The sequence below is a fragment of the Beta vulgaris genome, chromosome 9 (genome assembly GCF_026745355.1).
Source record: "Beta vulgaris subsp. vulgaris cultivar EL10 chromosome 9, EL10.2, whole genome shotgun sequence".
Lineage (NCBI taxonomy): Eukaryota > Viridiplantae > Streptophyta > Magnoliopsida > Caryophyllales > Amaranthaceae > Beta > Beta vulgaris.
The window spans coordinates 1,258,600-1,402,762 of record NC_079210.1 but is presented as its reverse complement, the minus strand read 5'-3'; the positions used below and the strand labels follow the sequence as shown (position 1 = coordinate 1,402,762).

General features: G+C 36.0%; 6 protein-coding genes and 1 non-coding gene across 10 annotated transcripts; 5 read left to right on the top strand and 2 right to left on the bottom strand.

Annotated features, from left to right (window-relative positions):
- The first annotated feature begins 6,344 nt into the window (after positions 1-6,344).
- Positions 6,345-16,952, top strand: LOC104902584 (glutamine synthetase nodule isozyme). The gene is made up of 13 exons (XM_010690404.4): positions 6,345-6,534; positions 6,634-6,673; positions 6,870-6,973; positions 9,837-9,885; positions 10,186-10,292; positions 14,586-14,673; positions 14,899-15,027; positions 15,404-15,478; positions 15,586-15,639; positions 15,750-15,787; positions 15,891-16,050; positions 16,132-16,192; positions 16,671-16,952. The coding sequence occupies exons 1-13, from the start codon at positions 6,461-6,463 to the stop codon at positions 16,760-16,762; spliced, it is 1,071 nt and encodes a 356-aa protein (XP_010688706.2). The 5' UTR covers positions 6,345-6,460; the 3' UTR covers positions 16,763-16,952.
- Positions 16,953-26,272: 9,320 nt separating this feature from the next.
- Positions 26,273-61,093, top strand: LOC104902583 (uncharacterized). 2 transcript variants are annotated; one of them, XM_010690402.4, is made up of 13 exons: positions 26,273-26,888; positions 32,019-32,745; positions 37,162-43,154; positions 43,871-45,324; positions 45,459-45,722; positions 47,185-47,399; positions 49,346-49,617; positions 50,747-53,771; positions 53,860-53,992; positions 57,501-58,021; positions 58,104-59,012; positions 59,832-60,014; positions 60,396-61,093. In XM_010690402.4, the coding sequence occupies exons 1-13, from the start codon at positions 26,554-26,556 to the stop codon at positions 60,591-60,593; spliced, it is 14,229 nt and encodes a 4,742-aa protein (XP_010688704.2). In that variant the 5' UTR covers positions 26,273-26,553; the 3' UTR covers positions 60,594-61,093. The 2 variants fall into 2 exon arrangements, with proteins under 2 accessions (XP_010688704.2, XP_048492713.1); XM_048636756.2 differs by lacking the exon at positions 32,019-32,745 and having other exon boundaries at positions 26,756-26,888.
- A 1,965-nt stretch (positions 61,094-63,058) lies between these two features.
- Positions 63,059-72,632, bottom strand: LOC104902582 (photosystem II stability/assembly factor HCF136, chloroplastic). Its single transcript, XM_010690401.3, has 9 exons — positions 72,181-72,632; positions 69,748-69,983; positions 69,109-69,239; positions 68,124-68,256; positions 67,581-67,703; positions 66,583-66,657; positions 64,475-64,590; positions 63,839-63,923; positions 63,059-63,340 (listed from the first exon to the last, which is right to left on the bottom strand). Exons 1-8 carry the CDS (start codon positions 72,542-72,544, stop codon positions 63,857-63,859), a joined length of 1,245 nt encoding a protein of 414 aa, XP_010688703.2. The 5' UTR covers positions 72,545-72,632; the 3' UTR covers positions 63,059-63,340; positions 63,839-63,856.
- A 100-nt stretch (positions 72,633-72,732) lies between these two features.
- TRNAA-AGC (transfer RNA alanine (anticodon AGC)) lies at positions 72,733-72,805 on the top strand. The gene has a single exon. It is a non-coding gene; the product is annotated as a tRNA-Ala (tRNA).
- Positions 72,806-88,406: 15,601 nt separating this feature from the next.
- Positions 88,407-95,047, top strand: LOC104902581 (hypothetical protein). Its single transcript, XM_010690400.4, has 3 exons — positions 88,407-89,170; positions 90,043-90,173; positions 93,681-95,047. The coding sequence occupies exons 1-3, from the start codon at positions 88,883-88,885 to the stop codon at positions 94,435-94,437; spliced, it is 1,176 nt and encodes a 391-aa protein (XP_010688702.2). The 5' UTR covers positions 88,407-88,882; the 3' UTR covers positions 94,438-95,047.
- A 4,319-nt stretch (positions 95,048-99,366) lies between these two features.
- LOC104902579 (eukaryotic initiation factor 4A-9) lies at positions 99,367-102,960 on the top strand. The gene is made up of 5 exons (XM_010690399.4): positions 99,367-99,528; positions 100,375-100,444; positions 100,602-100,708; positions 100,805-101,235; positions 102,186-102,960. The coding sequence occupies exons 2-5, from the start codon at positions 100,377-100,379 to the stop codon at positions 102,822-102,824; spliced, it is 1,245 nt and encodes a 414-aa protein (XP_010688701.2). The 5' UTR covers positions 99,367-99,528; positions 100,375-100,376; the 3' UTR covers positions 102,825-102,960.
- A 7,195-nt stretch (positions 102,961-110,155) lies between these two features.
- LOC104902578 (ENHANCER OF AG-4 protein 2) lies at positions 110,156-133,044 on the bottom strand. Of its 3 annotated transcripts, XR_002040856.3 has the most exons (14): positions 132,613-132,630; positions 131,601-131,677; positions 131,251-131,507; positions 124,515-126,425; positions 123,912-124,425; positions 123,518-123,626; positions 123,166-123,278; positions 122,899-123,086; positions 119,805-120,453; positions 119,259-119,724; positions 116,806-116,892; positions 116,627-116,726; positions 115,714-115,883; positions 110,156-110,469 (listed from the first exon to the last, which is right to left on the bottom strand). XR_002040856.3 is itself a non-coding variant. In XM_019251720.3 (12 exons), exons 1-11 carry the CDS (start codon positions 132,721-132,723, stop codon positions 116,659-116,661), a joined length of 4,293 nt encoding a protein of 1,430 aa, XP_019107265.2. In that variant the 5' UTR covers positions 132,724-133,044; the 3' UTR covers positions 115,597-115,883; positions 116,627-116,658. The 3 variants fall into 3 exon arrangements, 1 of the variants encoding a protein (XP_019107265.2); XR_002040854.3 differs by lacking the exon at positions 131,251-131,507 and having other exon boundaries at positions 132,613-133,044; XM_019251720.3 differs by lacking the exons at positions 110,156-110,469; positions 131,251-131,507 and having other exon boundaries at positions 115,597-115,883; positions 132,613-133,044.
- Between the last annotated feature and the right edge of the window lie 11,119 nt (positions 133,045-144,163).

Here is a 144,163-nt window from a genome sequence, read left to right as displayed (position 1 = left end):
TTCAATTAAAAAGTTATTGAGTGATTTTAAGATATTATTACATCAGTTTAGGTACTCAAATTCATTTTGTTGTATTAAAAAACCCATATTATTTGTTCCAATATCCGATATACTCTTATTAGTAGTTTTATTTTACTCCAATATTATGCTCACTTTAATGCCTATAAAGTACTTTGTTGACTTAATTTTTCAGGAGAAGTATTCAAAACTTACTACTCCCTCCGGTTTAATAAGTTACCATATCAGTTTCAGTTATGTTATTTTCAATCTAGTTAATTTACGAGTTTCAGGCTATATTTATCCAATATTGTCAAACATAACCAATGCCTTGATCAATTTAAAAACAAGGTTGGCATTACCTTTTAAAAAAGAAGAAGTCAAAGGTTTTGGGTAATGCTTAATTTCCATAATCAGACTCTGGACTATTATTATCACAGTAATCAGATGCAAGGTGAATAATTAGATTCTTGGGTTTACAAAAATGAAATAGGAAACAAAAGTATAAAGTCAATATCAAATTCTTATCAAAACGTACGGGATTGTCTAAGATTCTAGTATCTATCATTTTATGGTGATATTTTTCAGATATTGGGATCTTTTCTAACGTCCATTTTTCAAACTAATGACGTTCTTTTTTTTTTTTTGAGAAGAACAAACTAATGAAATGAATTAAGATATGAATTTTGGAAAAATTTTGTATATATTTTCTTTTTGACAATTTAAATTTGTATAAAAATTTAAATGACGAAGTGTATTGTATATATGAAATTAAATAATTAATGAATATGATGGAAATTGATCATGGAAGATGAAAAGATGAGGGTGAGGGAAAAGTGGTCACAAGTCAAGGTGAGGGAAAAATACATTTTGAAAAGTTATGACTCCTCCTAAAAAATACATTACTAAAATTTAACTTCTTAACATCTGACATCTAGAGCCTTTTTAATTATCATTAGTGCAAATTAATCTTTTTGCTTCTAAATTTTAACAATAAGAATACATATAAATGAAAATGTAGTGCCCTTATTTTTTGGGCCTTGCGCGGTTGAGCAACCTGCGGCCCTGTGCAGGTTAAGCCCCGCCCCTGATACTTATTGTAGATATCGTTTGACTTTTTAATTAATGAAATTTCTCTTAAAAAAAGTAATTTGAACAACTCCGACAAAAATATAAACTATGATCATGAAAAAAATTGGATAGTTTAAGTTCAAATAATCAATGGAGGGGGAATTCCAATGGTTTGAAATAGCGAGAATAATTTTTGTAGATGAGGCCATTGCTACATGTTACATTCTAATGTGAACCAAAATTCCCATCAAATAATCAGGATCAAAAGTATTATATAATGCATTTAATAGAGAAGAAAAAAAAAATGAAGAATATGACTTTTGTGTTATTATGCACAAGTGTAACTAGAAGGGAAGTACCAAAGGATTGTAGCAACAATTTATCAAATGCAATTTGTAAGGAATGTGAAAATTTTAGTAATAAAAATTTAATTTATTCTACTTTTATCTTGATAAACAAAAAATTTGAAAAGATCTTTTAAAAGACAACATGTATAATGTAAGGTAACTCTTTTAAATAACTCGGTTTAAATTTCTCCGTCCTCTTTTTACCTCTCATGATACGAATATTTCAAGAACATATAGTACGCTCTTTCCTAGTTGCATCAATATCATCCAATAAAGAATTGGGAAATTCTATATAATATCCTAGTATAATTGACTTTTCCATATGATGTCATGGGGAACTTTTGAATTTCACGTATTACTCCTTAATGATTGACAATTTTATGTGATATCATCGCAAATAATTATAATACCTCCTAATACCACATTTTACCACTAGCTACCTATCATCCTATCTTAGCTACCCCTTCTTTGCAATCCATTGAGCATTCATTACTAATTGCATCATAGATGATCAATGAATTAAATGGATGTTAAAAGGCAGCAGGGTCTTGGGTTCTACTTGGTGACGATAGTGGTGGTGGAAAATGTGTGAAGGTGGTTGGTGATTGGTTTGGGCGGTGGGTGTTGTAAGATAAATAACAAAGCGATAAAAGAACAATCGCCAGACATATTTAACGTGGTTCATAGCTACGTCCACAACCCACAAGTAGTGAAGACATTGATTTATTAATTTCAGGAGAAAGAGTAAACAATACATAATATAGAGGCAAAAATTAATTAGAAGGTTTATAGAGCACCTACTAATTAATCTAAACGAAATAGGCCAAGATTGGTCAAGAAACGTAACACCAAACAATAAACCGCATATATGATAACTTGTCGTGCTGGGTCGTTCAAATTACCAGATTACATATTCAAGGCATTCCAACAGTGAGATTTATTAAAATATTTAAGACGGTACAACATAGAAATTTCAATAACTGAGGATACCACGTGAAATTCTAAAGTTGTCGATGGTACCATATGAAAAGAGTAAACTATACAAGGATATTGTATAGAATTCTAGAGAAAAAAAAAAAACACATGCACATTTCTTTTTAAACCCTTTTTTCCCAAAAAAAAAAGAGGGATTCTCCCTTTTTTTGTTATCTATCCTTCCCGATATTTTCTCCAAATTCTCACGATTATATAAGGAAACAAATAATATTTTTCTGTTTGTTTGTGTAAATGAGTGACTAAGCATAGTGATGTAAACAAGTTATAATCTCAGATTCCTAAGTTTTGAGTATCATCTCGATCCCCATAAAACTTTAACAACTAAAAGTTAAATGAAATTTACAAATAAATAAACTTTTCAGTGAGCCAAACTATCTTATTGCTTATCTTATCAGTTATCACCATTCACCACCTTATACTTTTTACCAAGAGAAAGAAGAAAAGAAAACAAAGACACAAATATACAACACTTACTTCGAGAAGGCTTAAATGGAAATCCTTACATTCCCTTTGGAGTTATACACCTCGTCAAGTAAGTTGCATCCATTCAGCCAAATCCATAACAGATTCTAAATTTTGAGAGGAAGTAATTCATACGGTAGTTCCAATTGAAAGGGAATAGTATCATGATTGTTGGCTAAAATTATCCAAATAAAACAAACAACACCTTCGGTCAATACATGTGACAAATTGACAATAACGAGTGAGAAGTTCATAATTTTTTTCTTTTTTGATTTCGATGAAATTTGCATTAATTGAAAAAAGAAGTACAAGCTATAGGGAGTACATCAAAATTATATATAGAGTAAAACTAAGAAAATATTGAAGTGAGCTAGACTAGCTTTTACAAGCCACTGAAAATAAAACAAACTAGACATTACAAGCCATCGTGCTACCATACCAGTCCGACGTTTTGTGCAAAACATATGACGTAGATTACATAGAGGACTGCCATTCGCTTTTGTTGATGGAGATGCCCTTTGTGTCTTGCAGCTAAAAACATGTTCACATGTGATGGAGATTGTCGAGAGATGAAACCGAACCGATCTTCAAAGATGGATTGTCAACTCTGTTCTTGTGAAACCATTGGTTCGCAAGACTGTAAATCTCAAGGCCATTGAAAGGAGGAATCTTCCTGGGATTCTTAAGATGAAATTACCACTAAAGTCACTTTCTTTCGGGACTTCTTACCCTACATTGATGGTAACATGAGTTTCGCCTCATGAGGCAGAAACTCGTGAGGTGAAACTCGGCATTTGTGGAGGTCGAAACTTGCCCCAATTTAAATCGGAGGACCTCCCACAAGATGCATTTTTGAGTTGTGATGACTCCCAAAGTCATCATAAAAACATAGGGTGATGTGAATTTGTTTAATTTATCACCCAACCATCGGATTCGAAGATCGCATTCGAAATTTGCAATCCTTAAAAGAAGAAGATCGAAACACGACAAATATATGTTCGAACTTAACCTGAGAGCAGGGAACTTGATAGGGATAACCACCACTGTTCCTCACCAACACATAGAAACCTAAAGTTCTACCTAACGTCTCACGCTAAACTCCAGGACGAATTAATCTGATTTCCTAGACCATTCCTTCTCATAGAAAAATCAGATCTACCTAGCAAGACAAATACCCAAAAACCAAGGCATAACCGTAACAAAATAATCCATACACTTTACTAAAAATTGATAACTTCCACTAAGGCCGCCGGAACCACCATGACCATGTCGTCGCGCGACCCTCCGTATCATTGCTGCCAAGCTGTCAGTGCTTGTAGCGCTGCACCGGAATTGTTGAGGTTTCACCCACAAAACTTCATGTGGGAAAAGCACTTAGATTGAAAACACAATTAAGGGAAAGGGGAAACGACCACTCCAAACTTTAGAACGATTCAACACTAGGGATAGGGGAAGGGGGAGACGCTCGATATCTAACGAAAACCACTAGGGGAGGGGGGAAAGCAGGGTGGAAGAGACAGGAAGAAAGATGTCAAAACTGGGGTGTGGGACAATCGGGGGAGGGGAATATGGGGAGAAAGAATAAGGGATCGACGACGAGCAGGGGAGTGGAAAGGACTCGACACAGGGGAACGAGGAAGGAAAACGCTAAACTAAGGATGTAGAGATGCCCAGATGTAGGCTCGTCGGCGACCTGCGGCCACCAGCGAGCCTGCAAGGTGGCGGTAGGATTTTTAGTTTTTTTTGGTTGGGTGGTGCTTAGAGAGAGAAAGGAAATTTTTTTCTTACAACTTTTTGTATTTTGAAGTTCATGAGAAGTTTATAATTTAAAACTGTTACAAGTACCATCATTAACATTTTTTTACACTCTTTTTATCTCCTCAATTTGTTCCTGAAATCTACTTTCATAACTTAATAAGAGTTAGGAATATGTACTCTCAAATATTTAACTTTCAAATCCATGTGATACATAGATTAAAACTAAGTCAAAAAGAAAATATACATATATGTAAATTGAAATGTATACACACTATATAGTTTTAAAAAATACTACAAAACAAGATCGATTTATGTAATACGTTATTTATAAGATAAATTCCACTGATTATTCGTCTCTTAAAAAATATATACGGATCAATCATATTAATTGTAAAAGAGTTTTATATGAGTAAGATTTAAACACAATGGATTTTATTTGGAGCGAGAAGGTATGAGGAAAAATAAAGTGGGAATTATAACTGCCATATGCTCTATGGTGAATTAATATTTCGCTCATATTAATGTACTGAAAAACCAAGAAAATATATATTTTTAAGAATCATATATATAACCATATGGGGTGCTTGACAATTGCTTATTCGACTTAGCTGATTTTACCAATTGCATGTATTGATTGTTTATCAATTGTTGGTGTTAGCTATTTAACGGAAAATTAATGTAAAGCCAAGACAAATTCAGTTTCTTAATTCTTACTTGGGGCTGAAAATTTAGCTTTTTAGCTATTCAAAAGGCCATTTACCAACAAATTTTGGCGGTTTAACCATATAAAAAGCCACCGAAAAGCCAAAACTTATTCATATACCTAGTGTATAGTGCACCTGATGCTACTTTTTGCTCATTAACCATTTATTTTACTCATTTTAAAACTTTATAAATAAGCGAAGAAATAGCCTTGTATATACACTTGCAACGGTTTGAGTATTCCACTATTCACATAATTTACTTTAACCGCATTCAATAATTCATATGTCACAAAAACACATAGTCAAATAAATCTTATCACATCTATCTCAATATATATTTTCAACACATAAACTTTTCATATTTTCATGTTATAAAAAATTTAGAGGTAATCAAGATTACCCCGGGCCCAGCTCGAAATTGAGCGGCTTTTGGGCACGAATTTTCGTCTCGCGGTCGGACCTAAGTACCTAAACCCGATTTTTTGGGCAAAAATTTCTGGACCACGGGCAACTTAGATATGGAAAATATACTAAATTTCGGCCTGGCCCGAAAAGCCCATCAGTCCCGCCCTGAAAAACCGAAGCTTTGGCATGGATTTTTTGGCACGAACCTTCCATCCGTCCCGATCAGCGACTTTGGCCCAAAACAGGCCACTTTTTTACACAAAAGCCCAACCCGACCCGATCCATGATCACCTTTAAAAAAAAGTCAAATTGTTCCAATAATAGAAGCAATAACCAAGTACACATAAATTGCACCCAAAAGCCAAATATTAGATTAAAAATACAAATTCCTAGTACTAATGTACTATACCAATTACTTTTATACAAATATAATCATACTTATACAGCGTGCTGTCTTACGTATTCAATCAGTATTTGTAGTTAGATTTGAAACAAAATTTATTTTATTATTCAACCAAACAACCCTTATAATATACTACTAACTTATAAGCCTACAATTCTCTTTCCGTGGACTAACACTAGTATATATACATTCTCCTCTACACCAATATTTTCCACTCTTCAAAATTTCTCTCACTAAACTCCTCTTTTTTTCTTCACTCTTTTCTCTCTCTTCATTTTCTTCACTTTTTCTTCTTCAAAACAAAAAAATCATCAATCATGGCTCTTCTTAACGATCTAATTAACCTTAATCTCTCAGAAACATCTGACAAGATTATTGCTGAGTATATATGGTACATATTATTTTCCCTTTTTATTTATTTTCACTGTATTATAATTATAAGAATTTGTTGTGAAATTAATTTTCTGGGTTAATTTTTTTTTTTTTACAGGATCGGAGGATCTGGGTTGGATATGAGAAGCAAAGCAAGGGTATTATATAATAGTGACGTTTTATTATAATTTTTTAGTTAAAAAAAAAGTCAAAGTTAATTTTCTGTAGAATCTTAAAAATATCTAAAATACCCATTTATTTATTTTCTTGGATTATTATAATGTTTTTTTTTTTTTGATGATTATGTTTATTGATTTTGATTAAGAAATTTTTTGTTTTTGTGTGTTATGTTAGACATTAACAGGACCAATAAGTGATCCTGCAAAATTACCAAAATGGAATTACGATGGATCAAGTACTAATCAAGCTCCTGGTGAAGATAGTGAAGTCATTTTATAGTATGTTTTCTTCGTTTTTTGAGTTTTTCTTTTTATTATTCGATTTCCGTAAACTCCCTCCATTTCTTTTTATTCTTCGCGTTTGGATTTTAGTCGTAAGAGATCTTTTTGAAACGGAGAGAGTACTGATTAAATGGGAGCTTTCTTCGTTTTTTTTATTGTTCGCTTTTCGGGAACTTCATCCGTTTCTTTTTATTCTTCGTGTTTGGATTAGTCGTAAGAGATCTTTTTAAAACGGGGAGAGTACTGATTAAATGGGAGTTTTCTTCTTTTTTGAGTTTTTTTTTTTTTGTTCGCTTTCCGTAAACTCCTCCTGTTTTTTTTATTCTTTGTGTTTGGATTAATCGTAAGAGATCTTTTTGAAACGAAGAGAGTACGGGTTAAATAGGAGTTTTCACTATTTACTAGTGAGGAAAATACCCAATTTGTGCCGTTATAGGTCATATGCTATACACTTCATTTCAAAAATAAGAAAAGAAAAGATTTGAAATTAATTATTGTTTCTGGTTTATTATAGTAAGAATTATGGTAAATAGGATTATATGCTATGTTGATGATTCCATCTACACTATAGTAGTATAAAGTAGAGCTGTGTAGGAGTCATTTAATTTAGCCTATAAAGTCCAAAAGGTCCTATCTATATCAATGTCTACATTAATCGCACTTCACTACACAAAAGAAGAATGTAAAATGTACTGATATCCATCTAATAAGATCACATATGATATGCGTGTAAACTTTGATATAAAGTATTCATTTATTCTTTTTCGAATATAAAGGAACTATAGATAAAAAAGAATAATAAAATGAAGGGTCCTATCAAATCAAAATCTTTTACAAGTTAATTCGATCGAACTTTTTTTTGATTGGCATGGCTTAGGTAATTTTGATAGAATGGCGTTAAATGTAATTTTGACAAAATGTAGAAGATTTTGACATGTGTTATTAACGTGAAACAATCTCCCCTAGGGAGGTAAGGAAAATAATCCTAACAAATCATGCCTAGAATATCTCAACACAATATCTCAACAAATTTAAAAGGCGGCTTAATGGAAAATCAAAAGTGATAAGCACCTAAATTTGAAAGCAAAAGATATAGCAATAAATAATATTAGTATTTGTTTGATATACAGGAAATTAATAAAAATTTCCACGATATTCATTTTTGGTTTGTTGTTTAGTTGACAGGAGGTGAAGGAAATGGAGACAATGAAAATTTATAGAAATTTGAAATTCTCATAAAATATAGAAATTTATTTACCTACTCTCTACTTGGTCGCTCATAATTTCTGTATAAATTTTTATGCGAATTTAATTTCTATTTCAACCAAACAAGCCCTTCATTCAGAAAATTTAGAATGGACAATTATCATCTAAACAGTATGCATCCAACGTTTAAAAAAATCCTTTTAGAAGTGGAGATAGTGTAGATAATTTGCAAAGAATTCCGATACATCAGCTGAAAAGATTCCATTATTGATACACTATTATACTATATATTTGGGAATCAGTTTTAAATTGCTGTCCTCAGTTGTGTGATGTGTGCGGTGGGTTTTAATACTATTATTATTATATTCAACAATAATTTTCACCAACTGTGTTTTGGGACCTATTGTACAATTTGTACTTAGGACTTTTTAGAAAAATTAATATTATATGAATTTATAAAAGTCAAATAAAATATGTTATTTTTTAGGGTGTTTGATTGGCTAAAAATAACGCAACAACATGTATGATATAATGCAAGTGGTGTTGTATTATGGTCCAATAATATGTTTTGTTTCTTTAATTGACAAAATTAGTTCCTAGAGAAGGTAACATTGATAATATTGTGATATTCTATAATATTTTTATTTTTGTGTAATTGCATCAATATTTTATCTCGGTTTTAAAAAAAACGAATCTGCAGATCCGGATCCTATGTGATCTGACTATTGGAGCCGACGGATTTAAAATTTAAGGATCTCGATCCGAAAAAACGGATGTGGGCCCACGGATCCAAATCGGGTCTAGGATCCATTGCTACCCCTAAGTTTAAGCCATGTATGTAATAAATTAGTCGTGTCGTGCTCAATACTTGAAGAAATGGTAAAGTAAAGAAAATTTGGATCATTCTTGATCATGATACAATACATAACACATCAAATTGTATCTCTTATCTTTGTACATATCCAAAAACTAGTTGAACTATAAAAACTCGGGTTAAAATTTATGAAAATGGTTGAAAATTGAGGTTTTTTACTTTCTTGTGAGAAATTATACCTATTTCTTTCTAAAATAAATAAAAGACTTCTATAAAAAAATTCATATAAACGGAGGAAGTAATGAAAAAATGGAAGAGGGGGAGGGAGCCTTAATACATGAAGTAAACCCTTATAGAAAAAAAAGGACTTACACAATTATCATTGCATTGTAGATTTGTAGTGAATGGTTTCGAGTTTGTTTATTAAAATTACGACTGGGCAAAAATTGAACTGGGTTTGGGTCCAAAAAAGGTGACCCGGTTACATATGGTTCCAAGTCTGGGTAGTATTTTTCGGTATTTTGGGACCCGCTGGTTCCGAGTTCGAGTCTACGAAATTCCTCCACCGGATATCTGGTTATGCTCACCCCTAATTACAATTGCTTTAGGCCTTTGTTTACTCCAGTTGATTTTTGAGGCAGTACAATAAAGCTTCACTTTCTTTGGGCCCTTTGGTGGTAGGTTTGGGAATAATGTCGTTTCTCCAATTATTGTCTTACCTTTAGTCTTTGTCAATTTATGAAATCATTATTGGTCTAAAAAATGCTAAATTCATGCATTAATTTTAGCTTCTGTTCTTATTTTCACTCATAATTAATGAATGTTTTAATTTTGCAACAGCCCTCAGGCTATTTTCAAGGATCCATTCAGAAGAGGAGACAATATCCTGGTAAGTTTATCTTTGACAAATAAAATGAGAATGTTAAATGCTATGTGAATTGTTATAACTTATAAAGCAAAAAGAAGAAAAACAAATGTTTTGTATGAGCACACCGAGACGAATTTAACAAGATGTCATATGATTAAAATTCGTTTATAAATTTATATGATCTCGACTTCACCATGACAATTACTTTATCGGTTCGTATTGGGACGACTTGCTATATTGCTAAAAGGTGATTATTGAAGGATTAAGATGATAGTGAATGAATAATGTTATTAAAAGTTAGTTTTTCTAAATAATGTTCAGGTTATGTGCGATGCATACACCCCAGCTGGAGAACCAATTCCAACAAACAAGAGGTTCAATGCTGAGAAAATCTTTAGCCACCCAGACGTTGTCGCCGAGGAGCCATGGTACTATTCTCCTCCTTATTTTGTTGATAAAAATTACCAAGTGATGACTTTTTTGTGACATAGACACAAAAAAAAATAGTGTTTATATTTTAAGATTGCTAATTTTTCGACATCCTGATCTCAAAAAAAAAAATCCTATATTTACAACAACGGTTTTTCTTTTGTTGGCACTTGGCATCAAGGATATTTCTCAAAATGATACTAGTCCATTCTCTTTATAAAGCACGTACGATTATAAAAAATAAAATCGTATATTTTGGCGGTTAAAATGTAATTATTTAGGATTAAAAAATTAAATTGAATTTTAGTTATCCCGGTGAAGAGTAATTAAATATCAAAGTTAAATTTTGAATATTATGTATGCCTAATAAAAAGTAACGTAGCCGAGGAGTATAAATTTACGCATTTTAAAAATTATTAAAAAAGATGGTTTTATTTTAATATAAAATTAAACCTAGTCACTAAATGGATTAGTCACGAAAAGAAATTAACCTAGTCACTATTAGCTTGATTCTCTTTTTAATATTGGGTTTACCATTACCTGATTTTAATTATAAAGTATACGAATTTTTTAGAAGTTGTGATATTCAAAAGTATTATTCTAAGGTTGATTCCAAATTCTGAAGATCCTTCACACACCTTGGGATCTTTATTTTTGAACTTATGGTAGTCCAAAGTTTATGTCATGTGTGTTTTTAATACAAGAATCTCAATAAATTTAGGTGTACAAAATGTAATAGTTCAACTTTATAAAAAATGGACTAGACGTTGTTCCTACTACATATGGCATATTTAATGGCGAGAGAAGAGTTCAAATTAATTGACTTAGTCAAAGTCTTACTTCATAGTTCATCATCTTATGATATTTTTTATATGAATCACCAAACTTTTCTATGGTTGTTGGTTGTGATGGGAAATTCCATATTCGATGACGGTTGATGGTGCTTGTTGATTGAGTGCTCATGTAAGCATCATTATTGATTGGTTTGAAGAGTTAGATTGCTTTCTAAAATAATATTCCCTAAACAACAAACCCAAGTTGTAAGCACAACAAACTTTTCATAATTTCATGAGGCATGTAATTATGGGTAATTATCCGAAGCGTAACCCACACCTAGAAACTAGTTCTAATATCTAATAGTCTGTTTGGTAGTCGTTAATAAGTTGCGCTCATGGGAATAAATTTGAAGTGTAATTTTATTAGGGAAGCACCTTTAAAATCTCCATGGGGAGGCATTTTTTCTCCACGGACAAGCAATCTTACCCCTAAATTTGTGTTTTTGTCTATAAGAGGAAGCAATTTTCATTACTATTCATTACCACCTACAAGGTGGTATTGGATGGAAATGAAAATTCAAGAAGGAAAGTGGACACTTTAGGATAAATTAGCAATACCATGAGAATAAACAATGATATTTTTCACAAATTTATACAAAAATTCATTCCCATTACCACTATTTATAACCAACTACTAAACGGGCCGTAAATTCATGAAGCGGACACTAGACTCGTAAGGAATGCTTTTCCTAAACATCACCTGAACTCTCTCGTACACCCAATGTCTTTTCAAGTGATAAGCTCGGGCCACTATATTTTTGGATTATGATTGAAATAACGCAAATACGTTAGTGTTGTCGGCAAATGAATCAATTATATTCAACTTATTGAATTTACATCCAATGGTGACATATACTATAGATTATTAAAATACTTCTTCATTTATCTAACTGGTTTATTTGAGATAAGCAAATGATAATATTATCAGCTAATTTTCGAAATGAGGGTTTAGTACAAAGTTGATAGTTGATTGTTATTTGCTTGTGTAAAATTATCGATAGACACTAAATATCGACCCAATTTGTTGTTGTGTATATGTCTGAGGTGGTAAATTTGGTATTTTTGGGTAAAATTTTCATTTTACCTCAACATATTTAACCCTCTTTTCATTAAAGGCATATTACATTTCCATTTTTTATTAATCAAATACCACGAGATGATCTAATTGATCAATCTTCTAGTATATCTCAAAAAGTCAAAACCTTTAATTTTACACCATCCAAATTCCAAAGTATAGGACTTTTAATCTTATACCTTTAAAAAGATGGAATCTTTTTACTCTTTGTTTGCAAATGAAAGTCATGAACTACTATGATATTTCTCGTGTGGAGACTGGAGAGGCTTTCTTTTCTTTTTTCTAACTTTTACTTTTAAGGAGTGAGGAGCACATACAAAGGAGAATTCTTTGAACCTTAATAACTTCGTGTGTTCTAGAAAAGTTTATATATACTTCAATTGTCTTTCTAAACATTAAGGGTGTTGTACTGCAATTGTCTTTTAGCTTCTTCGGAATCCGCACATGGTGGTTATACTTTTTCTGCTCTATATTAATTGTAATATTTCCCCGTTTTATTTTAAATGCAACAAAGAGGTATTATTTGTGAGGTATAAAATATTATTTTATTGTATTTAAAATGAAACGGAGGAAGTGTTACCTTATCAAGTAATGTATTCTCTCTATCTTTTTTATCATAAGAATCACATTTTTAATTTCTTATATACTTCTCCTAATATTGCGACTAATTTGTAACTGTATAAGTATATATCAGTTAAAAGAGAGTATTGTGAAAGAGAACCTGATTTTAATTTAGTTGGGGTCCACTTTTAAGATGTTGACCCAACCATTTCACCTATCTAAATGAAGAAACAAACGTTCTAAATCAATAAGAGATAGCTTTAACCAAAAAACAATTAAATAAAAAGAATTACTTTACTGTATTTCCTCTGTCCCAAAATACAGTTTTCAATTTTCTTTATTCACAGTAATTTATTTAAGTAGAATTTAAGAAAGATAGTAAAAATTATTTATTTATTTAAATAAATATTGGATGGAAAAAGATGATTTTAGGAGAGATAATGGATAATAAGTGGTGAAAGAGTATTAATTGTAACATTTTGCTTGAATAAACAAAAGGAAAAAACAAAATTCAAAAAGCAAATAAATGATGGGATACGATTTTTGTAGACAAATTACGGAAAAATGTGGAATTAAATATGAAAATGGAAATTATATTTTGGGATACCCAAAATGAAAATGGAAATTATATTTTGAAACGAAAGGAGTAGAATGTAAAAGCTTAAACCTTGTTCTTTTCGGTACAATTTCAATTGAGCTTAACTAATTTTTTTTATAACAATTTTTTTCAGCACATTTCAATGATCCATGTCTTAATTTAATGCATTGGACATAGAATTGTGCAAAGTTGCAAACTCCATGTGACCTATATGATTCGATTCCGTAAAGTCTAAGCATATTTTTACCTGTTTATAGAAGCAAGTCATAGTGGATCCAAAAGTGGGCCACCAACTATGTCTTGAAATTGGTGACACCATATCTCTAAAATTCTCAATCCTTGAAAAAGGTCAAAAAAATCGTCCTTTTTTTGCTTTATCACTTATCAACAATAATTATTAAAACCAAAACAAACAAAACTGAACAGAGAAACCTAATATAGTTAACATGTGATGTTTACTATTTTTTAATAATTTCTTTGTTTTTGTGTTGTGAGGCCTATTGATAATTGCGCATTCTTATCTTAGTACTAGCTTATATAAATAATTAATTAATTTGATATCCAATATTTGAGTACAAGATGAAAGGTCATTTTCCTTGTAGTTCCAAATGTCACTTCCCTCACTGCCTTATCTTTTGCTTGAAGCTATACTTGTAATTAAGACCTATGTTACTTAGACACGGATGGAGTGTCTATACGGATATTTAAGTATTCGACTCGGCTATCTTGTAGAAAAATCAAGTTTTTAGTTTATAATGAAATATCCAAGTAAAGTGTCGTGTCCCCCCCGTTTTGATGTAAATGAAGGTATTGGAATAACACTGATCAAAACCATTTAGGATATTTTTTTGAGATTTTGGTTTTAAATAGGTTTCATCATCCTTCACTTTGATCCTGTATTAACAATAATTAATCTTGGATTACATTACCAAGTTTTTATATCTTGGGTTATCCTAAAATACTTGATGCATTTTTATTAAAAAGGAGTATTATACTATTATCATCTACATAATCGTCCTTTTAGGCTGGCTTCCAGATTAGGGGCCAGGCCTAAGCATGTTTTCCGTATAAAATAAAAATCTACGTAATCGTCCACACCAAATTTTATCGTGTAAATAAAATGATGAATATGAATTCTTAATTGAATCTTACTTTTCAACCAAACTAACTGCTAAAAACTTGGAAAAATATTGTTATTAACAAGATTATCTCAACTTTTTAGGTATGGAATTGAACAAGAATACACACTTCTTCAGAAGGATATCAACTGGCCTCTTGGATGGCCAACTGGTGGCTTCCCTGGTCCTCAGGTACTACTGTTTAGCCAAAAAAAAATGTCACTTGTTACAATCGCTGTACTTCCCTTATTCTGAAATAAATAGAACATTTCTCTTATATGGAAACTTTTTGAAAAAAGCGTTTCATTTATTTCAAAATAGAAAAAGTATATTTTTTCTTGCACATTTTTACGTCATTATCAACTGTTCTACAAGTGATTTTAAGTTTTTTATCAATGTTTTTTCTGGTTTATGCAGGGACCATACTATTGTGGTGTAGGTGCTGATAAATCATTCGGGCGAGACATCGTAGATGCTCACTATAAGGCTTGCATCTATGCTGGTGTCAATATCAGTGGAATCAATGGTGAAGTTATGCCAGGACAGGTACAAGATCTCTTCTCATTTGGCTTCTAAGACTTTAAACATCACAAATTCTTCTCCTTTTGGATGCTTTCAATCTTATGGTTTGGTGGTATCTAAGAGAAACTTTTTCTGGCTAATTGATGCACCTCACTGCAAAGACCATATTGGACGAGCACCTCTTGCAAGTCTACTAGCCTAGAAAGTACTGTACTATTGATAAACATCCCTTACCGCCTAGGCTAAGTGGAGTACATAATGAGCTTTTTGAGAGAAGTGTTTCACTTATCGGTGTTTTTTTATTCGAAAAAGGTGGCTCAGTTACTATGCAGGATGATTGTGTTAAAAATGCTCTTATAGTTTACTGTATTAATCAAACCTGCTCTATTCTTAAATGTAGTGGGAATTCCAAGTTGGTCCTACTGTTGGAATTTCATCTGGTGATCAAGTCTGGGTTGCTAGATACATTCTTGAGGTATCCTTATTCTTCTATTTCTTTCTTTATCTCTATTAGTTTCGTTTTTACTATACTTGCTCCCTCATTATCTCTATATCTGATCCATTATTGGCTTTGATAAACAGAGAATTGCCGAGATTGCCGGAGTTGTTGTGTCTTTTGACCCCAAACCAGTGAAGGTCCGTCATTCTTGTATATATGCTTTTACATAGTGGTAAATTTTCTATCATGCAGTTCAAGAAATTATACATATTTTTCTCATTTTTGCTCTTATCTTAATTACAAACAGGGTGATTGGAATGGTGCTGGTGCTCACACCAACTACAGGTAATTACATTGACCTGTGATTAAAAACTTGCAGTTTTTGGAAACTTTGAGTTAGAATATGGTTCTAATGCTTCAATTTTTGTTCTTGTATTAACCTTTTCAGCACTAAGTCGATGAGGGAAGATGGTGGGATCAATGTTATAAAGGCTGCCATCGAGAAGTTGAGTCTCCGTCACAAGGAGCACATTGCTGCCTACGGGGAAGGCAACGAGAGGAGGCTCACTGGTCGTCATGAGACAGCCGATATCACCACTTTCTCCTGGGTGAGTAAACTTCATTACATTTTCTTGTTTTCAAGTGTACATTAAACTGATAACCTGATGTAAAATGCCTTCAAAATTCAGGGTGTTGCAAATAGGGGTGCCTCTGTTCGTGTTGGCCGTGACACAGAGAAAGATGGCAAAGGTGTGTTAATGTCCTTGATATCTTCTACATTCTTTTTGATGTTTGCGAATGATTTTAAATGAACTTAAGTCATTAAGCAGAGAATCAAATATTAATAGCATTCTTCAGTTAACTAGTTCTCAATCTAACATCTTGTCTATTTACAAATCCTCACACTTATATATCTAACCCAACTTAGTATGAGATCTTTTCACAGTACTCTTTTATCAAAAACCAGGTGTCGTGTTATGTCCGACACGATACTTTACTTGTATACTTCATTTTAAACTAAAAACTTGACTCTTTCCCGCAAAATAGTCGAGTCAGACACTTAGACATCTCGGATTCGAGTAGACACTTAATCCGTGTCTGAGTACCATAGGTATAATCTAGACAAGTTAATTGGCGCATCAATAGTGTGATACTCCTAAACTAGCAATGTGACAAATAACTGTGGATCATAGCATTCTAATCTGTATGTACATTGTTGCATGAACAGGTTACTTTGAAGACAGAAGGCCAGCATCAAACATGGATCCATATGTGGTTACTTCCATGATTGCTGAAACAACTATCCTCGGAAAGCCTTGAAAACATTATGATTAATTCTGCATTTCAATATATCTTCATGTGAATTTGGATAACAATTGAAGTTGTATTTGTGATTAGACAACTATTTTACATTTTCTCCAGGTTTGAAATAAATTATATGTACGTTGTTCTGAACTTTTTTTCCTTATCTTTTATGAGAAGCTTGATAGTACAAGGAAATTTGGCTTAATATGTTAATAATGATGGCTTCTTTGGTACTCCTATTATTCTACCATAATACGGAAACCTTATTATAGTAATATTTCGTGTTGGGAAATAAACCCCTGTTAACAGTGACGGATTCAGAAAATTTGAAATGGGGGGCAAAAATAAATATCTATAACTATTACTAATTTTAGTTATTCAGGTAATATTGGCTCAGTTTTTCCCCTCCAAAACTATCCATGCCACATGTGGCATGTCTATGTTAATTGGTTTTCCGCCTCATCATTCTAATTTCTAGTAGCTAACCATATTACTCAAACCAAACTACCAAAGTGTCTTGCCGTGTTAGACGTTGGTGTGTTGTTTGGGAAAATAACCAAAGTAGTACTACTACTTCCTCCGTTTTTTTTTTACTTGCTACACTTTCCATTACGGGAAGTTTCACATTACTTGCTACACTTCTTTTTTGGGCAATAAACTCTCTCTATCTCTCTCCTCTCACATGGGTCCCTTTTCTTTTTACTCTCTACCTCTCTCTTCTCCAAAAATTGCCTAGGAATCCGTGAAATGAGAAGTGTAGCGAGTAAAAAGAAACGGAGGAAGTATAAAGAAAGGAAGTAAATGTATATATTGGAGAGATACATATTACTCCCTCCGTCTCATTATATAGTGCTTGTTTCTTTTTTACACGGTCTTCAAGACGTTACTTTGACCTTTAATATCTTCAATTTCGTATTAATAAAAAATATAAAAGTTGATATTACGAAACTACACACCGCGACGAATCTAACAAGATCACACATAAATATGCTTTTTATATATACAAATGAAAAATATACGGTCAAAGATTTTAAAGTTTGGTCTACAAAAAATGAAGTAGGCACTATATTATGGGACGGAGGGAGTATAAAAGTAAAATTAAATACTTAGAAATAGGCTATCAGCCTATCATTCATTCTTTTAGAATGAATAAATTGTAATCCTATTCCCCATAGCAAACTAAAGATGAAATTGTCTTTTCATCGGAAAATACTTCATGTCTCTTAAACTTACTAAAGATTTAACTATTTACAAGAAATTTCCAGGAAAACAATTTTTATGTCTCTTAAACTTACTAGATTATTATAGTATATAATGTTATCAAGTATTCTCAGTTCTTGGAATTGAATAATCAAAATCAACTTCACCTCTTTTATATGCCATCCATATGGTTGTTTGATTGAGCTTCAAAAAATCTCCATGAAAATTACAATAATAGATGTTTAAAAAAAAACCGGAGCAAGTTAATCTATTAACCTTGTTGACAAAGCCGAGATTAAAAATGCTCAAATTTGGCTTCAATTGCTCTTCCATCTAAGATACAACCCCGTCTATATGTTAGGATTTTGTTCAATTTCGTCATGCTTTGGAGTGTGATGTTAGTTATGTAAGAGTATGCCCATTGGTTGATCTCAAACTTGGATCATGAGGAGAGACACATTAAAGGAGAATAAAAAAATAGGAGAGAGAAAAAAAAGGAGGAGAGAAGGCAACGATCGGATCCTTGCAACGATCTTGCCAAGGAGTAGGTCATCGCCACATGGCGGAAGGGGAGAGGAAGAAAAAAATGGAGCGAGCCCCACTGCTGCTGCATGACAGACATCCAACACACCTCATTTCTCTAATCTAACGGCGAGGATTATTTGTAATTGTTAACGTTGTAAATTTTTGCAACGGACATATTGTCAGTTTCAAATTTTTTTCAAAAAAAAAAACACCAACAACTATATTTTTTTCTGTCTATATATAGAGATCAATATTGAACTATTTTTACACATCTTATTTTTGAGCAACATAGGGGTTAACTAAGCTGCTACGTTTTTTATTATTATTATATGTTATGTAATTCTATATGTATGTGTTATTTCTATTGTGTAATGCAATATTTTATTATTATTATATTTTTCTGATTAAGTTAATTACCGTATCTAATTATGTACAATATTAACAAAATTAATTTTTACTAATAGTTTTTAATCACAAACAGAAAAGTTATTTACATCCAATAATCATTAATTGATTCTTAAATAATCCATGATAAATAAAAAAGATGAGATTGAAAGGAGATTGAGAAGAGAGAATATATGGTGGGGTATAGTAAAAAGTAGGAAAGAGAAGGTGAAGATCTAAAATTATAGATCATCCATTAGGGTGAATAGATCATCAAAATCAATTGTGGATCATAAATGAGGTGGAAGAGTGAGAAATAAATAAAGTAATTGATGATCCCAAATATGGAATCATCCATTGGCCATGCTCTAAAGAGATGAGAAGAGTGAAATTAGTGAGTTAGACATACAAGGCTATCTAAAAGGAGTTTTGCTTTGAACAACTGGATGCCTCTAGATAATACTAGCATTTTATGCACGCGATGCGTGCGATGACATTTTTAGGCCTAATTATTACTAAATAGTAAACAAAAAGAAAATGCAAGTTAGTATTTTAGTTCACCTCCATTTTGTGAATAAGATTCTTTGAAATACAATCAAATAGTACTCCTTCTACATTCTGTTCTTTCTTTTGCAGTCATTAACTCTTTGCATTTAAGTAGCATTACAATATTACTCCCTTAGCTAAACTCATCTGTATTGAACAAACAAAAAATGAGTCCATATTATCTGTTACGTTGAATTGAATTTCCAATGCAACAATATTATAATTTGGCTAATTTATACTTTGATCTACACTTGTATTTGAAACCCATATTATAATTTGGCTAATTTATTACTTTGATTCCACACTTGTATTCGAAACCCAATGAAGTGACGTGTTGTAGCCTGTACGCACATCCTTCTAGAATTTTAACAAAAAATATTTCACTACCTTTTCCACTACTTGGCAACATCAGTATAATTCCACTACTTTTGCTATTCATTTTCTCTCTCCTCTCACTACAAATCTACAAACCATATTATCAAGGAACCTAGTTCATCAAACTATACACTATACAATAAGAAAATCAACCTTTTCAAGTATTAATCAAAGCAGTAGATCTAATTCATCAAAAATCCATCAGCCGTATCGACCACTTTTGAAGGAAGCAAACCAATTTCAGTTTTTTCTTGGGTCGATTTTCTAACAAAGAAAGGTAATTTCTTAAATCAACTTCAGTTTTTTCTTGGGTCGATTTTCTATCATCCCAAAATTTAATCCGAAAAGTATGAATCGATTTCAGTTTTTTTTTCCCTTGCCTAACATCTAAATTATGATTTCACAAACTTATATTTAAAATTTTCATCAGTCTCATATTTAAAATTATATTTGAGATAATGAAATTGTAAATTTTCGTTCACAATTTGATATTGGAATTTTAAAAAAAAAAAACAAAAATCGTTTCTTTTATCTTGTTTTCTGATTTAACATGAAAATGAATTAAATTTAAATTGTATAAAAGCCCTTTTTTTCCATTTCAAATTTTACAGTTGTCTTGGTGCTTAATTTCACTATTTGTTTTCGCAAAATAATGTAATTTTTTTTTTCTGAAAATGGTTTTAGCAAATTAATTTAATTTTTTTTTCTGAAAATTGATTTTTGCAAAAATTGTTCGCGGAAAATTTGATTTTTTTTTTTCAAAATTTGTTTGTGAAAATGGTTTTTTTTCAAAAGTTATGAGCAGAATTTTTAATATTGGAATTTTTTTTTAAAAAAAACTAAATTTGTTACTTTTATCTTGTTATCTCATTTCATGTGAAAATAAAGGGTTAAATTTAAGTCTTTTTAAGTGATTGCTATCATCTCCCTTTTTTCTGTTAGTCGCTACATAGCAATTGCTATTGTTTTTCAACTAATTTGAAATAACTTGGAAGATTAAAAGAACTATGTATCTTTTTGGAAGTTTGCAAATCGTTGATGGACAAATGTGTGATATCCCCGTCGAAATTTTATGTTTTTTACAGATTTTTATGCATAGCGTGTATAGGTAAAGAATAATTTGTAAGTGAAATTTGGGAGTTCTTGAGAACAGAATGATTTGTAAGTGATTTTGTAACTGTTTTTTTTATGTATTTACGCCTTACTATATTAGTTTTGGTTTGTAAGTTAATTTTTTGTTTTTTTTGTAAAGTTTAGTGATTTGCGGGATTTCTTGAACGTGTTTTAGAAAGGGATTTGTAAAGTTTCCTAACATAAGTGATTGGGAGTGATGTGAAATTTAATTCCGGTATAGCTTTGTTTTGAATCCCCATTTTGGTGTTGATATTATTTTTGTAATTTAGTAAGGGAAAGGGGGGGGGGGAAATAGTCAGTTCAAAGAGGACACCATAGGTCCCTCCTTCCCTTATGTAATAGAGATAATACTATGCTCTGTTGTTTCCTATTAACTTTTTTTTCTTTTTGGTGGGGATATCCTATTAAGTAATATCACTTACAATTATGCTTTTATGAGCTTAGTTTACCTTTTACGAACTTTTAATGATGGTAAATATCAACATGAATTTCGATCATCTTATTAAAACAAAGGTTATTGAAACAATTTCTCTTGATAATGACACTTAAAGAGAGATAAATTCCAAGCATACCCAAATCTTGCAATTTTTGATATAGTTTTTTAATTATCTTTTTGATAATGAAATTTATGTGTTTGTATGATTATCAAACATGTATATGTTATTTACATATAAACAATTTCAAAAATAATGATGAATATTGATCATTTCATCTTCATTAAATATTGAAAAAACAATTACATATTGAATATTGGCTATCTCACATCGGAAGTTGAGGAGAACGAAACCTTTTTTATTAAAAGGTGGACACCTCAACCTAGTAGAGGTCTTTTGAATAGGACTTCGGTCCTATACTAAAGCAAATCTTTGTGGATTAGGGTCCAAAGATGACAATATCTACTAGTGGAAACCTGAACACCTAGGGGTGTTACAGGTGGAAAGAGAAGTTGCTATTGAGACCCGGAAAAGAAGTGTTAATCAAGCTTGTTGCACAAGCTATTCCCAAATACATAATGAATATTTTCAAAATCATCATATTGCACGATTTTGGTGGGGATTGAATAATGAGGGTCGAAAAATCCATTGGGAGTCATGGGCGTCATTGTGTAAACCGAAGGCTATGGGTGGAATGGGATTTAGAGATCTCAAAATCTTTAATCAATGCTGATAACTCTACTTGGTGATCGAAGCACTTGTTGGCTCTTTTAATTTGATACAAAGCTTCGGTGGTGAGTTAGTAAGATGAAGAGGGATGAAGTCTGTGAGCTGTTAACTATAGCGTGGGCAATGTGGTTATGTAGGAACAAGTATGTTCACTAACAGGTCTCCTTCAATGTGCAAAATGTGGCTGATGATTTTCTTCACTTTGTCACAGATTCTCGAATGTATGCTCAGAGGGTTTTCCCATCTCGAACCACTAGTTTCAATCATCCCGTGACTGACATAAAATAGGGTACTCCTCCTGCGAGTTCGGTGGTGAGGGGTGCTGATGGGAAGGTGATTTTGGTAGCAACGAGAAGATTGAGGGTGAGTTGGAAGGCGCAAATGGCTGAGGTGACAGCGGTAAGGTACGGGTTACAACTTACAAGTCGCGAAAAGGTCGGGCTTTTGTTGTATTTGGCTTGAAAGCGATGCTCTCACCCTAATAAAAGCAATCTAAGATTCTTCTAAGGGTCTCTCTTCTCTGTTCTTGTTCTTTGATGACATTAGTAGGCTGTCTAGTTATTTCAACAATGTTTTTTTTTTCTCATGGTAAAAGGTAGTGCCGTTCGTGACATTTTATGGGCCCTGGGCAAAATAAAAAAAATGGGCCCCTATCTAAAATAATTCTAATTTTTTTTGGGAAGCATTTGATATTTTCCATGAGAAATAATGGCGAAATCAATTGGAATATGGGAAGAATTGAATGAGATTTGGAGAAAAGCACTAGATGGAAATGAAAGGCCATGGAAATAGGAGGAGCTTATTATAGGTAGATTATTTTTTGGTTTGGGCCCCTTTGGCTGATGGGCCCTAGGCCACTGCAATTGTTGCCTACCCTCAAATCCGGCCCTACTAAAAGGATTGCAAAAACAGTTTGTAACATCCCAAAAATCCACACGCGTCTACCACCGCTACGTCGCGTCGACCTCGGGGGCATTACCGCCGCGATGGAACGCAAGGCATAATAAGAGTTAACGATAACTTAAAACATCATCTTGAAAACTAAAATGCAGCGGAATTAAAGTATAAATACAACTCGGGAATCATCAATGACCCCTTTCCTTCAAACCACAAACCATTTATATAAGTCTTAGAAAAACCAATAATACTTATTTAAAATGCTTTAATGTAAATACCAAAGCCTAGTCCCCGTATGCTCGAGAATATGTAGCAACACCAGCACACCTAGTCTGTTCCCCATTGTAGCATCAATGGTTCATCGCAGTTCATCAAACACATAATAACACACAATCAGCTATGCTGAGTACGTAATGAACCATTGAATACATATAAGCATAAATGATGCACACATGACGATCTTAAGCATGATGCTACATTATGTTACATCCTTTAATCTTTTATATCTTTAATCTTTAATTGGCATCGAACGGGCACCGTCATCTTACTAGAATCATACGGGCTACTGAATCCTTAACAGACACTAGGTCTGTTAGATGAAATGCAAATACGTTTGTTTCGTCTCACACCCATCACCTTAGTATGCATACCCCCAAGATCGAACGGAACCTTCCGCCTACTTGAGTGTCAAAAATATAAGGACACTACTGTCGTCACAGTAGGCCTGCGTAGGAGCGTAGGACAAGTCCCACACTCCCCCATTGTTCATCACTTGTAGGGAGTCCAGCTACAAGATATTGCCATAATTCATTTTAATATTAACCATTCATTTCATAACCACTATAGTCATTACTTGTTCTCTTAGTTACATGCTCAAATCGTATCTCTTGTAACACTCTTGTTACATAGAATCATTTACTTGTACTCTTAGTTAAAATGCTCAAATCGTATCTCCTGTAACAACCTTGTTACACTATGGATACATAGAATCATTTACATGTCCTCTTAGTTACAATGCTCGAATCATATCTCTTGTAACAACCTTGTTACACTATGGATAGATTAAAAATGCTCTTGTTTACTACGATAGAATTACGCATTCCAATGCAACATATCATTTCAATTACAAATGTCTAACCAGACAATCTCAATCAATCAAACGTTCCCTATCATGCTTCTAGGTTCCAATAACATAGATTGCAACCTAATCATGATACTAATACTTGGGATTAAACTGGTACGCGTACGTACCTTGTAACGGAGAATTTTCGCTGTCTTAATCAAACGTTCCGCTTATGAAATTGGGACCTAAACCGTTAAATAAAAGCTTTAGTGCTACGTCGTTGGTAATATTAACAACTACTACGTAACTAAGACTGTACGGTTTAATAATTCGAAGTAAACGATTAATAAACCCCTTGTTTAAGAATTTTCGTTACTTTTCTATTATAAATAGTTTAACGTCTTTTAGGGATTAAGGTTAGTGAACATACTAATATTAGTTAGTGTTATTAGCCCACTACCTTTACCAAACCAATTAAATTATAAGTCCAACCATGTTTTATGTCCAAATCTTATGTCCAAAACTCTTAGGTCCGATCCAGTATTATGTCCAAAAGTTATATTCGCAATTATAGTCAGAATAATAAAATGAACTTATTAACTTGAATTATTAATTAACTAATTATAATTTAACATAATTATGAAACATAAATTATAATTAAACTTAATATAATATATTCAGTATATAAAATGTTTTATACCGTTAAACTCGCCGGCAGCCAAACTCTGGCGACCAACTTGCTACACACCACCACAGCAGCCGCACGGCTACGCTCGAACCAGCCCTCGACTCGCACACCCTCGCATCACACTCAAACGCGAGCCTTGTCGCACACTTCGTCGCTCGCGTCGTCTCACCCACGACTCCCGCACAAAACCGCTCACTCGCTCAGCAGCAGCAGCAGGCCTCGCGCAACCCCCCTCGAGCCTCGCGGACTCCCTCGCTCGGTCCTCGACACGACTCGCACAACCCAGCACCTGCTCGTCTCGCACACGAGCCTCGCACCGCCCAACTCTCAGCTCGCTCGCACGCTACAGCGCAACTCGTCGCACAACACGACGAGGATGCGAGAAGGCACGACGAGGGAGACGAGGACATGGAAGGACAGAGTGAGAGGAGAGGATAACAACGAGAGAGAAGAGGAGAGCAGCGAGAGAGAAGAGGAGAGCAGTGAGAGAGAAGAGCTGCGAGAGAGAAGAGCAGCGAGAGAGAAGAGGAGAGAGAAAAATGGGAGAGGAGAAGGGGATGACGGCTGAGAGGAGAAAGGGAAACTTAGGGTTTCTAAAAATTTTCTCTTCTTCTTTTCCTTTTTATACCATTCCAAAAGTGGTAAACCTAGATCGGGTGAACACGGTTTAACCTTTATAAATCCAAAATTAACACAACCGACTCGTATTAATATTATTATATTCTTATTATTCTGTAAATAATATTTAAATACCTTTTTATTATTTTCTTGGTATTTCTTAATGATTACGAATTAATTCCAAAAATACGGAGTATTACACAGTAGCACACTTGGTTGCTAGATGTAATACCAATGATAGCTATGAATTAGTTTGTATGGATCAAATCCCTCAAAGTATCTCAACTTTGACGGATTTTGATTTTTCGTAATATATCAACCTAACTTTTCCTTTCAAAATAAAAGAAAAACAAGATTGTATATAACCATATTATTCTTTAGGTACATAAAATTCCAAAATTGTTATGTAAATTGTACACACAAAATCACAAATATAATGTAGCAATTAAAAAGAAACGGAAAAACTATTATAACGGAGATAAAATGTCAATAAATTAAGGGCCTGTTCTCCCCAACTTATTTTCAGTTCAGTTCAGTTCAATTCAGTTCAGTTCAGATCAGTTCAGTTCAGTTCAGACCAGTTCAGTTCAGTTCAGTTCAGTTCAGTTCAGTTCAGTTCAGCTCTTAACAATACTTTTACTCTCACATATCACTATTCATTTCAGTTCAGTTTAGTTCAATTCAGTTCAGTTCAGTTCAGATCAGTTCAGTTCAGATCAGTTCAGTTCAGATCAGTTCAGATCAGTTCAGATCAGTTCAGTTCAGTTCAATTCAGTTCAGTTCAGTTCAGTTCAATTCAGTTCAGTTCAGTTTAGTTCAGTTCAGTTCAGCTGTTTTATGCCGAAGAGAACAGGCCCTAAATTCTGATAATTTCGAGAAAAATATAAAATTGTTTTGAGGTGACATGGGTTACTAGTTACAACTTACAAAGGTGATACTTCTATTTTCGATGTTTAGAAGGCAACATGGAGAAAAGTAATTAACGGAGGGAAGATGTACGAGTGGACTTCGTCTCCGACCACACGTCGGTGCAAATGAAAACCGGCATACTTTCAAACCCTAATTTCCGACAATTCCCCCTTTTCGTCAACCCTAATCACTTCAATTTCGATTCTTTCAATTCTCATTCAATCAATTTCCGAACCAAAATCTCTCTTCCAAATGATTTAACTCTTCTTCTTCATCTTCTTCTTCTATAATCGACACAATTTCAATGGATTCCGACTCCATTTTTCTGGAGGATTTCGGGCAGAAAGTCGATCTTACTCGCAGAATTCGGGAGGTTTTGCTGAACTATCCTGAAGGAACAACAGTGTTAAAGGAGCTCATCCAGAATGCCGATGATGCCGGTGCTACGAAGGTTAGTCTCTGCTTGGATCGACGCTCTCATGGCGTCGATTCTTTGCTGTCTGATACGCTAGCTAAGTGGCAAGGTCCTGGTTTACTGGCGCATAATGATGCTGTTTTCACGGAGGAGGATTTTGTTAGTATTTCTAGGATTGGTGGAAGTAAAAAGCATAGCCAAGCTTGGAAAACCGGCCGCTTTGGGTGAGTTTTTACTTCCTCTGGTTGTTTTTACATTTGCCAACGCACAACTTTGAACATTAGTCTATATGATTATGTTTGAGTGAAAAATTATGGAATTAATAAGATCATATATGATATGACTGTTTTTTTTCTTATGTATAAATAATTAAACAAGGTGAAATTGGAATAGGTTAATAGTGTCGAAAGTCAATATGGTATAGCTAAAAGAAAACGGAGGAAGTATGTTCTAAATTGATCTCCTTGTTTTATTTATTTATTATTATTATAGGATTTTAGGTGTTTCAATAGTTGCTCAAGAATGTGGTTTAGTATAGTATGTTCTTTGTTATGTCTAGTTGATGTTTGCCATGTCTCATGCTCATTTGTTTGTCACATTTTTAGATGATAAGTGCCACTAGAATGTGTTATATTGCATTGTTTTCGTCTTGCATGGACGCAATCCTGTTGGAGTGTTTTTGGTTGAAAGAGAACGGGGCATAGGAGTGGTAGTGGGGATGGTATTGAGGTTAAAAGATGTTTTAGGCTTGGGAGGGGTTGGCTGACGTGGGAATGACACTAGGAGAAGGGTGAGTAGAACATGGCTGGGGTTGAGTAATGAGTACGTCTAATGTAGACGTGCATAGAGTTAGGTGGGCCTCAACGAGATGGTAAGTAATAGATAGTGAAATCTCGATACTCCCCAGAAATTTAAGTAGTGGAGGAGGGAGTACGAATTTTAGCAAATAGAATTTTGATTTGACAAAGGAGGGAGATATTGTGTGTTTGTTTGTTGCTAAGTCAAGGCATAAGAATTATGCAGGAGTTGGGGGAAAGTGCGTTTTCAGAGATGGATGAGAGGTTTCAAGCAACTGACCACTCGAATATGAGAGAACAATGGTACCTTGTGAAATAATATGAAGATACATTAGTGAGGAGCTTGGAGGGGATAATGCTGTGAAGGGAGCATGACATGCAAAGAGCATACACCCCAAAAGAAGGTGGGATAGATACATGAAGGAGAAGATTATGGATGCGATTGTTAGTAGATCTAATATTTTAATGTAAACTCTGTCGTGTGTTTAGCACTAAAATCATGAAAGGGCCATTATCGAATTCCTGGCCACCTATGTTACTCGGACATGGTAAAATCATCGGCGTACCGGTGTCAATACGACACGACACGAGTCCGGCTACGGAATATGTATCGGATCCTTCAATTTGCACCGGGATACGACTAAATCTCGGAGGAGGGAAATCACTAAGTAGAGAGAGGACCGATTACCTATGGGAGGAGGGAAACCAGTAAAGAGATAGAGGACCGGCTACCTCATGCATCATCGGAAATGGTCGGCTAGTCACCTGAGAAAGTCATTGAGAAAATGAGAACGGAGTAGCCATGGTAAGGAGAGAGAAAATGAGGGTTAGGTTTGGTGAGGAGAGAGAAAACTAAAGGCTGGGCTTTTTTACTTCACCTGGCTGTCTTCTTTTCTCTCTCAAAGCAGCTGCCTTTTGTGTTTTTCTTAATGCTCTATATTTCTTTATTGCTCTCTTTCATCCCACAAGGTACTTTAATTAGTATATGTGCTTGAGCAAATAGTTATTTGGGCTTTTTTTTGGGAAAAGATGTTTTTTAATTTGAGTTTATTTTAAATCACACTTTTTCAATCTATTCCCTAGATAAGTACACCATATTTTTTCGGAAAAGATTATTTTAAGATTACTTTGAGATAATTTTTTATTTAGGATATTTTTGTCATACCCGTGTCCCAAGTTAGGACGGTGTGCCCATATCCAGAAATTTCGGAAATGCCGTATTGGACACTTGGATCTGTACCCGTATCGGATACTCGTACCCATTTCCATGTAACATAGCCTGCCACTAGCGCATTGGAAGGACTTTATAGGTTCCTTAAAGTAAGTTCATAGATAATCAATGAAAATGGCGAAAGTGTCATAAACTTAGACTTATGCTGGAGAGGAAAAACCCATGAACAATTAGAATATGCCTCTAATAGTAACACTTAGTAACAATGTCCGTACTTGAAATCAGTGATGTCCAAGAATCACTAAAATAATATCAAATGGAGTATAGTTTACATTAAAAGTGGGGTAAAACAGAAATCTAACATGTTTTCCTATCCGACAGGAATAACAAAACAGAGAGGGAGGCTCCTTATTGCATTGGATAGAATTACTAGATCTAAGAGACTGAAAAACTGAGGGACCTGAATGATTAAGTAATTTATGCCAAGTGCTCGAGGAAATAGCTGCAAGAGAAATTGGAGATGAGCTAGATGTTGAAGATGATGGACTGATTGAATAGAGATCTGCGGAACTATTGCAAATCATAAAGTGGCTCCTCGTGTGGAGATATTTTAGAAAAAAACCACATGGATCAAACTCAATACACACTATTATTTTTTGTGAATTTTCTGATAGCAAGATATTTAACGATTTGAGGAGCATATACAATATTTGTAAGGTAAAGGAGCGGATGAGAGTTTGGTAGAGTTGAAAACCCTATTGTAACAACTGTAATGTAAGAGCCATTTGCAACTAAAATAGAATTTATGTACTCCCTCCGTCCCAAAATATAATTCCCATTTTCCTTTTTTCACGGTAATTTATGCAAGTAGAATCTAAGAGGGAAAGTAAAGATTTTTTGTTTATTTAAATAAATGTTGTATGGGAAAAGATGATTTTAGGAGAGAGAATGGAGAAGAATTGGGGAAAGAGCATTAATTGTAACATTTTAGTTGAGTAAACAAAGGAAAAAACAAAATTCAAGAAGCAAATAAATGATGGAACACGGTTTCTCCAGACAAATTACGGAAAAATGTGGAACTAAATATGGAAATGAGAACTATATTTTGGGACACCCAAAACAGAAATGGGAACTATATTTTGGGACGGAGGGAGTAATATTTACTAGGAGTGGAAATTATACCTGTATTGCTTGTAAGGTGAGAGTTGCCTTTATATCCATATACCAAGCGTCATCAATCTTGCGGGTTGAAGTTCATGGACTGAAAAGCTTGGGCCGAGTCCGTAGGCTCAAACCAAGCAGTGTCAAGATGCTGCTGTAATGCTGTTGAGGGAAGGCAGCATAAGCCTCTTATGTGCAGGGCCCAGTCCCAAGACGCTTGGTTGAAACGTTTCTGTTGTAGGGCGCTGACGGGTAAAGAGAAGGTGGCACTGTCGAATCACTCCATGGTTTTGTTGAACAGCCCAAGGTGTAGCCAGATTTGATGTGGATGCTTCCAGTTGGAGGGGCGTGGCCCATAGTCTTCCTGTTAATTCCCACAGCCACCCCCTTTGCCTCAGTAATCGGTATGTCCACCACAACCCCCACGCCAATTTATGTTCTTGCCTTGACCTTGCTTGTTTCCTCCATCGCTAGAATTGTTATGGTTGTTTGAACCATAATACCGGTTATTAGAGCCATACTGATAGTTCTGAAGAGGCAGTGGTGTGGGTTGCTGAGGGGTAGGTATAGATGGAGCCACAAGGGACCTGCAGCAGAGGAGTTATTGGACTGTTAAGCATGGCTAGTTTCCTGAAGCATTGATCTAGCTTTGTTGAAGGAGGGAAGAGGATCTGATTGTTGCATCACGTAGCAACTATCCCATATTCACGAGTTGAACCTGCACATAACCATAACAACCGGGAAACATATTGATAAGACCTTCCTGCCCATGTAAGCCAATTGATAAAACAAGTTCTTCAACTGTTTGGCAATAAACATTATAGGGAATCCTTGAGAGACTTATTGACAAACTGATGCTCTAGATGTACAGAGCGGGTGTTTAAATTACCCTGAAATATGTCATTAAGACGATTGAAACACTCCATAGCCGTTGAGTCAGGTACGAGGATAGTTTGGCCAGAAATTGTTCCATAAATCCACTACTTGACAATGCAGTCAAGATGCTTGTGTAGTTGATAATTTGGTATTTTTTGGTTTAGGTCTAGGAATGGTAGAGTTGGTGTTGTCAAAGGCAGGGTGAAGAGTAGATGGTGGAGAGGGTTTTCAGCATCCCTTGCGGCGTTGCCATGGAGGAGCAGTGGCAGAGAGGAAGGGGCCACGGCTAAAGAAAAAACATAGAAGCTACGGTTAAATTTAACCTTGGATGTGATACCGTGTAAGCTGGTGTACGTATCCTTAGGTTAGGGGTTGTATATTTCATTCAATATATACCAGTACAAAGGGATTCCTTAAGGAAACTCAATAATCGCAAGATAATATAGAATTTATAATTCAAAGAATAATATCAAGAAGGTTTCCTATTTAGTAGTAACAACTATGACTAATATTTTGGTACCCTTTTGGTGTTGGAATTTAGTTGAGGTCTTATTGGTAACATTTGTTCTTTGATAGTGATAAACAGAAAGCCCGGAGCTTTTAGGTGCTATTTTGGGGTCAGAACTCAGAAGATATTGATTATTGGTTTAAGAACTTAAGATGGTATTGATTTCATAATAGTGAAAGCTTGGTTGTCCTGATTTGGTTATTAGATGTCACCTTTTTAGACCCCATAATTAAGGGTGTAGTGGAGATTAAATGTATTGGGCTTATGTTTGTGTGATGATATCCTTGGATGACATAATGTAATCGGGAACTCGGTTCCTTCTTCTTTGAGGTTATCATTTTGCTTCTTATTGCAATGGGATTGTACACCATGCATCATCATTAGAACAGTTTTATAAGTAAAAGTGAGTGATGTTAAGATTTTAGGGCTTTTTGTATGTTGTTTGCGCTTAAGTTGGTTAATTTTGTTAGAAATAACTAAGTTGGAGATGTTAAACTGTTAAAGCACCTTAATTTGGTCTTGGTGGAATGAAAGAGGGATATAATTAGTTAACACATGTGGGTACTGCCTTCTTTGCACGGATTAAGTCTATTTTTTCTCAATAATACAAAATTTTTTAAATTTTTTTATCTCTCTTTTTGTAAGATTAGGCTAGCCATCACTTAGGATTTCCTTTCTAATTGCCTTCTTCATATCTGCATGGGTTGCTTAGCCTAAAGTTCAACTTCATTAACTCCGACACGCAACTCGAATTGGAAATTGATTTTGGTCCTCTCGAGAATCGAGATTATGAATAAAGCTGGAATATATTAGTGATTGGTATTCATGTGCTGTCTGTCAGGGTTGGGTTCAACTCGGTGTACCATTTGACCGATCTACCGTCTTTTGTAAGTGGTAAATATTTGGTGCTGTTTGATCCTCAAGGAGTCTATCTTCCTAATGTTTCTGCTGCAAATCCGGGAAAGCGAATAGAATATGTCAGCACTTCAGCTATATCGCGGTATAATGATCAGCTATTTCCATACTGTGCCTTTGGTTGCGATATGAGAAGTCCTTTCAGTGGAACTCTTTTTCGTTTCCCTCTAAGGAGTGCAGATCAGGCTGCAGAAAGTAAGCTTTCAAGGCAGACATACTCAGAAGATGATATATCCTCTATGTTTTCTCAGCTTTATGAAGAAGGGGTTTTTTCTTTGCTCTTCCTTAAAAGTGTGTTGTCAATCGAAATGTACGTATGGGATGTTGGAGAGATGATGCCTAGGAAACTCTATTCATGCTCCGTCAGCTCAGCAGATAAAGACATAATTTCACATCGTCAGTTGCTTTTGAGACTGTCAAAGCTATCCAGCATTCGTACCTTTGAAATGGATTCTTTCATTTTAGATTTTGTAACTGAGGCTATCAGTGGAAGCTCCATTCAGAAGAGGACTCATACCTTCTACATAGTCCAAGCCATGGCATCAGCATCCAGTAGGATTGGTTCCTTTGCAGCCAAGGCCGCCACGGAGTATGATCTTCATCTTCTGCCCTGGGCATCTGTTGCTGCATGCATTTCTGATGATTCCACAAATGTAAGTTTCTGCATGCAATTGTGATGGCTCTACATAGTCAATTTTTTTGCTTCTAATTCCACCTTGTAATTGGTTTCATACACTTCTATTGCTTATTGAAGCTGTTCCTTCAATTGCTTCTGTTAGGTGACCTAATAATATATTCCCTTTAAAACGTTTTGTTACTGTTGGGGCCTTAAATTGATTGTACCCTACAGTGTGGTTGGAGTTCTCTAGTTTTAGGGTTATTAGAAATATAGCTTTTATTAGATGCATATCTTATGATACTTAATAGTACTAAGTTAGAAATATAGCTTAGATATATGCATATCTTATGATCTTATACTTATAATATTAAGGCTCTGTTCTCCTTCGCTTATTTTTCTTGAATTAAACTTATTTCGTAGAACTTAACTAAATTTTTCTGAACTTAACTTATCTTTGCTAAACTTATTTTTGCTAAACTTAACTCATCTTTCGAGAACTTAACTTATCTTTTTTTTTTTTTGACACAACTTAACTTATCTTTGCTGATCAACTTAGCTTATTTTTGCTAAACATAACTTATTTTCGCTAACCATAACTTATTTTAGTTAACTTAACTTATTTTCTTTATTGATCGTGAATTGTCAAACTTAATTTTTGCTGAACTTGACTTATATTTGCCGAACTTATTTTTGTTGAAATTAACTTATTTTTGCTGGATTTTAACTTATTTTGTTGCACTCAAACTTATTGTAATAAGTTGAGGAGTATAGAGCCTAAGGGTTATTAGTTACTTTATTAGAATTATAGCTTTGTGAGAACCACAATCTCTAGTGTAAGGGTATAACATGTTTGATAATATGTTTCTCCTCTTTTTTTTTTTTTTTTTTTTTTTTTTTTGGAAGGTTAAGGTTTCGAAGTGGGTTTGCAATTGCATTGCTAGGTTGGGGAAGCTTCATACTTGTGGTAATGTGGAATTGTGGAGGCTTTGAGACCACAAAAGTTTTTATTGGAAATTCTTTTTGCACCGTCATGCAGTGTTGTTTTTCTGGAAGAGGTTATTTGGTTGATTGTTGATACATTGAGTTTCCTTTTTACTCTTAGGGGTCATTTTCACGAATATATGAAGTTTAGAGGCGAATGGGGCATTGAATTGTGATAAGATTCCTTTTTTTGCTCATTAAGGCCCTGTTGTGTTCAACTTATTTTAACTTATTTAAGATTTTATAAGATAAGATAAGATAAATAAGATGTTATGTTCAACTTATCTTCACTCATTTTAGGAAAAAAATAAGCTAAGCTAAGATAAGACAAGATAAGTTCAGATAAGATAAGATAAGACAAAATAAGTTAAATAAAACAGACCCTAAGTGGGGGCTTTCGGCAGAGTGAAATGATAGGAATTTACATGATTGGTATTCTTCATTATTATTGGAGCATGTCGTGTATTTAGTTTCTCTTTGCGATCTGGGGAAGCACAGATTAGATGGTTGGTTCTGTTTTGGTGTTCTGAAAATGGGAAACGCATCGAGATGCACGGGAAATGGGTTTGTGGAGTTAAGAAGCACTTTACGCTTTGGAACCTGTGACGTGGCAAAAATGGTGGCAATCAGAAACTTACATGCTGTCCAATGCTACGTATCCAACCTTTTAAGGCTGGAATAAGTAGGAATCTTTCTAAAATGAGAATCTCGACACTCACCATGCCCTAATCGTGAATACTCTTAGTCCATTCATTAGCTAACGTGTTCTCTCTCCTCATCCTTTTTACCTATCTACTTCTCAGTTTCCTTTATCGGCTTTGTGTGCCACTAATACTATGATCACTAGAGTCTAATCGTGGTTGGATGTAACCTCAGGCTTGTTCTTCGTGTTCTTTCTATGGTGGTGTTTGTTGGACTTTGTTCTTACACTGCTTTTATTGATGTTGGTGGCGATGAATGATGGTGGAAAACATCACTGATAATTTTATCCCCTTTACCATTTTTTTTTTAATTTTAGGGTCTTTTTGTTTAGAACTACCTAATAGATGGTGCTTTTTGTAAATGACTACCTAATACATACATATATATATATATATATATATATATATATATATATATATATATATAGAAGTGAGTTCATATGAGAATGCATACTTATATGAGAAATGAGAATGAATTTTACACGCTATAACTCCTATGAATAAGTGATGTAACTCTAATGAAAAAGTGATGTAACTCCAAAAACAAAATATTTGAAAAAAAAAACAATTTTTTTTTTGAATTCAAAATTTTTTAGAGGGATATAACTCTAATGAAGAAGTGTTGTAACTCTAAACCAATCGTGTGGTTGAGATTCATTCTCATTTTTCATGTAAGGAGCATTCTCATGTGATCTTGCCTCTCTTTCTCTCTCTATCTATATATATATATATGTTCTACTTCAAAACCAATTTTTTGTACTAGCATTACCATTTGACATAACCCGTTAGTATTTTATGTAGATGGGTCGTACCAACTGACTTACTTTCCTCCATATAGTGCAAATCAAAATTACTTGTTAGCCCCTTTATTCCTTTTCCTCAACTACCTCCCTAATTCCTTTCACCTTCGATCTACTTATTCCACTACATCTTTCCTCGGTTTATTCTTTCATCTCCTTTATTGTTGTCCTTGTTAGACTTTTTTTATCTTTTTTTTTTGCAAAAACAAAACGGTGTTATGGATAGATTAGGATCTTTATTAGACAAACAAGTTCATGGAGGTGAAAGAAGTTGATAGGATGAATTGGACATTCCTTCAACATAAAATTCTAAACAAAATTATGGACAAATCATGGATCATGTAAGCCTGATTTGCAAACTACATTTCAAAATTCGAATACATGACCCCCAATTACGACTCTAAACGTAAATCTCCAAGTTTGTAAAGCTCTAAGTGCGAAAATTCAACACTAACTTTAAAATTGTGTATGTCCGAATGCGGGGTTTTACACCAACAGGCTTTAATTTGGCAAATCATACTTGGTTGATGCAAGAGAGAAGTAAGTTTAGCGTGGATCTTATGCCTTCAATCTTCAATTGGTGAACTTTTGGAGAGATGTTGGTTTATACTTCCTCCGCTCCATTGTTATTGCAACATCACCCCTTTGACACATTATTGAAGAAAGCCATGTGAGGAGGAGAGATAGAGATAGATAAAAAGTGGGAACCATGTGATAGAAGAGAGATATAGAGAAAATATCACCAAATAAAAAAAATGGTACTCAAAATTAATGTGAAATTTTTGAAGAAGGCAAATGTTGCATTTAAAAGAACGGAGGAAGTATATGATAAAAGCAGATGCAAGTCAGTTGATGCTTGGTGGACCCCAATTACGGCAAATGCTAACCGATCCCATGAAATTGTAATGCTACTCAAAATTTTGGGTTGTATACTTGTATGAGGTGGATTCTTTTTAAAAATATTTTATTAGGTAGTTATTTTAAAAAGTGCCATTTGCTAGGTAGTTCTAAAAAAATTCATGGTTTTCCGCAACTAGTGCCTCTCATATTGTTGTGCAAGTATGACATAGATGGTAATGTTGGAAGCAAATTCTCTTGTTATTATCTCATTCGCGTATAGCTCATGTTTTGGGTTATTTTTGGCTAAAGCTTTTTGAACTTAATAGGATTGGAACTTTGGAAGGCCTGGTACCATAGATTGTTACTAATTACCCATAAAATTATGCCATCTATGTTGCTCACATTCGGGTACCCATGTCCGACACGGGTACGTGTCCAAGTGTCCGACTCGGCTATTTTTTGGAATTTTTTCTATTTTTTAGCCCAAAACAAAGTGTACTGGTGTCCCACCCATGTCCGAGTGTCGAGGATTCGACACGGGTACATGAGGTGAAATGAAGAGTCCGAGCAACATAGTATGCCATAACTCTGTGAAAAGTTTAATTTTCGTAGGAATGATGAGAAAGTATTCAAATATATAGTAATTAATGCCATTGTTTTGTCACTAGAAATGAATTAAGTAATCAAGTAAAGAAATATGTTAGCTTGTATACATTTTATAATATTCTATGTTTTGTGAATCACACAACTTGTAGTGTGTTTTTATTGTGTTTTTCTTGTTTCTTTGAACAACATCTATGTGAAGGCTTCAATAGGTCCAATATAGTTTTTGTGAAATACATATAAGATGGGGGAGGCACAAGAACCAAGGAGAGGAGAGAGATAGAGAGGAATAAAAAAGGGACCCATGAGATGAAGAGAGATAGAGAAAGAACTCAACGCCAAATAAAGTAATTTTGCATTTATTTGAAACTTCCGGATATGATAAGTATTATACTTATTTTAGAACGGGGGAAGTATAATTTATTTACCAGGAAGATTATCTTTTGAATACTCATGTTCCTATGTTGTGAGTTGGTCCTGTGATATATATGTCATTTACTAACGTCATTTCCTTCCATGGTATAGGGTGATGGTCTTAAGGATGGCCGAGCTTTCTGCTTTCTTCCATTGCCTGTAAGAACTGGGTTGACAGTGCAGGTGAATGGATACTTTGAAGTTTCATCAAATCGTCGTGGAATTTGGTATGGGGCGGATATGGATAGAAGTGGAAAAATTAGATCTATTTGGAACAGACTTCTTTTGGAGGATGTTGTTGCGCCGGTTTTTAAAACATTACTTCTTGGTGTGCAAGGAATTCTAGGTCCAACAAGCTCATATTATTCCCTATGGCCTATTGGTGACTTTGAGGAGCCATGGAGTATACTGATTCATCATATCTACAAAAGCATTGTTCAGTCTCCTGTCTTGTATACAGATGTCGGAGGGGGGAAATGGGTATCACCTACTGAATCTTTTCTTCATGATGAGGAGTATACTGATAAAGAGGAGCTCGCTAATGTCCTCCTGCAGCTGGGGAAGCACATTGTTCGTTTGCCTAATTCCTTGAGGAACATGCTTTTGAAGTCCACAACAGATTTTCAATGGAATGTGATCACCCCTGATACAGTGAGATGTTTCATCCGTGACTGCAATTCTGTAAGTAGTCTCAGCAGTGCTCAGAGAGTGCTTTTGTTAGAATATTGCCTTGAAGACCTCTTAGATTCTGATGTTGGAAGGTGTGCAAACAACTTGCCTTTGCTGCCCTTGGCAAATGGGAGCTTTGGATCTTTCTCCGAAGCTTCTAAAGGCATCTCTTTGTTCATTTGCAATGAGTTGGAACGCGAGCTGCTTCAACAGGTACCTGATAGAGTGATTGATGGGAATCTCTCTAACAAGATTATGAAGAGACTTTTAGGTGTTGCAGATTGCTCAGGGGCCAATCTAGTTGTGTTTAAACCTGAATACCTTGTTCAGTTATTGGACAAAATCATGCCTCCAGAGTGGAGATTTAAAAGTAAGGTTCTTTGGGAGCATGGAAGGGCTCAGAATAATCATCCAACTCCTTCGTGGTTTGTCATATTCTGGCAATATCTCAGATGTAATTGTGAAAACTTGTCTTTGTTTCATGAGTGGCCCATCTTACCATCCATTTCGGGGCATCTATATAGATCCTCCAAGCAGTCAAAATTGATTAATGTCGAAAGACTTTCTGAGAGATTGAAATGTGTTCTTGTCAAAGTTGGATGCAAGATATTTGATACTAAGTATGGAATTGAGCATCCTGATCTGTCATATTACGTTGGTGATGCAACTGGGCCAGCCGTACTGGAATCAATTTTTGATGTTGTCACTTCAAGTGGTGGTGTCGTGCTAACATGTCTTTTTGTGCTAGAAGCAGAAGACAGAAATGAGCTTCGTAACTTTCTTCTTGATTCGAAGTGGTATATTAGTGGGTATATGGGGGACTCTGATATATGGAAGTGCAAGAAGCTCCCCATTTATGCAGTATATGGTGAAGAATCTGATGATAACTTCCACTTTTCTGATCTAGTTGATTCTCAAAAATATCTGCCACCAAAGGATGTTTCAAATTGCTTTCTTGGAAGTGAATTCATTTCTAGCTCCTCTGATATTGAAGAAAATGTACTACAGAGATACTATGGTTTGCAGCGTATGGGCAAGGCACATTTCTATAGGAGGCAAGTGTTCAGTAGGATTAAAGATTTGCCAGCTGAGGATCGTGATAGCATCATGCTCTCTGTGCTAAAGGATTTGTCACATTTGTGCATTGAGGATTCAAGTTTTAGGGAAGCTATGAGGAATATAGAATTTGTCCCGACCCATACAGGTGCTATAAAGTGTCCAGGTGCTTTATATGACCCTAGAAATGAAGAGTTGCTAGCTTTGCTTGAAGATACTGACCTTTTCCCATGCGGTGCTTTCCAAGAATCAGAGATTTTAGATGTTCTACAGGGTTTGGGCCTCAGGACATCTGCATCTCCAGATACAGTATTACAGTGTGCTCGATATGTGGAACAAATAAAGCAAGGGGATCCAGAGAAAGCATATCTCAGAGGGAAGGTTCTTCTGGCATATCTGGAGGCAAATGCCCAAAGGTGGGCTGCTATTCGACTAAATGATGATCAAGGGACACTGAATAGAGTGTTTTCTAGAGCTGCAACTGCCTTCAGGCCTCGTAATATGAGAACCGACCTAGAAAAATTTTGGAACGATCTTCGGATGATTTGCTGGTGTCCAGTTATTGTTTCTGCTCCCTATCCAGCTATGCCCTGGCCTGGTGTGCCATCAGCTGTTGCTCCTCCGATGCTTGTTAGACCCAAAACAGACATGTGGCTTGTGTCAGCTAGTATGCGAATTCTAGATGGAGAATGTGCTTCAACAATCTTGTCCTATCAGCTTGGATGGTCTTCCGCTCCTGGTGGAAGTGTGGTTGCTGCGCAGATCCTTGAGCTTGGAAAAGACAATGAGATTGTGACTGATCAAGTCTTCCGGCAGCAGTTAGCCCTTGCCATGCCAAGGATATATGCCAGACTAACAGATATCATTGGTTCGGATGAGATAGACATTGTTAAGGCTGTTCTGGAAGGATGCCGTTGGATTTGGGTGGGGGATGGTTTTGCAACTGCAGAAGAGGTCGTCCTAAATGGTCCTTTACATTTGGCTCCGTATATTCGTGTTATACCTATTGATTTGGCTGTATTCAAGGAACTATTTTTGGAGCTTGGCATCAGGGAATTTTTAAATTTTGGCGATTATGCCAAGATATTATGTAGAATGGCTAAGCGGAAAGGGAATGATTCTTTGACTGGAGAGGAACTCACGGCTGCTATTCTTGTTGTGCAGCATTTGGCTGAGGCTGCATTTAATGAAAAGCATGTGATTATCTACTTACCTGATGCTTCAGGTCGACTCTTGCCTGCATCAGATTTAGTTTATAATGATGCTCCCTGGTTGCTCGGATCGGAAGATTCAGACGGTACATCAAATCATGCATCTACCCTCTCGTTGAGTGCAAGACAATCTGTTCAGAGATTTGTGCATGGGAACATATCAAATGATGTCGCGGAGAAGCTTGGTGTCTGCTCACTACGGAGGTCATTGCTAGCTGAGAGTGCTGATTCGATGAATTTGAGCCTATCTGGGGCAGCTGAAGCATTTGGTCAGCATGAAGCGTTGACCACCAGGCTGAAACATATACTTGAGATGTATGCTGATGGACCTGGAATTCTTTTTGAGCTAGTACAGAATGCTGAGGATGCTGGAGCCTCAGAGGTTATCTTTCTACTGGATAAAACTCACTATGGAACTTCATCGTTGCTTTCACCTGAGATGGCCGACTGGCAGGGCCCTGCTTTATATTGTTATAATGACTCCATCTTCAGCCCACAGGATCTTTATTCTATCTCACGTATTGGTCAAGATAGCAAACTGGAGAAGCCTTTTGCAATTGGTAGGTTCGGACTAGGATTCAATTGTGTATACCATTTTACCGATATTCCTTCATTTGTATCGGGGGAAAACATTGTGATGTTTGATCCACATGCATGTAACTTGCCTGGTATCTCCCCCTCTCATCCTGGATTGCGTATTAAGTTTGTAGGGAGAAGGATTCTGGAACAATTTCCAGATCAATTCTCACCATTTTTGTACTTTGGCTGTGACTTGCAAAATCAGTTTCCTGGAACACTCTTCCGGTTTCCTCTTAGAACAGCCAGCACTTCCCCTCGAAGCCAAATAAAACAAGAAGGATATGCACCTGAAGATGTCATGTCTCTATTCTCTTCATTTTCCAAGGTTGTTTCTGAGACTCTTCTTTTTCTACGCAGAGTGAAATCCATATCTTTATATGTGAAGGATGGATCTGATACAGAGATGCAACTGGTGCACAGAGTGCAAAGGCATACGTTCCTTGAGCCAGAACGTCCCCTGCATGGCCTTGATTATATGTTTGATTACCTTAATGGGACCCAGATGTGTAAGGTGGATAAAAAACAGTTTCTTGATAAGTTGAGAGGATATGGAGTTGAAAATTTCCCCAGGAGATTACAAAAGGTTGTGGTTAGAGAACAATCCTCATCTGATATTATGTCACATATATGGATGATGAGTGAATGTTTAGGTAGTGGACAGGACCAAAAGTCTGCAGGTACCCAATTAAACTCTCAGAAGGGCCTTCCATGGTCAGCTGTTGCTGCCTACTTGCAGTCTTCTAAGTTTGATGCTGGCTCTTGTGATTCCACACTGGTTGAAGGATCTCTTACCATTTTGCCTGGCACTTCACAAGATGGGGAACTATCTGCTCATTGTCGAAGTAATTTTGAGGGTCGTGCCTTCTGCTTTTTACCTTTGCCAATAAGCACTGGTCTTCCAGCACATGTCAATGCATTTTTTGAATTATCATCTAATAGGAGAGATATTTGGTTTGGCAATGACATGTCAGGTGGTGGAAGAAAACGTTCCGACTGGAATATTTACCTTCTTGAGCATGTTACCGCCCCAGCATATGCTTACTTGCTTGAAAAGCTGGCTATGGAAGTTGGTTCTTCTGATCGGTTCCTCTCTTTTTGGCCGACAAGATTAGGAGGAGAACCTTGGTCATCTGTAGTGCGGAAGCTATACATGTTTATTGCGGATATTGATGTTCGTGTTCTACACACAAAAGCTAGAGGCGGTCAGTGGATCTCAGCGAAGCAAGCTCTATTTCCTGATTTTACTTTTGAGAAGATGCCTCATCTTGTTGATGCATTATCGGATGTAGGCCTACCCCTGGTCACTGTTTCGAAGACACTTGTTGAGCGATTTGTGGAAGTCCGGCCTTCATTACATTTTTTAACACCTCAGCTGCTTAGGATGCTGTTGATTCGACGCAAATGTAAATTTACTGAGAGAATTGCATTGAATTTGACACTTCAGTATTGCTTATTTGACTTGGAAAAACCGGTTCAGTCTAAGTGTTTGTACGGTTTACCTTTGATACCGTTGGCAAATGGCTCATCTACAACATTTAATCCAAGAGGTGTGGATGAAAGAATTTACATTGCTCATGGAAATGATTACGATCTTCTCAAAGGTCCGATTCCGAGTCAATTGGTTGACAAGGCAATTCCGGAAGAAGTTTACTTGAAGTTATGTGACATAGCACAAAATGAGGATTCAAATGTATCCTTTCTGACTTGTCATCTGCTTGAGAAGCTTCTCCTTCGGATACTTCCTGTGGATTGGCAAAATGCTAAAGAAGTCAAGTGGATCCCTGGTCATGTTCAGCAACCCTCTGTAGATTGGATGAGATTGTTCTGGAGTTACCTAAGTTCAAGTTGTGATGATCTCTCAGTGTTCTCTAAGTGGCCTATCTTGCCAGTTGGAAATGATCATCTCATGCAGCTTGCTAAGAACTCAAATATTATTGAAGATGAAGGATGGAGTGAAAATATTTCATCATTGTTGTTGAAAGTAGGTTGTCTATTTCTTAGACGTGACTTCCCTATCGAACATCCACAGTTGAAGAACTATGTTCAGGCACCCACTGCAGCTGGTATTCTTAACGCCTTGCTGGATGTAGCTGGTACGGTAGATAATGTTGACGGGCTCTTTCCTGATTCCTCAGAAAGAGAATTGCATGAATTAAGAAACTTTATTTTGCAGTCCAAGTGGTTCTCTGAAGATGAAATGCATTGCACAAATATCGAGGTTATCAAACATATTCCTATGTTTGAATCATGCAGAAGCCGAAAACTAGTCAGCTTGAGTAAAGGTATCAAATGGCTTATACCAAGTGGATTACGTGAGGATCTTTTGGATGACGACTTTGTCCGTGCTGAATCAGAGGGAGAACGAATCATATTGAGCAAATATCTGGATGTTCAAGAATTTTCCAAGGCAGAATTCTATAAGCATTATGTGCTGAATCGCATGTCAGATTTTCTTTCATCACAAGGAGCTCTTTCTACTATTTTACATGAAGTAAAACTGTTGGTTGAGGAGGATGTTTCAACTAAGGATGCACTTTCAATCACTCCATTTGTTTTAGGTTGCAATGGTTCTTGGCAACAGCCATCCAGGTATGACTTAATTTTATAAGCCACCTTCGTCCTTTTTGTTTATAAATTTTTATAAAGCAATTGATAACTTTAAATGTTTTTCCTATTTCTCCATGGGATGTCTCAGAAAGTTGTTTCTGTTGGGAATATTACCTTTATTGGACAAGAAAAAGTAAGAGAGAAGTACTAGAAAGTAAGAGAAGTTTTAGAAAGCCAAAGATAGATTGCCAAAAGTGAGTTTATCACTTTATTTTGGTTTCTTCCCACATTCCCTCTCTGAGGAACTTAAAGATACGGAGGGAGTATATGCCTCTTCCCTGCTCCATTTTAAATTTTTTAACTATAATTAAGTGATGCTTCTGGTTCACTAAGCATAGGGAGAATAAATTGTTTCAAAGAAAAGCTTATCTAGCTTCTGTTTTTATATTTGGGTCAGAAAACTCCCGTTTTTTTTAAATTTCTCTTTCCGGGTAGACATTGGTTATTGTAATGTATGGTTTTCATGCAAATTCTTGATGCAAAGGCTCTTTGTGGTTTTCTTTTCTGTTACTATGCAAAAATTGGCGTTACCATATTTTTTATTTTTTGTTTTGTGAGGTTACGTCTTCTGTCATCTTTTACCTGCATTTTCAATTTATTATATTCTTTTATCTGGTAAAAGAAGCTATAGACAGAGATATTTTTGTTCACAATATTTCTGAGTATTTGCTTCCTGGGGAAATGGAAAAAATCGACAGGCTTTATGATCCTCGGGTTCCTGAGCTGCACCTGCTACTGCACAAAGAAGTTTTCTTCCCTGCTAAAGAATTTTCTGATCCTGAGACACTGGATATGTTGTCTAGCCTAGGATTACAGCAGAGCTTAGGTTATACTGGGTTACTTGATTGTGCAAGGACAGTTTCACTTCTAAATGATTCAAGGGACTCAGAAACTATTCCTTACGGAAGGAGGTTGCTTGCCTGTTTGGATGCTCTAGGTCCAAAGCTTTCAACTGAAGAGGGAGAAAAGTCTTCGGAGTTGTTTGGAGAAGGTCTTGACTCTTCAATTTGTAAAGATGATTGTGATGTTGGTGCTTTTATAGGTAGCTTGGTAGATGGTAAACCACAAGAAGAATTTTGGTCAGAGCTTAAATCTATTAAATGGTGTCCAGTCTATGTTGATCCACCTCTGCAAGGTCTTCCATGGAAAAATTCTAGTGATCTTGTGGCAACCCCCAGCATGGCAAGACTTAAGTCAGACATGTGGATAGTGTCATCTACTATGTATGTATTAGATGCTGAGTGCTGCTCCACGTATGTAAAGTGTAAATTGGGTTGGATGGATTGTCCTGGTGTGCAAGTTTTATCAACTCAACTGATTGAACTGAGCAAATCATATTGTCAGCTCAAGTTAGATTGTGCTGTTGATCCTGCTTTTGATGCTGAGATGCAGAAGGGAGTTATGTCAGTTTATACATTGATGCAAGAGTATATCAATACTCAAGATCTTGTGCTACTGAAGTCAGCTCTTGAAGGAGTTTCTTGGGTGTGGATTGGTGATGGCTTTGTGTCCCCAAATGATCTTGCATTTGACTCGCCTGTCAAATTTCATCCTTACTTGTATGTGGTTCCATCTGAGTTGTCAAGCTTTAGAGATCTTTTTTTAGCTTTGGGTGTGAAACTTAGTTTTGAGGTTTCTGACTATTTCCGTGTTCTGGAAAAGTTACAAACTGATGTAAAAGGATCTCCACTATCAGATGATCAGTTATGTTTTGTACTTTGTGTTCTTGAAGCTGTTGCAGACTGTTTTTCAGACTTGCCTCCAGCCGAAGTTTCAAGTGCTCATTTACTAATTCCAGATGCTTCTGGTGTTTTGATGTATTCAAAAGATCTTGTTTTCAATGATGCACCGTGGATGGCAAACAACATTTCAATTGGAAAAAACTTTGTGCACCAAAAAATAAGTGATGATTTGGCATCAATTTTGGGTGTGCAGTCACTTAGGTGTATGTCTTTGGTTGATGAAGAGATGGCGAAAGATTTGGTTTGCATGGATTTTGCTAGAATTAGCGAGCTTTTGACGCTATATGCTAGTGAGGATTTTCTATTGTTTGACCTCCTTGAGTTGGCAGATAGCTGCAACACAAAGAAGATGCACATAATCTTTGACAAAAGGGAACATCCTCGCCAATCTCTGTTGCAACATAATCTAGGTAAGCAACATTGTAGGTCTATAATAGAAATTCCTTATCTCGTCTTAAACATAACTGAACACTCATTTAGCAAATATTATGATCAAGACCTTTTTCGAAAACAAAAATTCAGTTTCTCTTGTAATGATGTGCAGGTGAACTTCAAGGGCCTGCTTTACTTGTTGTCTTTGAAGGGGCTGGCTTAAGTAGGGAGGAAGTTACTAGCCTGCAATTCCTTCCTCCTTGGAGACTCCGGGGCGATACTCTTAATTATGGTTTAAGTTTGCTGAGCTCTTTTTCTGTTTGTGATCTCCTATCGGTAATGTCTGGGGGATACTACTATATATTTGATCCCCGTGGTCTGGTGCTTGCTCCTTCCTCAAGTCACTCGCCTGGAGCAAAAGTGTTCTCTTTGACTGGTAAGTATTTGTTACCCTTTCTGCTGCTGTTGCTGCCTCTTTTTATGCCTGTATGATAATGCTTTAATTGTCACAAGGAGATATTTTGTTGTGATGGGATTTTTAAAAAATAATATACACGCTGTTAAATGGCTTGCATTATTAAGAAAAAGTCAAAGGTCCATGAGAAGTAAAGAAGTCAATTATATAGGTGTCAAATATTTGGGTACGTATGTGATCTCATAACAATCGGCCAGTGAAGTTCAGTCAAGTTTCACTTTATGCGTCCACTATACACTAGATTTGAATATTGCAAGTATATAGTATTTTTTTTATCCTTCTTATCCCTGAAAGCTAGAGTTATTCTGAAAAATCTGGCATTTTCCCGTGCGATGTCTCAATCTCCAATGAAATGTCGAATAATCTTCAGAACTTGGTAACTACTTTCTCTCATACAAAAGCAGTTAACCTCAATTGGAGAGAGTTGTTACAATGAGCTATATTGGTTTTTAGTTGGTCTAGAGTTTAAAGACTAAGGCATAGGCAATTCAGCCATTGCGGGAAGCTAAGGCAACTATAGGGAAGATGTGATTTGTGCTAGAAGTAAGACCAGCTTCACCAATGGTCTTTCTGAAAATAGCAACATTAATTATAAATTTGAAAATACAAAATAATGAGGTATGAGGGAGAATATATGGTGGGGTATAGTAAAAGTAGGACGGAGAAAAGGTGAGCGAACCTCACTCTTGGGGGGGGGGGTGGATGGAGAAGGTTGAAACAAGTGTTGGTCCTTGTTGGAATTTGAAAAGTGATGTGTAAGGAGGAGAGGAGAGGAGAGAGAATTTAAGATTAGGTCTAGGACTAGAAGAGGAGAGAGAATATGGGAAGTGATGGTACATGCTCTAAGAGGTAAGAACTTGTCCCTTGATGAATGAGCTGTAAACCTAGTCGAGGAAAACCATAATCACACACCTTCCGTGTATCAAACTCTTGATTCCAATGAAGATTATGCTTTCCTTTTTTCCTGAGTAAGTATGTAGTCTATTTGACTTAAGGTCTTGTCTATTGCATCCACAAGCTTCATACAGTCTTGTTTAAAAGTGCTTGGTCCACACTACTGCTGCTATTGCTTGTACTACTCTGGTAATTCTCATTATTGTTTTTTTTGTAATTTGTTGCTGAATTTGAATCTTCCGGTTTCGAAATTATATTATTGGACCGACCTGAATGCTTTGTTTGTTATGTTTTTTTAATCATTTATGTTGGCAAGTATCAATCATCCGGTTAGGTGGAGTCAGAAAGTTGGTTTGGGTGTAGTCCTTTTTGTTTTCCTAAACTGACGGTTCATGATTTTTAGTTACAAGGTGCATTATCAGCTGATTAATTTTAGTATCATTCCTGAGGTTTTAGGATCTCGGCTTTTCAGCTGCATAGATACAGACATATGGTTGATGAAATGAAGCTTCTTCTTATGTCATTTTAGGTACTAATTTGACTGAACGGTTTCAAGATCAATTTTCTCCTATGCTTGTGGGCCAAGATATGTTCTCATCTGAGATGACCGTTATCCGCATGCCACTTTCATCTGACTTCATGAAGGAGGAACCTGATGCTGGGTTTCAGAAAATAAAGCGGATATATGACAAATTTGTGGAGCATGGATCTCGTGTACTTCTATCCTTGAAGTCAGTTTTACAGGTAATATATATTTTTTTAATTTCGTCATCTGTTGTCCTGGACTATAATCCTCGAGAACTGTATATCCATTAGTAGAGCGGATCAATTAAGTAACAAAGTCATTTATGTGAACTTATATGGTGTATATCTGCTTACAGAAAGAAGATACTTGCCATCAATAGCCTCTGAGCATTGATTTCTAGATGCAGCTTAGAAGCTCCATTAGTCCCTGTAGACCTTGTATTGAGGACTGCATCATGTGCTTAGGGATTGTGAGCTTCACCGAGTCAACAAGACCGCCTGGGTCTGACTATATTGAGTTCTCACTTTTTTATCTGCTGTCTTTAGCTCTGTACTATGTCGTACCATATCATACCATACCATTTTATACACATGGTACCTGAGGGCACATCTTCTTACTTTAAAGCAATCTCCACGAAGTTTTATCGTTATGTAAGGAGATGACCTGCAAGTTATGGGTTTTTAGGTTTATTTGGGCATCAATTTGTCTTTGGTCCTACTAGTTTAGTTTATTGGGAACAAGATCTGAGGAAAGATTCAAGGACTTGGGTTTGTGCAAATACAAGCAAACACCAACGAAGATCTGATTGAGGTGCTAAGTGCTCTGCATTGGCAACACCTGCCATATGTCCGTAGCAGTGGCTAAGTATCATACTTGGTCCCAAGCAGCCTAAGATTGCTTAGATTATCTATGGAAACGACATCAGAGCGTTAATCCTAGAAGGATGAGTTGCTTTACATGAACTCTTCTCCTCCACTCGACCTTATGCTCAATATAGTATGATCTTGGAGACCTAGCTTCCATGTCCTTTTTTAACCCCTTCTATGCATGGCAACCTTGGTCTACCCCGACTTCTAATATCTCTATATCCCAACTCTTTGTTCTCCTGACTGATTCCTCCTGATGTGGTGTGTATATGTTCACACTCCCATATCCGCTTCTCCTTCATCTAATCTTCGATAAGACATTGTTGCGAATCTTGCAGATTTTATTTCTAAACACCCACCCAAATGTACGTAGCTCTGCCACATTCATCTTTAGACATGATTTTTTTTAGCATAGAATCTCTAAAATTCTAAAATGGTGTTTCTGATGTGACTATTTGCAAATCTTTATCCATAACCATCTTACTAATTCGCTGGGAGTGTATGCGAATTGTGAATTGGTTCGAATGTTCCAGTTTGGAATTCGCCAATTAGCAATTCGTGGATAAAGGAGATCCCCCTAAAATCAAACCACTATGCAGCGAATCCCGTTCCCGAATTCGTTCCTCGTTCCAAAACGAATTATGAATTATGTGACACTAGTGTGGCCTAGTAAAATAGATACCTTGCAAAATGCTTAAATATAGGATCATATTCTTATAAATGAAAACCATTTCATGTGACCTTATAGAAGTTTGAAAAAGATACTCATTTCTTATATAGGAGGTCACTGACAAGTGGCTGGAGGTGCCATGTGGCTAGATTATAAGGTATAATGCTCTTAAAGATATAGCATAGAGGTCGCCTCCATGACTGAGAGATTATGGGTTTCTCTAAAATAATTTGATTCACTTGGCTGTTTTAGCACAATGCTCTTAGAAGTTAGTCTGCTGAATATCTTATCGTGCATGTAACAACAGAATATTGTTTCATTTCTTTAAATGCTGGATACTCTCAAATAAAACATGATGACTTACCTTGAATATTGCAGCACTTTATTTCTGCTTCCATGTTCCAGTGCTGTTTCAACTACATTTCGACTTGGAAACAAAATGCATCTCTAGACTCTAGAATAATTACATTCGATTGCTGTAGCTTTTAGTATCTTTTGTTTCAGTGGTGTGTTGCTGAGGCTTCATTGTTGATGCTCAAAGTTGAATTTATGACTGTTTCTTTCATCATTGTAGTTTAATTTTACCTTGGATTCTTGGTGATCATAAATTCATATGATCAATTTTTAGGTCACATTGTCCAGATGGGAGGAAGGAAACCTACAACCTTTAGAAGATTATTCAGTTTGTGTTGATTCATCATCTGCCAGAGTAAGAAATCCTTTTTCTGAAAAGAAATGGAGGAAGTTCCAAATATCTAGGCTGTTTAGCAGCTCAAATGCTGCCACTAAGATGAACGTCATTGACATCACCTGTCACCAAGGAGAAAGTAAAGTCGCTGATCGATGGGTCACTGTCCTCAGTATGGGTTCTGGACAAACAAGAAACATGGCCCTTGATAGGTAAGTCAAACAGATTTTAGTGAAAGATTGGTTTCTAATTCTGTTCATTCCTATATGACTATTATATACACGTTTAATATGACTCTCAAGTCTCAATGTCTTCTTTATGTTTAAGTTGCTTGCTGATTCCTTTCTGAGTAAAAAATATTTTTTGAGTCCACCGGCTAGCTTTTTCTATTTCGTAGTACTAACGTTGTTTATACTGCACTAAAGGACTAATCTTGGAGAATAATAGATATTATAACGTTGGTATTCACATGCCAGCAATTTAAAGTTTCAATCTATTATGCATGAGCTCTTCATTTCAGCTCAAGTACGCGTTCCGAAAACTTGGCTCTTTTGAGTGGACATGGAAACTTCCGCTTTGCTCCCAAAAGAGAAAATGAATGTTTCCTTGCTTATATATGCATGTATAACGATAGAAAGAATCTTTGTTCAAGTTTCTTGATCATATCTTTGGAAACTTGTAATTGTGTCCCAAGGTTTTGAATCTTGGATGCAGTTGCGATTGCGAAACTACTTTCGCAGGCATTGTAGACGGTTTATGGCTGTCGCAGCCTAATATCGTGGTTTCTGTAAGCTCAAAAAACTGTTATAACGCGGCTGCAATGCTGTGACGTGGCTGAGATATACCTGGTTGTGTCCTCCCATCTTCAGATTTAGAATTTTCAATGTCAGCCTCTAGGATCTAAACTCAAGTCTGCCACTCTTATCTAAGAATGAGTAGCATAGGTTTTTATTACATTGCATTTTCCTTTTTCTTTTTTTGGATTATTGGTGAATCATATCGAATGTTTGTAGTATGTGACTCGGACATGGTTACGTGCCTAAGTGACTGACTCATAATTATGAAAAGTTTCCATGATATTGGCCCAGACGAAATGTGAAGAACTTATACCCATGTCGGAGTGTCGAGGGTCCAACACGGGTACTTGAGAAAGTAAAATGGAAGAGCCTGAGGAACATAGTGTTCGTAAACCATGTTAATACCTCAATCACTATGATCACATGTTCATAATCAAGAAGATGAAAAGTGCCATGACCTTACTCTCTCTCTCAGATAAAGCATCGTTGTAATAACTTATCTATTCTCACATTTTAAAAATGTATATTTTCCTAATTTGCTCAGGCGTTATCTAGCATACAACCTCACACCTGTTGCTGGAGTTGCAGTTCATGTGTCCCGAAATGGTCATCCTGCCGACATATCTCATTCAAGCTGTGTCATGTCCCCTCTTCCTTTGTCTGCAAAGATAGACATGCCTGTCACAATGATGGGATATTTTCTTGTCCGTCACAATAGGGGTCGTTATCTATTCAAAGTTCAGGAAGGGCATGAAGCACAACCTGATGCTGGAAGTCAGTTGATAGAGGCTTGGAATAAAGAGTTGATGACTTGCATTCGTGATTCCTATATTGAGATCACTATGGAAATGCAGAAGTTGAGACGAGGATCTGCAGATGAGCCAAGTGCTGGCCAAGCAGTTGATCTTGCTTTAAAGACATTTAGTGATCATCTTTATTCTTTGTGGCCAAGATCAGATATGAATTCACTGAAAGATCAGGCTGATGGTAATAAGTTGGTTTCAGCAAGAGTGCCTAAAGCAGATTGGGAATGCATAGTTGAACGCGTAATAAGGCCATTCTATGTTCGCCTTGCTGACCTTCCGGTATGGCCATTGTATTCAGGAAGCCTTGTGAGAGTTGAAGAGGGTATGTTTCTGTCACAGCCTGGGAATGGAGTTGGTGATAGTTTGCTTCCAGCTACGGTTTGTAATTTTGTCAAGGAGCACTATCCAGTGTTTTCTGTACCATGGTATCTCATAAGTGAGCTTCAGTTGGTGGGAGTTACAGTTCGAGAAATAAAACCAAAAATGGTTCGTGATCTTCTTAGAGTTTCCTCAACATCTATGGTTGTCCGGTCAGTGGAGACATATGTTGATGTTCTTGAGTATTGCTTGTCAGACATCCACCTTCCTGAGTCTTCTGCTTCCAGTGAGGCTGACACATTAGTAGACTTGAACTCCCCACAAGAAAGTAGACTACTTGATGGAAGTTCTACATCATTGGCTAGCATCCGTGGACTTCATGGGGTATCCACTCATAGTACAACAACCTCAGGAGGGGATGCACTTGAAATGATGTCAAGTTTAGGAAAGGCCCTCTTCGACTTTGGACGAGGAGTAGTTGAAGATATAGGCAGAACTGGAGGTCCAACGGCTCAAAGGGATAGATTTACAAATGTTAATAGTTTCAATGTTTCCCGTGGTGGAAATAAGTTTCTGTCCATTGCAGCTGAGCTGAGAGGCTTGCCATGTCCCACTGCAGCGAACAATTTAGCAAGGCTGGGAATCACTGATCTTTGGGTTGGAAACGATGACCAGCAGATGCTATTACGTCCACTGTTGGAAAAATTTATTCACCTTAAGATATTGGACCGGCCTAGTTTAGCTGATCTTTTTTCTGATGACTCAGTACAGTCTTTGTTGAAATTGCACAAGCTTTCCCTTCATTTATTAGCTAATCATATGAGGTCGGTTTTCCATGAAAGTTGGGTGAACCATGTTATGAACTCGAATATGGCTCCATGGTTTTCTTGGGAAAATAACATGAATTCTGGTGGAGAAGCTGGTCCGAGTTCTGATTGGATTAGACTCTTCTGGAAAAACTTTGATGGATCAGCAGATGATCTTTCACTGTTTTCTGATTGGCCCTTAATACCTGCATTTCTTGGCAGGCCAGTCTTGTGCCGTATAAGAGAGCGTGATCTTGTTTTCATTCCACCCCTTTCTACGTGTGCATCTTCTGGCAACAGTGTCTTGGAAAGGGACACATCAGAAAACATGTTGAGTGGACTTTCTGTAGATCATCCATCTCTACCAGAAAGTGTTCGGCCGTACTCTTTTGCTTTTAGTGAGGCCCATAGTAGATACCCTTGGTTGTTGTCATTTCTAAACCAGTGCAATATACCTTTATATGATCCTGCTTTCTTGGATTGTGCGGGTCCGTGTAATTGCCTTCCCTCCAATGGCCAATCATTAGGACAAGTAATTGCTTCAAAACTTGTTATCGCTAAAAGAGCTGGTTATTTTCCAGTTCTTACCTCTTTTCCAGCTTCAGATTGCGAAGAGCTGTTCAATCTTTTCGTTACAGATTTTGTCTCTAATAGGTCCAACTATGGGAGAGAGGAGCTGGAAGTATTACGTGCATTGCCGATATATAAGACAGTAGTGGGATCGTATACACAATTACATGGCAACGACCTCTGTGTGATTGCTTCAAATTCTTTTCTGAGACCATTTGATGAGCGTTGTCTTTCCTATAGCATGGATTCTGATGAAAGTATGCTACTTCGAGCTCTGGGTGTTCCTGAGTTGCATGACCAGCAGATTCTAGTACAGTTTGCATTGCCTGGGTTTGAGAGTAAAAGTCAGACACAGAAGGAGGACATATTAATCTACATTTATATGAATTGGAAAGAGCTCCAAATTGAATCTTCTGTGGTGGATGCTCTCAAGGAGACTCGTTTCATAAGAAACGCTGATGAATTTTCTTTGGAGCTGTCGAAATCACATGCTCTATTTGATCCAAATGATGATTTATTAACCTCTGTATTTTCTGGTGAGCGAAAGAGATTTCCTGGGGAACGGTTCACAACAGAAGGCTGGCTTCAAATTCTGAGAAAGTTAGGTCTTCGATCATCCTCAGAAGCAGATGTGATGCTTGAATGTGCCAAAAGAGTAGAGTTTCTTGGTTCTCAGTGCATTAAACAAAATCAAGATCTTGGAGAGTTTGAAGAGGACACTGCTAGTTCTCATAATGAACTGTCTTCAGAGATATGTGCACTAGCTGAATCTGTTGTGGAAGCTGTATTTTCAAACTTTGCCGTGCTTTACAGCAACAGCTTCTGCAATGCTTTTGGTGAGATTGCTTGTATACCATCTGAAAGAGGTTTTCCTAATATTGGTGGTAAGCGGGGTGGAAAGCGAGTGCTTTCATCATATAGTCAAGCTATTTTGTTGAAAGATTGGCCGCTGGCATGGAGTTGTGCTCCCATCCTTTTGAGGCCTAATGTAGTTCCACCTGAGTACTCCTGGGGAGCATTATACCTGAGGAGCCCTCCGTCATTTTCTACAGTGTTAACACATTTGCAGGTATATTCTTGCATTTATTGGCCTAAATGAATTCGGTAAGAAAGGTAGACAACATAGCAGTTGATTTATCATTTTTCATTGCCTTAAGACTTTTGGAAAAGATGGTGGTGGGGATGCACTTGCACATTGGCCAACGGCTGCTAGCATGATGACTGTTGAGGATGCTGCATGTGAGGTCCTCAAATACCTTGCTAAAGTTTGGGATTCTCTCTCTTCTGCAGGTATCATCTTGTTAACCTCTTCTTAGTTAATTCATGTATTGGCTCGTCTTTTCCTTTCTTAGACCCTAAATGTGACATGTTTTTCTCCACCTTTTATGTTAGTTTTTCTGTACATTATAGTTATCAGATGTTTAGAGATTGTAAGGGCTGCGACACATGATCCTTTGCAAAGTTGTGTCTATCATACTTATAGCACCTTACTAAATTTTTTATGATAATGGCCCATGGTACATTCTTTATTGTAGATACAGGACTATATTCTGGCATACAATCACCTTCTTTGCTTTCATATATAATCCTCCTCCGTTCCATAATAATTGCAACATACCCCATTGACACATTTTTAAAAAAACCCATGTGAAGACGAAAGAAGGTGATTTTATGCCAGAATATAGTCCTGTATCAGATAGAGATAGATAAAAAGTGGGGGTCATGTGATAGGAGAGAGATAGAGAGAAGATATTACCAAAAATGCTGCAATTAATATGAAACTTCCCAATGCAATTAACAAAGACCGGAGGAAGTACTACTTGAATATTGTCTCAATCTTCTACAAGGTTTTATATATCTCATATACTAAATTCATTCTTGCAGTTTCTTTGCGTCTTTCAGGAATGTCTCTATTTATAATATTCAAATCCGAACTTCCTACAATTTTCTTCAATGGGATTTATATTATGCTGAAATTGTTGTGCCAGAATATTTTCACTTTGAAAAATATCTTCTAATAACTAATCTGCAATTTTCATAAATACGTATAACATCAGCTAAAAAAAGATATAACCTATGTAGTGTCATTTATTCCATGAGGAGAATAGTTCTTGTTGAGAGTCGCTTTGGTTGGTTGCTCTTTTGATCATTAAATGTTTGGTCCGGCAGAAGCTTTCACGTATGACATATCGTCTTTTTCTTCTTTTTGGTTATAGAACAAAGTTTTGGCTACAGTCATCATGGTGTAACTGTCACAGAATCACAATCTTACTCTAGCTTTGCTAAATGTGTGACATTGTCCTGTTGCTAGACTTTGACAAAGTGTGAAACCTTCAAAGTCCATATCTTTGTTGGAGTGAGTATTTGCCTTGGTATGTATATGTTTATCCGCATAATCAAGAAAAATTCAATGCTGCCAATGCGTGCATTATGCTCCTAGGAGAGCACAATGAGAATTGTGCTCCCACAGTACAAAATAGAACATTTAGGAATACGAAAACGAACATTTTACTGTTGAAGTAGAACATTACAAAAATTCACGTACGAAAACGAACATTTTACAGTTGAAATGAAACACTACAAGAATTCATTTACGAAAAAGAACATTTTACTGTTGAAGTGGAACATTACCAGAATTCAATTACGAAAAATGAACATTTTTGTTGTTCAAGTGGAACATTACTGGAATTCAATTACTTAAATAAAACATATGTTTATCAAATACTACCTCCGCTTCCTAAAGATCTTCCTTGTTACTCTTACTACAGATACCAATGAGAATCAAGTTGTGTGGGGTGTGGGGTGGGTAAAGTAGGAGAGAGAAAGGGGTTAAGATAAATAAACAAATAAAAAAGGGTTAAAGTAGGAGAGAGAAAGGGAGTAAAATTGAATTAATAATGTAATGGTGGATCATATGATAGGGACATGAGAGGATAAAAAGGGGAAAAAAATTCCAAATGAGGAATTAAGTAAAAGAGGGAAGATCTTTTGGAAACGCACTTAAACAGAAAGAGGGAAGATCTTTAGGAAACGGAGGGAGTATAGAACATATTTTTTTGTGGAAAATAAGTTTAAAAGAACATTTTTTAAAATAGAACATTTGCTTATCGAATTTAGAACACTTTTCACCAAAAATAGAACATAATTTTCTGCTGAAAAATAATCTTAAAACGAACATTTGTTGAAATAGAACATTTGCTTATTGAAAGTATGTTTATTGAAAATAGAACAATTTTTCCGGAAAATAGAACATATTTTTTGCTGAAAAATATGCTTAAAATGAACATTTGTTGAAATAGAACATTTACTCATCAAAAATGGAACAAATTTACTGAGTGCATGGTGTGCACCGTGCTCTTGGGAGCACAATAGAATTTTCAGAATGTTGCTCCAATTGCAGCTCATATCTTTTCACCTTTCTCTCCTTTATCCCTACTTACTTTACCTGCATTTGTCAGAACTTATCTTTCATTGTAGAACTTGATAACCTTATATGAACTCATTGGTCCTTGTCCTTAATAAATCTGAACTTATTCTCTTAAGGTCCTTATCCAAGTGTACATACACCAGCTCAAGAAAGATAACTAATTCTTGACATGGGAATCTCTCTTCCATGGGACATTTTCTGGGTTTTTTCCTTCCGTGTACACAATTATGTGGCCTAATTAACTGGTTTCAACCCTCCTGCAAATTAGGTTCCTTATCTTCCAAGTAACAAACACATGCGTGTCTAGTCAGGTCTAAGGCGTTGTTCTTTTGGGCTGAACTGAACGAACTGTGAGAGGAAACTAGCTGAGCTGAAATTGAACTGAACTGAACTGAAACTGTCCCTAAAAGAACAGGGCCTAAGTGCTGACTTAACTCATTTTTAACAAAAGACAAGGATTATGCAAAAAGAGACAACTAATGGACAAAACACATTGAGTTGATTAATACTTTCCGGCCCTAGCAACATCAGAGCCTGTACTGATACTGTTTTAACACTCCCTCCGTCTTTTATAACTTTACCCATTTTCCACTTTGGGATGTGACTAAATAGTTTATCCTTTTCCATATTTAATATGGGTCCAAATAATAATGTAGCTTTTAACTTCCCCAATTACTTTCTATCTCACTCTCCTCAATTCAATAATGAATATAAAATCATTTGATATCTATTTATGGCCCACTCCTCAATTAAAGGATCGTATTCAAGTAAACGTATCCATCTGAAGGTTTAAGATATGATACATCAAATGTATTTCACTTGACTATCACAAGTTAATTATAGAAGTCTGAGAGACGTATCTGGATTGTATGTGCTACTGTAATTGTTAAAGAACTTTAATAGGATGACATAATTATACTTTGAGTAATATTTTTTCTTCCATTAGTCACTTGCAGTTTACGCAACTGTTAGGCAAAAACATGACTGATATCTTGGTTTAGTACTGCACCTGGTGCAGTGAAACTGCTAGTTAAGAAGACATTGATAATCCTGTTTTCTTTTTTTGTTTCTCTCAGGTTTTCTTAACCAGTAATATACTATTCAAGTTTACTAGTTTCATAAGCTCGATTAATTGAAGTTCCATTATTGACTTATTGGAGTTCTTTTTTCTTTTTCCTTCTATTGAGCATACTAGTGCTTCAGTTGTTCCCTTGTCAATTAGTTCTCCTGAGAAAATTAGAAGCAGAACCCTATTAATACGCAATAAGTTTTTATATGTTATAGTGGTATTAGAGAATTAACTGTTTACCTTTTTTCTTTTTCATTATATCTTGAATCTATTATATATAGTCCATTTGATCCTCATTGCAGATCTACAAGAGTTGGAGAAGGTCGCTTTTTTGCCTGCAGCAAATGGTACTCGGCTGGTGAAAGCAAGTTCTCTCTTTGTGCGTCTGGGAGTAAACTTGTCCCCATTTGCATTTGAACTTCCATCTATATATCTCCCCTTTGTAAGGATCCTCAAAGACATGGGTTTACGGGAAACTCTTTCTGTATCCATTGCAAAGGACCTTCTTTTGAATCTTCAGAAAGCATGTGGATATCAACGTCTAAATCCGAATGAACTCCGTGCAGTAATGGAAATTTTACATTTCATTTGTGATGAAACTGATGATTCTAAATCAGAAAGGACTGACTGGGATTTCGATGCAGTAGTACCTGATGATGGTTGCAGACTTGTTCATGCAAGATCATGTGTATATATTGATTCCTGTGGCTCCCGTTTTGTAACATTTATAAATTCATCTAGACTCAGGTTTGTCCATGCGAGTGTTCCAGAAAGAACGTGTTTAACTTTAGGCATCAAAAAGCTATCTGATGTAGTTGTGGAGGTAGACAACCTGCTTAATAATAATTAAAACTCGTTTTTCAAGTGTATCTGATCCCTAATCTTTTGATGTTTGTATTTTTCAGGAACTAAATGTTGAGGTGCAAACTCTGGGAAGTATAGGGCCAATTTCATTGGCTTTCATGAGGAGAAAATTGTTGAGCAGATCATTTCAGGATGCAGTATTCAAAATTCTTAGAAATTTTAAAAGCAACATTCCGGCATATAATAATTTGTCACGAGAACAAGTGAATTATTTGCTCGAGGATGCTGCGGACAAGATGCAGTTTGTTCAGTCCATCTATACTCGGTTTCTGCTTCTTCCTGATTGCATTGACGTTACCTATGTTCCAAAGGGATCAACTCTTCCAGAGTGGGCTGTGGAACATGAGCATCGTGCTCTTTACTACATCAATAAAGGAAAGACCCTCGTTTTAGTTGCTGAACCTCCAGAATATATATCTGTTGTAGATGTAATTGCCATTGTTTTGAGTGATATTTTAGGCTCTCCTAGTCCATTGCCTTTTGGTGGTTTATTTCTCTGCCCGGAAGACTCAGAGAGTGCACTCACTGATGTTTTGAGAATTTGCTCTGAAAACAAAGGAAGAGAGACTATGAGGAATAACATTGACTTGTTAGGCAAAGATATACTTGCTCAAGATGCTCGTCAAGTTCAATTACACCCTTTAAGGCCATTTTATATGGGAGAAATAGTTGCTTGGCGGTCTCAAAATGGGGAGAAGTTGAAATATGGTAGAGTTCCAGAAGACGTTAGACCCTCATCTGGACAAGCGCTCTATCGTTTTGGAGTTGAAATTGCTCCTGAAGTGATAGAGACTCTTCTGTCTTCACAGGTCTTTTCGTTCAGAAGTGTATCATTCGACAATGAGGGCTCATCAGTAATGTTGCCAGATGTCAACAATGTGGTGTCTCAAAATGCAACGCGTGCCCAGGTTCCAGAGGATACAAGAAGAGACAAGATTACTTCAATACAGGTATGGTTTTTCTTAAGATATCTTTTCATATTTGCTGTTTCCACACCTTAGACGAGCATGCCAGTCTGAGCAAGAGGTGAGGTAGATGGGGAAGAGCAAATGAAGGGAACATCCTTTCTCATATTTAGATTAGGGCATCAGCACATTTTATCCAAAAACATTATTGTATTGATAATAATTTTAGATAAGAATATTAATGTTGTTGGTATGTGTGTGTGCACGCACACCAAGGTAAAATATTGCGGATGCTGTCACGTTGTTGGGGTGTGTGTGTGCGCTTGCGCGCCAAGGTAAAATATTATATGTTCTTCATTGATACGGAGAATCTTTACAACTATCATACTACATTCAAGTTTGTATATGCCAACAAAGTTAAAAGTAAAAGTTGATTCATGCTACCTTTAATTAATGATATTAAACTTAAAACTGGTCTCCACTACTACTGATTACTGAACCCTTGTCAATAATGAAAGTAAAAGAGATAATAAGTTCGTGATACATCCTTAAATTACAAAACAAATGACTTTTTTTTGGTTTCACATCTTATTTTCTCTAGTATATTGTTAAATGTAGTTAACAACCCATTCCATTCACATGCACGCGCGCACTGTTTGCAGTATACATCATCTTGATATCCCGAATACTTTCGTGGCTGTATTCATATTGAGTTTTTGTTTGTTTCTACTGCTGTCATCCTCTCTGTTTGCTGTTCTTGTATATGAGACTATGTCAGATTTGCTAGTTCATTTGACAATTTGATGTTTTAGAAACTTCCCTGGATTTAGCTGAAAATTTGCTGATGAAACATTCCTTGGGCAGTTGCAAACAGGGAAAGATCTCCAGTATGGGCGAGTTGCACCTGCAGAATTGGTGCAGGCGGTTCATGAGATGCTCTCTGCTGCAGGGGTCAGTATTGACATGGAAACACAGACATTGCTACGTACGAACTTGACTTTGCAGGAGCAACTTAAGGATTCTCAGGCTGCATTCCTGCTTGAACAGGTCTTTAATTTTCTATCCTTGTATATTTTTAGAAGAAAAAAATGGAAAAAAAAAAATTGCTACAATTTGCTTGAAAGATTGATGACTTCGTAACATTGATGCCTCAACTATTGAAGAATTTCCAAAAGTTGGTTCACCCAAGTCATACCAAGCTCAAGCCTCATATTCTGAAAGATTTTCCCGCAGCTTGGGTCAATATCACCTACTGATGCTAAGTTTAAAGTATCGCCACTATTTTAATTATGTGTAACAAGCACCAACCCCTCAACGTACAATATAAGTACAACAATTGCACCCAAGTCTCAAATGTTTTTTCTTGCGTATATTCAAAATATTTGTATGTTCTATATTTGATGAGATGCTTTTGCTAATAAAACGCAGGACAAGGCTGATACTTTGGCTAGAGAAGCTGATACGGCCAAAGCAGCATGGCAGTGCCGGATATGTTTGAGTGCAGAAGTAGACGTTACACTCGTTCCTTGTGGACACGTGCTTTGTCGTAGGTGCTCCTCTGCTGTTTCTAGGTGTCCTTTCTGCCGTATCCAGGTTTCAAAGACGCTAAAGATTTTCCGGCCATGAAACTGCGATTGCCGCCTCAGCACACAAATGCTATTTGTTTTTTGGGTCAGTGAGTGGAAGGAGTCAAGGAACTGCAGAATTTTTCTAGGCCTTGACTGTTGAAACGATGTAGAGATAGTGGTACCTTTGCCTCTGCTTGCTCTGCTGTTCACGCGGTTGATCCAGTTGGTTTCAGAAAGAAGGGTAGCATCCCAGCCTCTTTCCAGCAGCGCATTCTGACGAGATTCGTCTTTCTTTTTACTTACTTGAAAATGGCCAAACCCGGATTTCGTCTTCCTTTTGATTTTTCTGGTCTTCAAGCCTGCCTTCATCACCATACAAAGGGGACAGTTGATAAACAGTCGAGAACGAAATCCAAGGTGAAAGAGAGGAATATATAGCTTCAGCTTCATTTTTTTGTATAGTGTACACTGTACAGTATATAGAATATAGCCATATAGGTGTAACTTGTGTCGTAACGTGGGTTGTTATTACTGTATATTATAAACCATTCTCATCCACTTTGATGGCGAACAGCCGTGACTCGATTCAAAAATGCGCACCACGACAGCTATACAAAAGAACATTTATTTGGCTTACAGAAAACACAAGTATTTTTTAAGTTCTTCAATGATTTATCTAGAGCACTGTCTCACTCGCATACATTTGAGACACAAACGCACATTTACGTGCCTTTCCTCTTACAAAATCTAAAATTTTCCTCTAAGAAGACCAAAGATTTGCATACTTCTAATATTATAATCCATTGTACAAATATTCATTTCTAAACTGCAAAAAAAAAAACTACAAAGAGAATCTGGAAACCCAACCCTATAAATCGAAAGATACCAAGAGGTAGGGTCTATTCTCCCTAACTTATTTTCAATTTAATTCAGTTCAGCTCTGGACAATACTTTTACCCGCACATATCACTATTCATTTCAATTCAATTCAATTCAATTCGTTCGGTTCATTTCAGTTCAGTTGTTTTATGCTGAAGAGAATAGGCACGTAGACAATAAGATTAAAGAAGAAAAAGTAAGATCTAGTTAGCTTAGGTTTTAATCGGACATTGCTATTATGTTTAGGTTTTTTTTCCATCTATGAATTATTTAGTTTTGATGTGTTTCAAAGCTAAACATATCCTCCCCTGGAAGATTTACTATGTCTCTTCCCAATCATATCCTCAATATTTACATATCATGCTCATTGTATACTTGAAAAATTGGTCTATATATCGCACCAAATGTAGCTTTGGTGTAAATAGCAACACAAATTAAAGTGAAAATTTTTGTAGCTCTGGCAAAATTAGTTGTCTTTTACAAGTCTAGTGTCATTGAACACACCCATAAGTCCATAACCAATAGCGACTAGTTTGATTTCATTAAAAGCCTAGTTTAATTCATTTAGTGATTAAATCTACTTTTATATTAAATTAGACCGTCTTTTTTAATAATTTCTGCTACTTGTTATAGTCTGTGTTAATCCTCACACATAATTTATACTTCCTCTGTTCTATAATAAGTGAAACACTTCTCTCTTTTATGTGAGAGCTTTTTTAGAGAAGTGTTTCACTTATTATGGAACGGAGGAAGTATATAATTGGTGTCATATAGTCCCTTTTTTGTATTCTAAAATACATGCGAGTAATTTTGATGAATTTGTCTTAATTTTGTCCAACCGCTAACCGCTACCTCAAACGCTAGTGCCAAACAGGGCCTAAATGAAATCCCAAATCATTTTCTCATTGATTGTACTCGACAAACTTGACAATTGATATCTTCAATTGAAAATTGATGCAGACTGCAGGGTACTAGATGTAACTTTTTAATTTGTTATGTTCAATTGTCATAATCTGCTTTTAGTTATGCTAAATTACTAGATGTAATTGACAAATTTCACATTTGAGTGAGTTTACATTATTTGGAATTTGATTGCTATTTGTTTTTTTTGGGTTGTGAAATTATGAGCCAATGAGTTAATTGCTAAACTAGTGAATATTCTTAATCTTAAGAGATGGTTAATAATAAGATTGTAAAGAAGAGGAATGGAACTCTAATTGCTTTGTTTAAAAGACAAAAAAGTATGAAACAAGCTGGTTTTTCGCAACCTCAAACAACCAAAGTTGATCAAGCCTTAAGAGTGTTTTTTTGCAAAAAAAATTGTGATATGAAGTTAAAAATTAATTTTGAACCCTGTTTTTTAAAATTTTGGATCCGCCGGTGGTGAAATGTATATAAATTAATTACGCAATCCTCAAATGTGTCCTTAGTGCAAATTGGTGCCACTTGCATATCAATAACGTCCCCAAGTGCCCAAAAAAGTGATTCTGGATTTTAAAAAATAAAGTATTTCGTCCATTCTGAAATAAGTGAAATAGTTCTCTTAAAAAATTCTCATGTAAAAAAGAGAAATATTTTACTTATTTCAGAACAGAAGAAGTATACTTAAATACAGCCAACTCAAATTGCTCAAAAGTAGACCCATTAGGCTCAAACTATAGATATTCTTAGAAACTTCTTGAAATGTACAAAACCAGTTCATGCTGATCAAATCCAATTAGTCATGGTCTTCCTCAAAAAAGAGAATGGATTTCCAACAATATTGGTATATAACAGCTTGATACAAAAACAAAAGATCCTATTATAATTACAATATCATATATGTTGACAATGAAAAGAATCATTTCTGCTTCCTTGGGCACAAGATAAAATTGTAAGGGGGCTCATAAACTGATACAAAAACTCTGACCACAATCACTGAAGAACCTGCAATCATATATTTTGATATTGATAGTCAGAAGAAACTCTGTACCAGCTGAACTAAAAGGATATGCTCCACCAAACATCCACTAGACAGCATATTGTTAATCTTCTCAGTTCATTTAACATGCTAGTGCAAACAGGTGCAAGACTGTAGGTCGAACGATTCACTGAAATTGTATCTTAGTTCTGTTAAATTTGGTTCAATTTCAGTCACATTTCTCACTAACCGACAGTATATTTATACAAGTAGAGGGTCCTACTTCATCACCGATTAGGAATAACAATGCTATTCCTAATACATATACATGATTAATATATATTCTGTCGATTAATGAGGAAGGTGACTGAAATTGAACCAAATTTAACAGTTCTCCTAATATCTTGCATATGGTTTTGTCAAAAATAACATCATCCTATCATATACATGATCAGTTCATGCTAAGCAAGTAGTGTAAATCTCTCGACAAGATACATGAAAAAGTGATGCAGTAACTGGCTTACCATAAGTATAGAACATCTTCATCCAAGATATCTAAGCAAAACTCCATCATTTCCGAGCACAAACCCTATCTTTTCATCAATAAACCTGCAAATCACAAGATTACCTCTCTGATAATATGGGGAACTCGTAAATTCATGAAACAACTAGATATTTAGCAATGGGCCAAGGAGAGGGCTTAGTTGGTGTGAGTTAGAACCCATATACCATGCATCTAAAGAGAAACTAAGCTAACAATTACCCTAAAGATACTACTCCGTTACAGAGCACATGCACCATTTCTATATGGCACACAAACCAATCATTTCAAACCAATGTGATTATGTTTCAAAGGAGGGGATGTATTGTGAAACATCCAAAAGAAGAATCGGTGCTGGTATTGTGAGACATCCAAAAGAGGAAAATGGTGCATGTATTGTGGAAAGGAAGTAGTATAAGATAAGTGTGTGAAAGACTGAAGGGGACAAGTAGACGTGACTCAATGGGAATAAGGAAACAACTGTTTAAATATTTCTATAGTTTTCTTTTGGTATCGAAATAAAGCACATTCCAAACAAAAAGAAATTGCTTTCTCCTTTTTCTTAGATGACCAGACGATTAGATGTTCAAGAACAAAAATCTTTAGGAAGTAAGCTTACTTCACAGAATAAAGATTCGCAGCTATGTTATCAGCTGCTTTGTCACGCGTCCAGGACTTGCCACCATTGGTGGTTCGTAATAGTATCCCACTTCCTCCAGCTGCCCAAGCTTCATCCTAGATATCAGATGAAAGTTTAGATCAGCAAAAGTAAATCGTTAAAAGAACCCTCAACATAACCAGGTAGAGATATCTTAGCAGAAGCTAAAACATTTGTGGTTTTACCCCTAGCAAGTACACAAGCTCTTGCAACAAAAAATGCTCCAGTTATTAATAGTGTTATAAGATATTACCATAATGGCTAATGCACTCTATCTTGACAAGTAAACAACTAAGCTCTACCACTCATCTGTACTACCCCTTTCACTTGCAATATAAAAATAATTTTTAAGAAAATCTATGGACTTCTGCGGGCAAAGGAAGCATAGAACAATAATATCAGAGCCCATAGGATGAAATTAAGCTAATGCAAAAGTAAAAAAATCAATTCGATTCAACAAATACAGCGAGTGTCAACTTTTTGTTGGAGTCAAAGATTCACTATAGTCTGGATTTTGGATATTGGTGGAATGAATTAAATGGCTCGTTTTTACTGTCAAGCAAACTTCCTTGCATATCAGATTAAGGGTCAACTGGAAATACCATCTCAGTTATCAGAAGCATGAGGCCACATAGATTTAACTACCACCCCCCCTCCCCCCGCCAAGAGAATATATAGGCACCTTTACCCTCCCCGGCCACAAAGGCCTGAGGAAAACCACATTGGAGTAACTTGATGGGATGGCTGGTGAAATATCACAGAGGAAAAGCAACTCTTAATGGAACGGTCACAGCAAAAGGACAAACAGACAATGTCAAGTAGCTAATTCAGATAATTAACCAAATCGACTTCTCACCCTTCTACAATGTGTCACTTTAAAGGCAAAGAGAGCAAGACTATCAAATCCTCCTCTTGTGTCAACCCCCTTGCTAACACTAACAAAGGAAAAGAAAAATGTCACTCTTTCGAGACCTAAGAGGCTAAGACCACCGGGGCTTACTGATCGGAAATAATAGCCCAAATGGAAAATTTGACTCCTGAAGCAAAGACAAGATTTGACAGATGATCTAGCCTCTTGACATGTTGCATGAATAGAAACTTCCCCTTTGGAGGATTAATAATTATCTTCCTACAAGGGCGAACATTTATGGGAAAGGATGCAAATTAGCCCCTTACGGAAAATATGTGGACAAGAAAACAGACTCAGCTACCCAAATTAAGAAATTGCTTCACTGCATCGGCGTTCTGGTAAGCAAGAAAACTAGGCCTCAAGATCAAATAAAGAATTGTACAGCTGAAATTATCTTGTCAAAAAAGGACAACGATGATCAGAAACGAACTATACACTTTGTGGCAGGACTGTGGAGCTTATGGCTCTATAGGAATCATCTTATTTTTACAGGATCTGTCACCCAACTAAATATGTCAGTAAAGCAAGCTCAGTCTTGGGTGCAGAGGAATAGTTAAGACCAAGCTATACTCCCGTGATGCATACAACAAAATTCACTCCACAGATTGAACCACCCCAACCAAACCAGGACCCTCCGCTAATTCATGTGAGCACAGACAACTCCAAATATTGGTTTTGGTATAGAAGATGACAATTTCTGGAAGAAATCGAAATTCGGAAGTTCTGGAACAAGTTTTCTGCGGGATGGGTAGTCAAGGAAATCTAGGATCAGATGCAAAGCCACACTCATGTTAATACTTAATATAGAGACTAATTACAAAGGGATTGAGACTACTTAAAAAAAAATTACAAAGGGATTGAGCAGGGTCAAGACTCAAGATATCCACCGACTCTCTAATGTATCTTCAAAAGTTCAGTTTCACTTTAGAATGAACACATGCATGCAGTCTCAACTACAACCTTCCACTGACACTCCGATACCAATGATTAGAACTTGAGGTCATCCTGAAGGACAGTAAGAAATGCATGATGCATTTCTTCAACAACCATACGAACCTATTCCGGAATAAACTCATAAAGGGTAAAGGAATGTAAATTTGCAATTGTGCATTTATCTTCTTTATAAATCATAGAAGATACCAAAATCATCAATAAATACCTGTGAGCGATATCCAACGTCGAGAATGCCAAAACCACGACTTTGTACAGTCACTTCCTCAAAGTCCTCGGATATCTAAGTAAGAAAATAACACTAGCATTAGACTGAGACTGAAGGCAGCAGCAAAAACTTCAAAAATGTCCACATATTTCATAATCGATAGTCAGAATATAAACATAAGCAGACTCGAGTTTAAATCAGATCCAAACTCCACATGCCATCCGGTTCCCAGTTTCCTTTCTGACAAAAAACCCCACATAACATAATTTTTGCCACAAGAAACTTTTCAAGCAGGTGCTGATTCCAACATTGCTTGTATACTTTACAGAATAAAAAATTTGCATCAGTCCTGATTAAGATAAGGCATATATTACAGATTATGGGATCTGTTCTTAGTCACTAGAATTTAGAAAGTAAAGGACATGTGAACCCAGAAAAGTAGAGAGACGAAGAATATATATAAGTCAGGAACAATAAACTAGAACATGTAATATAACCTAATCTACTCAAGCTCTACTACCACCAATGTGCATACAGTTTCCAACAAGCTGACTTACAGATAGCCAACAAAGTGATTATGGAAGAGAAATGACGGTTCAAATATGTAACAAGTGTATGATGTAACACTTCAGGCAACTAACCAGCAGGTCCAATTTTAACATACTAACTACAAAATCATATGCTTTAACAAAATAATGCATTCATCCTCTTTCCTTTCCCCACTCTTTAGTTTTATATGTCATTAATTCTATACACAGACACGAACGTAAATACTGAGAACTTGAAGTAAAGTTCAGGAAGATTATTAGTCTAATGTGAGCAAGATGGCCCAGAAAGACAGAAAGAGAAACTGCATTTGAAAAATTGTACTAAAAAACAGAAAAAAAATTCTAAAGGTCCAGCAACTCCAGAGTAGGGTTTGACAATGGCGTATTATGATTGCATGATACAAGAAAGTAATCAAATTTCATGTGGAAGTAAAGGATATTAGCACATACCCCGGAACCTTTGCTTAGATACAGCCCACCACCACGTACAAGCAGCCAAAGACCACCATCAGCTCTCCAACCCATGTTCTGAATTCTTCTTGCAATTGATCGGTTATGTGGCTGCCAGTAAGCCTGAACATGATTCATACTATCAATCGATAGGGTCCACGATGCTTGGTAATCAAGAATCTGATAATATAGGAGATTTTGTCTAAAGAATGACAAAAATTCAAACATGAAAAGATACCAAGCTTCATGTTACTCAAAAATATTGTCAGAAGATAGCAAAAAACAAATTCTCCCTTTGGGAACAAGTCAATGGATGGAAAATATACATATTGTGCTGCAGAGTTGATGACCAAACATTTGCTTAAGAAAATTAGAAAATTTCTCTCATTGTAACCATAAATCTTAAAAGCAACCCAATGAAGAGACACTCGATCTCAAACCAGTGAAGTTCATAAGAGAATCCTCAAATTAGATGGTCATGGCAACATGTATAGAAGGTAATTAAATTATCTTGAAATTGCAAAAGGGAATAATGAAAGCAACCTGGCCAGGTTCCCAAGTTAAAAAGAAGTTTCCACGGCTTGAAACCGCAACATATTTTCCATCTGGGGAACGATTCACAGTATTGAAGGTACCCGTGTAGTAACTTGCACCACTAATACCGCTTGAGACTGTTCTGCAAAAGCAACGAAGCTCTATAAGTAGATGAACATTCCATTCCTGTCTATGTAAAAAGAAGCTTTTAAGATAAATCATTTATAAGAGAATGTCTCCACATTTAATACACCTCTGACTTAATCACCCAAGTTCTCTTCCTAGAGTTTCCCACTTTACTGTCAGATGGCTCCTCTGATTCAGGAACGTAACCAGAGAGAGGCGACGAGTTGATAAAGAAGGAAGATGTTCATTTCAGCAAAATATGACATAGTATGAAAGCAACCAAAGGCTGCAGAAGTCTCTATTAAGCAAAACAAGAATGAAAGTATTATAGCAAGCAACAACCAAGATATGACACACCATTGCAAGGCAGGCTTCCAGTAAAGAAAGTGACATCAAAAGCATATATATATATATATATATATATATATATATATATATATATAATATATATATATATATATATATATATATATATAGAAGTGAGTTCATATGAGAATGCATACTTATATGAGAAATGAGAATGAATTTTACACGCTATAACTCTTACGAATAAGTGATGTAACTTTAATGAAAAAGTGATGTAACTCCAAAAACAAAATATTTGGAAAAAAAATTCAAAAAAAAACAAAAAAAAAATTGAATTCAAAATTTTTAAGAGAGATATAACTCTAATGAACAAGTGTTGTAACTCTAAACCAATCGTGTGGTTGAAATTCATTCTCATTTCTCATGTAAGGGACATTCTCATGTGATCTTGCCTCTATATATTATATATATATATATATATATATATATATATATATATCTTAACAAAGGTTTCAATATACAAAAGATATAAGTAACAACACAAGCTTTCAGAATAAATCACCTGTTAAGAGTAGCCGAAACAGTCTCCTGTACAGCAGCCTTCCAGTTATAACCCCCATTTGAAGTACTGTATATTGCTCCCTCATCAGTTACCATCTCTGCACTGTTGTCACCTGTTGCCTTTATATACACCTAAAGAGACGAACTACCATTTAGTAATTGAAAAGGTGAAAGAAACCTACAATTGAAAATTAAAAGGGAATCAACTTCAGCGCAATAGATAGAAAGACAACCATCTGAAGTTGGTTAAAAAAAATTATTGACTCAAATTAGTAAACCTAATCAAGCATTATCATAAGGGAGTCCCAAAAAGCTTCATTTCAAACTGATAGTCAATGTAAAGGACTTCAAACCAAACAGTGGCCACTGACGACATCAAATTTGTGGCAGGAAAATAAGAGCTAGCAACTTCAATCTGCTTCTAAGAGTAGATGCTGCATTATGCTCACAATGAATGGTGGATAGATGGATGGTATAAAACTTTTAGGTGGATGTGGCCATGTAGCTATGGGGGATTTACGACCATATGACATACCCCAACCATGCACCCATTGCCATCCTTAAAGTCACATGTAATGATTATTTACAGACTACATTGTCGGAAACAACCCAAGTATTGAGCGAGAGAGAAACAACTTACCATATCTCCTGGAAGCTGAGAACTCAATGGTACCCTTTTCCAGTTTTCCCCAGCATCATTAGTGTACAATAGAATTGCAGGCTTACCAACTATCCAACCTTCCTTCCCTCTGAAGCTTATAGAGTTGAACCTGTAATTAAAATCCTCTTCTTCAGCTGATGCTATACTACGCGGCACCCAAGACTGTCCCCCATCCTTTGTCTCTAAAATCGTTTGCCTAGTCCCTAACAAAAATCCTGCAAACCATACATTCCTTCAACCTTAAACAACAACTGACATAGAAAAAGTGACTGAATTATTAAACAAAATATCGACTGAACTAATAAAAGGTACAAAAAAGGACTAAATCATAAACCATCCTTACATAGAATTATAAACTTAGCAATGTCGAAATTTGGAATGTCAGTCTCTAAATTACATGAAAATATTGAAACAATACCATTCCTAACTCCTAAGTGACTCTTCCCCTCTGTCATCATTAAGAAGTTATTTCTTCATTCATATTATTTATTACCAATCTCCTAAAGAACTAAATCTGCATTTGTTCACACAATTCATAATTCAGTCTGTTTTTCTATTACACACAATTCATAATTCAGTCTGTTTTTCTATTACACTTTCTTACTTCCGTCTATTTTTGTACAATTTGGCACATATCTTAAGTCAATTTCTGTCAATCATTTCACAATCTTATCCCAATTAAAAACTTCAATGATGTAAAACAGAACATAATAAATTCCAATCAACAAATATTAATATAACAATGGAGAACCTCAATGCCCTCACTCTGCCAAACTTTCCGAAATCCTACACTACCAACCCAGTTTTCTCATGACAACAAAATCCGATCCAAATTGTCCAAAACTTTCAAACATAAATGGATAATTTGTCCGAACATACCTCTTATATATCACTTGTTTGCGATAAAATGACTAAATATTGAGATGTTTCTTAGTAATGAGTTAATGACTAACAACTCTTCGTGTGATTGGTTTGAATTTGTTAACTAGTAAGTTAACTAAATACTACTAAAATGGATATTAATTAGGTTTTTCTTTTGGGTTGAGGTGAGAAAAAAAGAACGAGAAGGATAGACTTACTACACTATCCGGATCAACTAACCTTCTATAATTTTTCTAGCAATCCAAACAAAAACAAGAAGAATAGACTCACTACACTATCCGGATCAACTAACCTTCTATAATTTTTCTAGCAATATACATTAGCCAGAACAATTGTGAAAAGATTGTTTATAGCAAAACATGGTACTATGGTATATAAAAGGTATGTTCTGACATGAAAATGTCAATTCATCTCCTAGATGTACATCAGTTGCTATTTTCATAAATAAAGTATTACTAATATAAAGTCGTAAAACAACCTTCTATAATTTTTATAGCAACCTAAAAAAATTCTAAAATGTTAAGTTAGCCACAGCAATTATAAAAAGTTGTTTCTCGCAAATCATGACATTGTGTTATATAAAAAGGTTGGTTCATCTCCTAAACGTACATCAAGTGGCATTTTTGTAAATAAAGTATTACTAATATAAAGTCGTAAAACAACCTTCTATAATTTTTCTAGCAACCTAAGAAAATTCTAAAATGTAAGTTCGCTACAGTAATTATAAAAAAAAAGTTGTTTCTCGCAAAATATGACATTTATGTTATAAAAAGGTTGTTTCATCTCCTACACGTATATCAAGTGGCAATTTCGTAGATAAAGTATTACTAATATAAAGTCGTCAAACAACCTTCTATAATTTATCTAGCAACCTAAAAAAATTCTAAAATGTTAAAATGAGCCACATCAATTATAAACGTTGTTTCTCACAAAATATAACATTATGCTATATAAAAAGAACTTGTTTCATCTCTTAAGACATACATCAAGTAGCATTTTTATAAATAAAGTATTACTAATATAAAAAGTCGTAAAACAACCTTCTAAAATTTATCTAGCAATCTAAAAAATTCTAAAATGTCAAAATTAGCCACATCAATTATAAAAAATTGTTTCTCACAAAATGTAACATTATGTTATAAAAAAAAAAGTTGTTTCATCTCTTAAAGCATACTACTAATATAGTCGTAAAATAACCTTTTATAATTTATCTAGCAATCTAGAAACAACCTAAAATATTAAAATTAGCCACATCACAAAATTTAACATTATGTTATGTAAAAAAAAGTTGTTTCATCTCTTAAAACGTACATCAAGTAGCATTTTTATAAATAAAGTACTACTAATATAAAGTCGTAAAATAACCTTCTACAATTTATCTAGCAACCTAACAAATCTATAATGTTAAGTTAGCCACAGCTATTATAAAAAGTTGTTTCTCGCAAAATGTAAGTACACCAAGTGGTAATTTCTGTAAATAAAATAATAGTGTTATTAAGTCGTAGAGGTCAAATATTTTTAAGAAAATACCGTGATTAGGATCATCAGGAACAAAAGAGATATCAAGAAGAACAACACCAGCATCAATAGGAAGGTAAATTCTCTCCCATTCCGATAACGCATCCTCCGATTTCGCTACCAGAGGAGAGAGACTCAACGCAACAGCGGCAGCCGAATGCGCTAGAAACTGTCTGCGCGGTTGTGGTTGCGTTTGTGGTTGCGGTTGCGGCGAAGAAGAGCATGCTTTAGGAGGAGAATAACGGCGTTTTTGAGTCAGAGGAGAGAGATTGACGCGGTGGCGGAGAGAAGTAGGAGAGGAGAGAGAGTGGAATAGAATGTGTGTTGATGTAGCAGCGGTTGATTCGCTGAATTGTAGTGGTGCTGAAGACGCCATTAATGGAATTTTCTCTCTCTAAGAAGCTTTTCTTGTGTTTCTCTCTCTTATCTTTGTTGTTGTTGTTGTTGTTGTTTCTTTTTGCATCAACGGTTTCGCGGGATAATGATTTTGTTTGGATAACGTTGCAACGAACTTGTTTATGTTTTTTAATAGTAGTATTTTTTTCACGGTAAAAAAAAGCAAATGGGGATGTAGCTCAGATGGTAGAGCGCTCGCTTAGCATGCGAGAGGTACGGGGATCGATACCCCGCATCTCCATGTTGTTTTTCACCTCTTCTTTATATTTTTCATAAAATACCATTTCTGAAAAACTACCTTTACCTCTTTTTTTTTAAATAGAACATTTTCATAAAATAGTTATGTGGGACCTTGTTCGTAAGATTCGTCTTAATATGTATAAATATTAGCTTTTTACAATTTTTACAAATACAAACTAGAAATATTAGTACTCAACGTTTTGCATTGTCATGCATGAAAAGTGAAAGTGTAATAGTCTTTTAAAGGTAAAATGATTCGTGTATGATTACTTCCAGGCTTCCAAAATTACCTACTTATCCGGGTATATATCTCCTGCTAGGCTGCCAGATGTCTATATATTTTATTGAAACTTTTACAGTAAGTACTTATCCGAGTAACTATTAAGGAATGTCCTCTCCTAAAAAAAAAAAAAAACTACTAAGGGTATTGAAAAAAAATACCGTCTAGCCAAAAAAAGTATGGTATATTATGCGAATTCGAGTAATAGTAATAAAATTTTTCTCCCTCCATTCTTTAATAGATGCATTATATTGTCTTTTTTAGAATATTTAAATATCAATTATAACCATGTTTAATTACTAAGTTTCACAGATATTTGTCATTATGTTAATTCTTATAGGGTAAATCTGAATACATATTTTTAAAATATATATAAATAAAGATATTAATAGTGAATTGTATTGTATGTGAGTAATTAATGAAAAAGTAAAAATAAAGATGATGTTTGAAGGTTTAAGATATGAGCTAAGCTGAAAAGGAGTGAAGTATTCCATATGATGAAGTTTAGTGAGATTCAATTACATGAAATATGGACTTTCCAACGTCAGCTTCGAAAATTGAAAATACATGTGAGATGTGACCCAACAAAACAGCAGTATCGTCAAAAGGCCCAAAAACCACAAAATGAAAACAAACAAAAACAAACCAATTTTCTTTTTTTGATGTCCAACAAACAAAAACCATGCATTATAATATCTTACTTTAAACTGTCGGTGATGGGCATAGATTATATATAGATATTGACCTGTTTTATGACATGACTTCATTTGATGCACTACCAATTTCAGCATTAATGTGGGTTTTTTTAACGTTATATTCTTGTGTTTTTTTAATTTTTACATCATACTTTAATTTTTTAAAAAATTTACATATAATCTTTAAACTTACTTTTTTAAAGTAGTATTATAAACGTCTCATTGTGAGATGCTAATATGGGCATCTCACACAAAAAGACAAAAAAATTTGATACCAAAACTAAGTTAAAGTGGTACCAAAATAAAGTCACGGTACCAAAATGTAACCTCGGTATCAAATTTAAAATTGGTACCAAAATAGAGTTGGTACCGACTTACTCTATTTTGATACCACTTTGACTTAATTTTGATACCAAATTTTCTTTGTCTTTTTATGTGATATGTCATTTTAACATCTCACTATGAGACGCCAATACTTTCTCTTTTTTAAATGCACAATGGTCCTATCACAGATTATACATCATTACCAAGGATGTTTTGGCCTACTGGTTAAGATTTAGGTGCTGTGAACAATAGGTCACATGTTCGAATCTCTCTCCCCTTTATTATACTTTGTACGGCTTTCGTGGCTCTTATGGATAAAAAAAAAACAGATTATACGTCATTAATTTCGTCTATTTTCTATAATCAAGTGGAACTATTCTAATTTGTGAATATTCCCTTAAAGCGTTAAACTATATGTAAGTTAATTTTTTCCAATAAATTTTAAAAATAAACAAAATTAATAATGTATAATCAACGATAGTGCATCGTGCATTAAATAGGATAACATTAAAAGCGTCGTGTATAATTTTTTAAAAATTAGTAGGATTTAATGTAGAAATTGAAAAAACACAATAATATAACGTAGAAGAATCATTTTATTTATATAGTATTCCTAAAAATATATTCCAAATTCAAACTTACGCTTGTTGTTGACCTTTAGGTACTCTTAATGTAGAATATAATGAGACTCCAAAGAATAATGAAATTTGAAAACAACCCAATTATTAGGTTTTTGCCGACACGTGAGAGCCCACTTTGGTCTTAGTCCACTTACAATTTAAGAAAGGAAAAACTTGGAAGTTTATTATTCACTTTGGTCTTAGTCCACTTACAATTTAAGAAAGACTTCAAATCAATTAAAATGATTATACTCCCTCAGGTTTGATACTTTGTTTTTTCATGGTTTTAAAAGACATTTTCTAATACTTAATATCTCTTATTTCTTTTAAGTAGAAATTATAAAAATTAATATTATAACGTTACATATATATTGAAACGAATCTTACAAGATTATACATAATTATATTTTTACTTATATAAAAAATCAAAAAAATAAGTGGAAGTTGGCCGGTAACTTGATTTTCCAAAATAGAGTAAAAAAAACGGAGCGAATATTTGATCTAATCAAATCTTGTTTTTCCTTGTTAATCTTTTTTCTACCTTCAATCTAAACTAATACCTGCATTAAAAAAATCTAAGCGTTATTCTGACATTAACATATTGCTTTACTAATTAAATACTCCTTTTGTTTATGGCAAAATAACTATTACTCATGGAGTATGAGTATGAGTATATGTATATATGGTTAATAATAATATTACACTATAAAAGTATAATTGCTGGAGATAATTTTTGTGACTTTGATGGTCTTTTAGATGGTAACATTGAGACGTGTCTCGTTCGAGAAGATGAATAATTGATATTGATTATTAATTCATCAATTGATTTAGTTGTATAAACTCTTTCATCAATTAAGAGGTCATAACTTGTAAGTTAAAGGATTGATAGCAAATTGTTTTCTTTGAATTTTTTTATTGATAGACTCTTTCGAAAGTTATATATACAATTTTATGATGTACATAACGACATGTTATAATATATATGGATCATTGCGTTTCAGATGAAGATAAAATGCACTTTAAATATATATAGTATAGATAAATAGGTTGTTTCACATAAAAAGGTATATTTACTAGGAAAAAACTAATCACAAATTCACAATACCCAAGTTTAAATATGCTTATAGTAACAAGGTTAGGATAATCATCACTACATACACTAATAATGGAACACTAATAATGTAGCTTCGGTGTAAACTTTCTGCAAATGCACTTTAATGTATCTTTGTTTTCTTTCATTCTGTTTTATATAACTTTTTGCTGTTGTGTATTTGTCAATTTCAATAATTTATTGTATGTTTGTATCTTTTACCAATTCGAACTGTAAATGCACTTATACTTTTGATTTTAAAAATAGTGGAGTATATAAATTTAGAATAAATCTAGTATATCAAATAAATAAAGTAAAATCTTACAAAAGCCTTTATAGGATGGGGATTGTTTCGGAAATGTATGTTGAAGGATAGAAGATGTAGAAGCCTCTTTTAAAATTTACCAAATTTGCTCTAATTTTGATAATTGTCAATTACCAATTACCATCAAAATTCAAACCATAATAGTCATTTGTAATAATATAATTACAGACATATTAATATGATATTGTCAAAAAAAAAACAATAATGCTATGATTCAAGCTCCCATATTTCTATATAGTAAGAGTTATGTTATATTAATTTAACTAAAAGTATTGGGTCAGACCGTCTGACCCAATATGTTTCGTCGGACGAAGCCGCGAGAACGGAGCCGCTGCTCCTTCTTCATCTTCTTCCTCCGCCGTCGGACAATATATTCTCTTGGAAACAAGTAGTAACAATGGCGGTCTTCTTCTATTCGTTTCTTCAAATTGGTTCCTTGGAGTTCGTTCTTTTTTTCTCTCTTTTTTTCTTGCCTTCAATTCTCTTATGCGTGATGCTGGATGAATGAAGCCAATGACTCATTTGGTGGTGGGGCCTTGGCCACAACCAGGTAGCGTAGGTATTATACAATTTTCAGTTGGGCTTTGAATTTTTTCAGTTGGGTATTGATATTTTTCAGTTAGGTATTGTTTTGTTTTAGTTGGGTTTTGTTCTGTTTCAGTTGGTGCTTTGTTAGTGTTTCAGTTAGTTCTTGTTGTTATTTCAGTTGGTATTTAATATGTTTCAGTTTGTGCTTAATATGTTTCAGCTGCTCTTATTTTTCCTTTCATTCAGTTGGTGCTTTGTTAGTGTTTCAGTTAGTTCTTGTTGTTCTTTCAGTTTGTGTTTAAAAAAATTTGAAACCAACTGGAAAAAAAAAAGACTAACTAAAAAAAAATGAAGACTACCTGAAAAAAATGAAGACTACCTGAAAAAAAATGAAGACTACCTGGAAAAAAAATGAAGACTACCTGAAAAGAAATAAAGACCAACTGAAACCAAGTGCGTCTAACTGAAGCACAAGTGCTTCTAACTGAAGTGGTCCGACCAGTTGTATCGTGTCATACGAGTCTGACACAATACGTTCTCTTATTTTAAATCAAAGAATGCACTATTGTCATAAAATAAATCAGCTCATGTATAACACAAGTTACTTATGTATTTTGCAAGTTCATTATTACCTGTAGTTCCTACAAACGATGGGACTAATGACATATACTTGAATTCTCAACGTACATGCTATATAATGGGTTCTCATCCTTCATAAACTAAGAGTGTAATAGGAACATTCATCGACAAAAGAATCACTCTAAGATGATCATCTCACGATTATTGAAAATGAATCGAATTAGATATTTATATTAAATTTGGTTTACAATGGAAGTGTAAAATGGAGCATAAGCTAGTAGTGTTCTCATCATTCATAAACTAAAAACATAACACAGTTTACCAGAATCATATGAACTAAAAGCTCTCTAAAAGTGTAATAAGAACATTCATCGACAAAAGAATCACTCTAAGATGATCATCTCACGACTATTAAAAACGAATCGAATCAGATAGTTATATTAAATCTAGTTTACACCAAAAGTCTAAAATAGAGCATAAGCTAGTAGTGTTCTCATCTTTCATATACTAAAAGTATAACACCATTTACCAAAATCATATGAACCAAACTGTAATACTCCGTATTTTGAGAATTAATTCGTATTAATTAAGAAAATATAAAGAAGTTAATAAAAAGGTATTTTAATATTACTTACAGAATAATAAGAATATAATAATATTAATACGAGTCGGTTGTGTTAATTTCGGGTTTATAAAGGTTAAACCGAGTTCACCCGATCTAGGGTTACCACTTTTGGAAGGGGTATAAAAAGGGAAAGTAAGAGGAGAAATTTCAGAAAACCCTAAATTCTTCCTTCCTCCTTCAGCCGTCACCTTCCTTTCCTTCTCTTTTCTCTCTCGCTGCTCTCCTCTTCTCTGTCGCTGTTCCCTCTCTTTCTTCGTCTCTCTCTCGCCGTGTCTGCTGTGCGAGGCTTCGCGTGGACGAGGCTTCGCGAGTCCGAGCTGCAGGCGTGCCGGTGTGTGCGAGACGAGCAAGGGACGAGGTTTGTGCAATTGGGCGAAAGGCGCGCGACGAGGGAGCCCGTGAGTGTTCGAGGGGTGCGAGGGCTGCGAGCGACAGATCTGCGCGAGGTTGCTGTTGCTGTTGTGCGACGAAGCTCGAAGTACGAGTCGAGTGGTTCGAGTTGTTGAGCGAGGGACGACGAAGGCTTGTGCGAGTGGTGCGAAGCTCGCGTGAGCGACGAGGCCTGCTGCTGCTGTGCGCAGGTGTGTGCGAGGTGCGGTGCGAGCCAGGCAGGGCTGTGCGACGAAGTTGCGTGCCGTGCCGGAAATCGGTCGCCGGAACTTAATTTCCGGCGAGCTTAACGGTATAAAACATTTTTTATATATTGAATATATTATATTAAGTTTGATTATAATTTACGTTTTCATAATTATGTTAAATTATAATTAGTATTAATATTTCAAGTTAATGAGTTTACTTTACTGATCTAAGTATAATTGCGGATCTGACTTTCGGAAAAAATCTGGATTGGACTAAGACTTTTGGACATAAGACTTTGGACATAAGATTTTGGACATAAAACATGGTTGGGCTTAAGTTAACTGGTTTGGTAAAGATAGTGGACTAATGACACTAACTAATATTAGTATGTTCACTAGCTTTGACTCCTAAAAGACGTTAAACTCTTTATAATAAGAAAAGTAACGAAAATTCTTAAACAAGGGGTTTATTAATCGTTTACTTCGAATTATTAAACCGTATAGTCTTAGTTACGTAGTAGTTGTTAATATTACCAACGACGTAGCACTAAAGCTTTTATTTAACGGTTTAGGTCCCAATTTCATAAGCGGAACGTTCGATTAAGACAGCGAAAATTCTCCGTTACAAGGTACGTACGCGTACCAGTTTAATCCCAAGTATTAGTATCATGATTAGGTTGCAATCTATGTTATTGGAACCTAGAAGCATGATAGGGAATGTTTGATTGATTGAGATTGTCTGGTTAGACATTTGTAATTGAAATTGATATGTTGCATGGGAATGCGTAATTCTATCGTAGTATTTCAAAGAGCATTTTTAATCTATCCATAGTGTAACAAGTTGTTACAAGAGATATGATTTGAGCATAAGAGGACAGGTAAATGATTCTATGTATCCATAGTGTAACAAGGTTGTTACAAGAGATACGATTTGAGCATTTTAATGAAGAGAACAGGTAATTGTTCTATGTATCCATAGTGTAACAAGAGTGTTACAAGAGATACGATATGTGGTTATGAAATGAATGGTTAATATTAAAATGAATTATGGCAATATCTTGTAGCTGGACTCCCTACAAGTGATGAACAATGGGGGGAGTGTGGGACTTGTCCTACGCTCCTACGCAGGCCTACTGTGACGACAGTAGTGTCCTTATATTTTGACACTCAAGTAGGCGGAAGGTTCCGTTCGATCTTGGGGGTATGCATACTAAGGTGATGGGTGTAGACGGAACAAAACCGTATTTGATTTCATCTAATAGACCAAGTTGTCTATTAAGGATTCAGTAGCCCGTATGATTCTAGTGAGATGACGGTGCCCGTTCGATGCCAAAAATGAAAGATTAAAGGATGTAGATAACGTAGGTTCATATAACAGTGGTAATGTATGCATACATTATGTTCATATAGTTTCAATGGTTCATTACGTACTCAGCATAGCTGACCCTGTGTGTTATTATGTGTTTGTTGTCCTGTGATGAACTTTGATACTTCAATGGGGAGCAGACTAGGTGAGCTGGTGCTGCTGCATGACATCAAGCATATGGGGGCTAGACTGTAGTTTGAAGTTAACTTTTGGTTGATCATAATGAATTTTATAGAACATTATTAATGGTTGGTGTGTGAATAAAGAGGGTCATTGATGATTCCCGAGTTGTATTAATTTTTAATTCCGCTGCATTTGTTTTAGAATGTTTGAGTTACATATTTCTATTATTGCCTTGCGTTCCATCGCGGCGGTAACGCCCCCGAGGTCGACGCGACGCAGCAGTGGTAGGCGCGCGTGGATTTTGGGGGTGTTACAAAACTGGTATCAGAGCCGAAGGCTCTGAATTTTAAAGACGTTTTAAAAACGATTTCAAAATGGGTAGTATGGGATAGGAGCATATAGAACATATTATGTTATGTGCATTAAGTCATAGGAATGATTGCAAATGTGATTTCGTTTCGTGTCTTGAACTTGAATCTGCTGTTTGATTGTTCAAATTGAAGTTGCGAACGATTCTTGCAATATTCAAATATGAATAGGTAAAGAGGATGTACAAGGATGTTTCAAAAATGGTGTTGAGCTAAAACCTTATTTTTGCGACAAAACTATTTACTTGATTGGAACAATCGTTTTGTCTCTTAAATATATAAATATGATATATGTTCGAAAACCTTTAAGGATACTTTATGATATTCCTTGTTATGGGTGTGACGTCTCATGTGAGATGTTTGTGTTGCAAGTCAATAAAGACTTAATATTTGTTCGTGACAACTGCTTGCTATATGTGCAATGTGTATTGGTTAAGAAAGGACAGGATGATATGTGTCACTGAGATAGCTATTATGTTATTTTCAGCGTAGAATGGTTCGGGGGGGAGGCACGCCTGAAACCTCTCTGAATATCGAGCAATCGATACGTGACTTGGTGCAAATCACTGCCAACCTAGCCCAAGGTCACAATCGTGAAGGGGATTTTCTGAAAAGGTTGCCCGTAGGAACCCACCAATACTGAATGGGAAAGGGGGACCTGAAGAATTAGAGAACTGGGTTGGGGAATTCGATAAACTTTTCTTCACCTATCTTGCCCTGATGAGAAAACTGTGCCCTTAGCGAGCTACTACCTTCAGGGAGTGCTCATTTCTGGTGGACCCAAGCTAAGAGCAACCTCCTGAGTCAGCCTGGTTTTGGGTGGGAAACTTTCAAAAAGGCCTTAAGGGACAAATTTTACCCTCCATACCTTAAGAAGCAGAAAGCCCAAGAATTTATGATGTTGGAACAAGGGACTCTGTCTGTTGAGGAGTACTACCGGAAATTCATCGAGCTGATGAGATTTGCCCCGGAAATAGCACCTACTGAGGAATCTAAAGCCTCACGTTTCGAACTAGGACTTACCCTTGACCTGCAAGGAAGACTAGGGGGAGATACATTCACCTCTTTAGATCATGTGTTTGGCAAAGCTGCTCATCTTTATGCCATCAGGAAGAGAGAGGAAGGGGGTAAGCAGGGTGAGAAACGAAAAGATAATCCAAACCCTGAGGTCCAGAAGTTTGAGAAGAAGCATAATGGGAACCAAAACCATCAAGACCCTCAAAGGAATTTCGGTAAGGGACCCAATAACAACAACGCTAATCCCAACAACAATAACCGCAATAACAACACCAATAATCGCAGACTGAGCGTGTGTATAGGTGTAGAAAGTGCCCTAACAATCATTCTGGTAGAGACTGTGAGGGTAACAAGGTGGAATGTCGAGAATGCGGGAAATTGGGACATAGGGCATATGAGTGCTATTCGAAGAACAAACTGAACCCTAATGGCCAAAAGAATGGGAATTATGGGGACAAACCTCGAAATGGAAATGGAAATGGGAATGGAAATGGGGGAAGTGCTTACAATGGGAATTCTAACTACTCCAAGCCTGTAACCAACACCAATAATCAGACATCTAATGGGAACAATGCAACCAATTCCCAAGATAAGGGCAAGGGAAGCTGTATATGATGTCGACTAGAGAACAAGAGGCTCGAAGGGATGTTGTCTCGGGTACATTTTCTATCAACTCCACTCCTGTTAAAGTATTGTTTGATTCTGGAGCATCATTGTCATTTATTGCCCATTCAACTGTTAGGACTTTAACATTGATCGAGTCTGAGTCGATTTCTATGCCTATAGTCATTCCGTCGTGAGACTGTTAATGCTCTAAAAGATTTCTAAAAGTGCCACTGAAAATAGGAGAGTTTCTTTCCTTCTGACCTGATAGAGTTTAACTTATCAAACCTAGACATCATTTTGGGGATGGATTGGCTTGGAAAGTACATGGCTAAGATAGATTGCGATGCGCAAAAGTGGAACTGAGAGATCCTTTCGGGAAAAAGAGTGTCATATAGGAGAATACCTCGAGAACCGGAATTAAGGTATCAATGCCTTACAACTTAAGAACTATGTAGACAAGGGATGGCCTCTATTTATGTGTTCGGTGAGAAGAATTGAGGATGATCCGTTAAGACCTGAGGATGTGCCAGTAGTCCGAGAATTTCAGGATGTTTTTCCTGAAGATATACCTGGTATGCCACCAAGGAGAGATGTAGAGTTCACCGTTGACCTAGTACCTGGGACTGGACCAATTTCGAAAGCCCCATATCGAATGGCTCCAGCAGAAATGAACGAGTTGAAAAACCAATTGGAGGAACTACTAGACAAAGGGTATATTAGACCTAGCATGTCACCATGGGGAGCACCTGTCTTATTTGTGAAAAAGAAGGATGGTAGTTTGAGGTTGTGTATAGACTATCGAGAGTTGAACAATGTCACTGTGAAAAAACAAGTACCCATTGCCTAGGATTGATGACTTGTTCGACCAACTTCAGGGTGCGGGATGTTCTCCAAAATAGACTTAGAGGTCAGGTTACCATCATTGAGGATTGTTGATCATGATATACCTAAGACTGCTTTAGGACTAGATATGGCCACTATGAGTTTACGGTAATGCCTTTTGGGTTATCTAATGCACCTGCAGTTTTCATGGATCTTATGAATAGGATCTTTCGACCCTACCTCGACAAATTTGTCGTTGTGTTCATAGACGATATACTGATCTATTCTAGGAGCAAGGAGGACCATGAGGGTCATTTGAGAGTCATTTTGCAGACACTTAGGGACAACCAACTATATGCGAAGTTTTCGAAATGTGAATTTTGGTTGGAAAGAGTGTCATTTTTGGGTCACTTTGTCTCCAAGGAGGGTGTGTCAGTCGATCCTGCAAAGATCAAAGCCGTGAGTGAATGGCCTACTCCAAAGAATGTCACAGACATAAGAAGTTTCTTGGGTTTAGCCGGTTACTATAGGAGATTTGTGAAAGACTTCTCCAAAATAGCAAAGCCCATGACCACTTTGATGAAGAAGGATTGTAGGTTTAACTGGAATGAGGACAGTGAGAAAGCTTTCAAACGCTCAAAGAAAGGTTAACATCAGCCCCTGTCCTAACCTTGCCTACGGGAATGAGGGATATGATGGGTATAGTGATGCGTCCAAGAATGGGTTGGGTTGTGTTCTTATGCAAAATGGGAAGGTCATAGCTTATGCGTCTCGGCAGTTGAAGCCATATGAAGTCAATTACCCAACACACGACTTAGAATTGGCCGCAATAGTGTTTGCCCTAAAAATCTGGAGACACTACCTTTACGGGGTGACTTGTCGAATCTTCACTGATCACAAAAGTCTCAAATACATCTTCACCCAGAAAGACCTTAACATGAGACAGCGCAGATGGTTAGAGCTCATCAAGGACTATGACTTAGACATCCAGTACCATGAGGGTAAAGCCAACGTCGTTGCTGATGCTTAAGTCGCAAGTCTAGCCATAGCCTGAATACATTAGTCGTTGCCGACAAACTTTGTGAGGAGTTTTCTAGACTCCAGTTAGAAGTTGTTCATGAAGGGGAGGTAGAAAGATTGCTGAGTGCCTTAACCATCGAGCCCAACTTTCTAGACGAAATAAGAGAAAATCAACCTGGGGATGTGAAGCTTGAGCGAGTCAAAGCAAAGCTTAAGGAGGGAAAAGCAGAAGGGTTTGCGATCCATGAGGATGGAAGCATAAGATATAAGGGTAGGTGGGTGTGCCACAAAAATGTGAAGAATTGAAACAAAAGATAATGGGTGAGGGTCATAACACGACTTATTCCGTCCACCCAGGGGAGATAAGTTATATAAGGACCTCAAGAAGATGTTCTGGTGGCCTGGGATGAAAAGAGCAGTAGCTGAATTTGTTTCAAAATGTCTAACATGCCAGAAAGTCAAAAGTGAACACAAGAGACCTCAAGGAAAGATTCAACCTTTAGACATTCCGACATGGAAATGGGACTCATATCCATGGATTTCGTTGTAGCCTTACCTAGGAGTCGGGGAGGCAATAATACCATATGGGTGATAGTGGATAGACTAACCAAAACAGCAAGGTTCATACCTATGAAAGATACGTGGAGTATGGAAGCCTTAGCCAAGGCCTATGTGAAAAATGTCATTCGATTGCATGGAGTACCCACGAGTATAGTATCAGATAGAGATTCGCGATTCCTTTCGAATTTCTGGAAAAAGGTTCAGGAAGCTTTTGGTAGTGAGCTATTGATGAGTACAACTTTTCACCCAGCTACAGATGGTCAAACTGAAAGAACTATTCAGACCTTAGAGGACATGTTGCGAGCATGTGCCTTAGAATACCAGGGATCATGGGAAGACCATTTGGACCTCATAGAATTCTCATACAACAACAGCTACCATGCTAGTATTAAGATGGCACCATTTGAAGCACTATATGGGAGAAAGTGTCGTAGCCCTTTGTGTTGGAACGACATTAGTGAGACTGTGGTGTTAGGACCTGAGATGATTCAGGAGACAGTGGATCAGGTGCGATTCATTCAAGAAAAGATTAAGGCTGCACAGGAAGGCAGAAATCCTATGCGGATCAGAAGCGAAGGGATGAGAATTACGAAGTCGGGGAAAAAGTATTGCTTAAGGTGTCTCCAATGAAAGGAGTGATGCGATTCGGGAAAAAGGGGAAGCTAAGCCCTAAATTCATAGGACCATATGAGATTCTGGCGAGAGTAGGCAAAGTCGCTTATCGCCTAGATTTGCCCAATAACTTAGAAAGGGTCCATAATGTGTTTCACGTATCCCAACTCCGGAGATACGTACCGGATGAGTCACATGTACTTGAACCGGAAAATGTCGAAATAGACGAAACCTTATCCTATGAGGAGAAACCTGTCCAGATCTAGACCGCAAAGTGCGTAGTACGAGGAATAAGGACATCAGAATTGTCAAAGTGTTGTGGAGAAATCAAAATACTGAAGAAGCCACCTGGGAAGCCGAAGATGCAATGCGTCTGAAGTACCCTGAGCTTTTTCAAGAGGTACGTGAGTTACGGGGACGTAACTTTTCTTTTAAGGGGGAAGAATGCGATAGAATTTCGCGCTTTCACCCTAAAGTATGTTAATTATGATAGTTATTTGTAATTATTGCTGATCTGTTGTGCGAACGTTAGAAAACGCTTATGAAATTTTGGGACTTAGAAGTGCAAAAGATCGTCGTTAAGACTGGCTACCTCCAAGTTTCGGGACGAAACTTCTTTTAAGGGGGAAAGCCTGTAATACTCCGTATTTTGAGAATTAATTCGTATTAATTAAGAAAATATAAAGAAGTTAATAAAAAGGTATTTTAATATTACTTACAGAATAATAAGAATATAATAATATTAATACGAGTCGGTTGTGTTAATTTCGGGTTTATAAAGGTTAAACCGAGTTCACCCGATCTAGGGTTACCACTTTTGGAAGGGTATAAAAAGGGAAAGTAAGAGGAGAAATTTCAGAAAACCCTAAATTCTTCCTTTCCTCCTTCAGCCGTCACCTTCCTTTCCTTCTCCTTTCTCTCTCTCGCTGCTCTCCTCTTCTCTGTCGCTGTTCCCTCTCTTTCTTCGTCTCTCTCTCGCCGTGTGCTGCTGTGCGAGGCTCGCGTGGACGAGGCTTCGCGAGTCCGAGGCTGCAGGCGTGCCGGTGTGTGCGAGACGAGCAAGGGACGAGGTTGTGCAATTGGGCGAAAGGCGCGCGACGAGGGAGCCCGTGAGTGTTCGAGGGGTGCGAGGGCTGCGAGCGACAGATCTGCGCGAGGTTGCTGTTGCTGTTGTGCGACGAAGCTCGAAGTACGAGTCGAGTGGTTCGAGTGTTGAGCGAGGGACGACGAAGGCTTGTGCGAGTGGTGCGAAGCTCGCGTGAGCGACGAGGCCTGCTGCTGCTGTGCGCAGGTGTGTGCGAGGTGCGGTGCGAGCCAGGCAGGGCTGTGCGACGAAGTTGCGTGCCGTTGCCGGAAATCGGTCGCCGGAACTTAATTTCCGGCGAGCTTAACGGTATAAAACATTTTTTATATATTGAATATATTATATTAAGTTTGATTATAATTTACGTTTTCATAATTATGTTAAATTATAATTAGTTAATTAATAATTCAAGTTAATGAGTTTACTTTACTGATCTAAGTATAATTGCGGATCTGACTTTCGGACAAAATACTGGATTGGACCTAAGACTTTTGGACATAAGACTTTTGGACATAAGATTTTGGACATAAAACATGGTTGGGCTTAAGTTAACTGGTTTGGTAAAGATAGTGGACTAATGACACTAACTAATATTAGTATGTTCACTAGCTTTGACTCCTAAAAGACGTTAAACTCTTTTAATAAGAAAAGTAACGAAAATTCTTAAACAAGGGGTTTATTAATCGTTTACTTCGAATTATTAAACCGTATAGTCTTAGTTACGTAGTAGTTGTTAATATTACCAACGACGTAGCACTAAAGCTTTTATTTAACGGTTTAGGTCCCAATTTCATAAGCGGAACGTTCGATTAAGACAGCGAAAATTCTCCGTTACAAGGTACGTACGCGTACCAGTTTAATCCCAAGTATTAGTATCATGATTAGGTTGCAATCTATGTTATTGGAACCTAGAAGCATGATAGGGAATGTTTGATTGATTGAGATTGTCTGGTTAGACATTTGTAATTGAAATTGATATGTTGCATGGGAATGCGTAATTCTATCGTAGTATTTCAAAGAGCATTTTTAATCTATCCATAGTGTAACCATGTTGTTACAAGAGATATGATTTGAGCATAAGAGGACAGGTAAATGATTCTATGTATCCATAGTGTAACAAGGTTGTTACAAGAGATACGATTTGAGCATTTTAATGAAGAGAACAGGTAATTGATTCTATGTATCCATAGTGTAACAAGAGTGTTACAAGAGATACGATATGTGGTTATGAAATGAATGGTTAATATTAAAATGAATTATGGCAATATCTTGTAGTTGGACTCCCTACAAAGTGATGAACAATGGGGGGAGTGTGGGACTTGTCCTACGCTCCTACGCAGGCCTACTGTGACGACAGTAGTGTCCTTATATTTTGACACTCAAGTAGGCGGAAGGTTCCGTTCGATCTTGGGGGTATGCATACTAAGGTGATGGGTGTGAGACGGAACAAAACCGTATTTGCATTTCATCTAATAGACCAAGTTGTCTATTAAGGATTCAGTAGCCCGTATGATTCTAGTGAGATGACGGTGCCCGTTCGATGCCAAATAATGAAAGATTAAAGGATGTGAGATAACGTAGGTTCATATAACAGTGGTAATGTATGCATCATTTATGTTCATATAGTTTCAATGGTTCATTACGTACTCAGCATAGCTGACCCTGTGTGTTATTATGTGTTTGTTGTCCTGTGATGAACTATTGATACTTCAATGGGGAGCAGACTAGGTGAGCTGGTGCTGCTGCATGACATCAAGCATATGGGGGCTAGACTGTAGTTTGAAGTTAACTTTTGGTTTGATCATTAATGAATTTTATAGAACATTATTACATGGTTTGAGTTTGAATAAAGAGGGGTCATCTATGATTCCCGAGTTGTAATTACATTTTCTATTCCGCTGCAATTTGGTTTTGAGACAATGAATTTGAGTTACCATATTTCTAATTGTGCCTTGCGTTCCATCGCGGCGGTAACACTCCCAAAGTCGATGCGACGTAGCATTAGACGTGTATGGATTTTGGGGGTGTTACACAAACGCTCTATAAGAATGTAATAAGAACATTCATCGACAAAAAGAATCCCTCTAAGATAATCAGCTCACAACGATTAAGAACGAATCGAATCAGATAGTTATATTAATGGAGCATAAGCTAGTAGTGTTTATTGTTCTCTCCCATGGTGTTTTTCTCGATTCTACTCATAATTTAATCAAGTGAATAAAAATAAAAAGGCGTAAAGCAATCAATCAAAAGCAATAATTTACGGCTGAATAAAAGTGAAAAAGAAAGAAAAAATTCTTACCAGAATTTTCATAATTTAATCAATTTGTCGTTATTCAGGTTAATTATACTACCCTTCAACACATAAAACACACAAAATCCAACAAATCCCACGCGTTCAATTTTAATTTTTATTTTCTTTCTCTCTCCTCCAGATCTACGTCTGTATCTTTCTCTCTCCTCCATTTTTTCCATATTTTTCTCTCTGCCTTTCCCAAAAAAACAAAAAAATTAAATAAAAATATCAACTTCTTCCTCCATTTTTGCGTTTCTTCGTCATTCGTCGGTGAAAAAAATCCCCAAAAATTAGGGTTTGTTCATCGTAATCACTTCTGTTTTTGATTAATGCGATTTCCTGCTTTATTCTCGTAAATCTCACTCCGATCTACATTAATTCGTCGAAACTCGAAACTCTGCTGTTTTTGTGCTATCGAACGAACGATTTCATTCATTTTTTTGAAAAAAATTGTTTGTGTTGATTTTTGAGTAACTGATGAAATTCAGAAATCAGATGAAAATTGGAGAAATTTAGGCGATTTGGATCCGCCGATAAGGTGGAGCCGTGGAGGTGAGTGATGGACCTTTGTCGGAGGAGAGAGAATGGAAATGGATTTAGCAATGGCAATGGAAATGGAAATGGAAATGGCAATGGTTTGATTTATGATCGTTTTGGTTTTGAGGAGAGAGAATGTGGTGATGGACCAATAATTGATGTTTGTTCATCAAAATTGTTTCCTGTTTCTTCATCATCAACAACTTCATCAGCGCCATCTTCATCTTCATCTTCTCCATTGCGTTACATCGAGCATCATGTCACCAAGATGGATACTCTTGCTGGTGTTGCCATTAGATACGGTGTTGAGGTATCGAATATTCTTATTATATTATATCATATTATATATGATTTTTTATGTATTTTTTTTTGAATTAAATTGTTATTTCTGTTGTTTTTTTTTTTTTTATAATTGCGATGCATTATTGTTGTTATTGAAGTTAGAGCTGCAGGAGTTTTGGTTGAATTTTGCTGAAAAATTTGGAAAAAAAAGGAAAAGAAATAAAAGACCGGGAAATATCTGTGGTAGCATAATAGCATTAGTTAGTGTGAAGTTTTAATGTTAAATACGGTTAGGATAGCTATATTTTCGATTGGTGGATGTTAAATTAAATATGGTTGTCAATTTTTGAGTGATGGCAAGAAATTGGGTAGCTCAAGTGATGAGGATGTCCATTTGTAGTGTACAACTTTAACAAGTATGGATCCTCAAGTAATAAGCTAGGTATCGGTGTCGTGTTATTTTTTTGGGTCAAGCATGTATTAGGTTGAGCCATTGGAATTCGTTCAATAGAGCATACTTTTGGATGAGATTGAAGAAATAAGAATTGGCAACATAGTGTGTATTGAGCAATAATCAAGCATGTAATAAACCCTGTAATATGGTCTCGTCTCATCCAATCACCACCAATCACGCAAGCTGTTCAAAGAAACTTCCAACTTGTCCTAAATGAGGGAAATGGATGGTTTTGATGATGAGTAGGGCTTGCTATCTTAGTGTGTTGTATGGTGCAAAAGTTTTGGAAGGTCATGGTACACGTATAAGTTTTTTTTTTTGGGTCTAACATGTAGACTTGTGAAAAATAGGAGAGTACTATGTAGAATTTTTCTTTTTTCTTTGTTAATATGATAAGTAGTTTGGCAGAGATTATATTCCTTCACATTGGCTTGTCAATCATTTAGGTTGCTGACATCAAGAAGATGAATGGACTGGTGACGGATCTTCAAATGTTTGCCCTCAAGACGCTTCATATTCCACTCCCTGGAAGGCACCCTCCTTCTCCTAGCTTATCAAATGGTCATGGAATCACAGGGTATCTTACCTCAATACCTCTCAAATTGCTCTTTTTGAAGCTTAAGTATCTTATAACTTCTGACTTTGTGCAATGTCGAAATATCCTCCTTAATTACATGTTTCCATTACTTTTGGGCGGTTTCATGCTATTTAACACTCATATATCATGATCAGTTCCCATGCAGTATTTAGGTTTTGGATTGTGTTCTTCAATGCTTCATCTTTATTGCTTGTACAGTGGCAATTTGTTTTTTATTTTAAAGTAAGAAACTTCTGCACTATCAGCTTTGTCATATATCAGGGGGAGGGACAAATCATTCAATATGTTCTCAAATCTTCCTCAGTAGACGCGAGATACTTTTTTTTATTATGATTGAGGCTAAGTAGTTCCACAGGACCAATAAGGGAAGGAACATGACTTTAGAACTATCCAGTGTGTATTGTATGGAAGGAGAGATGCTGAATATGACTTGTATATCCTTTATTTATCGTTTGCTTGGTTGCTTTTATTCTTGCCTTACTCATGTCCTCTGTCATTTCTAGTTTTGTCCCCCCTTGGCATCTCTTCTTCACCACCTCTTGTCTCTCACCTAAGTAACACCTGTAGCTGTCTGTTTGTGGTGTGCTTATTTGGCACTCTGTTTTGTCTGCCTGCATAATGACAAATATTTGCACGTGAAATGGTGGAAGTGACTATGATGTCCTTACTGGCCGTCATTGACAGGGATTGAGGTTATTGCATGGCATGAACCAATGCTCTCACCTCTCACAATGAGGTAATGACCAATTGTTTGAAAAAGGATGGTAACCTTAGTGAGTATTGGTTTTGGAGCATGTATTGATTTCTTGGGGAGAGTAAAGTTATAAGTGAATGGCAGTGGGAGTGAAAGGGTGGTGAGTGAGGGCTAGAGTGACCCAGACAATTATTATTTGTAGCTGAATCAGGAAAATTTCATACATTATTCACCGAAGGAAATCAAAGTATCAAGGAGTTGTGAGAAAACAAGTGAAGTGATCGCAGTTATTCTGTTAACAACCTCTTAGTTGACAGCTGAAGCCGGAAGCGAGTGAAAAACATCTTGTTAACAGCCTCTTAGTTGAATCTTTACGTCTTCAAGCTGGATTGTGTTACTTATCATCTTTGAGACCTTTGTACAGGTGTCCATCCCCTTTCACGAGTGAAGTGATCGCAGTTATTCTGTTAACAACCTCTTAGTTGACAGCTGAAGCCGGAAGCGAGTGAAAAACATCTTGTTAACAGCCTCTTAGTTGAATCTTTACGTCTTCAAGCTGGATTGTGTTACTTATCATCTTTGAGACCTTTGTACAGGTGTCCATCCCCTTTCACGAGTGGTGTTTTGCTATCAATTTTTTCTTGAAAAAGTATTTACTAATGAAAAACTGTAATGCTGCCGTGATTGGATCCATACATGTAAGATAGATTCTAATTGTAATTGTCGTTTTTTTATAATTAATGGTCTGTTTGGCCAAGCTTTTAAAATGTAGATTTTGCTTTCAAAAGTCGTTTTCTAGAAAATGCATCCCGAGAAATTCTCAATATGTTTGGCCATGCAAATTCAAAAGTATTTCTGAGTAATAGAAGTTATTTGCCTTGTTTGGCCAACGTTCTATAGAGTTTATATATCACTTTAAACAAAAAGGAAATGTTTTTTCAAAATGTAAAAAAGGCAATAACCCATCTCCATCCTATTTTTCTTGACAAATACCCCGTGCAACCCCTCTTCTCTCTTTTTCTCCTCCATTGCACCACCATTAATCCGCCCCCTCCACCATCCATCTTCCAAGCACCCTACTGGCATATTTTCCACCATTATCACCAATACCATCCCCTTACTTCCTCTCTCCACCCCACCACGCTTCTCACCTCCCTACTACCCATGTTGCCTCCTCTGACCCCCACCACCCAGCCCCCTTTACTCTCTCATTCCCACCATGACCGTTAACAAACCCACGTATATCTTCACCATCATTGCGAAATGCTTTGAATTTTATAGGTGATTGGGTTGTTCTTTTTTTTCTTTTAAGATCTGAATTTCTCGGGATTTTGGAGATCCATTTTATGGAAGATTTAAGTATTAATTTTTGAGAGGAGATTTGGGGGTTTGAGGTGATTAAGTTGAGGTCACTGAACAATGATAGTGAATTGCAGGAGAATTCTGATTTTTTTTATGATGTGAAAGATGTTAATTTGTTGATTTCAGTAGGAGGTATAGTGGTCTGTGGACAAAGTTCCATTAGATGGGAAAGCTGCTGTGTGGGAAGCTGAATTAAGAAGCTCCAAATTGGAGCTTCTGTTTCTAGCTTTATTAGAAGTGATTTATAGTATTTAAGAAGTAGAAACTACTTCCAGAAATTATAGTGTCTGGCCTAATTTCAGCTTTTGGGTTTATGAAAGTATCCTCGAAGCTCGACTAAGTAGTTTTGTAATCATGTAAAGTCTCACATGAAGAATCAGATAATAACATATATGGCCTCAAAGTCTGCAGAATTTGTACTTTGGTGTCTGTCTCTCATCTTTAATACTTCATAAAGCTGCTTCATGTTTGTCTAAGTCTTGCGAAATGCCTTTCAAAGTTGAATTTTATTAAATGAACTGGATTGGTGTCTGTCTCTCATCTTTAATACTTCATAAAGCTGCTTCACGTTTGTCTCAGTCTTGCGAAATGCCTTTCAAAGTTGAATTTTATTAAATGAACTGGATTGTGGGAGAGATCTTGAGCATCAAGGAACATGCTATAGGTGGAAGTTTTTAAGACAAATTTGCATAAGAAACAATTTTTTAAGTTTCTCCACGTGATCATAGACATGATTATTTAACCATGTGGCTTCCTGTTTCTATAGCCTCTCCTCCCCATTCCATGAAGAGGAAAATCTGATCAGGCACTTGGTAGTTAAATCTTCTTTTGACTCGGGACCTTTTGTTCCCTGGAACGAGTATAAGAAAGTGTATGTTGATCAGATGTGATAAATTTTTTGGCTGGAAAGACCATATACTGATTCTATTGACCGAATCCTTATTGAATTCAAGATCAAAAAAGATCATAACCTTTGAAATTTTGAAAATTCTATGTGGTCATTATGAATATGACCATGAAAAATCTAGTGGTCTAGAATAAATTTTTAGGTTTAACTTTGTGGGCCCAGAATTATTTCAAACCATTAGATTTCCATGGTCATATTTATTTTGACCACCTAAGAATCGGACTTAAATTTTAGCCTCATGACTTATGGTGGCAAGAAACGTTCCACATGTATTGCTGTTTGCAGCTGAAAGTTTATCTCAACAGTAAAATTGCCCCAAGCTTTTACTTAATTTATAGTTTTAAATCAAAATGGTGAAGGTGAATGGTGTGCCTGTTGTTTGATTATATGGATCTATGTGATTTGGTTGTTTATATGTTATAAAAATCAAATTAATTTTTAAGTTGCAAACTTTCTTCATTGCATTTTGTCATGAATGTTTTAAACTTTCAAAAGTAACTTTTTATAATGAACCTTGCTACAGACCTAGCAGCTCTGAGCGCTCTCCATCCCGTCGTGTGCACACTGATCTCCTTGACTCATTTCAGTCTTTGAGAATTACTCCAGAACGCAGTGTCTCACCTGCTATGAGTTCTTTACGAGGCTATTATGGACTTAATGAACTCAGAAGCGGTTCTGAAGGCTGTGAAATGGCACTTTACAGCAAAGGAACTACAAATTACGGTGATGGGGAGGGATATTTTACACCATCACTGATGAACCCACCTCTTAGTCAACATAGGAGGTCCAGAAGCATGGCTAATGGATTTAAGACTGAGGAGGATGAACTCGCTCATGAAATGCATGATGCTGCTAAATGGATTGATAACCTTAACAAGAGGCGTCAGAAATCAGATGTTGATTTCACTCGTACTCCTGAGAAATTATTGAAGGAAGAAAATGGAAGTGGTGGTTGGTTTTCTGCAATCACAGGGAAGGGCTTAGCTCTAAGAACAAAGGCATCCAGTAGAACCAATTTGACTTCTGAATCTGAAGCCGTTGGAGTGAGTGGATTCTTATTCGGCTCAGGAGAATCTAATACAGCTGAAAATTCATCTGGAGTAAGGAAGTCCTCTAGCACACCAAGTTTTCAGGACCAAGATGGCAATAATAGTTCATCTATATGGTCAGCAGCCAAATGGTCCTTAAAGCCAGAATTACAGGCCGCCCTCAGTAAACCAATTTTTGATGGCCTGCCAAAACCAATTACTGGTCGAAAATCGAAAACAGCCCTTGACTAAATGCTGCCCTAGTTCCTGAAGATAGAGTGAACTATGTTTTCAAGCTCTTTGTATCTTTGGTCCAAATGGAGAAAAAAAGTACTTGAAGTTGCTAAAACTTTTATCTACAAGAGCAGGAAAAGAAGTGGATAGGCCAAATATACGGGCCTTCGGTGGCAGTTGCACAGGTTGCAAGTCAAGTATATGATTTTTTTTACAGTGACACCTTCAAATATACAGTATGATACATATGAAGCATTTTTTTTGCCCGTCTCACCAGTAATATCCGTTCCGTCGACGTTGCTGCTACAATGCAGATCAAAGAGATTTGTATATTTAAGTGAATCCCCTTTTTATCAGAAATAAACAGGTCAATAGTGTATCAAATTCTTATTTATTCCATTGTAGAAGTGTTGTATGATTTATTTCCTTAGGCAAATTGTGAAATCTTAGATCAACTAGCAGCAGTTTAAATGCAAAAGGCAGTTTGTTCTGTGTTTAGTCGTTTGTTGTCATCTCATGTTAGTCAAAGAGGTGTAATTAGTGAGCCAATTTCAAGGACTATTTATTGGTATAGTACAAATAAATTAGGTACGATTTGTTATAATATATTCTTTTTATTTTTCTTGAAGGGTAAATTATTCTTGTTGAAAACATCAAAACAATGCTTTTGCTATCTTACCTTCTTCACTCATTTGATTTGCTCTTTCCTAGGGTGCTAATGAGCTTGGTTCATGAAGTATTCAAGATTTAAAAATTGGTAAGAAGAATTCTTTTGGGCTGTTCTTGCACAAGGCCCCCATTCAGAGGTTATTACAAGCCAGACACTTCCCAACCCCTTCTCCCTTTAGATCCCAAGCAAATGCTTGGAATAGGAATTGAACCCTAGACCTTACTAGGAAAGATAGAAAGCCCATCACTTGAGTCAACCCTAAATCCTATGAAGTATTCAAGATTGGCTCGAAGTTTTCATGACTCGGGCACAAATACATTTGTCTCAAAAAAGAGTTTGTCTTGTAAGAGATCGCCTATTTTTAAATTAAAATTTATGCAATAACAAATCCAATATTAAAAAGAGAATTAACCCAATATTAACTAGGTTAATTTTTTTTGATAACTAGTTTAATCCATTTATTAACTAGGTCTACTTTTATATTAAAATTAAACCGTCTCTTTTAATAATTTTTGCTCAATAAAAGCTTTTCAACAAGTTCAAATATTTCTAACTATTTATTTTATATTGTTTTTGTTTCTTTTTTATTTAGACACTCAAATAAGGATATGAATTAAGGTATTTATATTTAGAAAATAACCTTAAAGCTAATATATGTAATGGATGAAGTTAAGTGGTTTTATGTGTTTGGTGTCACTTTGTTCCGCTTCTCAACTATGAATTTACACAAGAATCCACAACTCAAAAGATTAAGCAAAGCCTAGCTTGCAATATCAATAGATGCATAATCTGATTTTTATTATGATAAATGAGCCTTTAAGGGCCTGTTCTCTTCGGCATAAAACAACTGAACTGAACTGAATTGAACTGAATTGAACTAAACTGAACTGATCTGAATTGAACCGAACTGAATTGAACTGAACTGAAATGAATAGTGATATGTGAGAGTAAAAGTATTGTCAAGAGCTGAACTGAACTGAACCGAACTGAATTGATCCGAACTGAACTGAATTGAATTGAACTGAACTGAATTGAATTGAACTGAACTGAACTGAAAATAAGTTGGGGAGAACAGGCCCTAAATAGGTTTTACAAATCTAAACCTAATAACATAGAACTACAAAATCTAATCCTAGAAGATATGCACGAAAAAGTAAAGATAAACACAGAAAAGCCTACTCCTACTCTAGTTCGGAAGCCTCGTGCCTCTTAGGCCATGTTTGGTAAATGAGTTTTCCATTGGCTTTTGACTTTTCAATTTGGTCAAATAGCTAAAAAAAGTATTTGGTTATTGGCTTTTTGGTTGGCTAAAAATCAGTTTTTAAGCGCCACAGTGAAAAAGTTGCATGAAGCAGCTTCTTGGATTGATTTTTGGCTTGTTGGCCCACAAACTCTCTAATAGACAATTAACAGCTACAACTAATTTCACCAAGCACTTTTACAAACAGTTGGCTTAAACAACCAACTTAAAAAGCCAATACATATAGTCAATGCTTCTATCTAATCAAACAAGCTAACTAAACCAATCAAAAACCAATAGCCAATAACCAATTGCAAAACAACCCCTTAGTGTGCTTAAAACAAGAAAAACTTATTGGATGTGGTAGTAAAAACTTGTAAGACAAAACTATTAAGAGAACGTATTGTGTCGGACTCGTCCGACCATAATCTTGGTCGGACGACTTTCAGGTGGTTCCAATTTTTTTTCAGGTAGTCTTCATTTTTTTTCAGGTGGTTCCAATTTTTTTTCAGGTAGTCTTCATTTTGTTTTCAGTTAGTCTTCTTTGTTTTTCAGTGGGTTATTGTGCTTCAGTTAGACTTACTTGGGTTTCAGTTGGTCTTTATTCTTTTTCAGGTAGTCTACATTTTTCTTCAGGTAGTCTTCATTTTGTTTTCAGTTAGTCTTCTTTGTTTTTCAGTGGGTTTTTGTGCTTCAGTTAGACTTACTTGGGTTTCAGTTGGTCTTTATTCTTTTTCAGGTAGTCTACATTTTTCTTCAGGTAGTCTTCATTTTGTTTCAGTTAGTCTTTTTTTTCAGTTAGTCTTCTTTTTGTTCAGTTGGTTTTTGTGCTTCAGTTAGACTTACTTGGGTTTCAGTTGGTCTTCATTTTTCTTCAGGTAGTCTTCATTTTTCTTCAGGTAGTCTTCATTTTGTTTCAGTTAATCCAACTGAAAGAAAACAAAGTCCAACTGAAAGAAAACAAAGTCCAACTGAAAGAACACAAAGTCCAACTGAAAGAACAAAAAGTCCAACTGAAACAAAACAAAGTCCAACTGAAACAAAACACAGTTCAACTGAAAATGGAAAATAGTCCAACTAAAATTGGAAAATACCAACTGAAAGAATAAATGGGAAGAGGTGTCAGTCCTGGCTGCAAGTAACAGAACTCAGAGCAAATAGTTAATAATTGTACATGTACCAGGCAATGACCATTAAAGATTCCATGAGAAGATGTGGTAATAGGTAATTACATCAACTTCAAGTTCTTCTTGAAACATCACATCTATCCTTGAATACCTGCTAGCAAAGCGAAATCAGAGAGCCCACTCTTACAGTAACGATAATGAAGAGTCGCGAATGACATTACAGATCTCCAATCACAACCTTAATGTTCTGTTCCTTTGCTATTATAACATCTGATCTTTGCTATAAACCATTATAACAGCAGCTTTTCCGGTGAAGAGATCTTGGTAATTGGAGTTGTTCTTGCCATTAACGTGCGCTTCTCTTTCTTCTTTTTCTTCTCAGATCTGGCATCTCCATGATCTTCTTCCATGTCTTCATCTTTCTTCTTCTCCATGTTTTCTCTTTTAACTTTCAATGTCGGATGCTATGAAGGATCTCACATTCAGCCATAAAACTCTTAGAAGCAACGTGACTGTGAAGATTAAATATCTTGATGGCAACTATTGGTCCAATCATGAAACATACTTTTAAAAAAAGCCCGCGCGTTTTGATAGGCTCAACCTGTCCGACGGAAGGTATTGGGTCAGACGGTCTGACCCAATACTTTCACAACTATTAATACTACTACAATTTAAATATGATAAATAGAATCCTAACGAAATTGGGAAACTATAAGAAAGTCGTAACACAACTTGGACTCTTACAAGAAGTTATGAACAATCTTAACATCACATAAAATTCTAAAAACATTGCGAAGACATCTAAATTTTGTGATGTATTCTAGTAAAAGAGGCGTTTCATTCTTTTAATCTCTATTTGTATCACATGATTCATCTTGTGTTGTTCTCATCACCTTAATTAATAATTGTCCCATTTATGGCAACTACACCCGATGTGCTTTTTATTTGGTAAATTATTTTTGAACGATTTTCAGTACTTTTATTGTGCACCTAAACTGACTTAATCATACAAATACTGGCTATATTTGAAAAGAAAAATCCAACTATATCACACAAAAGTTGACTATATTATACAAAAACGACTGCATATAGGGTGATTATATCGTATAGAAACTGATTATATCCATGGATGAATGGATAAAGTTCCCAACTCATAATTGGCGTTATAACAAAAATTGACAATATCAAAAGAAAATTGACTATATATCATATAGATCTCGGTGCACAATAAGTTATCGTAAACCCAATCCATTCAAGTTTTTTTTGAACAAGACCACTGACTATATTTTTACTTATAAAGAACCAAAATAAGCTATTTTCCAAAATAAAATGTAACTAAAGGTGTAAATTATTCGAGTCGAGTTCGAGTTTGGGCTGGCTATCGACTCGTCAGCATTTCGAGTGGAGCTCGATTTGAGTCGAGCTCACTCGAGTCGAGTTTTGACCGAGTAGATATCGAGTAACTCGCAAGTGTATCGAGTTAAAAACACCCATAAGGTAAAAAAATAAATATCAAATTTACGTATTTTGCTATAGATAATTGAGTGTTCGAGCTTTCAAGTCGAGTATCGAGTTGCTCAGCTCGACTCACCAACATCTCGAATTGAACTCGAGTTCGATTCTAACTCACTCGAGTCGAACTTTGACCGAGTCGATCTTAGAAACTCGCGAGTTGTCTTGTCTCATTTATACTTCTAAATATAATCCAAAACATAGAAGGACCAGGAGTATATTATTGTAACTTGTAAGTGATATTATTGGCAAACCAAGATTCGAAATTCTAAATTCTAAATTCTATATTAGGCCAATCTCTCCCAAAAACCCTTTATTTTGTCCAAAAAGGAATACAAGTAGTAGTAGTAAAAAAAAGCTCATTGCAAAACCCTAATATAAATAGAAGCGAGATATCAGCAAAATTTGTTTGGTTGTCATTGTGTCTAATATTCACTCCTTAAAAAAAAAGCCCCTTTCATTTTCTCTCTCTTTCGCTTCAGATCCGTTTCTCCGCGGCTCTAACCCTAGTTTTCTGTTTTCGCCACTCTCGATTTTTCAAAACAACATCAAAAATTCAAGTAATTTTTCTTCTCTTTCATCTGGTTTATTACTTTCTGCTACTTAAATTAATCTTTTTTTTTTTGTTTATATGATTTTTTTTTTTGTAGATTAGGTGCAGTTAGTTAGCATGTTGCTTGATTAGTTGAAAACTTTGGTATAAGATCTGAATATTTAATTTTGATTTTAGATGATTTAGGTTGTATTGTGAACTTTGGATTTAATGCGATTTTTTTTCGTTTTTGTGGCGATTTTGATGATTTGTTTATCCGAATGAGTGGGAATTTTAGAGATTTATTCTGCTGTGTTGTTGAAAGTGACGATTTTTAGTCGTTGTTTAGGGTTAATTGATTTGTTTTTGTTTTTGTTAATGTATGTTAGAGATTACTACTGTGGGCTATGTTGTTATTGTTATATGATGCTTAGATAGTTTACTTTGCTGAATCTTTAATTTTGTTATTGAATTTGAACAATATAATGGATTGAGTTTGTCACTTGATTTGCTAAACAAGTATTGGCCTTAAGTAGGTTGTAGCTAACATTGAGGGATGGTTACGTCGGAAGTTCGAATCTTTTCTAAAATTAAACCTGTTATCTTATGAGATAAGAATGCTAATCTGATTCTTGTAAGGAGTTTGTGTGATTCGCTTTTGTTCATCAATTATTGAAATTTGTTTTAGTCTATTTGATTGATTGGTTGAAGTAGCAGGTAGGTTTTCGATATTTGATTGGAAATTAAAGCTTTTACTGCTCTAACTTCGGCTTGGAGTCTATTGAGATGGCATTGTGTTGTTAGTGTTATAGCCAGTTTGGAAAATTTTATTGTGTATGTATTATGAAGCGTGATTGTACATGTATCAATGCAGTCATGGCTGGAGCAGCTCCTGAAGGTTCACAATATGATGCTCGTCAGTATGACAACAAAATGAGTGAATTGTAAGTTGTCCGACGTACCTAACTGAGATTTCATAGTGTTCTTAAAAATTTCACCTCTCATTATTGAATTCCAAGGATAATTGGTTTTTTCATTTTTAAATAGTATAGTGGTTTTGTTTTTGTTGTTTTCTTGACTTCCGTTTATCCTATGATGAAGGCTTTCTGAGGACGGAGGCGATTTCATCACTTCATATGATGAGGTGTATGAGAGCTTTGATAAAATGGGTTTGCTAGAGAACCTACTCAGAGGAATCTATGCTTATGGTAATATGTCATTCGTATGCTTTTTTCTTTTTATTGGGTTCATGGTTTTTTCTACTACTAGTTATATCATATTAATGTTTTGCGGTTTGCGGTCAGGTTTCGAGAAACCCTCTGCTATTCAACAAAGGGGAATTGTTCCTTTCTGCAAGGGTCTTGATGTCATACAGCAAGCTCAATCTGGTACTGGAAAGACAGCTACTTTCTGTTCTGGAATCCTGCAGCAGCTGAATTATGAACTCTTGGAATGCCAAGCTCTTGTTCTTGCTCCAACTAGGGAGCTTGCACAACAAATTGAGAAGGTTATGAGGGCCCTTGGTGATTATCTTGGTGTTAAGGTTCATGCTTGTGTTGGAGGAACAAGTGTACGTGAAGATCAAAGAATCCTGGCTGCAGGTGTACATGTGGTTGTTGGTACACCTGGACGTGTCTTCGACATGCTGCGGAGGCAATCTCTTCGTGCCAATAGCATCAAAATGTTTGTTCTTGATGAAGCTGATGAGATGCTTTCTCGAGGATTTAAGGACCAGGTATGGTGCCCTTCATAAGGTTTTGCATTTGCAATTAGGTTATTTGCATTTCACAGTTGAGAAAAGGCGATCCCAATAATTTATATTCTCAGCTTACGATATTAATTTTTCAGTCTGGTTCTTCTTAGGCATGCATATTTCTATTGAGAAATCCTCATGTTACATTTGTGCAATATTTTCTTTTATGCTGTGGGTTACTTCTATCTGATCAGAACTGCAAACATATCCTATTGAACTTTTTTCAACTATCGGGTGACCTGGCTGTTTGTTTTTATTTTAAACACTACTTAAACGGTAATTCCGAGATGATAGGCTAGTTTATTATTTCATCATTCAAACTGATATTACTGTACTACGATGCGGTGAGATAATTTTATGGGTGTTGGGATGGAAGGTTGATATGGGAGTGTTAATTGAAAAGTTTCAAAGGCAATGACTAATCTGAGAAGGGGGAAAGTTAAAGTGCTATGTGATTATCAGCATAAAATATGTTTCTTTTTACTGGTACTGTTGGAAAGGCTGTATTATATAGGGAAAGGTGAACATTGTCTTTCCTTTATATTGCACTTACATTTAGTATTGCTGGTCCTTGCTAGCTATAAATTTGATGTTTATGTCTATATGTGGTGTTCTTTAACTTGTTACCTATTGTTCTAGCTCTGTGTATTGGTTGCAGTGGAAGACTGTTGTTACCGTCATTATTACTTGGCAACTATGATATGGTGGCTGGGTCCAGTCTCTTTTCTTATGTGTAGTATTTTGAAGTAGAGTTTTTAATGCATTTGATGTTCAGTATACTGCTTTTGTAATCAAATCTTTACTGTTTAGTGGTGTTTCTATGGGTGTAGATGGTTGTCAAAATGTTATATTCACCCCTTTTTTTGTTAATTGAGTAGAGATACATTGTCATCCGAGAAAAACAATGGTTCTAATTTCTGATTCTGCTACAGATTTATGACATCTTTCAACAACTACCACCCAAGATTCAAGTGGGTGTATTTTCTGCAACTATGCCCCCTGAAGCCCTTGAGATCACCAGGAAGTTCATGAACAAACCTGTGAGGATTCTTGTTAAGCGTGATGAACTGACTCTGGAAGGTATCAAGCAGTTCTATGTGAATGTCAACAAGGAAGACTGGAAGCTCGACACTCTTTGTGACCTTTACGAAACCTTGGCCATCACCCAAAGTGTCATCTTTGTGAACACCAGGAGGAAGGTCGACTGGTTGACAGACCAAATGAGAGCCCGTGATCACACCGTGTCAGCCACACATGGAGACATGGACCAAAACACTAGAGATATCATTATGCGTGAGTTCCGCTCTGGATCTTCCCGTGTCCTGATTACCACCGACCTTCTTGCTCGTGGTATTGACGTGCAGCAAGTCTCTTTGGTCATCAACTACGATTTGCCAACTCAACCAGAGAACTACTTGCACAGGATAGGTCGTAGTGGTCGTTTTGGAAGGAAGGGTGTCGCCATCAATTTTGTGACCGCTGACGACGACGAGAAGATGCTCTTTGATATCCAGAAATTCTACAATGTGGTGATTGAAGAGCTCCCTGCAAACGTTGCAGATCTTATATGATCACTGCAAAGCTGTCATTTTGCTGGTGTTTTTAGGGAAGAAAGATGTTTTGACTGTCCAATTAGTAAAGATTCCATTTGGGCACCTGTTGTTTATTGGATGATATGATTATTTATCTGCTGACAGTTTACTTACAGTTATCACTCTTATTACTATGTGTTCTTTTTTCTCCTCTGGGAACATCATTAACCTAGCTGTGTCTTTGGGTGTCCCAGCTTAATTTTTGTAGGAGTTTTCGAGATGGAGTTCTAATTTTTACTCTTGTATTTTAGGTTAAGGAGAGTATTACCTGTTGGCACATTTGCTGATCTTCCTGCATTATTTTAGTTTGGCCTGTAATTGCTGTCAATTTAGATTTTAGAATAGGTATGCACTATTATAAAATGTACTTCTATTAAATAAACCATAATTTAGGTTACTTTTAATTTTAATTAACTAGAAAACAATTATGAGTTTAATTTATTGTCCCTTTTTTGATTTAGGTTTTTTAGTTTTAAGACCTAACTAAATTTGTGCTCCATATATCCTTTGAATCTTCAATTTCGTTGTATAATTTCCCTCAAACTTAAATAGGAAACTTTGTTTTCTTTTTAATTTATGCTTAAATCTTTCAAATCATTGTATATTTTAGTAAACTTTTTCTCTCTATGTTTCACTGAACTTTGAAAAAAGAGATTAATCATGTCTTGGCCTGATGGTTAAAATTGAGGTGCGATAAATGATAAGTCACAGGTTCCAACTCTCTCTCTGTTAAATTTTCATTACTTGAACATAATTTTGGACTTTACTATTGAAAAAGATAGGACCGAACGGTCTTTTATATAGGCAATATGACCGTTGACATTTATGAGCAATAGGGGGTCTAGACTAAATAGAAGACGTAATGTATTAGGATAGAAGAAAATATTAATCGAACCGCGTCTAAACTACCCTATCCGTCCGTACCATTTCTGCTAAGAAATGGGATGAGGGCGTTCCTTTCCTGTAGCTAATGTTGCTGGCATCGCGAATCCCCTGACTTAACCACCATTTCTTGATCCGTTCTTTCCAGCGTAAGGAAACCCATCAGGTAGGGCCGGGCAGCTTTAGCTTGGCGAATCGCATCCCCGCGCAACGACATCGCTCTGGAAACAACCTTTTGAGTACGGGTAAGGAGCTTTTTCTTTTTGGGGGTTTCACATCACATTAGTCATTCTATTCTTTTTGGATAACCTAAAATGTGCAGGCCTACCTAGCAGAAGCTAACTTGAAGAAAGCGGAAGGAAAGAGACAAGTAATTGAAGCAAATCTAGCTCTTAGACGAGCTATGACACGGGTAGAGGCTAGCAATACGATTTCGTCGTAACTTAATCGGTGGGGACAAATCTTTCACTCACTGAGAAGTGAAAACCTGTGACTAGATCATCCTGAAGACGGGTGCGACGGGAAGAAGTGGCATGCAGCAGCCTTCGATCTAGTGTTCACGCTTCGGTTCTACTCTACTAGACATCGGGATTCAACGGTTTCAATAAAGCCCCTACGGTAGTAGGTTTTGGACGAGATCTAGAACTACCCTCAACGGTTTGTGTAGCCATAAATCCGATTATATTAAAAGATTCATATGAGAAAACATAAGTAAACGGGCCTCCGCTTGAGCCTCCAAAGATAAAGGTACATGAACAGCCATTTGATCCCCATCAAAGTCTGCATTGAACCCTTTACAAACTAATGGATGTAAACAAATAGCGAGTGCGAGCTGCTTTCTGTGGAAGGTTCGATTACGGGAAGGAAATAGAGGTCACAAGGTAAGGGACCGCTTTCCAAAAGCATAGCTTTAGCTATTACAACCCTTTTATGGGAGGCAATGAAATTGTTTCTATTCAGCCTCCTCCAACTCCAGGCTTCTCTTCTCCTAGGAATCTTCACTTAGTATGCAAGCTCAAGAAAGCGATTTACGTTACGACCTCCGACAAGCTAAAGCAGGCACCAAGAGCTTGGTTTTATTTGGTTTTTGGGCAAATCGAAGGAATTTTCTGTCCCAAGATTTAGGGGTCTATTGGAAGAGCTGGGTTGTCGGCCCTGGGGACCAGCACTACTTCGAGGGGTGAAAGTTGCTTCGTCCTTCGTCATATTATAAAGTTAATATTATATGTGATGTTATTGTGCTACATGGAGTCTAATCTTAGGAGAGAATTAGGAGATTGAGATATATTTCTACAGTATATAGCTTGTATATTGTCTATTATTTCCTTCGATTTTTATTAATTGACTCATTTCTTTTACACAAAGTATTAGGAGAAAAAGTGTTGTGGAACATAAAAAGAAACAAAAAAAATTAATTCATATTAAAGTTGAATGGGAGTGTCCTGGAATGTTAGTGAAAATCCAAGTAAAAAAAACCAGAAGTTATTGTTGTGCAATACACGATTGATTACTGAGAAAAAGTTGTGAGCAATATTGAAATTGGTATTGATTGTCAGATAGAAATTTAACACGGTAATAAGAGTCCAAATAGATTCTAGGGACCTCAATCATGAGAGATTGTACCAAAAACCAAAAATCTTAACATGAGTTTGTCTTTGTGAGTAGGGGTGAAAGTTCGGTGTGTGGTTTGTATTAGGGCCTAATCCAATCCGATCCGAATAAAATTTGGATTTCAATTTTTCAATCCGAATCCAAACCAATTAGGGTTTGAATCCGATCCAATCCAATCCGAAATTTCATACACTAGATTGGATCCGATCTGAAAATCCGATTTTTTAAAAACATTAATTTTTCGATGAAATAAATTAAGCACCACAGCAGCCTAGTAGATTTAGGAAATGAGGAATTAAGTGCAGTTAGTGCTTTAGGGGAAGGATTGAAGTTCTATGTGTATTGGACTATGGAGTAGGTTTTTTTATAATAAAAAAGCAATTAAGCACTTAAGCCCAATCCAGTTACATAATACAAGGCATATTACTATTCGGTTATATTGGATTTTTGGATCCAATTACCCTCAATCCAATCCGATCCGAAAATCCAATTTTTCAAAAATTCTCAATCCGAATCCAATCCGAACATAGTTCGAATCCGATCCGAAATACTAATTTGGATTGGATCGGATTGGATTTTGGATTTTATCCGAATAACTTTCACCCCTATTTGTGAGAGTTCAGAAGTGAGTTCAAACCACATTCCTTTACAAGAATTTGTGAAGGGGAAGATTGAGATTACAGCATAAATATGAGGGATTGAGGGTTTATGAAATGTGAGAGATTAAACCAAACACAATATCCTAAGAGAGTTTGTAAGATGAAATTATATACTTTATTTATTTTTTACTTGCAACACTTTTTTTTTCAATCAACTCCAATGCAAAATTTGGATAGGAAAGAGGTAAAAAAAAAAAAATGACCCATGTGATTTAAGAGAGATAGAGAAAGAAAAAAGCAAAAATAGAAAGAGTTGAAACTAATTAATTATTTTCCTTTTGAGAAAAGTGTTGCGAGTAAAAAAAAAAAAATTGGAGGAAGTATGACCATTTATGACAACATAGTTTTTTTTTTCTTCTTATGTGAAAGAGAGGACAGTGAGAGTTTCTTTCTGCTTGTGAAACTATACACTAGAAACTAAAACTTATGTTTCCGCAAATTAGATCAGACAGACCAGATCTCAACGTGCAAATTTTCATTGTTATTATAATTCCATGTTCACTAAACTACAGATGTATAAGAATGCAAGCAAATGAACATAACACTTCAAGGAACACAAATCATACTATTATGCAAATCTAATACTTCCTCCGTTCCATAATAAGTGAAACACTTCTCTCAAAAAGCTCTCACATAAAAGAGAGAAGTGTTTCACTTATTATGGAACAGAGGAAGTATTACGTATATCTAACATAAAATCCTACAATTCTACTTAATTAGCAATTCTATAAAGAGAACAGTAAAAACAGAAAACCTTAGTTCTACAAAGAGTACTTAGTTTTAGGTTTTCTGTTGATGTGAATGATGAACTACTAGTCTACTACAAATAAATTCCCGCATCCACATATACAATACCAGTTCACCATAACATCTTGCTTCATAATTTATGAACATAGGTAACAGGTTATATTACTGTTATTCCAGCATTACATAACAAGGTACCTACCTTTCCATTTTCGTCCATCTTACATATATTGAAAAAGACATTACTTGATTTTTATTTCGGCAAAAGATATCTAGAAATAAATGAAACGCTTCTATCTTTTTTGTAAGAGCGTTTTTAAAAAAATCCTTTCATTTATTTCTGAATGAAAAAAGTGAATATTTTACAATTAATTTTTTTATCCCTCTTTAAAGAAAGTACACATGTAGACCTAATTCTTCCTACTCACTTCAATTGCATAAAATTGCACACCTACCCCGAACGGACACTTTGATAATATTGGACACTTGAGGAGAACAGACGCTTTGGTAATATTGGACACTTGAGGAGAGTTCGATTCACATAATCGGAATGGATTAAACACCACATGCATATGGAAAGGGAATCCATTCTTTAATTATTAATTTTTTGATTAAAAACCCATTACTAATAGAGAGGTTGAGTGATCTTAATCCATATTGTAGTGATGGTATGAAATTTAGGGGATTTAAGAGGGTTGAAAAACCTTTAAAGTATTATGTTTCATGCTGAAGTTACCTCAACCAAACTTTTTCATCATTACATCCATTCCATGGTGCAAGTTTGGTTTTTAGTTAAAATAATGTCATACCCAATCCAGTCCAATCCAATCCAATCCAATCCAATCTAACACAATTATAAATATACTTCTACTTTTTCGATTCCGATCCAATCCAATCTAATTCAGAGTTTGTTGAAGTAAAAGAAAGAGCAGAAAAGAAGATACAATATTTCAAAAGCCAAAGTTCAGCAAAAACCAAATTGATGGAATTTTCTTGTTTCATCTAATAGTGCATGAAAAATAAAATTGTAACAATAAATAAATGTAAAGCTTAATTACAAGTTAGTCCACAAGTCTTAAGGAAAAAAAAAAACCTTAATAACGAGTCTTAAACAACATAAACTTGTTAACAAGTATTAAAAGGTACATACTGATTAGTCAAATTAGAAAAATTAGCTTATTTTTCTTTGGTATAGAGTGAGTCACTGAGTGCTATAAAAGATTTGAACAATAAACAAATTTAAAGTTTAATAATAACAAGGTGGCCCACGAGTCCATGTTAATAAGTATCAAGAAAATTATATATTGATGAGTAAAATAAGAATGTTTGGCTTATTTTTCTTCAGTATAGAGTGAGTCATTAAGTCCTATCAAAGATTCTAACAATTTTGACTCAAAAGGAAAAGTTCAAAACCAAATGGAAGTTTATCAGGTTCTTTTATGGATCTAACCACCTCTAACCTGTAACATTCGTTCTTTTGTATACTTTCTCTGATTTTAAATACATATAATATTTCCTACCAATGTACTTCTCTATTCCGTAATATCTTTAATTATGTAAATAAAAAATTTATACTACAATAGTATGCTTTATGATGAATTAAATAGGATCACTTAACTATATTATTTCTAATACTTTCGTAAGAGAATATACTTCCTCCGTTTCATATTACTAGCTGCTCTTCTCAATTCACGGACTCTTAGGCAATTTTTGGATTTGAAAGAGATAGAGTAAAAAGAAAAGGGACTCATGTGAAAGGAGAGAGATAGAGATAGTTTATTGCCCAAAAAAGAAGTGTAACAAGTAATGTGATACTTCCCACAATGGAAAGTGTAGCGAGTATTATGAAACGAAGGAAGTAGAATAAATTTGGTAGATAAATAGTAGTTATTATGCAAGTACTACAATAACTACATGTACTTAGAAACGGAGGAAGTATTTATTTACAAATATAAACCCAAACCCAATCCAGAAAACCAATATGGTTTGGATTATGGTGAACTCTAAATATTATCTGAATTAGCAACACCCCTAGGTAAAATTTCAAAACCAAAATTGGCAAGATACTTAAGAGAACGTAAATAGAATATACAATTCCTAAAATTTTCGATTTCCTAGAAAATTGGAGAACATACTCAATCTTCATATCCCTATTCCCTACCATAAACATATCATGAGCGTGAATCTTTTCTTCCTCACTTCCCCCCACTTTAACAAGAGGTCCAAAAATCGTCAAGAGAATCAAATGCATATACAACTGGAAGAGAAACCTGATTGCAAGATCCTCAGAAACTATATACTAAGCTCTTTACCCAACAAACCCATTTAAACACAAAGATAAGACATTTGTCTTTGTAAAGTGTTTTTAGTTGGGAGGAAAACACTAGCATGAAAAAGCAGAATTCCGATTTCCATCCTTTCGTTCGTAAACAGTTGAAAATACTATCTCCAAGAAAAACACAATCCTTACTGAAGGAATGCATGCCAATTTCTGCTCTCTACTCACCTTTCTTTCTCTTCTCCCATCCATTTTCTCCATTTTTCATGTTTCTTTCTCAAACTTCTTCTATGACAAATCAAACAAAATATCACAAGTGCATTAACTTTCCATCTACCAAACATAGCCTTAGTGCACAACCTTTGAGATTAATGTTAAAACTCAACATGGGAAAATCATGCTTTCCCCGCAAGCTGCTAAGAGTTTTTCTATACCTAAATTTTTATCACATTTTGAACACCCTATTCTTGATTTGTTCATTCATCATACACCCGAGTAAAATGAGTAAAACAATAGCCTTGGGTGTACTATTTTCACAGTACACCCAGATATATGATAAATTTTATGATTCTGACTGCTTCACTTTCATTACATCCACTTGAGACTAATTCCTCTGAATTATTCTTAGATGTATATAAGATGCCCCAGACATCAAGCCTACAGTATCATTCCCTGTCCCTAAATGGCTAAATATGGGCTCCAAGCATCATCAAATAATTTATTGTCAACTGTGAAGGGGGAAGGGGGGGGGGGGAGGGAGAGGAAGGGCACTCTCCGACATTCGTATATTTGTTTACCAGTCTCATAACGAGCAGACAAAACTTATGTTGCAGTCCAATCATGTACATAGGTGCTCCAAGCTTGACTAGCCACCAAGTGTAACATCTCTACATGAAAGGTATTCAATATATATATAATCTAAATCAATATACAAAGCCTTGTCTAAACCAGTGATGATTCAACTCGAGAAATTATTAATCACTTCAATGGCATGATGCTAGGACAACTCACTTACCATTTTAGAAGATGGCAGATATTTAAGTACTAATCACAGTTATGCAGAACTAGGAACAACGAGAGTAAAAACACATACAACCAAATAACTTTGGAGATAAAAGCAGCTGCAGAGACATCACTCAACCAAATTATTCTTAAATACCAAACAATGGGTGGTCAAATGAAAGTATTTACAAAATGAACCAAGGAATCTGTGCAGTGTTGTTAGTCACAGTATATACAGCAGAAACTTGATGTTAACGTATGAATACTACCTTCAAAACTACACTATGTAGAAATCTTGCATAATCGCTCATGTCAAAATAAATTATCTGTCAAGCTTCAAATTAAGAGTTTTACCTCCAAGATAGCCACCATTTATCTGCCAGAATGTTCAGATCATGCTCCACATAGTGACGGGTCATATTTAAACAAAATACAATATCAGCAAAACCTGTCAAGAAAAAAAACATTTAGATTAAGAGCATAGTTATACCTTCCTCCAACAGAGGAAAAATAATACATATTCACATCCTTCAGAAGTAAAATTCAATATTTCAAGCATTCTCACCACACAGTATGACTAGGAACAAATAGCCAGCATACATGTTCTTAGGTACATTACCAGTAACAAGTCACAAAGTGCCAGCTTTGCAACAAAATAATGGATTCGATAAAAGAATGATATAATGCCATAAAAAGAAAAACCAAACGGGCCTCAACTTAGCCTAAACCTGTTGAGGCTCAAGCACTCTAAGCCTTCCCCACCCTACACACCACACAGTCACCCACACTCTCACAGATCTGTTCATTTTTTAACTTGGACTCCATTAATGTATACAAACTGAATCGCATGATAAAAGACGGACCAAAACGAGGACTTCATAAAAAATGAACACAGCAAGAGGACATTCTACACGTGTTTATCACCTCCAGAATCAAGTGAATTGGTCAGGCTCCTTGTGAAGTAACAGGATACATAGCAAAATCTAACATGTACATATAATCATCTATGCTGGATCTTTATCATAGCATTATCAAGTCAGAAAATTTGAATTCCACAAACGAAAACATAATTGAACCTCGAACCTTAAAAAAGATCAATATCAAACACATAGAACCTAGGTTGTCAAAATAAATCAGAACCCAAAATTGTATAGAAGGGAAATGAACCATGAAGTTTAAAAGAGACTGATATCAGATACAAATATATAAGCAGTGTAAAGCTGTAGATAAATCAGAAATCAAATACTCATAAATACAATACAAAGCTGTACCTCAAATTGAGGAACATAAAAGGTACTCAGTATCACAAAATGATTAACAGTTATAATTCATAATCTTGAAACGTCGCCAGGAAGTATAAAATTTAAGGTTATAAAACCTATGAAATCACGAAAGTAATCTTGACCAAATACTTCTACAAGTGAATTACAGTCCAGCAAAAACCAAAAGAACGCCAAAAATACTTTAGAGATGAGTCAACAAAGGTCATCCACGAATCCATGGGTTTCAACACTTCTAACTTGTGAAGAAACCACCAACAATTGTTATCAGAAATTGCTATCTCACATGCCTTAGCAATGGCTAGCGTTGATGCGTAAATCTCTGAATCTCAATGGTACCACACCACTAAATTTATCTAGACTTGGCATTCACAAATCTTAATCACAAACAATAAGTAAAACCCAGAAGCGGCAAACTCAAGAGATATCCATAGAAGGACATAAGAGATTGCTATCCTTATAAGGGTAAATTGTGAAATCACAGTAATTAAGAAAGACTTGAACCACAAGAAGCAAATAAATCCTGGGATCTGTAACTAGAGACAAGAAATCAATAAATGGTTAAAAACCTATAAAAGAAACCTACACTTAAGACAGCAAAAGAACAATAAAAGATTAATCACCTATCCTATTCCTAGCCACATTTACTAGCAAAACATGATAGTCAGAAATAAATTAGCTGAATCACTAGCAAGTGTAACCCGTAAAATGGTAACCAGTGCATACATCTCATGCACCAAAGGCATAGGCAATTCGGACAGACTATAGATATTCAGACCATTCTTCGTGCATCAAGGTTAATGTAAACGGTTCCCACTTCACAGGCTATTCATTTATGGGAACAAAAGCTTACAACTCTTTTGACGAACCAAATAACTTCACAGCAAACACATAAAAATTCTATCCTCTGCTAAATGATTGTAAGAGTAACAATGCTCAATCAGTAAAATTACTGCAGAAGAAGGATAACAACACAAGTCAACAACCACAACAATGTCACACAGCCTTAATCCCATTAAAATGAGGTAGGGGAATACCCACTCACTGCAAGTAGGTGACAACCAGTATAAAAAAGCGTCACATCCATGAGCATGAGAGAACACTAGACGAATTCCAAATGCAATTCGGTACAAAAGAAATTTTCAAAATGCGAAATAAATGTCAAATTAGCTAAATTTTAGTTACTCAAATAAAATAAAGGGGGATGATAGTCCCCACACCAGCTGAAGTTACACAATGCCTCCCATAGACTCGTGTGCCAAAAATGTAGCTGGGCTAATAGGCTCCTATAAAAAAGCCACAATTTTGTCAAACACCAACATTTTTTTTGAGGGTATCAAACAAAACCTAGTGTAAAAGTTAAATTCTTATATTACAAGTTTGTTCAACAGAGAAAAACAGATCACCTTTTATTTCATAAGAGCTTCAACTTTTCATACAATTCCAACAAAAGCACACATCCATGGGTTTGTTCCATCTATTGTCCTACTTGCTGAAGGACAGAGCTAACTCACCTCTTCGCCAACCATTAACATGATAGATACCATGCTCACTAGACTACATAGTGATACCAACAATATTTTACCAATTCTTAGCAAGAACTACATAACCCATCCTTACACAAACCAGCTTTGTGGATGCTTAAAATCATCAAGCTCGGATTCATGTCCCTAAGATACAATCTTCCGGAAAATTTCAAATGGACGAGTGACATCAATGCACCTAAAACGTTCTTGCTAGCATAGAGAGTACAAAAATCCCAAAATCCATATTCAGAAATTTTCTAAAATTTGAAGTGGAACTTGGCATTGTCTTCCATCCAGGCCAGAGAAAACCATTATCTAAAGCCTGGATGTAGACCAGCTTTTACTTCCATATGAAAATATAACATGTAACGTTTCACAGAAATCTTGACACAAAGATTGCTAACCTTGACAGAGAGAAGAACAAAGACAAATTAGCAAATATTACATCAATAAAAACAACTCAAAGCTTCGCTGACCCAAACTTACGACATGGTTGTAGGTTACCGAAACCTCAGATCACCTTTCAGTGTGCAAACTCACTTGTCAGGAACATCCAACTATAGAAAACCTTACTCTAAGAGGAACCATGAAAAACCGAATGAGGAGGGTTCAGAAGTGGAAAAGTTGAAAAAACTTTTTTTTTCTTGAAATGATACTCAATGAGAAAGATAGAAATGCTGATCCGAAAGAAAATGAACTCCAAAATACTGACACAGGAGAAGTAGCAGAAAACCTAGCAGATCCATTGATGAAAGAACCTTGGTATATCGATTACATGAAAAATTGTCAAAAAAAGCTGAAACTCAATTTAAAAGATTACAACCTCCCTACACCAAATTTACTAACTAATAATTATAAACTGATTTAGCTGTATAAGCAGCTAGCTAGTGATTACAATACTAGCATAACTACATTTATCTTCGAAAAGAAGCAACTGTTCACACAATGACAGAAATGGTAAAGCTCCGAATTTAGAACACATGAAATAATCCTTCAGGAAGCAGAGAGCGAAATTCAACTTTACACGTAATAGGGACTCCACTTAATACTAGGATTGTCACAATTAAAGAAGACCTTTCACCATGATCAAATACAGAAGACAATCGACTCGACTCAATACTAGACACCAACCCTAAAGAACATACTATCTCAAAGAAAAGCAGTACTTACATGGCTTCCTAAAGATCGAGGGGGGTGGGGGACAACCAATACAACAACAAAAATCCTTAGTCCCCAAATGATTTGGAGTCGGCTAACATGAACCGTTACAGAAATCGAACCAAAAAGTATAAGGGGATAAGTTAAAGAGAGTGATCAAAGAAAAATGAGAAAGCGCGAATGAGGGAAGTAAGAAGGGAGAAAACTTCAGCAGCAAGAAACAAAGGTGTTGTGAAGTGAAAACCAAAATGTGAGGATATATAGAAATAACTGAGGAAGTCTTATAGAAGTGGGGCATAATCAATAGAGAAATTTCCAGTGCATTAGTTCATTAGTTGAACATACAGAACTGGAGATAGACTACATAGTCCATTAGAAAAAGCACAACGATATTTATGAGAAACAAGCGGTTGATTAAAATGTTTTCATTCCTCAAGTTCTCATAAAACCTCTAAGTCAACTCCACTATCTCTATGTATCATCAAAGACAACCAATTTTCTTAACTCACCATCAGAGAGATATCATATCTGGTTGAAGATGAAAAAGATGATATCATCCTTAGGTCACACATGCTATGTTTACCAAAAACCATTGTGCTGCTGGCCTGCTGTCTTGCACCAACTGAATTCATTTTTTGTGTTATAGTGTGTGACTAGGGGGGGAAGGGGAGGGGGAGGGTAGAACAGGGAAAGGGAGCACTCAACGAGATTTGTGTGCTATCTAGAATTCAACTTGTCGAAATGATTGCTTTTAAATGTTATCGACATTTTACTTATGCAGATCGTTCTGGGGTCAAAAGAATGACACCCAAGACACAAACTTTCAAGCATGTCCAGGTTTGGAAACTTTTTTTCTGGTCTACATAGGATAACAATGAAAACTATATGACTATATTACGGGCAGACCAAGTATCATCTATTTTTCCAAATATATTGTTTAGTTTTCACAATAGACTATGAAGCCAAGATAGCGTACAACTGTTGTCCCAAAGCATACCATATCATCAACCCCATGACGAGCCTTTACCTAGAAAGAGCATGCAAGTTAGGTCTAGCAGAAACACTGAACAAGCAGCAGCTTAAGAGGCCATAATTTATAGAGAGAAACCAATCACTAGAGATCTGTAGTTCTATTCATCATTTCATCCTGCCAAGTTATCCTTAGATCCTTAGATATGCCAGAAGTATTAGATGCATTACATGAAATAGATTACTCCGGAATTAATTGGCTCATATACCAAAGACTCATCCCAAAGAACAGACAAATGTCTCACAAAGCAGTAATAGCTGACTTCGATCCCATTTCTCAGAGATTTACGAACTTACTTTTGCCCCAAGCATCCAACTGATTAAGAAACATGCTCTCTGATTAAAATTTGTGTCTAATTTTTAAAAGACAGCAGCACAACTCAAACAGAGCTCTTCATAAAATATCCATGCACATTGTACGAAGGCAAGCTTCTCAAAAATTAAAAACTTTTACTGGGGGCTGAGGGGGGATCCATAATCAACATCCTAATAAGTATACCTTCTTTTCTGTGCAATTGTGCAATCAGCAGGGTTAACCTCTGCCGTCACTCAAAGAAATTAAAATTCCTCAAGACCAGAACGAAACTTCAAATAATCTTTTTCGAAGTAATAGGTTGTTTCACTATATAACATTTAAAGGTTTTAATTACATAAGGCACCAAACACAGTTTAACAGCTGAGCAGCAAGCGTCGGCTTACATTGGGAGGCAAATATCAGCAGGAGTTGATTTCTCAGATAAAAAATACTCTAAAATGTCCATCAGGATATCCACATTTTCTTTCGGATACTTGCATCTCCCTGTATGCCAAGTCATGGGAAGATTCATACAAGAAAAAAATTTATGCCCAGTCCTTGCAGCCCCAAGACACTGAAACAAAAAAATCAAAGATAATAAGAGAATGACGGGAAATAGGAATCGTGAGATACATCAATTGGTTAATCATCTTCACTTCAGAGCAACATTTTTTCTTATGTCATAAAGCTCTATAGACAAAAGCTGATCACTAATTTCCACTTAGAAAATCGTTAACAGAATTTGCTAACAAGTAAAATAAAAACTAGAATTACAAAGTAAAATAAATATTATAATTACAAAATAGCTTTTCCAGTCTTCCATTTCCTAAAGAAAAATGGAAAGCCTTTCAGCCCCTGATAGTAATACATTCAGCGCTTGAACAAACCCCCAGATACATAAAAAGAGCAACACATCAAGCTTGTTGGGAACCCATATAGGGATTTTTTTAATAAATAATTTTGCTATACTGTATACAAGGATATACCAGGATACTAGGGTACAAAATACATTCCTTGAAAGGTAAGGATTTGTGTCAAAGATTTGGAACAGTCCAATGCTTCTTAGAAGTTGGAGAAACATAGGACGAATGCCATATATTGAAGCCATATATTGATCGAAAACAAGCATATATAAATGCCTATATATACTGGTAAAGCACCCCATTTAAGCCATATTTTGATCGGAAACAAGCATATATAAATGCCTATATATACTGGTAAATTCCATATGAAGCATTACAAAATACAGCAATTGTTCACTTCAGACACAGCAAGCAACCTTACGATCCAGTCATTAGTACGAGTTATGAATCTCACTTGAATTGAACAGCTCGACTACAATCTCACTCCTACGCTGGCCTCCAATTAAGAGACGACATATCTGGTCGCGAAGGCAACATCTGATTGATACCATGTCCTGTAGAACGTGAACGTATGTTAATCTTTCAAATAAAAATTCTCTTGGCATTACACACCAAAAATATTAAGAAAAAAACCTGATGTTGTTGGACCTGTCATTACAGGAGCTGAGACTTGGTATCCCATGCTATCCGCCAGTGCCCTCTCCGGCGGTCGAAAATATGCTGCGGTAATATTATCTGTTAGAACCTCCTTGAACACAAAAGGATCACACTATTTTTATACAACCATCAAGATGATCATGAATCTCACAGAAGGAATTCAGAACATGAAACAATGAGCAAAACAGTCCCAGAAAAAATAAAAACAGTCAAAGTACATCATATCAAGGAACAGGCAGCACAGAGAAGCTCAAGTTTTCGGAAACCAGGACATGTGGAAAGGTCAAAGGATGGCCATAATAATACAATGAATGCTTCCTTAGGTCACCCACACACCAATTCTACCGAAAGATACAGTGTAAAATTTTAAGAGAGAATCCTAGTAAAATAGAGATTCGTGTAGCTCAAAGGTCATATTGGGTATTTAACATTACAAATGATTTTAATGCAGGGGGTAAATTTCAGTCATCTGACAAAGAAGCATTTTCTAGGTTCCTTAGGCCTCGTTTGGTTACCATTGGAACTTAATTCCCATGGGAAGTCTTATTTCATGGGAAGTAAATTCTCTTGTCTATTTCCTAGGATATGGCTTTGGGTGTTTGGTTGAGCAAAGGAATTTGTAATTGACATAGGAATTTCTAATAACCAAAGGGGGGAGGGGGTGATTAATATCCTATACTACATAGGAAATTCCATTTCCTCGGAAATTCTATTTCCCATGAAATTCCTATTTCCTGCATACCAAACAACTACCCTATTTTGTACTTCCTAGGAAATTCACATTCAAGTGGAATTTGAGGTGAACCAAACGCCTCTAAATGTGTCGACAAACTGATGTTTCTTAGCTGAAACAAAGGCTTCATAAAGTTCCTGTGCAAAGAAGGAAGTAACAGAAAACGAAATCTAATAAATACAACTGCAAGTCTCAATTCTACGTAATCAAAAGGCATTTTTACATTTGTACATGAGACATCGAAAGAGATGTAATATGAGTAATCATATTATAGCGTATAAATTCAGAGAGACCTTAGCTTAAAGATTGGTCAAAAGCAAAAGTGATTATAAGTATCTCGAAGTACTATGATGTAAGAGTCTAAGGCTAAATGTCAATAGCTGAAGCAGAGATGTCCACTAGGTTTCCTACAGTATCCAAACAAAATGCTTCTCAAAATGGGTAACAAAACCTTTAAAGAGTTTCTGTCCAAAAAAGACTGACATAATAGCAGCATCAATACAAAGACTATAACAGCAGATCTCAATGAAACAAAAAGACAGAAACAGCGACGCCAGCACTAATAAAGACTAGAAAAATAACTCTAAACCATATAAGAAATCACTCTTAAAACGAAATATAAGCAGAATGATGCATGAACGGAGCAGTATCATGGATTACCCATGTACAAGCAACTTAAGATAGGGAAAAACTTCATCACATTTATCCCATGTCCCAACAAAAATTTGCGTAAACTTACAAACTCATGTAGGACCCTAAAAATGTGCCAGACACCAAAATATACCAGCCCCTAAACTCTAACAACCTAAACACGCTATCGAGAATCTACGGAAAATAATTTTATTATCAGATTCAATATTGTTTTCTGAATCATCACCTAAAAAAACGCTCCTAAAAAGAAACATTCGATCAGAACTCCTTGGTTTAATGCTCCATTTAGGTTTGCTCAAGTAACGACAAACATCAGTTCCTCACCTTTCAAACATAAATCTGGTTACACCTTCAATAATAATAGAATCACTATAGAACCAACTAGCATCAAGACGAAGACGGTGAACTTCCCAAACGCAAACAATTTGGATCATCGACCTCTAATCAGTGCCTTCATGTCTTTCAGAAACTCAAAAATGAAATTCAGAAACTGTCTATTTCAGTTTGTTTTTTTTTTTTTTTGAAGTAGAACAGTAAAAGCAGAATCATCAACCAGACAGTGAAATTCACAAGCTAAGTGACAAAACAAAATAACATCAAATTAGAATTTGTAGACAGGAAACTCGTGAGAAAAATCAGTGATACTGTCATACACATATACGATTACACACAGACAGTTACAAGCACGCACGCGCGCGCGCGCGCACACACTCACACATGGAAACCAACCAGGAACCTTTTAAGTGACAAGCCATTTCCACGACAACGGAAACGTTACTGCGATCACGACCACACCTGCGATTTTTTTTCCTTGAGTGAACTCACCTTTTCAATATTACAGTAGAAAGTGCACCAAAGTTGGTAAATTTGTCTTCCTAATCATGAATAATGTGACAACTCATCTTTTCAAGATTACAGTAGAAAGTGCACCAAACTCGGTAAATTTTTCTTTCTAATCATGAACATTAACTTCAATTTAGCATAAATTTTAAGTAGGTTGAAATACTACAGCAACTTATACCGGAAAAAAAAAACAGTGAAGTACCTTCACCCATAAAATTTGTTGGTGGACATGATGGCATTCTCCCTCCATTCATCCATGAATTATGCTGACTATCTGTTTTATACTCGGCAGAGGCAGATATCCACTGTTCATCACCAAACCGTCTCAAACCTTCAGAATGAGAAGCTGATGTGTATGGATGGCAAGGGGCTGGAGGAGGTGGTGGATGGGACCGGGGTTGTGGCATTTGTTGTTGAGGTGTGGGCTTGTAAGCAAAATGGCCTGCCGGGGGTTGAGGCATCGTTACAGGTGGAAAAGCTCTTTGTACAAATGTTGCCTGACTAGGCTGAAATTGTTGGTTTTGCTGAAACTGCTGGTTGGACGGACCAGCCAGTGGTACTGCATACACAGAACTATATCCAGGTGTGTCATGTGAACCAGATGCTCCAGCAGGAAAACAAGGCACTTGCTGAGGTGTGTTGCAAGCAATCTGGACAGGGTGGCTACCCTGCACCCAAACAAAAACAATATAAATAAGCTAAAACACATGTAATCACCAACATAATACAAAAACAACAACATTCTTACAGTTGGTATGCTGTAATCGGGAGGTAAAGGAGCCTGCATAGGAGGAACTACAGAGGGAGGCAACAGTACCACTCGAGGAGCCATAGAAGCCTGTGGGTGAAGAACAGGCTGAAGAATACTAGGCTGCAGAGGCCCTGATGACACCAAAGAAGGCGGAGGAATATGTGAGGGCAGCGTCAGTGGAGGTGGGGGTGGTGGAGGGGAAGGAGATAAAGGTGGCGGTGGAGGAGGAGGTGGTGAAGTAGGTAAAGGGGGAAGAGGGGGAGGAGATTCAAAAGGCAATGGTGGAGAACCATCCAATGATGGGGACCCAACAAAATCATTAGTGGAATACTCCAACTGAGTATCCAACTTCATCTCTTGTTTATCTTTCTTTGATGAACCACTTGGTGAGGTTGCTCCATCCTTAAGACAAACATCTTCCATCTCAAGCTCACCATCCACCTCCTCCAAGATGTGGTGACGCCTATCATTTGGAGTATCTTTGCTAATGTCAAGCCCTGCCGAATTATTGGAAGGTTGCATTGGAGACGCATCAGATTGCTTGAGAGAAGTACTGGGAACACCATTCTCTTCTTCATCTTCATCTTCATCGTCATCAACAAATCCATGAGCAGATAAAAATCCAGGCAAATTGAAAGTAGCATTGCTGTAAATGCCAAGACATGACATTGATCAGAATGACTGTTACATAGTAAAGTAAAAACTCAATAGATTCTGTGCCAGATAACATCGTTCATATATTTAACAACAACGAGAAGTCAACAACAACAGCAACAACAACAACAATAACAACCAACAAAGGGAAATGATAAGGGGTCTAAAAATCTTCTTAAGAAATAGTTTTAAAATTCATATATTTACCCAAAAAAAAAGGCTCATAATGATAAGGGCTTTCTTTAAATACAAAGTAGAAAGAAAGACAATTAATAATAAAAGGCTGAACGCTGAAATACAGTCCGAAATCAAGCCTTACAAATTCACTGGAAGTAAATTGTAGAAATTATAAAAAACACAGTTCTCACCTAGGTAGCACCGATACGGGTACGGGAACGGATACGGGTACGGGTACGGGGACGGAAAACGGTAAAATTAAAATTTCCGAAAACGGGTACGGCTTGGATTCGGCAAAAGAAAAATAATAAAAAAAATATAATACATTTAATAAATAATACTATCTTAAATTTTTAATACAGTATAGTATTTTGTAATCTCAATTTAATTTTTTATAAAAAAAAATTTAAACGACATATATGTAAATATAAATTAATAAGTTTTTTTCCTTTCAAGAATACTATAAAAAATATAAGGTTAATTTACGTATAAAAAAAAAGGAAGAAAGAAGTAGTAATTACTTGACTTCCCTAAATAAGGAGTAGTGCACAACAAGCCAAGCAGGACAGCTGTACTCACATTACATCACCTTTCACGTGCTTCATGACTAAAGAAGTGAAGAGAGAGAGACAAATTAAAACAAAAAAGAAAGAAAAAGAAAATCAGAAAGAATATCTTTGAATACCTTCCTTATTTACTCTCTCTCTCTACCCACAAAACTCACAGTAATACATTTCAGCTTCAACCTCCATTAAAACATTTTCCCACACTTCAAAAATGGCGCAACTCCATTCTCTTTCTTCTCAACAAAACCCTCCTTTCTTTCACTTCGCCTCCCCTCTCAAGCCCATTTTCTCTTCTTCATCTTCAACTTTCACCATTAAAAACCCATCTGAATGTCAAGCTTCAGGCTTTGCCGAAAAAGTTTGCTCGCCCAAAACGTCCCAAAACAGGTTGGGTACGTGGCTTTACCCTAAAAAACGTACCCAACCCGTACCCAAAGTCGGCCCATCCGTCCCCAAAAGCAACCCACGTACCCGACCCACCGGATTCGTTTTGGGTACGAATCCCAGGCGAATCCGTACCGTACCCAGGACGTACCCGTACCCGGTACGGGAAACGGAGCCTGGGAGGCGTACCCATGCTTCATAGGTTCTCACCCCATACCAGGGAATCACCCACAGCAGAAATACCCCTAAATAGGCTTGTTCTAACAAACATAACTCCTACAAACTCTACCATCGGCGCCCCAAAAGGAAAAAAATTGTCAAAGTAATTAAAAAGACCTACTCTACTGTGACTTAGAAGACCTGCAAGACCAGGTAAATTCTACTTGCTTATTTCCACCTTCACTAATGTTATTTTGGTAAAAGCAACTTCTGAATCTTCCATCTAGCAATATTTCACCAGCATTAGTTCCCCAATCCCCACTACCATATCATATGTGATCCTTCTGAAATGAAAATTCCAATAAGAATCACTATCTCCCCATATTGGCCAAATAGCAGGATGATAAAGCAAACCTAGGTAGCGAATTGCAACCGTGATGATCCCATATAATTTTTAGAACCAGATATCGGAAAGCATTCAAATGCTTTCCTTTCTTTTCTAATCCAAATCCTCCAATCAAACAAGCGAAACAAAGAAGGATAGCTCAACCTACTCTTCCTAACCATTGATTCCAAACAGATTCCAACATTACTTAAAGCTTATTCTCTTCATTAATTCAACAAAAATTCCAAGTCACTTCATGCATCATGTACAACCAAAAAGGACTTCGTTGTACAAGCTTTGCAGCAATCAGTGGCAATTTCACCCATCACAAATGAATTCCCAACCAATTCGACAAAACAATCACCCATTCTTGAGAAGCTCCTTAGATCATTCGTACTTATCACCTTTTATGTCCCACTATCTAAGTCGAAGGTTTCTCTTATGTCTACAAGAAACTGGCTGATAACCTCAAATTAAAAGAAACTGTGGAAGAAACGGTTGTGGAAACAGAAAAACTCCCGAAATCAAGGAGGTTAACAGGAAAAGATAATCACCCAAGATAAGCATTCTCCTTTCCTTCTTCAAAAGAAGAGAAAGGTCTAGATAGAAAATGAAACAGTATATATTGAGGTCAATACAAAGAACAAAACATATCTAACTAATCGGGAAATTGAAGGACCAAAAAGCAAACAGAAAATAAGCAAACATATAATTTAATTGGACCAAAAGATTTAGTGCCACGAGACAGTGAAGAGAGGACACTAACCTCCCATATTCATCAACAAGCATACCCTCCATTTCTCTAATAGGGTCGTCCACCGATCGCTCAGCTCTTGAAGGACGTCTAAAGGAAATCCCGCTACTCATTTCATCATTTGAACTACCAATATCATCCATGAAACGACGAAGAACTGCCTCTGGCAGAATTTTTCTCTCAAGCCACAACCGCAAGACCTGAGGTGTGAGGGAATCCATAAGGTTGCCAACAGATAATATCTCAGCAGAGGCCAAACATTAACTATCTAATGTATACCTTCAGGCACTGTCGGCGATTCTCCCGGGCATTAGCTCCAAATGGAGCAGCTGCACCTAAAAGACGAGGCAACGCTGCCTGGACGATAGGAATATATGAGGCACCAGCAATGCCTGAATCAAAAGCAGAGATTCAAAACTACATCATTTCATACCAAAGCACAGATATGAAAAGACATTTTTCTTTAGTATGAGTAGAAAGCATTGATGATTCACATCAAAAGATCACATTATCCTTACTATATATACATAGTAAAGAAAACAATAGGCACTTATCTTCAAACAATACAACATTAGGCATATAACTTCATGCTATCACAATTCATATAATGACACCGCTCAAAACTACTGACCTTTTTGACTATGTGAACATTGGGTGATAGAGTCCACCAAGAAAAAGAGATCCACTCTCCTGTGAAAGTTAGGCTCGTTTTCTAACTTATGGATGAGCAGTTCCACAACCTGATAACATGTTTAGACAGAGTCAGTCGCAGCCGTAAATTACTCAGGCCATATAACAACACATACCAAGAATCATCAATCAGAAGATTCCATGATAACCGAATCAAGTGATGTGCAGTCTTCACATCATTTGACCATAGAGCAAATAAAAGTAATAACAAAATCTAAATAAACAGAAATTTTCAGTTTAGTTCTTTGAAGATGGGTGTCAATTTTTCTCGTTTTTTTCTTTGGAGTTAATATGTATAAATGTTGATATGAGAAGTTGAGAACACCATGACTAACCTCATTAGCAATTCCATACTTGGCACAATCAATTGCGAGACGGGTAGCACGTCCAATACTTTCCTTGGTCCTTGATAATGTCTCAATCATTCCTTCAAAAGCATCACGAGCAACCGCTGCTTCTGTGCCGCCACTCAGAGTACTTCCAGCAGCCTGGTGTCCTGAGCCAGGTCCCTTAATTTCAGGTTCTTCAGAGTCTAATTGATCATGAGAAGCCAATTGACCAATATGAGCAGGCGGTGAGCCACACGATCCACGGAGATGAGCTCCCTGAGCATCAACCTCGTCCATAGCAGATGGAATATCAGGGCCTCGAGACAATGGACTTGGACTATTTCCGTGAAGATTGGTAGTCGACACAAGCACAGAATCTCCATTACCCTGAGGAACAGTTTGTATATTAGCTTGTCGCCTTTTAGCCTGAGCTGCAGCAATTAAATGTCTTATAGACATTGCAGAGTCTAAGGCCTTTGAATCCGCCACAGAGCCAGATCTGTCCTTAGCATCTTCCAACCTGTTATTAGCCAAAAGGAATAATAGATCATCAAGAACAATAAAACACTTCAAACAAACAACAAACCAGGAAGTCGGAAGGCCACACACCTTTCATCAACTACTGCAGAATCATGATCCTTCTGGTTATCAACAGAAGAATATGGCTCACTCAACCCAGGCAACATTTTGGGAAAACTTTTTGCCCTCTCCCCAGACAAAGGCTGCCTACTCTTCTGGGAAGACACCTGACTCTGGGAAGAGTTTGACCCGCCGGAAACAGCTCTCGAATCTTTACCAGGCACATTTTGAGCCTTACTATTAGAATTCAAACTGCTGCTCCCTTTGATGGTCATTCTATTAGATTTTTGTTGGTCACCCATCCTCTTGACAACAGCAGCTACCAAAGGAGATTTTGCCGGGGATAGCAAATCCATCTTACCCTCCTTTACCAGCCGCTTGTCCAATTCTTCCTTTCCAGGGCTGTGAGACACGTGTGCTTTGGTATTGTCTACCTTAAGCTGCATAGTGGCAGATATAGAAGACTGGCCAACCAACTTACCAGATGAAAGGCAATCCTTCTGAGAGCCACCTCCATCTCTAATTGAAACTTTCAGAGTTTCTCCACCACTACTAAGAGATGCATGATTTTCATCAGTCTTCTTTGTAGAATCTGGAATTACTGCAGATGAAACAACTTTGGAGGCAGACAAAGTCCTTCCATGAACTGGAGTTTTAGGCTCATCATCATCATCGTCATCATTGACCAAACAAACAGCTCTTCTTTTCTTAGGAACATCACTTTTCCCAGTTCTAAGACCAAGACTTCTTTTATCTTCAGATGAAATATTTGCATCAGACGTGGCCTCCAATGCTCGGCGATGACGCTTTGTTACAGAAAAAGCAGCTTCCTCACTAGAGATTTCAGGTTCCAAATCACTTTTTTCACTCTTGATTATTGAGCCTTTGGCAGTGTCACACATTATGTGCACATGCTTAGCCTTCTTTACTGACGGTGACTGTTCCTGGCTAATTTGACGATCTTTTCGTCTTGAATACTCCGCATCTCCACATTCCTTCGAAGCAGCAACCGCATCCTGTGGAGAGTATTTACCAACATCGACAAGCTTCTGCTCTTTGAGCAGGCTTTGCAAGACCTTCCCACGAGGACTAGACTCCGACTTGTTTACACCTGAAGACAATCGTTTTGCATGTATGCCAGCCGAGAGTTTCCCAGGTATCCGATCCTTAACTAGCACGCCGGATTTGGCATCGTCAGTTTGACGGATCACACCCTCGATTTTCCTCTTGGCCCCAGCAATCATATCCAGTGACTTATGTCCATTTGCTGACTTCTTATTCCCACCAGCAGAAAGCTTATGACCTGAAGGTCCTAATGACATTAGAGTATCTCTTTTACCGTCCCCATGATGATTAACCCATTTAATGTCAGAATGACTGCTGTATGGACTGGAACTTGAGGCCTTTGAGGACTCAATTCGTTCAAGATGGATAACCGTATCTGCTTTGTTCTCACCTAAAGCTATTTCTTCCTTAACGGAGGAAGGAACAAGTGCACTACGAACTGATGCTACAGTTGGAAAATCCCTACCCGTATCTGTATCTTTCTGAAGCATTTCACTATAATCACCAGATTTCTTAGATTCTTCGGCAGCAGCAGCAGGTTTCAACAAATCTTTCACACTAGGACAGCCCCCCAACCCAGGGACGTGATCTAATACATAATCACTAGCATATACTTCTTCAGATTTAGGTCTTTTGCGCAACTCGGCATGGGAACCATTGACATTCCCTGCTTCAATATTATAAGCATCATGTCCACAAGCTGCTGCGTTGTCAGCACGACTACTTAAATCACTTTTTCGCAGCTGTTCAAATGCTTCACATATTTCCTTAACAGCTTGAGCAAAATATTTGACAGTTTTCCCTTTGCATCTAGCCAGTAATTTATTCTTTGACTCACTGGTAAATGCTTGAACATCAGGCGGAGCAACAAAAGCTCTACAAAGACAAACAAGAAAGAACAAGCCACTTAGAAGTAGTAGTATACACCCCTTGATTGTATTGTGCAATGGTAAAGCAAGCTATATTCTAAGTAACAATAAATCCTACAGACATAAAGCCCATTAAAAGACATTAAGCAAACGAGAACTATTAGGAATTTCTACAACACAATGCACAGAGCCTATATAGGCCATAAGAAAAGCAAACACAAATAACAAAACATCAGCATTTTCTTCCGTACTTCTAAATGAAAAACAAAATTATGTTGAAAAAGATAGATACTACATTCAGGAAAAAAAAAAAAGAACAGTAAACAAACTAAAGACCTAAAGACACAGCACTGCAACAAAATGGAATGGTAAAAAAAAAAGTACCCCACGTCACACTCAAATCAAACAATAATCACAATTAGTGCAATCCACATCATAAACTAATGTAAATATAATTGCTGTTAAAGTTTTCCGCTCCGACTCTATCTTTAGTATATATGATCACATGTGATAAACAAAGCTGCCAAAGGAAAAGGGCCCAGGAGTATAACCTCACACAGGAAAAAAAAAAAAAAAAGTTAATCCAACATCTAGATTATAACTACACTACCACAAGTAATCCCAAAACTCAAGTTTAGAAGACGGTCAACGAATAAAGAGAAGCAACATTCAGATAAACATCCAACTAAAAGCCAGTCCAGTACAGAAAGACCAGCATTTTTACCGAGGCAATCATTGTAGGCTATTATTGTGCCACATCAAGATTACAAACTGTTGGAGGCCACTATGTGTATATTATCAAACTTATGATCCCAAAACCTCCAAAATAGGCTACCATAAGCAAGGGGACCAGGAGATGGGCAGAACACACTAGAGAATTATATTCACAATTACTACATCTCAACATTCAAACCAGAAGCCACTATCATATAATAAAATCTGCCTGACATATTCACCTTTCCATTATACAGGCAATAAAAACACGCATTAAACAGAACATAAAGGAAGTGAATCATTTACATCGAGGAGCCTTGTGCGAGAAGAGGGGGCGAAAGGCCCTCCAATTTATAAACTACGCCTGTCATCCCTCCCTCCCCCCCCCCCCCCCCCGGGGTTCCTTCAAAACTCTTAAATTTTGAATGATTGATTGATAAATTTAATAAAATATAGCATCCACTAGCTAAAAAAAGCAACTAACTCACAGTGTACAAAACTCCAAAAACATTGACTTATTAGAGAAAAGTAAGGAAGATGCTATATTGTACAAAAAAGAACTTAAAATGTCCGCTCTTAGTAAACTTCTGGCATCTACAGCTGTACATCCATTCCATCACAACCCATTTCTCTTCCCGCTTCTGCTACATTTCATTTAAAAGTTGACATATTCCATTATTGGGAAAGGCTAAAGACTTAATATTTCAGAACATATTACTACTTTTCTCAACACATCTATTTCATGCGAACCATGTCGCAATAACCAAAACCTTTTCAGTCCTCCTCATACCACAGACCGCACAAAACAAAGGTTAAGTATCACTACGTCACCCACAAACAGCTACTAAATACAGCCTTTAAACCTTCAGAGGCTCATTTCATGATACATAAGATCATCAGTAAGTGTTTAATACAAGATTTTAGGCACATGACTTGGGCAAAAGATATAGATAATTCACCCAAATAAAGTGATTATTAAATAATGTCCCAGATCAAAACGCATTTATCTAGTCTAATCAACACCAATATGTACTAACCACACACAACCTCCAGACATGACCACTATGAGAGATTCTTTTTCATAATAATTTTCAGTTATCTAACTTGTCACAGAATTTTTTTGAAAAACCCTACCTGTAAAAAAACAGGCAGAACAACCCTAAGATGCATGTAACACAATCTCAGGCAAAATAGACACGTTACTAATGATTCTGCAACTCTCAGCTTTTCTGCTGATACAATGCTTATTCATTCATTTTCTTTGTTATTCTATTTCAATAAGATAACAAATCTGATCTTTCATCTGTTATTAGAGAGCACATTTTGATTTTTATCCCTTAATTGATACCTAAAGAGAAAGCAAGGTGGGGGAGGGGAGTAGGAATCACCTGCTTAAGTAAATCAATCTAGTATCAGTTCTCCTAGCTCTTCATTAAATGAGGAAAGAAAACAAATGAGCAATCTAACACATGCATTAAATTATAACCATATAAAGAAAAGGCAAAAGGTAACAAATATGTTGACAAATCAGAATATTATCCATGAAATACTCAACCAAACAAAGTAAATTTGAAACTTCATCCATAAAACAGCTTTGACTGCATCTTACAAACCAAGGGTGTCATACTTCCCCCCATATTCATGCGATATCCCCCCTATCCCACCCCAACAACAAATCCCGCATGCCAAACATAAAAAAAAAAAAACTATATGCCAAAACTCACTAACCACCCATAACCCATAACCTTTAGAGTTTCTGAGAGTAAGTTCTTTGCTAGAATTTTCTAAGAGATGATAATATGAGGATTATAAATCATGTTAGACAACTGTGAAACCCAAGATATTCAAAATTAGTAACATTATACCCTCAGTTAATATTTGCAAAGAGAGCTGCTCCCCAAACCATCTAGTGGCCATATACTTTAGTATAATACCTTCTCCACATACCCACTCCCACTAACCATAGTTCCAGCCATGGTTTGTAAATATAATTTTGGTCACGGTCAGGGAAGCGGTTGTGATTTCATGGGAACATAATGGATACATTCAACACAGACCGCATCACGAATATAACTCTGGTATCTTGCAGCCCAAATGAGAAAGTTAATATAAAAAAAACATGGCTGGACCTTAATTCTATGGTTATGCTTAATTTTGAACCAAAATAAGACACAGAAAGCTGGTGAGGCGGTGACCAAACACTCAGCTTTGTTCTTTGAAAAAAAAAATCTCAAGAATATAAATCTGGTATCTTGCAGACCAAGGAACTCAATCTTGAAGAAAGGTGTCCTGAGCAGCAACAACGTCTACTATTCAATGCAAAATGACATCCCTAGATTGACTTCAAAATATTGCTGCAACTTCATTTGGCAATAAAAAAATTCTCAACTAATAAATATATCACAATGAGATCTTAGGCATGAAAAATCTCAACAAACATCACAATCTGATGGAACTAAAAGAAATTATAATATCATATTAGTTGGAATGGAAGATAGAATCATAAAGAATCATTGAGGGGTAAAAACACCTTAGAATATATTTTAAAAAGAAGAAACCATAATTGACCCAAAGCAGAAAAGACATGTAGACCACACTCCTTATAGGTCCACTCTTACTCATGAAATGCCATAAAATATTAGCATGTGAGCTAAACCCAACATTTCCGTCAAATCCATACACATTTACATCGACAAACCAAGCAAAAGCGTAGCTCAAAACAATAAAGACACAGATACTATAAGCATTGAGTGCATACAATTGTATCCGCACTTCAAAAAGCTGCATATTACGAAGGGGTCAGGGGGAAATCCAGATTGTGACCCTTCATTTTGTCTATCTAAGAGCAAGCTAGGTTGCACACAGACGGATACAGGTAGTAGTTCGAATTTGGGTACGGGGATGGGAAACAACAAGATTTTGAAATTTAAGTGATGGGTACGCGACTACGCGTACCTATAAAGAATATAGAAGAAGTACCCAGGCTACATAAAGAGCAAGAATCTTCACATATACATTCCCACTTGTACCTGGGAAGGCGTGGGCATGGGTCGGGCAGGTAAGGTTTGGGCCGGCCCGGTCCGAGCCTGCAAGAGGCCCGGCGTGTTGTCCGCTACGTGGGCCTGCCACGATGAAGAAATTTTATTTCAGGCCTGCCCCGATACGATCCTGCATGCCGAATGCCCCTTCTCTTTTTTTTTTTTAGTCTAAAAAAGCCAAGAATCCAAAAAAACAACATAAAACACAAGTCAGGCCAGCATGAGGCACAAGCCCGGCCAGCAGGCCCGTGGACAAAATTTGAAAATTCCAGGCTCGGCACAGCCTGCCATTACCCCAAACCCGGCCCATGCCCAGCACAGGTCTGTGAAGCTATCCACCCACTCTCCATACGAATAACAAGAGAGAGAGCACACTTTAAATTAGATTTGTTAAACAAAAATCACTACTGAACCAAATCTTGTAAAAGGATAAAAAAAATTAACACATGTCCTCCAGTTATAATTGAGAATAGCCTCACTCCATCTCAAGGAGGGAAGCCAATATCGATTATAGCAATGCGCTTGCAAAATTTCAGCACCAAGCAGAAACATGCATCACATAAACTACCACCAACTATCAAACCAGATACCTAGAAGCTAAAGTAAAATATCTTAGGATATACAATAGAATCTAGTTGACAAAATTTGACAATAAAATCAAACCTGAACTGCAGAGTTATTCTTAACATCAAAAAAGAAACGTCCCACAAGTTCTAATTCACTTCCAAGGAGTGCATTACAACCTATACCGCCCTTACTTTTCAACAACTAACACTGAGCATCTTTAATTATTATTTTTATTGCCAGGTTAAGGCAGGCTAAAAGCTCCTTGTCTTGTTTCATATGCAGATTAAGTTTCAGAAGCTGGCCACGCAAAAAGAACTTTCACTATAGTGGTAAATCAATCAAAAACGACGAAATCTATTTTATATCCCACTTCCTAAAGAAAAAATTTAGAAAATTCTTAGTTCATAGTATATACGTGTGTGTGTGTGTGTAATGGCTTTATAAGCTAAAAATTGTTAAGTATAGTAAATCAATATTTACAACATGACCATTTCTTTTCTAATGTTACATTACCTTTTAAAAATGCCCCATCTTCCTTCTTGGAACACATATAATTCATAACTAGATAAGGAAACCAACATAGTTATAATTATGGGATTACATATCTCTGCACGTGCTTCAAAAGCTACCCAAGGAATTTAAGCCACTCAACAGGAATTGTAATTGCAGTTCTAATATGCTAGTCTCCTTGGCATACGTATTTTTTGATTAGGGCATCAGAGTGACATACAGAAACATATGCCTAAACAAGTCATTTCAAAACTTGTATCCTGAAGAAACAAAAAGGAAGGATAGAATATTAAAAGAAACTTGTAGTAAGCAATAGCCACACTAAACCATGTCTTACTGATGATATAACTTACATTTCTTGAGTTCCAAAGAACTGTACGAAATACTTTTTTGAGTCAGGAGCTCGCTCCCAGTCTTCTGGTCTGCTAACCTGGATATTTCACCGGTAAAGAACAATTACACATATTCTAAAAGCATAAAATATAAGTTAACCAACAGCCCTCACACACAAGGAAATAATCACCAAAATCCGACAAAACAAACAAAAAAAATACCACTATAAAACACAAATATTGATGCATAAAATAACATCAATATCGAGAAACAAAACCATATTTGCCGACAGATAGCAAAATCCCATGCAGATCACATCAGAGCGAAGGGCAGAATATCCAAGCATTCCGAACCACCCACGAGGCGAGAATCCAAAAATTGGCTAAACAAGTCCCTAAAATAAGTACCCTTTGTATGGATATGATATTCATGTATACTAATATTACAATGAATGGAAAGAAGGGGAACTTTTCCTAAAACAGCAATAGATTATGACTAAACTTTCCAAGACCCTCCCTACTCTATTTGAACGGTCCCAGGAGTTTAAAGAAGACACGATAAACATAAAGGTTCTTATGAGAAAAAACATGAGAATGAATTAGAACAATGTGACACTCTTATAGTATCACTGAAGACAGTATACAGCTGATTTCTTCCAATTCCAAGATGAACTGAACCCCTTCCACTACACAAAAACAACGATCCCACAATCCCAAGATGATTGATTCACTAAAAAAGGCAAAACTTCATTAAAAAATGAATAAAAAAAACCAACATAATATATTGCAAACTAAAATTTGGATGATATTTCTCCAACTTTTCACCCGCCCCAACATTCCAGCAAGCCAAATAGAGTGTTCAAAAAATTGAATAATTCGCAGTCGCAACGATCACAAACCAAGCAACAAACAACTATTTCAACTCCATCATAAGCTACCTTTAATTACTGTACCATAAACAATCGATCAAACAAACTAAAAAAAACGAAAAATTTGAAGAAGAAAAAATAGAGAGGAGAGAGAAAAATCAAACCTTAGCTGGCCAAGCAGGAAAGCCCTTGACCTTAGCAAGGACGAGATCGCCGAGACACAATTCGTTAGCAGACTTCACTTTATTGGCTCCTTTTTTGCGCGCAGGAGCCATGAAGATAACATCAAATTAACCCAAAAAACCTCACCAAAACCCTAATTTATGAATGCCACCGAATTTTGAGAAAACCCTAAATTAAAACCTGGAAGATTAGAGATTGAATAAACCAAATTTGGGGGGAAAATCAGCGCGAAAGATGAAGATTAGGGCATCGTAGGAGAGAGAAAGTTGATGATTGCATTTGGATTTGGGGAGCAATAGAAGAGGAATTCAGGCGGTGAGACGGAAGAAGGAAGAAGAGAGCGAGAGAAAGAGAGAGAGTAGAGGAAAGAGACACAGTTGTTTTTGTTGTTGTTGTTTGTTTTGATAATAAGTAGTTTATAAATTAATTAACTAAAAATTATGTGATAGTGGTCTTTTTTATCTTACAAAGAAAAAGTAAAAAAAATAAAAAATAAGGCGCCATATTTTACAGATAGGTCATCTTTTTTATCTTACAAAAAAATTGTTTTTAATATGTAGATGGTATTTTTAATCATTCCTGAAAACACCATCCGAAAGGAAAAAAAATGGTTTTTCTAACTTTTTTTTTAATAAAAAAAAGGCTATATTTCAATATTATTATACCTATGACTTTTCAATCCGTTTTACTGCTCCATGTGTGTCTTTCATAATCTACAAATAATTTAGATATAGAACATCTAGGCACTTGTATTGAGATAATTCAAATGACTTTATAATTGGAATACCTTTTCATTCATTCAATATCATTCACTACAAAATCACATGCATATCAATATAATGTTAGAAGATTCCAAAAATTTCAACTAAGTTATAAAAAAAAATAAAAATAGAGCACCTAGGCCTGTTTCTTCCAATTCATGTGCACAAAAATAGAAACACATCCCTAATCCCGTTAAAAAAAAAATGCGCAGATTCTAATTAAAATGGTCATTATCTTCTGATTCTTCTTCATCCACTTGTTTATATTCATCCACATATTTGATCCACAAGACTCTGAGCTCATCAAGCTTATTTTGAGAAAATTCAGTTGTAACTCCGCCAAAGTACCGCAAAGTATAAATCATTAAAAAGATAAACATACAAGCTGCAAAATATGCTGCAACGAAACAATGTATCTACCCATCTAGGCCTGAATACAATTTATCAATTCAGCAGATCGAAAAAATCTTCAAGAACATTTACAAATGAAGGTATTAGTGTGCAATATTGTATGCTCATTCTGAATGCCTAAGTTGATAAGCTGCTAAGCAATCTCCATAAATCTTAATGATGAGATGCAAGAAACAATTCTTCGACTTAGGCAGCAGCTTAGCACATTGTTAAATATGTGCTACATCCATCCAGAAGGACATAATCAGTATGTTAAGTTAAACGCTCCTTATATAGATTCTCATCTGGGCATTACGTGCATCTGGGCATAATTCTCATATGGGAATCTATCATATGCAGCATATTAAGAATGTAAAAACAATAAGCAGATTTAATGAAGACACACCTTGTGGGCACAAATGGACTTGAATTTGTGCGTTTGAGGTGGGATTTAATGAAATGTGGGGTTGAAATAATGGAATTCCATGTTTTTGACACAGATTTTAAGCGGATTACAATTGATGCCACAAGCACAATATGCTATCAGGCAGAAGCAAGCTCATTAGTAGACAAGAATTTAACATATGAAACAACTTTTCTATCACCGGGGAAGACATATGAACAGGCTGGGTAATATTTCTCAAGTCATAATGGTAAAAATATTATGATATGCAGAGTCGATCTGCACGTAATGATACCAACATCTGGGATCCTATCGATTCAGATGACAAGAACAAGGGATGGAAAGATTCACCTCTTGATGCAACTATGCCAACTATAATGATATATTCTCAGGATGATCCAAAAGATGGCAAGAATGCTGCAATCCCAAATTTGCAGGTATTATGCTAGTCATCCATTGTGCTTTATGTATTTGTAAGCTCATATTATATCCATATTGACCATAACGTGTCCTAAAGGCAGTCTTAGGTACATCCTTATCAGCTACCATCAACTAATGGACTTCGAAATTTTCGAGTTATAACCAAATTTCGAAAAAAAAAAATCGGAAAAAAAATATATTCGGTCTTACTTTAAAAAAAATCGGACCATTAAAAATTATATAATAATATATGCCTATAAGTTTTTCAAAATGGATAAGTAGGAGCAATTCTAAGAATTTCTTCAAATAACTAGTAAGCTAGTTAGTTAGTTAGTTAGGCGCCTATAAGTTTTGAAAATAACCTAAAGCTCTGATACCACTTTGTACACCCGATAATCCTCTCTTTTCAGAAATACATTTATAATATAAAAGTGGAGAATTACCCAAGTATTATTGCCCGTATCATAACGTACCGGCTTATTCAGAATTTTGCAGCGGAAAACAAATAACTAAACTTTATTATAAATAAATAAATAAATAAATAAGTATTTAGAACTTTAACAATCTAAATGAGTCTACTCAAACCAACTTAATAAAATATGTTCTTATTTGCATAAAGTAAAATATACTAGTTACACATTCTCTCCATTCCAGATTCCTAATGATGCACATCTGAGAACTTGTAATGTCAATACTTTACTGAATCTGCTCACCAAAATGGGTCATCACAAGATCAATCAGGCAAAGTCATGATCACAATCACAAACAAAGCACGTAATCAACAAAGCTGAGTACTACGTACAAAAACATAAGCATTCCTAACATGATACTAAATAAATAACATGCAGAGATAAATAATAAAATAATCATATAATAATCTGCAGATAACTTTAACTGAACTAAACTCTAAACATATTTTTATTACTTTAATAGAATAGTTATTGAAACTGAGTTGTCTTATCTACTAATGCCTTCACCTACGAAGATGAAATACGGGTGCTACTAGGCACTACAATGCATTTCAGATTGACTTGCGATATCGAAGAACTTTTGCTAACTGAAAAAGGGATGGTGATCAATCTATCTCCTGTAAAAAGCTATGGCTCGCTCACCATGTACTCCAACTCCTAATGTTCAACTCTAGACGTGCACCAGTCTAAAGTCTATAACTATCCTTGTTACACTTTACGTTATATTTCTAACGCTAATTTTGAAATAATAACGTGTTTCAAAAAATCAATTTAAACACAACGAATAAGTCTGAGCTCAATTCTAAAAAATTCATTTAAATAACAAACTAGTTACGCGCCTAATTTTTTTGAAAATAAGCTTTGTAAACTAAATATAATTAATTTTACGATTTACAAACCCTGAGTTAAAAATTGAAGGAAAAAAGAAGAGTAGTGAACTTACCGCAAATGACACCGGTGGTGCAGTGGTGGTGCTCTAGAAAGCTAGTGGGTGGTAGTGAGCACAACAACGCTTGACGTGGTGGTAGTAGGTCGTTGGAGTGAGACGAGTGTGGAGTGCAAATGTCGAGTGATGAGAGAATAGATAGACGTTATATTGCAAATAGTCCACAAATTAGATTATGTTTGGGAACCTTCATTTCATTTACAATTCCAGGATTGGGCCAATTCACTTGTTTGACAAAGACTAAGAATTAAAATTAGAATTGGCCCAAATTACAGCCAATTCCCACATAGCCCAATAACTTTAGTTTCGAAATCCCACCCCAACCCACGTGATTTCCAATTCAACAATACAACTTCCTCGTCGACGAAGCGCTAGTTTTTTTCTCTCTTTTCGCATCTGCCCTAATCTCCACCATGGAGTTCATTCTCTCTCCTCCTTCTTCTCTCTTCGCATCTGCTAAAGCTTCTTCGAAGCAATGCTTCCAAGGTAGTTTTCGCATTCTCGCCTTTTTTTAATTCGTTTTTTTTCGACTCTGAATTTGTGTTATTTGATTGTGTGTTTGTTGATTGTTTGTAAGAATTTACTCTGGATTTTTGCTGAATGACGCTTACTTTAATTTGTGTATTTGTTGTTGATTGTGTCTTTGTAGTATAGCTTATGAGATATTTTATAAAAACACATATGATTTGCAACATCCTTAATTCATACAGGGACTTGTTACCTAGATGGAACTTTGATTTAGGCTATCTAGTCAATGCAGTTGTTAAGCATGAAATCCCACTGTGTAGCTTTGGTTTGGTCTACATAGTTGTGTCCTGCTTTAAATCAAGTATTTTCGAAAACTTTACCTAGTACTTTTGTATCTCTCTCTTATGAAATTCAAATTCAGATGTTTGCGTTAGGGTGTGTGTTCAATTGTCAGGCACATCCATTTTACAAAAATTTCCATGTTTTTGGTTCAAAAATAAGTGTCCATATCCATGTCTAGTTACTCAGTTGGGAAGAAGTCATTTCTGCTGGATAAATAAGAATCGAGTTGTCACCTTATTGACCTTGGATGCCATCTGCTCCACCTTAGGAACTTGGAGGCAATATGTACATATGGTGCTAATGGAGGTTCACTCATAATTCCTGGATGTCTAAACTCAAGAGAAGGGGTGTTAGCAAATGAATCAAGAAAAAATGTGACTTGTTTACTATTAGATAATCCCTTGATTTGGAAAGTGTGTGTTATATTATGTCTTCCGTTTAGATATTTGAGGTCTAAGTGCTGGTAATCTATTGTTATTCAGTCCCTTAATTTGACTGAAAATAAGTTAATTGTTATATTTGTTTTATGTTAAAAGTTACTATCATATGGATGGTATCTTGTTACAAATTGATAATGTATTATGATAAACAAAAGATAAAAATTAAAAAAAAACAGAATCACCCTTAAAATATACGTTTTGGTTGTTCAATCGAATAACGAAATTAAGTTAGCTTCTCTAACAATATGTCTAAACTTACAGTCTTGATCTTTTATGTTAATTATGTACCACTCAATATTATGATTTTATTTTACATTTTCAGGAATCTGGAATATCTATGTGGAAGTAGAAAATGTCTGATTCATCAAATGTTCAAGAGTCGAGAAAACGTGTGAGGGATAACAATGAGTATACGGAGTTGGTCATGGCAGTTGTAGGTTTCATTATGGTAGTAGTAGGGGCTTGGTATGGTAAAAAATATAGAGTGAGAGAGATAACTTGGGACGAAAGTAAGCGTGCCCAAAAGAGGGTTATTTGGATGGAGGATTTGAGGAATGATAGGATATGCCGAGAGCAGTTGCGTTTTGACATACGTTGTTTTGACAAATTGTGTAGTATTTTGCAATCCAGAGGAGGGTTAAAGACTACTAGATATGTTATAGTAAAAGAAATTATTACATTGTTCCTTCATATTCTTGCACATGATTTAAAAAATAGGACTATGCAATCAATTTTTGCTCGCTCTGGAGAAACGGTTAGTCGTCAGTTTCACGTAGTACTCGAAGTTGTACTGAAGATAGGTAAATATTATATCAAGCTAGTTAGTCATACCACTAATTGTTCACGGGATGATAAGTGGAAGTGGTTTGAGGGGGTTGTTGGAGCTCTTGATGGGACCCACATTAAAATGACGGTCCCTATTGAGGATCGACCTCGCTATCGAGATAGAAAGGGAGATATTAGCACTGATGTCTTAGCTACTTGTGATCCAAACCTTATTTTTACTTATGTTCTACCCGGTTGGGAGGGATCGGCATCGGATCCTCGAGTCCTTCGTGATGCTCTTTGAAGGCCTAATGGACTTAAAGTACCAAGAAATAGATACTTCCTCGTAGATTTGGGGTATACTAATGGCGAAGGTTTCTTAGCTCCTTATAAAGGTACTCGTTACCATTTGAATTTGTGGCGAGGTAATACTCCAACAAATTATAAGGAACTTTTCAACTTGCGACATTCTTCCGCTCGAAATACCATTGAAAGAGCATTTGGGTTATTGAAAAAGCGTTGGAGTATTATTAGAGATCCTAGTTTTATGGGAAGAAGACTCAAGTTAGAATCATAAATGCTTGTTTCATCCTCCATAATTTTTTAAGAGAGGAGAGATTGGAGGAAGAAAGTCTATTACAAGAAGTAGACCAAGATCTATTGAATTTGGAAGGAATTGATGAAGCACAACAAGAGGATTATATTATGGCTATTAGGTCTTCACACGAGTGGAATGAATTTCGAGATGATCTTGCTAGAAAATTGTTTACGGATTACCAAAGGCGGCGAAGGGCACATGTAACACCCCCAAAATCCATACACGTCTAATGCTACGTCGCATCGACTTTGGGAGTGTTACCGCCGCGATGGAACGCAAGGCATAATTAGAGATACGGTAACTCAAATTCATTGTCTCAAAACCAAATTGCAGCGGAATAGAAAATGTAAATACAACTCGGGAATCAAGTTGACCCCTCTTTATTCAAACTCAAACCATGACAATGTTCTATAAAATTCAGTAATAACAAACCAAAAGTTACTTCAAACTACAGTCTAGCCCCTTATGCTTGATATCATGCAGCAGCACCAGCTCACCTAGTCTGCTCCCCATTGAAGTATCAATAGTTCATCACAGGACAACAAACACATAATAACACACAGAGTCAGCTATGCTGAGTACGTAATGAACCATTGAAACTATATGAACATAAATGATGCATACATTACAACTGTTATATGAACCTACGTTATCTCACATCCTTTAATCTTTCATTATTTGGCATCGAACGGGCACCGTCATCTTACTAGAATCATACGGGCTACTGAATCCTTAATAGACAACTTGGTCTATTAGATGAAATGCAAATACGGTTTTGTTCCGTCTCACACCCATCACCTTAGTATGCATACCCCAAGATCGAACGGAACCTTCCGCCTACTTGAGTTATCAAAATATAAGGACACTACTGTCGTCACAGTAGGCCTGCGTAGGAGTGTAGGACAAGTCCACACTCCCCCCATTGTTCTATACTTGTAGGGAATCCAACTACAAGTATCGCCATAATCTTCTTTATTACAATCATTCTTTTATAACTTTAAGGAGTCATTTACATACTCTCTTAATTACCAAACTCAATCTTATCCCTAGTAACACTCTTGTTACTCTATAGATCAGATTAATAATGCTGATGTTACACTACGATAGAACTTTCGCATTTCAATGCAATCATATTGATTTCACGTTATATAACGTCTAACCAAACAATCACAATCAAATGTTCCCTATCATGGTACTAGGTTCCAATAACATGAACTGCAACCTAAACATGATACTAAGCTTTGAAAGTAAACTGGTACGCGTACGTACCTTGTAGCGGAGAATTTTCGCTGACTTAATAGAACGAGCCGCTTATGAAATTGGGACCTAAATCGTTAAAACAAAGCTTTAGTGTTACGTCCTTGATAACACTAACAACTACTACGTACTAAGACCATAACGATCTAACGATTCGAATTACGCAATAGTTAAAACCTTATTCCAGAACTTTCGTTATAATTCTAATCTAGTGAATTTAACGTCTTTTAGAAGTCAAGAGTTAGTGAGTAACTAAGTTATTAGTAACATTAGTCCACTTTTTACCATCCAAAATGTCATAAGTCCAGCCTGTCTTATGTCCAAAAGTCAAGTCATATGTCCAAGGTAAGTCATATGTCCAAAGTAAGTCATATGTCCAAGAGTAAGTTCCATGTCCAAAAGGTAAGTTCCATGTCCAAAGGTAAGTCATGTCCAAAGTCAGATTTCATGAAACAGGTTACTCATGAAACAATAATAACTGTAACTAATAATAAGACACACTTTTCCTACTTCCAACTTATTCCAATTACAAACCTAACCAGAATTTATACTTAAAACAGAACAATAACTTAACTAGTTAACAATCTAATAAATTACTAAACACTCTAATTATTAATTATAATTTACAAACCTTACAAATTATGAAAACTGTAAATATAAACATAATTAGTAAACTGACATACTAAGTTAAGTACAAAATTATACCACTGACTTTCGCCGGCACAAGAATTCCGGCGACCAACTCCCAGCGACGACGTACGCTTTCCGTCTCCTACGCGCGGCCACAACACTCGACCGACGCTCGTACCACCTTCGCGCACACACGACGAACGCTCTCCGTCGCCCAAACTCCCTTGCGCGACCCGGATCTGTCGCGCCACCACGCTCGCACGACGCGGAACCACGCTCGCACGACTCGAACACCACTCGAACCCCCTCGAACACGAGCCAACACCACCGCTCGCAACAAAACTCTCGACCCCCTTTTCGCACAACCCTCGAACAAACTTTTGAACACCCTCGTGTTCGACGGAACTCGCACCACCACGAACAAACCCTTGAACACTTCTCGCGACCACTCGATCCTCCTCGCCTGCGCACCCTCCGCGCGCTCGAACCACCCTTCGACGAACTCGAGAAAGACACAGCGAGGGAGACGAAGAAAATGAGGAGAATAGCGAGAGAGAGGGAGGAATCTGTGAGAGAGAGAGAGGTCCGAGAGAGAGAGAGAAAATTCTGAGAGAGAGAAAGAGGGAGATCGGCCAAGGAGAGAGTGAGAAGAAAAATGTCGGCTGAGGAGAGGGAGAAGAAAAGGGTTTAGGGTTTTCTGAAATTCCCTCTCCTTTTCTTTTTATACTCCCTTCAAAAGGTAGTGACCCTAGGTCAAGTGAAGATTAGGTTACTCTTTTAAAACTCCGAAAATGTCTAACAATTTCATATTAATAATAATTTATTCATATTAATTTGTAAATAGATTAAAATACCTTTTTATTAATTTTTTTATATTTCTTAATTAGTACGAAATTAGTATTAAAAATACGGAGTATTACAGCACATCATGCTACTTGACTGTTCCTTTTCAAAATGTATATAGGTATATGTAACTGAGGACTAAACTTATCGTTAAGTTATTGGTAATTTCTTTACTGAGGTGCTGAAGTGGGTATGTTTGTCTTCAGTTAATAAATTATTGACACACTAATTTGATAAAAATGCATTCTGCTTAACTTACCATGCCAACCTTGACAATTGAATGTTCAATAGAGTATCTTGTTTGGCTTTCTCAAATCATTTTGCTCCTGTCCTTCAGCTGTTTCCTTTTCAGAGTTATCAAAATTCAACAGGATGTATATGATTAATTTGACTAAGTTCACTTCATGACTGCTGAGATGATATGCATTCCTATTTGGTCATTATTTTAACTAATATATGCAAATGATAACCTAAGTAAGAATAGTTTGTGATATCATGGTGTGATTAACCAACTGATTTGGTTGTGCTAATGGTTTTGTTAACCGTAAGAAATGGTTTGGACTTACATGCTAACGTTCTCGTTTTCTTTAATGGCCTCAAGTTCCTCTTCTGATTTCAGAACAGTACATTTACATTGTTCATGTTAGTTGCACAAATGTTTCCTACTATAATGCAAACTGTGTTCATGATCTCTTTGAGAAATAAAATAAAAAGTCTGTATAAAAGGAGGATTTGATCGAGTATCGAGGAGTCAAATAATTTCCACCAGGAATGCTTTTGAAAAAACATAATAGGAACAACAACATCAATGAAAAAGAACAAGTCATAGAATGTAAATGTTTTTCCTTCTTCAGCTGAAATATTGCTTCAGCCTGGCCATGTGCTCATAGATGGTAACTGTCACTGCGGACTTAAACAAAGCACATAGTCCAAGATTATGGATTTTGATCATCTTTTGTGTTCTATTTTTTTTGGTTAGATGTTAGAGAAAGATGTAAGTTGTTATTTAAGCTAATCAAATGTAATATCCCAAATTTTTATAACTATTTTATAAAATTTATTTTGTTATAATAAGATTTTATAAATATAAAATTCTGAAAAATAAAATAAAATCATAATAAATCAGATTTTTATGAAACTGCTTTTATTTATTAAATCAGATTTTATCTTTTATAAAAAAAAAAATTCGAAACCAGATTTTTTTTTCAAATTAGATTTTTTCGTCCAAAAAGAAAAATAGAGAGAAAAGAAAAATTCTGAAATTATAATTTGAGCTGGTTTTGGAAAAGGATTAGATTTTTGTAAATACTTATCTTTTAGTGAAACCCTAGATTTACATACATATATATCCCCAAACACCCAAAAAATTCTCACGTAATTCACTTTCTTCATCTCTTTGGTAAGTTCTAAATTTCAGATCTAAAATCACCATTGTTGTGTTTCGAAGGTTTCAACCAAAAATAAAATAAAATATTTTTTAAAAAAAACCCGACACCGCGACTCTGACGACTTGGCCGGAGTCCGGCGCCGGCGGTCTTCTTCTTCTTCCTTCTTCTTCTCTTTTCTCCTTTCTTCTTCTTTCCTCTCTTCCTTCTGGTTTCTTGTCTGATGCGTGCAGTAGTTGTACAGAAAGAAAACTGGAACTTTAGTTCCTTATGGAATTCATCTTTTGGTTTTTTTTTTTTTAAAAAAAAAAAGAAAGAAAAGGAGCTATAATAGTGCAGCAAGTCACATGAGTTGTGACTTTGCTGTCACTCATGATGCAAAATTTGTGATTTTTTTTGGTAAATTCCTTTGGCAGATTCACGTTTTTTTTTTGGTAAACTTTTTTTAAAATTTTCTTCCTTCTTTTGTTTTCAAAATTGTTTATTATTAGTCTTGTAAACTTTGGTTAATTATTTTTTGGGATATTATATTAATTGACTAACTTTAGGTAATATTATTTGTTGTAGACGGAAACTTCGTAGGAAGCGAATTTTAGTTGATATTGCTATATCTGGGAAGCGTTTGAGGTAATTTACAATGTCCATCAACAACTAGAATCCCGTTAGGAATCGTATGTGCTATGTGTAATACATGTGGTTATGTGATTCTATGTTTATATTAGATGTATATTATGTGACAGGAATAGTATAGTACTTTCTATGACTAAAATTATTATTATTATTATTACTATAGTATTATTATTCCTGCGTATAATATATATGTATCTACTGGTATTGTTATGAATTTGGATTTATAATGTATATAATTATACCATCGTATTAAAATCATACTAATATTGATAATGTACTTAATTATTGGGTATAACTAGTGTGTTAATGATGTAACGAACGGTATTATAAGTTGATATATATTGTGACTATATGAGGCTCTAATGATGGATATATATATTGGTTACTATGAATTATGGACGTTGATTATTATAATTTTATTAAGTGGCTAAGTTGTGAAAAATATTATTTGAACTAAATACGTTCATGTTAATGTTAATGGGATTTTTGATGTGCCATAACTATTAAAATCTATTAATCACGTAAAGTGGAAACATTATTGAGGGAATTATCCTGTGGATTTGGATCCTCCATATGTGATGAACAGTCTTTGATTTTATTATGTTACAACTCTTTATTGTCTTCCTCCTAATACTATTGGTGCGCATTGCAGATACCCATTAGATTAGTGAGGGGTGTGCACACTAGGGACGCTCTGCAAAACGATATTGGCCATTGCTCTTAATTTATTGGGTGACGACCCATGTTGAAGTAGGTGGTTACCGGGATTAGTCCCGGCATACTG

What these genes read in the sequence shown, in the direction of transcription:
- LOC104902582 (XM_010690401.3), bottom strand. Translation starts at nt 72,544, where the DNA reads ATGGCGTCTTCAGCACCACTACAATTCAGCGAATCAACCGCTGCTACA. An exon ending in CTCAGCTTCCAGGAGATATG is followed by an intron (nt 69,240 to 69,747) that starts GTAAGTTGTTTC and finishes TCGTCTCTTTAG; the next exon opens with GTGTATATAAAGGCAACAGG. An exon ending in ACGTTGGATATCGCTCACAG is followed by an intron (nt 64,591 to 66,582) that starts GTATTTATTGAT and finishes TCTGATATCTAG; the next exon opens with GATGAAGCTTGGGCAGCTGG.
- LOC104902578 (XM_019251720.3), bottom strand. Translation starts at nt 132,723, where the DNA reads ATGGCTCCTGCGCGCAAAAAAGGAGCCAATAAAGTGAAGTCTGCTAAC. An exon ending in CCGATTACAGCATACCAACT is followed by an intron (nt 119,725 to 119,804) that starts GTAAGAATGTTG and finishes GTTTGGGTGCAG; the next exon opens with GGTAGCCACCCTGTCCAGAT. An exon ending in GACAGGTCCAACAACATCAG is followed by an intron (nt 116,727 to 116,805) that starts GTTTTTTTCTTA and finishes CACGTTCTACAG; the next exon opens with GACATGGTATCAATCAGATG.
- LOC104902584 (XM_010690404.4), top strand. Translation starts at nt 6,461, where the DNA reads ATGGCTCTTCTTAACGATCTAATTAACCTTAATCTCTCAGAAACATCT. An exon ending in GAAGAGGAGACAATATCCTG is followed by an intron (nt 9,886 to 10,185) that starts GTAAGTTTATCT and finishes AATAATGTTCAG; the next exon opens with GTTATGTGCGATGCATACAC. An exon ending in TTGCTAGATACATTCTTGAG is followed by an intron (nt 15,479 to 15,585) that starts GTATCCTTATTC and finishes TTTGATAAACAG; the next exon opens with AGAATTGCCGAGATTGCCGG.
- LOC104902583 (XM_010690402.4), top strand. Translation starts at nt 26,554, where the DNA reads ATGGATTCCGACTCCATTTTTCTGGAGGATTTCGGGCAGAAAGTCGAT. An exon ending in TTTCTGATGATTCCACAAAT is followed by an intron (nt 32,746 to 37,161) that starts GTAAGTTTCTGC and finishes TCCATGGTATAG; the next exon opens with GGTGATGGTCTTAAGGATGG. An exon ending in TATCTGATGTAGTTGTGGAG is followed by an intron (nt 58,022 to 58,103) that starts GTAGACAACCTG and finishes TGTATTTTTCAG; the next exon opens with GAACTAAATGTTGAGGTGCA.
- LOC104902579 (XM_010690399.4), top strand. Translation starts at nt 100,377, where the DNA reads ATGGCTGGAGCAGCTCCTGAAGGTTCACAATATGATGCTCGTCAGTAT. An exon ending in CAGAGGAATCTATGCTTATG is followed by an intron (nt 100,709 to 100,804) that starts GTAATATGTCAT and finishes GTTTGCGGTCAG; the next exon opens with GTTTCGAGAAACCCTCTGCT. An exon ending in CTCGAGGATTTAAGGACCAG is followed by an intron (nt 101,236 to 102,185) that starts GTATGGTGCCCT and finishes ATTCTGCTACAG; the next exon opens with ATTTATGACATCTTTCAACA.
- LOC104902581 (XM_010690400.4), top strand. Translation starts at nt 88,883, where the DNA reads ATGGACCTTTGTCGGAGGAGAGAGAATGGAAATGGATTTAGCAATGGC. An exon ending in CCATTAGATACGGTGTTGAG is followed by an intron (nt 89,171 to 90,042) that starts GTATCGAATATT and finishes TCAATCATTTAG; the next exon opens with GTTGCTGACATCAAGAAGAT. An exon ending in AATGGTCATGGAATCACAGG is followed by an intron (nt 90,174 to 93,680) that starts GTATCTTACCTC and finishes ACCTTGCTACAG; the next exon opens with ACCTAGCAGCTCTGAGCGCT.